Raw genomic sequence first — 144179 nt, 5'->3', positions numbered from 1 at the left:
GGATAAACAGTCGTGAGTATCAGAGGCTCGATCCATGCAAGAATTGAGCACATGACAGGAATTCTTTTGATTGTATAATTCTTCTTCTTCTTATATTTGACGTAAACGTCATACGTGGACATACCGGCCTATACAGGCTTTCGATACAGTACACAACGGGGAATCGGTCCATTCTAGGTTTAAGCCCACGACGGACACGTTGTTAAGTCGTACGAGTTGACGACTGCACCATGGGAGCGCCTCTTAACTGATGTAACTTCTGTATTTTCCAGCACATTTTCTCGTTTGATACTTCATTGAAAAGGAATTGTAGATTTTAATTAGCAACGTACTTTTCTAACTCGTCCTGTAGTATAGTGATCTCGCAAAACTGACAATCCGACTTAATAATTCATGCAAGCCTGTATAGGTCGGCATGTCCGCGTAGGACATTACGCAAAATAGCATTAAAGCGTTAAGAAAAATTATTCTTACTGTGTGTTAAGGAATACAAGTGTTTGGGTTTGGGTATCTGCTCAACAAATTTGAGCAAAATCGGTTGAATATTTCATTTTTAACAAAATATTAACATCATTATATCATACCTTGAACTATTAACTACATTTGTAACCAGTTTGGCAAAACTGTATTCTGTTTCTGTAGTGATGGGAAAATGAAGTTTTTGTCGGAATCGATTTCAGCTAGTTCCGAAGTTTTTTTGGAATCGATTCCGAATAGATGGTCCGAAATCAGTTTTCAGAATCGATTCCGTAGTCGGCACCGGAATTGGTTCCGATATAGGCACCGGAATCGGAATTGGCCTCGGAATCGGAATCGGCTCCGGAAATGGAATTGGCTCCGGAATCGGTATTGACTCCGAAATCAGAATCGGTTTCGAAATTCCGATAGCGGAATCGATTCCGGAGCTGACTTCCTGGGGCCTGCCAATCGTCTTATGCTATGGAAACAACATACATTGAGAACAACTGTACTCTACTCGCATAAAGAGCAGCAGAGGGTAAATAAAATAATTTTGTAAGAATAATTGTGGTTGATAAAACCTCATCCCACACATTGTTTAGCAAAAAAAACTCAATTTTACCACATGTACGTTTTGTTTACAATCAACTGCTTGCGTTCTAGATGCCGGCGTTACAGAAACTTGATAAAAATCAGCGCCGGGCTGAACGTGTTAATTTCCATTCGAAACTGTCTTTAAAGCACTGCCGGGTTTCATCAACCGAATATCTCGGATTAGGGAGGTGACAACGCTGATGCTTCTGTCAAACGCTATTTCGTCTCATATTGCGAAAATTAGAATGATTTAAATGGTTTAACCATTATAAAAAAAATAAAAATTATTTGATATTGTTTCTACATAACCTGTATAATTACATTGACAGATAAAATCGGATGCGACGACCCAACGGAATCATTTTTTTTATTCCGTCGTACGACGAAATAGCACGTCCGTCGTTATCTGTAAAATCCCATATAAATCACGTCCGATAAAATCGCATCCGATGAGCGTTGCCACCGCCCTTAGTGTAATATGCTGTAATACAAAACACATTTCACATTCCACTCACGTCTTTTAGTTATTTTAACGGTCCAAACTATGGTCCTACATCTAGTATGTTGGCATTGAATAAATGACGTGTTATTTATTATGGTACCAAACAATTCCTAAAAAAAATACCTGTTATGATTGCTTAATGCACACAACTTCACGAAAACTGCGTCGCTTTATCCATCACAAACAAAAATGCACCACGATTTGCAATACGTCAACTATTTTAAAAACAGCTTATGTATTTTTCTCAATCGACACAAACGGATACTTTTACTAGTAAAAATGCCTTTGCTCTACTTTCTTCCCCTGTTCATTCTTTTCGTTAAATGCAACTTCAAGTTTCAAACAAATTACAAATTGCGTATAGTAAATGCGCAAAATGTCCAACTGATGCCAATTGACCGTGCTGCCAACTGGACCCAAACATTTTCAGATGGTGTTTCAGACCGCTCAAGGTGTATGAGTATGACAAGGTGAAGTTGTAAAAGCAAATTCACATTCTGACCAGAGTGACCAGATATATCGATTTATCTGTATTCCTACCGATTTTTTATATGCCTACCGAAAATCACAGATTTTCTCATAATACTGACCAAAAAGTCGTAAAACCATTTCCCAAATGATTTTATGCAGTAAACTCCACATGAAATATGGAAATCAATAGCGACCAGAACCAGAAGTTCAACACTGACAACTAAGGCCCGTGCTTGTACCACCGACAAACCGACATGACACTGGCGTTACAAAAGTGTCCCACACGAAAGTACTGTCATTTACCAGTGAGGCGAACACTGCTGTCAAAGTAAGCTCTGTTCACTGCTGCTTCGATGTAAACAACTTTTCTAAATACAAATGGCGAAGGAAGTTTGAGGCAAGATTTTGTGAGAATTATTGGACAAAACACCCAGGAAAATCATTTTATAAGTTTCCAAATCTATGCAAAAGATGTGAGAAGTACATAAAACAATACGCATTGGAATTTGCGAAGAAAAACAAAAAGGGGGTTTAGCAGTTTCTTCTCTGTGTCAGTGTAGTAAGCGAATCATTATAGAGATCCCAAGTGCCACAAATCCACTAAACGACCACTAAACGGCTTCTAAACGACTCAAGTTCTCTACCTAAACGGAATATAGAAAGACTTCGTTTAGCAGACGGCAAACGACTCATTCATTCTAAAAATAGCAAAAAAGCTGGTGGCGCTCTCTGTTGGTGGGATACCCCAACCAGTTGAGCTTCATCGCTTGGAGGAGAGCTTTCTCATTTCCTCTGTACTGTTGTATGGTTTCGCATTGAAGTTATGCATCGCTAGAACTAGAACGGCGATACAATTGTTTAATTACTAAACTCCAACGGAAACCACCAATACTGAAGCAAGTGAGAATTGATTTATGGTCGTTGGTGTTGATACCCACGTATCGGACCACACGACCATTCATATAGATTTTTGCTCAGAAAGTTAGAAGGCTATATAGGTCATTATAAGATGAAACTTGTCGAAACACATTGCAAGAAAAGGATAGCAATATAATGATGAGTTGTAATACGCCATCTATTGATCAAACCAATGAAGCTGTAAAGCTTTCATTTTTTTATATGGATATTCAATTTTCCAGTCGTTTAAGCTTAACCTGTGGCGCTTGGGATGGCGCTACCCAAGTGCCACAAATCCACTAAACGACCACTAAACGGCTTCTAAACGACTCAAGTTCTATACCTAAACGGAATATAGAAAGACTTCGTTTAGCAGACGCCAAACGACTCATGCATTCTAAAAATAGCAAAAAAGCTGGTGGCGCTATCTGTTGGTGGGATACCCCAACCAGTTGAGCTTCATCGCTTGGAGGAGAGCTTTCTCATTTCCTCTGTACTGTTGTATGGTTTCGCATTGAAGTTATGCATCGCTAGAACTAGAACGGCGATACGATTGTTTAAATACTAAACTCCAACGGAAACCACCAGCACTGAAGCAAGTGAGATTTGAGCAATGGTCATTGGTGTTGATACCCACGTATCTAACCACACGACCATTTATATAGATTTTTGCTCAGAAAGTTAGAAGGCTATATAGGTCATAATAAAATGCAACTTGTCGAAACACATTGCAAGAAAAGGATAGCAATATAATGATGAGTTGTAATACGCCATTTATTTATCAAACCAATGAAGCTGTGGAGCTTTCATTTTTTTTCTATGGATATTCAATTTTCCAGTCGTTTAAGCTTAATCTGTGGCGCTTGGGTAGTGTTTAACGTATTTTCATTTGAAATAAGGAGACAACTTTTGAAGCTCATTTTGTTCGAAGTGTCACGTCGGTTTGTCGGTGCTTGTACTTCGTAAGATGCGATGAAATTGGATGTGCTGCTAAAATTTTATATCGTATTTCCCAAGCGAAATTTTTCGGGGATAATGAACACAAATTCATTCCATCTCTTTCTATTCATTAGCCCTCACACGCATCGATGAGCTTTTACACATCTCTATGTTCATTGTGCTATATTTGAAGGGATTAAAACTTATAGATAACGATTCATGTTCATGAAGTAGTTATGGTCCAATGGTAATGGTGTTATCTTTGTACGATGGTTGACATGAGTTCAATTCAATTTTTATTGTTTTCATTGATAATTTAAAGTATTATTTTATTTTTAAAACATCCATCTCCAGTGAATTCAGACCCCTTAACGCATTGTTAGAAGTGCGTGTTATATAGTCAATCTGATATTTTTATTTTATTTTTTATTTATTTTTATTCATTTAGTATCAGTACCCCTTCATACAACAAAACTAGCAAATAATACAATAATGAATGGTAATATGGTGGCGCAACTGGCAAAGAGGTTCGAGGTAGCACTAGCGATTTGGTTGGTAGCATCAAAGATGAAGCATGAGCATGAATGAATCCGAATGTTCATTTCTATTTTTAGTTCTTTTTTGCATGGGTTCATCCTATACGTGTGTTCACTATCCAAGAAAATGGTCTGTATTTCGTTGATGTTTTCGGGGATAATTCGTCAACGAATTAATTAATATTAATTAAATATTAATATTAACGAATTAATAATTCGTTAACGATAATTCGTTAGGCGTTTACGCCTAAGCTATAATTTCCAATGTTATACCTGCTCTTGGGGTGCTATAATTATAACTCCCGTCAAACATTGCGAGGGTTGCGAGTAATATCACCTGCTCGAAATCTTATGGTATTATAAATAATATTTATATTTTATTCATAAATTATTTTTTGCTGTGCTATTCGTCTAAAAGATCATTGTTTCTATTTTTGTGGATTTTTGCAAAATAAAATGTCTGAATTCAATTATTTAGTTTGCTACAATTTGCACTGTTATACCTGATCTCGTGTTGCTATAATTATAGCTGCTAAAACTAGGAGTGAAAAAACTACCAAGGTTCGCAAGCTCTTTAATGCGAGGGCTCTGGGGCGGTGAACTTGTATGGCGTGCGAGCCCTCGCGCGCCCTCGCAAATCGCTGTCAATTACATGGCGGGTTATGTATGAAAACTAAAGATTATTTAATGACATTATGATTTCGAGCAGATGATACCACTTGCAACCCTCCCGCCATGCAATTGACAGCGATTTGCGAGGGCGCGCGAGGGCTCGCACGCCATACAAGTTCACCGCCCCATAGCCCTCCCGTCAAACATTGCGAGGGTTGCAAGTGATATCATCTGCTCGAAATCTTAAGATATTTTAAGAAATATTTAATATTTATTCACAAATTATTTTTTTGCTGTGTTGTTCGTCGAAAAGATCACTTTTCGATGTATTCTGGATTTTTGCAAAATAAAATCTCAAAATTTAGGCGTTTACGCCTAAGCTATAATTTGCAATGTTATACCTGGTCTTGGGGTGCTATAATTATAACTGCTAAAACTAGGAGTGAAAAAACTACCAAGGCTCGCAAGCTCTTTAATGCGAGGGCTCTGGGGCGGTGAACTTGTATGGCGTGCGAGCCCTCGCGCGCCCTCGCAAATCGCTGTCAATTGCATGGCGGGCTCGCATGTCTCGCGCCTTCGTCTGCCAGTCCGTTATCCCGGCCTTAATCCACCTCAATTTGGGCCTACCACGCCTCCTCTGTCCTTGTGGACGGTCTAAAAAGACTTTACGGGCTGGGTCGTCAGTTTCCATGCGTATAACTTGGCCAGCCCACCGGAGCCTGGCGAGCTTTATACGCTGTACGACAGTGAGGTCGCCGTTCATCTCGTATAGCTCGTCATTATAGCGGCTCCTCCATTGTCCTTCCACACATACGGGGCCAAGTATCCTTCTGAGCATCTTCCTCTTGAACGCGGCTAAGAGGGTTTCGTCAGATTTGGACAGTGTCCATGTATCAGAGGCGTATGTGAGTACTGGTACTATATAGGTACTATATAGTCCCAGCTTCGTCCGTCGCGACAGGTTCTTTGAGATGAACTGCTTTTTCAGGCTGTAGAATGACCGGTTGGCAGCCAGCATCTTTGCGCGCAACTCAGCTCCCATGCTATTGTCGTAGCTGACCTTTGACCCAAGATAGGTGAATTCTGGGACCACTTCAAACTTGCGTTCACCTATCTGTACATCACGCCTACGTAAATTCTGAATATTTATTGGTAGGCCCGCTGATGTTGCCACCATCAATTTGGTCTTTGCCTCGTTTATCTACAATCCGAGGCTCTCTGCCGCCTGCTCGATCCCGTGGTAGGCTTCTGCTACATAGGAGAGCCGCAGACCAATGATGTCTATATCATCAGCGTATGCCAGGATCTGGGTTGACTTATAGAAGATGGTTCCCATAGTCTCCACCCTCGAGTCGCGGATGGCCCTCTCTAGTGCCAGGTTGAATAGGAGACAGGCAAGCCCGTCTCCCTGGCGCAGACCTTTGGTGGTAGCAAAAGGTCCTGAGAGTTTTCCATCCACACTCACCTGGCATGTGACGTTGGTCATAGTCATTCTAACTAGCCTTATCAGTTTGGCCGGGATTCCAAAAGAGCTCATAGCGTCATACAGTTTTACCCTGGCTATGCTATCATATGCGGCTTTGAAGTCAATGAAGAGATGGTATGTGTCGTGTCTGTATTCAGCCATCTTCTCCAAGATCTGCCGCATGGTGAAGATCTGATCAGTGGTAGATTTTCCGTTTCGGAATCGTCTTTGATAGTTTCCGACTATCTTTTCGACGTGCGGGACAAGGCGATCCTGAAGGATCAGGGAGAATATTTTATAGGCGGTATTCAACACCGTAATACCCCTGTAGTTGTTGCAGTCCAACCTATCTCCCTTCTTGTATATGGGGTAGATGATGCCGAGATTCCAATCACAAGGCATCGATTCGCTATCCCACACCTCAGTAACAATTTGATGAATCTCGTTTTCTAGTCGTGCACCTCCATTCTTGACCAGTTCGGCTGCAATTCCGTCGGTTCCGGGTGCCTTGTTATTTTTCAGCCGACGGATAGCCTTTCGTGTTTCTTCTATGCTAGGTGGCAGTAGCATGACACTATCTGCTAGTGGCGCTTCTAGCTGTTCGTTTAACTGGTCGTTGAGTAATTCATCAAAGTACTGAGCCCACCGCGAGAGGACCTCTGGCTGGTTACTGACCAGATCTCCATCCTTGTTGCGACAGCAGGTAACCTTAGGTACAACGTTGTTTCGGTGACCTGCTATCGCTAGGTAAAACTTTCGTGTCGGTCCGTACGCCTCTCTGGTTTGCTCAAGTTCCCGCATGTTTTGCTCTTCCAAAGCATGCTTCTTGGAACGGTGAACTCGTTTCTCTTCGCGTCTAAGCCGTGAATATTCCTCTGCGCATGCCCGCGTTCTATGCCGTTGCTGCATTGCTCGGTATGCAGCATTCTTACGTTCGGTCACTTGTCTGCATTCATCGTCGAACCAGCCAGATTTGGTGTTGCCACGACGTGGTGGGAGTATATTCCTTGCACAGTTTATTATTTTTGTTTTTAGAGCGTTCCACCTCTCGCACGTAGTTTCGTATCTGTCTTCTGGTAGTAGAGACTCTTCTAAAGCGGTTTTGAATTCCTGTTGGACAGTAATGTCCCTTAGAGAGTCCGTGTTGAGCCGAGGCTGCGTGTTTTCTCCGCCTCCATTGGCGCGGGGGCGGGCGATTCTACAACGTATCACTAAGCCAACCAAGTAGTGATCGGAATCGATATTGGCTCCTCGATATGTTCAGACATTTAACAGACTCGACTGTCGTCGGCGGCTTATTAACACGTGGTCGATCTGGTTGAAGGATTCTCCACCCGGGTGCGCCCATGTAATTTTGTGGATTTTTTTTCGCGCAAATGTGGTACTTCCTACAACCAGATTGTTCGCTGCGGCGAACTGGACCAATCTACTACCATTATCATTACTGTGCTCATGCAGACTGTGACAGCCAGTGTATTGGCGGTACATTGGCTCCCTACCGACTTTTGCGTTGAAGTCCCCCAGGATGATTATGAGGTCATGCCTGGGGCACGCATCTACGATTCTAGCGAGGCGGCCGTAAAAAAGGTCCTTATCCTCTTCCTGTTTCTTTTCGGTAGGGGCGTGAACGTTTATGAGGCTTATATTAAAGAATTGGCCTCGTATGCGCAGGGTGCATAGCCTATCGTTTATAGCCTTGAAATCCATGATTGCGGGTTTCAACCGGGGACCTACGGCGAAACCCGTTCCGAGCACGCGGTGGCGGTCGTGGCAGCTGTAGTATATGTCGTAGCAATGCTTACCACGTCTGTTCTGCACACCGTTCCCTAGCCACCGAATCTCTTGTAAAGCTACGAGGTCCATGCTCAGTGTGGCTAGGGCGTCATCAAGTTGTTTCAAGGCTCCGGCTTCGCTTAGAGTGCGTACGTTCCATGAGCCCATTTTCAGAGTAGTCCGGGGGCATTGCGTATGGTCGGTATCGGGATGTCCGTTTCGAAAACTTCTGTGGCTTTCCGTAGTCGTTGATTCATGGGACTGGGTGACTGGCCCCGCGCCCACGTGACTGTTTTGTTTAGCGTCGGGTTGCCCCCCTCCCCCGACGTTCAGGCAACCGGTTTCCCGGGATACCCACCCCCATCATGGTTCGCCATGTGCCACCATCCGACCGAGGGGTTGGGTCAAGCCCGTGTACCCAAGCTTGGATATGTGGAGGCACATGTTACCACTTTGCACGACGAGGACGTGTCGGAATAGGAGTTGGATGGGAGAGCCTGTATTATCCATCAATGGGGCTTCGGATCCAATCCCATTACAGAGCAAAAACTAGGATTGAAAAAACTACCAAGGCTCGCAAGCTCTTTAATGCGAGGGCTCTGGGACGGTGAACTTGTATGGCGTGCGAGCCCTCGCGCGCCCTCGCAAATCGCTGTCAATTGCATGGCGGGGGGCTATATCAAAATAATATGCATTTAATACTAGCGGCGCCATCTATGTGTCAGACCGGGGACTTATCAGCCAACCTGTTATAAGCGCAATCTGAGATTGCGCATCGTTTATTGTTACGGTAAGGCAGCGGTAATCGCTACTGCGGGCGTGCGGGCGTGCGAGTGGATAAATCAAATTTTTTTGAATCTGACGCTTGCGGTTGCGGAACTTTATAGCTTTTTAATGCATAACATTGCGGACTGTCACCCGCTGCGGGTGTCAAATTCGATACATTTTGGTACAAATTAATTTAAATGCAAACAGGCCAACCACCAGAAATCGACTATTATTAAGAACTAATTTTAGAAATACGCAGTACGGATCTAATGAACCCATTACGATAATGATTCGCGAATTTAATGCACTTGCAGGACATTTTGATTTTAATGAAACGACACGACAATTTAGAGAGCGAATACGATTTGTATAACATTTAGTCTTTACTTATTACTATTATTATTATTTCTACTATTATTATTCCTAAAGCTTGTGTAACCATTATAAGGCGGACTCGCAACTAAGAAATACAATACAATACAATACAATAATTTTTCAGAAAACGGACGCACGCCCGCATCTGCGATTACCGCTGCCTAAGACACTGCTCTCCCCCCGTTAAACATTGCGAGGGTTGCGAGTAATATCATCTGCTCGAAATCTTTTGCTTTTAAAACAAATTCTTTTGTTTTATGAATAAATTATATTTTTTTGCGGTGTTATGCGTCGAAAAGATAATTATTTCTATTTTAAATGATTTATTCAAAAAAAAATTGTCAAAATTGAGGTGTTTAGTTTGCTACAATTTGCACTGTTATACCTGCTGAACGGGGTGCTATAATTATAACTCCCGCCATGCAATTGGCAGCGATTTGCGAGGCCGCGCGAGGGGTCGCACGCCATACAAGTTCACCGCCCCAGAGCCCTCGCATTAAAGAGCTTGCGAGCCTTGGTAGTTTTTTAACCCCTAGTTCAGCAGTTATAATTATAGCACCGCAAGAGCAGGTATGACAGTGAAAATTGTAGCACACTATAGCACTTGAATTAAGGCATTTTATTATGAAAAATCCACAAAAATTTAAATAGTGATCTTTTCGACAGATACTATTGCAAAAAAAATAATCCATGGGTAAAATCAAAGATTATTTAAAATAACATAAGATTTTGAGCACATGATACCATTCGCAACCCTCGCAATGTTTGACGGGCTGCTAAACTTAGGGGCAAAAAAACTGCCAAGGCTCGCAAGCTCTTTAATGCGAGGGCTCTGGGACGGTGAACTTGTATGGCGTGCGAGCCCTCGCGCGCCCTCGCATATCGCTGTCAATTACATGGCGGGCCGTCAAACATTGCGAGGGTTGCGAATGGTATCATCTGCTCGAAATCTTATGGTATTTTCAATAATCTTTGATTTTTATTCATGGATTTTTTTGCGGTAGTACTTGTTGAAAAGATCACTATTTAATTTTTTGTGGATTTTTCAAAATAAATGGTCGAAATTCAGGTGTTTAGTACCCGTCAAACATTGCGAGGGTTGGGAGTGGTATCATCTGCTCGAAATCATAAGGTCATTAAATAATCTTTATTTTTCATACATAAGTTTTTGTTGTTGAGGTGTTATTCGCCGAAACGATTACTTCACAAATTTTTGTGGATTTTTGTGAAATAAAATCTCAACATGTAGGTGTTTAGTAAGCTATAATTTTCAGTGTTATACCTGCTCTCGGGGTGCTATAATTATAACTGCCCGTCAAACATTGCGAGGGTTGCGAGGGTAGCGAGTCTTCTGCTAGAAATCTTAAGGTATTTTAAATATTTTTTTTATTCATTTTTTTGTTGTTGCGGTGTTATTGGTCAAAAAGATCACACTTTCAATTTTTGAGGATTTTTGCAAAATAAAATCTCAAAATTCAGGTGTTTAACATGCTACAATTTGCACTGTTATACCTGTTCTCGGGGTGCTATAATTATAACTACTAAAACTAGGATTGAAAAAACTACCAAGGCTCGCAAGCTCTTTAATGCGAGGGCTCTGGGACGGTGAACTTGTATGGCGTGCGAGCCCTCGCGCGCCCTCGCAAATCGCTGTCAATTGCATGGCAGGTGCTAAAACTAGGGGTGAAAAAACTACCAAGGCTCGCAAGCTCTTTTATGCGAGGGCTCTGGGGCTGTGAACTTGTATGGCGTGCGAGTCCTCGCGCGCCCTCGCAAATCGCTGTCAATTGCATGGCGGGTATGCTACAATTTGCACTGTTATACCTGCTCTCGGGGTGCTATAATTATAACTGCTAAAACTAGGAGTGAAAAAACTACCAAGGCTCGCAAGTTCTTTAATGCGAGGGCTCTGGGGCGGTGAACTCCCGTCAAACATTGCGAGGGTTGCAAGTGGTATGATCTGCTCGAAATCTCAAGATATTTTAGGAATATTTAATATTTATTCACAAATTATTTTTTGCTGTGTTGTTCGTCGAAAAGATCACCTTTGGATGTTTTTTGGATTTTTGCAAAATAAAATCTCAAAATTTAGGCGTTTACGCCTAAGCTATAATTTGCAATGTTATACCTGGTCTTGGGGTGCTATAATTATAACTGCTAAAAATAGGGGTGAAAAAACTACCAAGGCTCGCAAGCTCTTTAATGCGAGGGCTCTGGGGCGGTGAACTTGTATGGCGTGCGAGCCCTCGCGCGCCCTCGCAAATCGCTGTCAATTGCATGGCGGGCTTGTATGGCGTGCGAGCCCTCGCGCGCCATCGCAAATCGCTGTCAATTGCATGGCGGGGGGCGATGTCTTACCCAAGGTGTGTTTATTTAGAAGGTGAATTATTGGCGCGTTTGCCAGGCGCCATCATTGAGAATTGTTATGTCAAATCGGCAATTGACAATTTTCGTAAAAGTAAGGGCTTGGTACTTGTTCCGACGCAGCGTATCGCAACGCATTGCGTGACGCACGTTGGTATCTGTTCGCTTCATACTGCATGGATGTGTCAACACATTTTACAAAGAAATATATCAACAAACAGCAATAATGCGTATTATTTATAGGTTCTGATGTGATTATATTGTTAAATTACAACTGTAAAATCATTTCCAGTTGGGCTCAGAACAATTCAAAGCATGTTTACCTTTTTTTTATTGTATATTGCATACTGACCGGCAAACACCTGTTTTGCAGCAATTACGAAATTACTTTCTCTACATTTATTTTGTTTTATTTATGAAATTATTTAGTAGTCCAATTACACGCAAAACTGCGCTCGAAACAATTTAACGTGAAAAAATATCGATTTTCACCCGATATGGTTAAATCATTTTGATAGACGCATCACGACGTGTGTCGAAATAGAAATTGTTCTACTTTGACGCTGCGTCGTGCGTCGTTAACGCACGCTTCTGTCAAATCCCATACATTTTGGCAAAATCGCAATGCATTGCGTCGGAACAAGTACCGCTGTCTAACAAATAGGCACTTGGGTAATTAGAAGTAGGTGTTGTAAGATTACGTGTGTTCAACTTAACTCCCTTATTGCGACTGACCTTACACGTTTACTTAATTATAACCTATCCTAAACTAATACTAGTACGCACTAGTACTAATATTAACGTATTGTCTACTTATTCACTAATACGTCAATAATACACTACATTTTCCTCCGCAATAATATATGTATACTTTCTCATTTTGGGTATTTAAAAGGCGGCTTTCCTTTTAACCTATCGGAACGTCTAACTGGAGGCGGGGTAGACTCGCTTCTAGCCCAAGCGCCACAGATTAAGCTTAAACGACTGGAAGATTGAATATCCATAGAAAAAAAATGAAAGCTCCACAGCTTCATTGGTTTGATCTATAGATGGCGTATTAAAACTGATTATTATATTGCTATCCTTTTCTTGCAATGTGTTTCGGCAAGTTTCATCTTATCATGACCTATATAGCCTTCTAACTTTCCGAGCAAAAATCTATATGAATGGTCGTGTGGTCAAATACGTGGGTATCAACACCAACGACCATTACTCAAATCTCACTTGTTTCAGTGCTGATGGTTTCCATTGGAGTTTACCCAAGCGCCACAGATTAAGCTTAAACGACTGGAAAATTGAATATCCATAGGAAAAAAATGAAAGCTTCACAGCTTCATTGGTTTGATCAATAGATGGCGTATTACAACTCATCATTATATTGCTATCCTTTTCTTGCAATGTGTTTCGACAAGTTTCATCTTATAATGACCTATATAACCTTCTAACTTTCTGAGCAAAAATCTATATAAATGGTCGTGTGGTTAGATACGTGGGTATCAACACCAATGACCATTGCTCAAATCTCACTTGCTTCAGTGCTGGTGGTTTCCGTTGGAGTTTAGTATTTAAACAATCGCATCGCCGTTCTAGTTCTAGCGATGCATAACTTCAATGCGAAACCATACAACAGTACAGAGGAAATGAGAAAGCTCTCCTCCAAGCGATGAAGCTCAACTGGTTGGGGTATCCCACCAACAGATAGCGCCACCAGCTTTTTTGCTATTTTTAGAATGCATGAGTCGTTTGGCGTCTGCTAAACGAAGTCTTTCTATATTCCGTTTAGGTAGAGAAATTGAGTCGTTTAGAAGCCGTTTAGTGGTCGTTTAGTGGATTTGTGGCACTTGGGTAGTATTTAAACAATTGTATCGCCGTTCTAGTTCTAGCGATGCATAACTACAATGTGAAACCATACAACAGTACAGAGGAAATGAGAAAGCTCTCCTCCAAGCGATGAAGCTCAACTGGTTGGGATATCCCACCAACAGAGAGCGCCACCAGCTTTTTCGCTATTTTTAGAATGCATGAGTCGTTTGCCGTCTGCTAAACGAAGTCTTTTTATATTCCGTTTAGGTAGAGAACTTGAGTCGTTTAGAAGCCGTTTAGTGGTCGTTTAGTGGATTTGTGGCACTTGGGAGGTCGCTTATGATTTGGCACTTCCCGTGCTATTTTGTCAGACGTTGTTTCTAGTCTTTCTGGTAATTCATAACCTACTACTGTTACTCTCCCCCTTCTAATTTGATTGATATGTACCATCCGTATGTTTCCTCCTAACTCAATCAAATATCTCAAGGCACTTACCTTTTTTACAACCTGTTATATCTGAGCTACACTTCTGGCAGCACTGGAGCTGTTATACGCTATTCCCCATACACACCGTGGTATGAACAACTACCTTCTATACACACCGTGGTATGAATAGCTAGATTCTATATACACTGCGATCGCTTCCGCTACCGTTCTACGACACTTGAAGAAGAGAAGCCGAACTACAAGCACTACAGGACTACAAATATATTTAGGTAGAGATAAAACAGTTCAGTACAATTGATTTAATTACGGTTCCGCCCCATCTACAACACTACCTTAGCTTGAATCCATCTAATTAATTCTTTGAAATGGTTTCTATACCACACATTTTCTCCTTTAACGTAATCCGTAGGGAAGTTACTATGAGCACGCACATTACTCTGGTACGGTTTATTCTTTAAAATTCCTTCGTTTGTTTTTGTTTTCCTGAACGGATTATTGTAAATAGTTTTTAAAGGGTTTATGGCCGTTAACAGTGTATTTGGCGTATAATTGAAAATACGTGAATTCGGTGAAACCTTAGTAACAGTGCATGGTTTATTTCTGTATTGTAAAAGAAACCGATTAATTTTTCTTATTAACGACAGTGATCGTATTTTCTCGTCTATCATATTTTTTTCAATACGTTCTGCCAACCCGTTAGAATGGGGGTGGTATGGTGGCGTTTTAGTATAATACCGTGCATTTTAAAGAAATTTATAAATGTCGTGGAGTTGAATAGCGGCCCGTTATCTGTTACCACTTATTTCGGTAAGCCAAAACATGCAAGGAATGCTTCCAAATTTTCGATTTTGTCATTCGCTCTTGACCTGTTCACTACCTTAACTTCGATTAGTTTCGTATATGCATCCACGAGCACAAGTATCGTTCGATTATCTACATAGCATAGAACTAGATGTACTATTTCAAAAGGTTCGCTTACATCTTTCCAGGTGGTTGTTACCGTTTCCTTACGTACTGTCTGTCGGGACTGACACACCTCACATATTTTGCATAAATCTGTAATATCATCATCCATTTTCCACCACCACACGTACGTTCTTGCATTCATCTTTATTTTGATAATTCCTTCATGATTCATGTGCAGTAGTTCTAATACTTTTACCTTCTGTTTATAAGGAATCACCACTCTATCATCAAAATATAACATACCCTCTTCCACTCCGCAATGTGCATTCAATTTTTCATAGTATTTAAGTTCATCTTTCACGTTTCTAGGCCACCCATTGATAACACATTCCAAAACCTTTTTAAATAAACTGTCCGTTTGCTGTTCCTTACGCAATTTCTCTTTATCCAATGCCTCAAAGGTATGACTATCCTCTATCTGATTGATACCGAACTCAAATAGCCAGAATTGCTTAAGCAGCTCATTTTGGCACGCTAAAGATCGCTGCTCTAATTCGCCTTTTGCAGTAGATAAACAGCATCAAAGTTCTATGGGGGTCTTTCAAACAGCGCCTAAGCAGCTTCCTTATGCCACGATGCCAGGGATTATTTTTCTTTGTGTTTTGTTTTCAAGCAAGCGTCATCGATGAAATAAACAACAAGATTTGTTTCGTTTAAAGACAAACGTATATTTTTAAATCCTTTGTATTGATGAATTAGGGCGGTGGCAACGCTCATCGGATGCGATTTGATCGGACGTGATTTATATGGGATTTGACAGATAACGTCGGACGTGCGATTTCGTCGTCCGACGTTATCTGTCAAATACCATATAAATCTCGTCCGATAAAATCGCATCCGATTAGCGTTGCCACCGCCCTTACACAAAATTTTACACAATTTACTGATAATTCACAATCACTTCACTCAATATTCATTCTTCAATTAACGAATCTAACTTATGCAGCAGCAATGAGATTATTGCCGGCGTCCGTCTTTGACACTTTGACAAGAGTAATCTCGTACCGATGTCATGCATTAAAAAGCTATAAAGTTCCACCAAGTTCGGTACGCTTTCTTAACAAGCCTTCAAGTTCCACCATCAACCCTACACATAGTGCTAATCAGCCGAAAAGTTCCAAAAAGTACCATGTGCCTGTTAAAAAGCTCCATAGTTCCGCAAAGTACCGTCTATCCCTTAATCAGCCACAAAGTACGACATCGGAACGATTTTTCGTTAAACAGCCCTAAATCAGCTATAAAGTACGAGCTGGCTATTTGGGTTAATACACCTTAGGATAAGCCTACCTGTATAGTATACTCACTTAGATAGCTGCTCGAAAACTGCTATACAATCCAAACAGTTGACAGGCTGTAATTTCAGCCTGCGAGCTTCAAACGGAAAGGGCCCCAATAGTCGCTTTACCGTCCAATCACAAGCGCACCGAACCATCTTTCTTCTTAACCACCACTACTGGGCTTGCCCATGGCGATGACCAGCAGGGAATTAATATCCCATCTTTCACAACCTTTTCTTAATTCTCCTCCACCGGCTTTAGTAAGGAATACGGAACAGTGTATGCTTTGTGGAATATCGGCACTCCCGATTTAAGTACCAAATTTGCGGTAAATCCCTCTATTGCGTTGGCCGTATCTGGCACTTGTAACATACGCTTGAATTTTTCCTTTATCTCGAAAACACTATCACTTTCTATAGAATATAACGCAATTGTTTTTCTCCACTGTGGAAAAATCCAATCTAAAGCATCTCTGCCCAATAAACAGCTCACTGCTTGTGTGGTAGGTATCACAACCGCTATCAAATTGCCTCTTACGCCAGACTCAGTTTCTACTTCGAGCGCCATTTTATCAAGTGGTGTAATTATTTGTCCTGATGCCGATACAAAACTCATGGTGCACTTTTGTAACCTTTTTGTACGAAATTTTTTACGTATTCAGATTCCGGAATAACACTCGTGGCCGCTCCGCTGTCTACCTCGAATTCTAATCTGATTCCGCTACAATTCAAGAACAGTTTTTGTGGTAAATTAGCATTTTGACTTGTTACCGTGTGTAAATATTCTATCTCACCGTTTTCACTTTTGACGGACGCCTCATCAATTTCTTCTGTTGGCTCGATACAACGTATTCCTCGACCTCGTGTACATTTTATGGATAAATGACATCTCCGGAACGAAAGCACGGCACGTTTTCTCTCCCGGTACGGCACGGTACGTTTTCTCTCCCGTTAAAAGATCGGCTTACATGCGGAGCTCGTAGCCGGTCTCGTAGTACAGTCGTCAACTCGTGCGACTTAACAACATGCCCGTCATGCGTTCAATCCCCAAATGGACCGTGCCGCCATACGTAGGACTGACTATCCTACTATGGGGGGAAATCAATTAGTCACTGAAAGCCAAACCCACAAGTGGTGCAGGCAGGCCTTCACCGACAACGGATATTGAGCCAAAGAAGAAGAAGAAGACTTGCGGAGCTCGTTTTTGAGCCCTTACCCGTTTGTCTCTTCTGTCCCTCGCTGGTCGCTCTGCTATTCTCCGATACCACATTTGATTACTCGCAACGACTCTGTCTTGTGTCAATGTTGCGATCTCTGCGGTTTGCTCTTCATTCGTTCTCATCTCTTCGTTTTGCTTTTTCGCTGCGTCCCATGATAACGCAATGTTACACGCTGTCTCATAATCTAGCGCTCTCTCCGCTAATAGCTTCCTTCTGAGCTCCTGGTCAGCAACCCCAGCTATTTACTGGTCTCGAAGTGCCTGTTGAAGGAATCCTTCAAAATTACACTGCTGTGCCGCCGCTTTTAACTCGATGATGTATTCCTTCATCGATAAATTCTTTTGGTACACCAAACGAAACTTGTACCTTTCTGCAACCTCATTCACGTTGGCCTTAAGGTGCTGTTTCAGGACACTGATAAGCACATCCGCTTTCATTTTCTTCGGGTCTTCTGCTGACCATACCTTACGGGCCACATTGAACAATTCCGCACCTCCTGTCGTTAACAGGTAGCCCGTTTTTCTCGTCTCGTCCACTTCGTTCACTTCGAGATACAGCTCCACACGTTCCAAATAGCATTCGATGTGACAATAAATTAACGTTACATAGATTATGTCAAAGCGAAAGTAGCATAAAAAAGAGGTGTCATTAGCAGGCTTAGCAAAGATTTAAACTTTTTTGGTAACCTGCAACTTTACAAGTCGCTTATTTCACCACATTTGGATTTTTGTGCTTCTATTCTTTTTCTTGGCAATAAAACACAGATACAAAGATAACAATGTATCCAAAACAAAATTATGAGGGTGATTTTGGGTCTTGGTTCAAGAACTTCTTCTAACGTTATGCTTGACATCCTGCAATGGATGTCAGTAAAACAAAGAATAATATATCAAACAATGATTTTCATACATAAAATATTGAATGGAATGTTACCAAGATATATCGGGGAACAAATAGTTCTAAGGACGGATGTCCATCGTTACCCTACTCTTAGATCTAATGAACCGAGATCACCAAGCTACCTTTCATTAAGAGCTCAGAACTCCTTATACTATACAGGGTTTCGAATCATATAAGAGAATAGTTCAATCACTTAGGGGAATGTTGCAAATCGGTAGGGGAGTGTTGCAAGCACTCTGTGGATGTTTGCAATCACTTAGGGGAGTTTTGCAATCGATTAGGGGAATGTTGCAAGCGCACTGTGGAGCTGCCATCAGACTGTGGGTGCCGCTGTAAATACCTTAAAATATTTTCGTCAATCTTACTAACTTATTATGTTTAATTATGGCTCCGCAGCAGGATTTATTTAGTTTATCATGTGTACAGCAGAATCCCACACGAAAACAACCCCAAACGATGTTTTAAAAAAAAAACATCATTGGTACCAATTCGTAGTTTTTTACACCGGCACCCACAGTCTGATGACAGCTCCACAGTACGATTGCAACATTACCCTAATCGATTGCAAAATTCCCCTAAGTGATAGCAAACATCCACAGCTTGCTTGCAACATTCCCCTACCGATTTGCAATATTCCCCTAAGTGATTGAACTATTCCCTTATATGATTCGAAACCCTGTAAGGGAATTCGAATCTATAATTCGATGCCAAGAAAAGTTGTTAACGCCACAAGTCTGGGAAATTTCATAACGGAATGTGCACTGTATGTGAAGCAGGTTATTTAGTAATGTGGTCGTGAAGTGTTTTAGTATAGTAGTATATTGAAATGTAGAATGTATACTTCTAGAAGTGCTTGCTTGTTTGTATTGTGTAATAGTAATTAATCATAACCGCATTTATATACTTAATGATGATGGTGTATTTTTTAATTTGTTTTTGTTTAACAGCTATTATGAAAAAATAAGAAAATTTAGAATAAAATTTAAAAAATAATGTGAGTCTTCAAAGATTTGAGACGCGCACGCGTATAGTGGACTTTGGGGTTTAGACCCACTGGTTGTAAGATGATAGGACTTAGCGGCACCTTATCGGATTCATAAGTGGATCGAAAACATTCAATCATCCACTCGAGAGTTATGTAGAAATATTATTTTCATTTTTATACCTAAATATCTTTAAGATAATTTCGTCCTTCTCGAACCTTTGAAGGGGAAAGTGGAGGGACCATCATCATCATAATTCGTCACCCAAAACGTATGGTTGAACCGAGCCGTTCACTTGCCTTGCCATCTTCAAACTTTTATCCTCGTTGCCAACTTGTCGTAACATTACGTGTGTTCAGCTTAACTCCTTTATTGCGACTGACCTTACACGTATACTTTATTATAACCTATCCTAAACTAATACTACTACTAGTACGCACTAGTACTAATACTAACGTATTGACTACTTATTCACTAGTTCGTCCATAATACACTACAGTAGGCATGATCATTATGTTCCACAAGTTGATCTACATAAAAATTTTCAAATTGCTCGTTCATTGTTGTTGTCACAGCATGAATAAGCTTTGCACAGAACTGTGGGTGACTTTGCTCGTAAGTGGCAACTTGTGCTTCTAGTAAGCTACGCAAAGCTCTGGCTTTGGAACAGGACGCTGCAGAAGTAGTAGCTGGGTTTACCATGGCTTTAACAGTCTCTAAACAATCTGTAATTTGCTGTGATCGTGTTGAACGGTCGAGCTTCCTCTTTTGACCTTTGGAAGGCGTTCGGCCATGAAGCATACCACTGTCTACGTCGGAGGTAGCTGTTGAGGCAGCAGTGGAGGTGGAGATAGCTGTAGGGGCAGCAGTGGGGGTGGAGGTAGCTGTAGGGGCAGCTGTGGAGGTGGAGGTAGCTTTAGGGGCAGCTGTGGAGGTGGTTGTAGAGCAAGCGTTGGAGGTTGACGCCGTAGGGGTTTTTACCAGATTTCCCTGTAAAAATATATAAAAAAAATATTTTAATTTTATATCGTTTCAGTTACCGTCTAATGCTACAAAATGGCTCAAGATCTCAAAAGACTTTGAAGAAAAATGGAATTTTCCCCACGTAATAGGGTCCATTGATGGAAAACATGTGACGTTAAAACAGCCTGCAAATACTGAAAGCCAATTTTTTAACTACAGTGAACCCACTCTTATTTGACACCTCTCCAATTTGAGAAACCTCTCTTATTTGAACATTTTTCACAGTCCCTTGATTTCCAGTACAGTTTTGTCCCTCTAATTTGGAAAACCTCTGAAATCTGTATCCCTCTAATTTGTGTATGGTGTTGCCATGGTTATTGAAAGATGTATGCTCAAATTAGCGATTCTGTTCGCAGTTTCCTATAGCAACAGTTAAGGCTGCATAATAAATGTTCTGTCTCTTTCTTGTTTGTATGGACCTCTCATTCACTTTAAACCTCTGTAATTTGTAAACCCCTCTTATTCGACAGTCCCATTGCCTCTCAAATAAGAGAGGGTTCACTGTACAAACAAAACTTTAGCATCGTGCTGTTGGGTATAGTGGACGCAAATGGCAACTTTATTTTTGCTGATGTCGGTTGTCAAGGGCGTATCTCAGATGGAGGTGTCTTAGCAAACAGTGCTATACAGCAATTATCCGCAGTACGCGATACTCGATATACGCGAATTCGCAGTACGCGATTTCTCTAAATTTGACAGCTCCATGTGTTTTTTGCAAATATTTTAATTCTTTGAAATATTGTATGCTCTTTTTGAAGTTCTTAATACATTTTGAATTAAATTTGTGCAAAAGATACCTGTTTTATAACAAAAAACATTAATGCAAAACTCTATGGCGATATATTTCAACCCTCGAGTCGGTAGTGTAAACTATTTTTCCATAGGAATCCGCTAAACACGAAAACTCGAGATACGCTATTGCGTTCGGTCCCGTACGATAGCGTATATCGGATAATGACTGTATATGAAAGGCTGGAGCGACGGGAGCTAAATATACGTGCTCCTGAAATTTTGCAAATTCCTTACAACATCGAGGTGCCATATTTCTTTTTGGGTGATCAAGCCTTTGCATTTAAAGAATATTGCTTTTCAGCGGAATGCATGCAGCAAACTCAATTGAACGTTTGTTCAATTACATACATTCACGCGCTTGTCGAACAGTTGAAAACGGTTTTGGTATTGATGCAAAGGCGTGGAGAGTTTTGGCAAAACCAATGGAATTGGAACCAGATGTAGCGGAAAAAGTTGTCCTTGCAACAATACATCTGCACAATTTCAAACGCAGACATCTACTTTGGAACTATAATTCAACACTTCTTGCACGCTCTAGAAATACGGCATCTACATCTGAGGAATCTAACGTTGAATCCACTAATTCAATGTTACCTCTTCGACATGTTGCTTTGAGACCGACTAGAGTGTTGCAAAACATGCGATTGCACTTGGCGCGGCATTTGAAATTAAACGATCCAATTCCGTTTTCTCTACCACAGCCTCGTAGAATAACTTAATGTAAAATTCAGCCGGCAACCATTACCATTCTACATACACACTTTTTTACTTACACTATTTAGCGTTCGACGCGGAACAACCGTGTTGTCCAGAAACGACATGGCTTCGTAGCCGTACCACACATCCTGCAAGATTTTGCTGGCGCCTAAAAACAGTATCAAAACACAATTAAAACATTATTTTTGAAAACAGCCTGGTTTGTACTCTGTGAATACTAAAAAGTTTAATAAAAAAGTGAATTTTACTTATCAGAACCCGTTGTTTGGATTCATGCTAGCGCTGCTATTTCTCGCCAAGCCTTGTGGCGTATTTCGTGGTTTTTATACTGCTGCTCGGAATCCTTCCACAGGCATGGATATGTTCCAATCAGCTGGATCAGGTGCAATACCTTTTCCGTTGCTTGTATTGTCTAAGAATAAAGGAATTATAGGACTATAATGATTATTTATGTGGGAGAACAAATAAACTTAGGTTTTTTTTTATTTTTATATGAAGCAATTAGTGTTTCCATGTCGAATTAATCTGTCGATGGTATCTTTGACCGGCGTACCAAATATGTCTGTCTTGGATGTTCCTGAGAAAACTGATAATAATAGCCTCAAATGTGTGCCCAACAAAAACAAGATATTTTTTCAATAATGGTGTTTCCAACCTACCTTTACTCGTTTTACCTACCGAGACACACTTTTTATAATTTTAAATTATTTTATAACATTTTCTTCATATTAAATTAAATTTTTTGAAATAATTATGCAATTTAAAAATACATTTTATTTTTGGTAAAAGTAAGGCTCAGCCCTCTACGTTACACAGGAGAAGCGTTACATGCCTTGAAATATTCCCAAGCAGCATTTTTATTGTAGTTTTGTCGCGACCGACCAGAGTGCATTATTTTAACAAAGAATTTTTTCAACTGCTATGCAAATAAAAAAAATTGCTTTAAGATTAACCAATATCTAGGATATTAAATTCAAAAACACAAGTAATATATATGGTTTATGAGAAATATTCAAGACAAAAATCTAAAAACCCTTGAAACTTTAAATTGGAGTAATATTTCCAATAAGTAGAACATAAAAAATGTGTAAAATATTTTTAATTAAGTTAAATATTTGAACAATTTTTTTTAATCAAATCTATGTTTGTGGTCATCTAAATCTTAATTGCATTTAGTTGAAAAACACTCTTATTGGGACAATGATAGAGGTTAATAAATGCATTTACATTTTTTAGGTTAACAAAAACATTTACACATTGATTACGATTTCAATATTATAATTTTACCAATAGGAGGCTAAGCAATATTTTTAAAGTTACTATAACACTAATTGATATCAAAAGTAGTAGGGTACAAGTCATATAATTACTTTTTTATTCTAATGAATTATCAATGAATCTAAACCTTATGAATGATTGCTGAAGGTTTAGATTATTAAACATTAATATCTATCAATTTGCTCATCCACGACGGTTAAAACAGGCGTTGCTGCTTGGGTTTGAGATAAACAGGCGTTACGCGTAACGCTAGCGTAACGTAGAGGGCTGAGCCTTACTTTTACCACATGAGCGATAACAGATATGTGACTGTGTAGCCGCTCGTAACCCGCATACATCGGGTTACGAGCGGCGACAAGCTGACAGTTCTAGAACAAAGTAAATCGATAGCTGTCATTTGTAACCGCATTCAAGTAGCTATCATCTAGCCGTAGCTTAAGGCTCAGGTAATGGTCAGAACCTCGCCGCATGCGATTTTGCCGCATGCGGCAAGAAAAGAGTTTTCTCGATTTTCTAGCTTTTCAAGATATTATAATGATATTTTGTTGGTTCTTTATAAAGATAATCATTATTTGATATGATTTTAGACATTTGACGTCTAAAATAAAATCGTATGCGGCAATGCGGCAATATCAAATGATTTTGATTTTGCCGCATCGCCGCATGCGGCTGATTCGCAAGTGCTGTCATTAACGTCAAATCCCATACAAAAGCTTGCGGCAAAATCGCATGCGGCGAAGTTCTGACCGCTGCCTTATTAAAAATATGGTAGGTCTTCGCTGATGATCATTTCAATCAATCAAAAAACTTTTTGCGCAACGGTACCGTTTGTATTTACGGCCGTTTGTACGTAAAATCGAAAAGTTTGAATGACTACCTTTGTCCATCGACGCATTCGCCTGGAACCGTCCGAAGCCATCCGCAGCCGTCACGAGCTGTTTGGAATCGGCTTCGGATGGATCCAACGAATACGACGGCTCAAGTTACCGACTAACGCAACCGGACAGTCCTGGTCGGCTACAATAAATGACACTTAACATTACCGAGATTGCATCTACCTTTCACAACTTGCGATTATTGTGGAGTAATTCGGCAGCGATTCCGGTGTTGTTTCAAATTTATCCATCGATAGTAGCTTGGCCCTAAACGGCCACGCTTATGATTCTCAGATGGAGAAGAAAACAAAGACAAATTGACATGCGAGCGCGCTAGGGTTTTTCTTCTCGAGACCTTCTAGCGAACTCAAAGAATCTGTAGCGACCAGAGCGCCATCTGGTGCGCACACCTAGAACTACCGACCAAAATGTTTAACGGGCTAGTTAGGCAGGGACTGCACACAAAGCTAGAGCAATAAACAGATAAACAGTGGTAGCATGCTTCACCGCAGCTATAAAAACTGTGGCTTGCTCCATACACGTTCTCTCTCGTCCTAAACGTTTCAACACCGACACGCGCGTATCCGTCCGGCTTAACCAATACATTCTCTTCTCCGGCAACTCTCGAACGAACAATAGTAATTTTCGCGTCTCTCCCGAACTCACCATTCCGCGGCTTAAAAGAAAAACGAATAAACCGAACTCTACCAAAACGTATTTCGCAAAGCGTGTTGCGTATCTTTTTTAAAAAATTAGGGACCACATTTTGTGGCGCCCCTAAAAATCCTTTCGATCTCCAAGACTCGCTCGGCCACTTATTTTGCTTAGAGCTTGATGGCAAGAAACAAGAACGCATTGAATAGTATTTTGTTCACTCATAGCGTAGGCAGGTACGTGCAACCAAGATAGCCGAAAACATTGACGGTGGATCCAACGCAACGCCGGTAAATGCTCTTGTTTTGCTGAAATCAAACCTCTTGTTTTGCAACCATACCATACCGCCATACCGGAGACGGACACCAACAACCTACCGTCGTTTTTCTGTGCTTTAGAACATTGGTTCGCAGCGTCCGGTATCACTGCGAAAATGGACAGCCGACGTTTTCATATAGTGATGGCTCAGATATCTGTTCGTTTGTTCTAGGAGCTACAACCGCTACTAGGAAACGTGCTTGCGACAAACCGATACGATTTCGTAAAAAACCATCCTCGCACATTACAGCGAATCTCAACGAAGGCGACTAAATCGGTTGTTGTACGCAACTTAATTAGGAGACCGCAAACCGTCCCAGCTACTTGCGGAGATGCGTCGTGCCGCTGGCGATACGATCATCGTATCGCTCCTGGTGGACATCTGGATCCGGAAGCTACCTCCACACGTGCAGTCGACCGTTATCGCCGCACAAGGAGCGACAGCAGACAAGACCGCCGTCGCCGACGCTATAATGGAATGCATTTCACCTCTAGCCACGACCAGCACTTGCAACACCATGGCCGAGGTACGCACGACGAACCTACCTTAGCCGACGACCTTAGCCGCCAGCTCAACGCGTTCTTGCGACAGTGCCGCCAATGCGACCGCTTCCGGATTCACCCTCGTTCACAGCCACCGACACCGCCACGTCGTGCCACTGGCGCCACCGATGGACAGTGCTAATACCATCGCCGTTTTGGAAGAACAGCACGATCCTGTCGACAGCCTTGCTCGTATCCAGTCCCCGTGTCCCCGAGCTCGGGTCAACCGCCGTCATCAGCATGAGCATGCGCCGGAAACATCGGATCGCAAGTAAACACCATCTCACCTGTCAGCAACCGGATGGTGATCTTTGACCGCAAAACAAAACACCACTACCTCATCGACACTGGCGCTGATGTTTCCGTCATCCCGAAGTCAGCTAACTACATCCCCACGAAGCCGTCTACGATGCGGCTATATGCAGCCAACGGTTCGCCGATAGTGGTATATGGTGAGTCCCTCCGTACAATTGATCTTAGTTTACTCCGTCCTTTTTTGTGGAATTTCGTTATCGCGGACGTAAGCTCTGCCATCATAGGAGCGGACTTTCTGCTCCATTACCATTGTAGTGATAAAACACAGTGCCAAAATTTCTTAATCCTATTCTTCATTGGCTAATCCTAATTATCGCCTATTTTACTATTTCCTATCTTATGCTATTCTATTCTATCCTACGTTTAACCTTAATTGTAGTTGTATGTGTGTAAGTGTATATGTGTATAATTAAAATCTAACTATGTGTATGTGTGTAAGTGTATATGTGTATAATTTAAACTTAGCTAGCTATAATTATTCTCTGCGCGTTTTGCCTATCTTGCAGGTGCTACACCTCCCCCACTTTAGAAATGAAAAGCGAATGCTTTTTATCCCTTAATTAATCGATTCTTATGCACTGTACTTAGTTAATTTGTATTTGTATTCTTTATTGTACAGTTAACATCATCTAACTTTACTACTATGTACGGTCCGAAGTATATCGGATCTAATTTTTTTCTATTTTCGTTTTTCAGATAAACCGCATCTCCTATTTTTATGATAAGGGGGTTTACATTACTATTTGCTCTAATCTGTCTTCTTTCTTTTTGCTCAATTACACGCTATTTCGTTTGATTTTTGCAATTTGAATTTCATTTCATTAAAATATGCATCATAATTGTATACTGGTTCAATATTACCATGGCATAAATCTTGAGGAAGAATTGCTTTTTTCCAAATATTAATTCGTATGGGCTATAGTTCGTATCTGTATGAGCTGTTGTGTTGTAATTAAATTTGTAAAATTTGAGCCAATCATCCCAGTTGTCACCATGCTCATTTGTAAATGCTCTTAAGTATTCATTGAGTGTTCTGTGGTTTCTTTCCAAGGAACCTATGGTTTCTGGGTGATAGGCAGTGGTAAAAGTCTGCTTGATCCCCAGCAACTCCGCTACCTTTTATAAGACCTCGTTATTGTATTCAAGGCCTTGATCCGATTTCATCTCAAGAAACCTCCCGTATTTTAATATGCAGTTCTCAACCATGACCCTAGCTATCGTGTTCGCTTCTTTGTTTTCTGTTCGAATAAGAACAATGTATTTCGAGAGTTCACATTGCATTGTAACGATGTATCTATGATTTTTATTGGTTTTCGGCAAGGGACCCACTGTGTCTATACAGACTACTTCGAAAGGCTTTAAAGGTGTAGTCGTAACATCACTTTTTTCTTTTGTATGTCTTACGATTTTGTTTACTTTGCATACTTTGCAGCTTCGAACGTAATTTTTAATTTCTTCCTTCATATTCTTCCATTTATATTTTTCTCTAATTTTGAGGTATTAACGATACTGTCCGACATGTCCTCCCGAAGGTGACATGTGACAATTTTCTAAAATATTTTCTATTTCCTCCTTTCTTGAAATCCATTTTGGTGGAATAAAAGCAATGATCTCTAAACCGGAAATGGCATTATCTGCGATTTCCTTTATGGTATGAAAAGAGTATTGCCTGAATAGAGAATCTTCTAATGAAATTGAAATTTTGTCACGATTGTATTCTTTTGTTATTTGGTGTACTTTTATAAGACTGGCGCCATCTTCATTACAATTAATTGTTGTATTTCCTAACTCCTTGTTGTGATTATTATTGAAAACTGTTATTTTGATTTTGCCATATTCTGTTTTTGATTGGATTTTCAAAAGTTTGTTTACTTCTGTTGGGTTTTCTGTTTGCCAAAGTGTAGTGTTGGTAACTGTTATAAGGTTCCAACAAACTGTCAGCTAAGGCGATGTTTTGTGTATGGACATAGGCATAAAAAGGGAGAAAACCGCGCAAAATGGGATAATTGCGATAAAAACACCCAAGAGCGAAAATAACGGAGAATAAAGAAAAAAAAAACTAATTTTTTGGTGCACCCTCAGTGCTTACCTATCAAATTCACTTTGTTCTCTTATTTTTTTGGTTAGAGCGCCAGTTTCTAACATGTAGGTTTAGTTATGGAATTTTTTTCACCTTCGTTTAATTCTGGAGGAAGTTTGAAATTGTTCAGTCTTGTCATTGCTCTTGTTTTTACTGCTATTAGTGATTTATCATTTGATTCGTTTGCATTATTCTTTTGAATATGCTTCAATTTGTCTGAACCAATGACAATTCTCGATAATGCGTCAGCTCCTGTGTTCGTTTTTCCTTGCACAAATTCCACTTCAAAATCAAATTCCTCCAGGTCTAACCTCATGCGTGTTAGTTTTGAAGTAGGATTTTTCATGTTGAATAGATATACCAATGGTCTGTGGTTGGTTCGTACTTTAAACTTCTTCCCAAAAATATATGGTTTGTAATAATTTACTGCCCAATGTATTGCTGTTAGCTCTTTTTCTATAGTCGGTTTAGATTTCTCTCCTTTAGTAAAATTTTTACTCGCGTATGCAATAGGTGGCCATCTGTTATCTGCTGACATTCATTAGACCACGTGAATGTAGCTCCTTTCTTTAGTAAATTATTTAGCGGTCTTACCAATTCAGTAAATTTTTTAACGAACTTACGATAGCCATTGCAAAACGCTACAAACCTGCTAACTTCATCCGCATTTATTGGTACCGGGTATTTTTTTATCGTTACGAACTTGGACTCATCGGGATATATACCTTTATTTGTTATTTTGTGACCTAAATAGGTTACACTGTTTTGGAAAAAATTACATTTCTCTGGATTTAGCTTCAAATTGCAATTTATTAGCCTGTTAAACACTTTTATTAAGTTTTATAGATGATGTTGCATTGTTCAACCCGTTATAATCATATCATCTATGTAAACAAAAGCACTCTCCGGAGTAAGTCCCGCCATTGCTATCGTTATCATCCGTTGAAAGCTATTAGGGCTTATATTCAGCCCAAAAGGGAGTCTTGTAAATTGATAATGGCCTGAAGTAGTTGAGAAAGCAGTATATTTTCTAGAATTCTTGTGTAAGGGTATCTGGTGAAACCCGGACATAAGGTCCAAGGTAGTAAAATATTTTGCTCTTCCTAATTGGTCTAATTGGCCGGTCTCATGGTAAAGTCGTCAACTCGTACGACTTAACAACATGCCCGTCATGGGTTCAAGCCCCAAATAGACCGTGTCGCCATACGTAGGACTGACTATCCTGCTATGGGGGGAAATCAATAAGTCACTGAAAGCCAACCCCACAAGTGGGTTGGCAGGCCTTGACCGGCATCGGTTGTTGAGCCAAACAAGAAGAAGAAGAATTGGTCTAATATATCATCGATTCTAGGAAGCGGGAACTTATCAGGCATTATTTTTTTGTTCAACTGCCTGTAGTCTACTACCAATCTCCATTTTTTTCGTTACAGGGTTTCGAATCATATAAGGGAATAGTTCAATCACTTAGGGGAATGTTGCAAATCGGTAGGGGAGTGTTGCAAGCACTCTGTGGATATTTGCAATCATATAGGGGAATCTTTCAAGCAGTTAGGGGAGAGTTGCAATGTCACTGGGGAATTTTGCAATCCGTAGGGGAATTTTATCCGGGTTTCAATCCAACCCTGCAAATGTCAAGTGTCAGAAGATAGTTTGTTTACATTGCGTCGATGCCGGCTCATAAACACTCAATCAGGCGAAGGAAAAGGTAACTAATTACAATAATTTTATCAAATTCCCCTGTTTGATGTACTTTTTTCTTTCAGGCAAAGGTTCATTGAAGTTAAATGCTAGTGGAAACGTTGTAGTTAACTATGCACGTGAAATTTATCTACATAGATAGCAGCTATTAGCGTGCCCGCTGCCAGATGTAAAACATCTAGACATTCTTCGTTAATGTCGAAAATTTCTCCTTCTTGGTGTGGTCTCTCACATTAGTCGTGTCGATATACTCAGCTTATACATATGTAATGTTTTTCCTGTACGGTCGGTCCAAGACTGTTGCGAAATGAAAACCAACGCGGTGTAAATTCCTTGCCGAAACGATTTATTTTTCTACGTTTGCCAAAAAATTAGTCTTCGATTCCCGCTTTTGGTTTAGAGACCTTCTCCGTGTCCTGTCGCCCCTTTTTATCCTTTCCTTGCCGAACCGAACGCGATCGATACATATTTTAAAACGCGCGTTTACGACAGATCGTTGGATACCTTGCGAAAAGGTTCCAACAAAGGCTATGTCCTTTCTTCTTCGTTTGCATCCGAACTGCATCAAATACTTGTAACACATTTGGATCTCCTAGTTTTTTACGCACCTTATGTTTGCACCACACGACGGTGTCATAGAAATATGAGTAATTATTCAATATGTATTGATTTAAGATAATTCATAATATTAAAATTTTACATAACATATTTATTCTAGCGCATGATCACATGATCCAGTCATCGAGTTTGCTGTGATCCGCTTTGCCTCATACCGAATCCAGCATCCTCATGACATGCCTTAGCCATCGTAATCTGCCACCCTTCGCCACCGTCAGCATCCGCAAGCTCTTGGGTCATCCTTCTTCTCGACGCTACATGCTTGAACACACCGCTAAATATGACCAGGAGGATGCGTTTCTCAAACCCGAATAGAGCGTTTGCATCCTCCGCTAGGATGGTCCAAGACTCCTGTCCATAGAGGACCACCGGGCGAATCATATACGATATACCTCACATTTCTTGTAGGCTCGAAGACTTCTGGCTCTCAGCAGTCAATGAAGCCGTTGTCCGAAGTAACTCAAGATAGCATTATAATGCATATTTTACAGTTTAGAGAAGGTTACCACTTGCAATGATTAGTTACTTGTTAATTAAGATAACTGATAATTAGTGTTATTTTTTCAACCGTGGCTCATGATGATGAAAGCTAGTGTATATGTATTTTGTTGTTTTCGCTTGGATGCTGCCTCAAATGCGTGTTGGATTACTGCAGGAATGTCTGTTTTCATCATTTAATAAAGACCAGCAAAGAATACGTATCTTGGAAAGCTGAATAGTTTGCAAGCAAGAGTTTAGTGAAAATAAAAAATAAAATTTTTTACCTTACATAAAACTATTTATTGATGAAGGATGGTGATTTATCAGTGGCGGGTTCAACGGATTGAGCTATTGAGAGTCTATACAAGTCAAGCATAAATTACTGTGTGTAGAATTGGCGTTAGAATCTTGACAGGAGCTCCATTGTAGTATAGGATTCCATAGGCTGCAGGGCACGTAGCTGACAGTACTCCTGATCACCTTTCTCTTCAGTAGGAAAAAACCATTACCCATCTTCTCCTCGCTTTTCTTCACCTCAACTCTCCAGGTCACTTACAGCCAACGATACTATAAACCTATCAGAGACAACGATGAATGTTTTAAAACGTGTATAACCATTTTACACATAATATATGCCAGCACGTCCAGTGGCGGATCTAACGGTAGGCGGACTAGGCGGTCGCCTGGGGCCCCGCCGATTAAGGGGCCCCGTAGGCCACCATTCTATAGTATGCTGTATGGACAGAGTACTAGCGCCAAGGGCCCCCGGAAGGATGGACGGGTGGATGCTGGCGAATCAATTCCCCCCCCCCCCCCCCCGCCAGCAAACCTCTGTTTCAGAGTCTGTGACTGATGATCGTAGGGCCCCCCGACGACGTTCAATCTCCCAACAGCCAGTTTACACCCAACCCCACCCCCCGCTCCGAACACCACTTACCATTTACAGGGGAACTCAACTCGTCTTACCGCCTAGGGCCCCCGACACCCTTAATCCGCCACTGAGCACGTCATTACACGTTCGCAATTGACCCTGACCAGACGGTCGGCATTTATAATAGCTGTCACAGAAGCGTCTAACGGTTGCTGTTGGACCAACGGTATCAATAGAGCGGTAGTCCTACAGAACATATTTGCGATGCTGCTGACGCTCGCTTCATGCATGTGTATGTCATATCTCAATCAATGTTTTAGTAATGGACTTTTCTTTCGTGGAACACAATTCAACAATGGACAATTCAGTAAAAGTTGTTTATTTCATAAGAATTAAATTCACATCATTTTTCGTTTGGTTTTGATTTTGAATAAAATTACATAAGAATTCAAACAGTCAAAAATAGTTCAATCACAGGTCATGTTAGCTTAAATTCTTAATCCTAATATCTTATTTAACAGGAACTAAAAATTCAATCATTCGTACTTATAACACTAACACCAACTTATCAATCAACAATTTCCTTCTCATTGATACATTTGCGAATGTACTTAAGCATATTTTGAAAATATCCATCGCAATCCTGTCTAGTTATCAGCTCACTGCCATCTCGTATCGCTTTCATTAGTTCAGTTTCGTTTGTTGGGCGAGCTCTTCGTACTATTTCCTTCCACTTAGAAAACATATTTTCTATAGGATTGAGGAAGGGTGAATACGGAGGAAGGAACTCTAATCTCATATTATTCTCTTCTGCAAATTGTTTCACTAAGTTTGTTTTGTGGAAAGCAACATTGTCTAAAAATATTACTGGATCAGTGATATTATTGGTTGCTATGCTTTCCTTCAGTTTTTCTAGAAATCCCAGAAAAAGATTTTGGTTGAACGCCCCATTCGTGGAGTCATCCCGACAGACAAAGAGAACGAAATTTTCAGGCGAGGGGTAGGTAGAAACACGCGGTGGGGGCCCGGCCCAAGATCGGATCCGAAGTCCGTTGTTTTGGGCTCGAAATTAAAAATGGCGGATGGAGCGCTACCACGGAGAGAATGCGCTCTCTTGCTTGCCTCTAAAATACACGAGGCGCTCTCGCTGTAAAGAACGCTCGCTCGCGCTGTTTCATCATACCCCTTCCTTCCCGTTTCTTTCGGCTTGCGCTGTGCTGAGCTGGTACCCCCTCCCACTTGATTCCAGCGAATTGCGCTGCGCTGGACTGACACCCCCTCCCACTTGTTTCTTTCGTAGCACGCTGTGCGCTTCCCTTCATTCGGACTTGGTGCACCCGAATCAAAACAAAAACTTGAACACATTCAACTTGGTTTATATTTTATCACTTTTATTGCAAATAAAGGGGCATTTTCGCACATAGCTTCACATAATCTTGCCACAAAATCACACACATTATTTATATTAAAAAATCGTCTTATTTAAAATAGCCGTCTAACTGCATGAATACCGTTGTTGCTGTTCAATGCAGTAAAAAAATATTGAAATAAAGCAGCGCAAATCACACATTTAAGATAAATGGTGAAAGAAAAGCGCAGCTTCATTTCAATGTGCACAACACTTAGCGAATCTTCGATTGCCCGGGACTTAGGCTAACACGCGCGCGGCCTTTCACGGCGAACGCTCGAGCTGAACTGGCGATTTCGTGTGGTGGCAAGAAAGGGAGCGCACAGAGGAACACTCGCTGCACTAGTGCGAGCGAGACACCGATAGCCGCATGCCGCTGCGAGAAAACCAAACTGAGCGCGCAGGCTGAAAGTGAACGCACACATTCACACATGTGTAATTGTGTGAGTGCAAAAACTGTGTAGAAAACAAAACACGCTCGCGCCTCCGCGTAAATCCGCGTATTTCCAACCGTCTACCCATGCTTCTACATGCCCCTCGCCTGAAAGTCGCACACTTTTTCATTCTCATTGCTAGTAGGGAATTCCTGGCAGCAGCAAGACACTGTTTTGCGACTGTCCTATTGGCATCATCCGTCCGTACGTCACGAGACCTTTCCGACAACAACTACTTCGTGCCATCCACAGCATGAGCCATCCCAGCGCGAGAACCACCATTCGACTGATGACCGAGGGATTCATCTGGTTGAACATTCGCCGAGACACCAGAAAATTCGTCCGCAACTGCTTAGCCTGCCAAACAACGAAGGTCCATCGGCACACACACAGCTCACTTGTACGATACCCGTCACTAGACACCAGATTCGCCCACATTAATCTGGACATCGTTGGGCCGTTCCCTATAAGCAATGGTCACTGCTATTGCCTAACCATCATCGACCGTATCACCCGCTGGCCGGAGGCCATTCCCATCACCGACATTGCAGCGCCAACGGTAGCGTCAGCCCTGCTTAGCGACTGGATAGCCCGCTTCGGCGTCCAGGCTTTCATCACTACCGACCAAGGGAGGCAGTTTGAGTCGACCCTCTTCGCCGATCTCACCCGAGCGCAGGGCAGCAAACACCTGCGAACGACAGCTTACCATCCTCAGGCCAATGGTCTGATCGAACGCTGGCATCGCACCCTGAAAGCAGCCATCTGTAGCAGAGATTCTACCCATTGGGCCGATCACCTGCCTATCATCCTGCTTGGATTATGGACGGCATTCAAAGAAGACATCAAAGCTTCTCCAGCAGAACTCGTTTACGGCAGCACACTGAAAATTCCTGCCGAGTTTTTCTGCAGCAGCCCACAGACGAATCTTCCCGACTCGACCGAATTCACGCAAACGCTGAGAAAGGCTATGGACAACATTCGGCCAACGCAGACCGTCTGGCACGATAAAAAAGCTTCCTTTGTCCACGCGGATTTGAGGACATGCAGCCACGTTTTCGTCCGCAACGACACCGTACGCCCCACCCTCACTCCACCATCTCAAGGGCCCTACGAGGTGTAACAGCGTTCCGGTAAGTCGTTCCAGATCCAAATCAACGGTAGATCGACCAACATCTCCATCGACCGCCTGAAGCCTTGCTTTTCGCTACAAGAGCCGACACCTGTGTCACAACCAACGCCGCCACCAACTACCCCACCACCACCAGATACATCGTCATCACCGAACGACTTATCGACCGGTGTCACCCCAATTGACATTTTCGAGCACGAATAACCGGGAATTCGAGCAAATTCCCTTAAATTGGAGCCTTGAACTTCCCTTAAACTGCACCAGTTTAAGGGAATTTAGAAAAAGGCCTTTAAAATCAACTTTGATGCGGTTTTTTCGTTGTTTTTTGCTTGATGATGATGATGATAAGTCCCACCTCTTACTCCAACACAGGTTTGAGAAGGACGGAAGTATCTTTACGATAATATTACTCTAAGGTAGTTTTTGAATAAAATAAAAATTTACGAGCAAGTGGTGGCATCGGATGTCATTCAAAAGAATCCACCAAGTCATACACACACCCAAGACGACCGACGTAGTTTCATCAAGAAAAAACTGGTCAACTCCATCGAACACATAAGGACCTAACTGTGACATGCATATGGCCAGTTCCACTGGTGCCACACCGGCTCCAGGGCACTACCTTCCGAAGCAGCAGAACCAACGATGGCACCAGGGCACTACCTTCCGATGCAGGAGAACTTAATGTATCTGGAATTGGCCACTTACAATCATCAATGAGTGAATCTCGCTGTGACCTCCCAGACATGCAGACAGCAAGCTCTCCCAAACTAAATCCGATTGTCCACTAGTACGCGCGCGTGTCTCAAATTTATGTTGTCTCTTTCTTTTATCTAATTTGTTTTCATACATCAAGAAAAATCTTATCATCATCATCAAGCTCATGTACATAACATAGTGACACAGGACTTCTACACAAATATGACATTACACAGTTTGTTTAACATATGCCGCACACCTACGTTTGAAGTCTGGCAAGTTACTCGCATTCTTGATTTCTCCGGGTAATCTGTTGTATAATTGAATCCGCTTGAAAAACAAAGAGTTTCTGGCACCATGTGAAATTAAGTTGGGAATCCTCGGCTCATTTGCTCTGCGTGTATAGTGCCGATGAACATCAGATCCTCGAACAATGCGTTCCCCTAAATACCCTGGCAAAAGGCCCCCCAAAAGTTTAAATATAAAGGTCATGGTTTGATACACAATCCTCTGCTGTACAGACATACACTGAAGAATATCTAGCATAACAAAAGACGACGTACGTCGGCCACACCCTAAAGCTAACCGCATAATACGATTTTGCAATCTCTGAAGCCTTTTAATTTGTCCCTTATTGCCAAGAAACAGAAGCGACGAGCAAAAATCAAAATGTGGTGAAATCAGTGACTCATAGAGGTTAACTATCCCAAAAAAATCGAGATCTTTTGCCAGCCTACTAATAACCCCACACTTTGATGTCACTTTAGCGATGACCCAGTCTATGTGAGTGTTGAACTTCAATCTGTCGTCTAAATTAACACCCAGATATTTAACCTGACGGACTCTTTCGATTGGTTCCTTATTTATCACGATGGATGGGGGACTGTCTAATACACCAGCAGTCATTACCATGTAACTAGTCTTCTTAACGTTTAATGCTAGCTTTTTGTACCTAAGCCAACCATCCAGAGCGTTTAAATCGAAATTAATCAGAGACTCTGCTTGATTGATGTCTTTATGCGAGATAAACAAAACAGTATCATCGGCAAAAAGATTGATCTCACAAGACTTCAAAACCTGTTTCATGTCATTGATATACATTATAAACAAAATTGGTCCAAGAACACTTCCTTGCGGAACTCCAAGGGTATTTTCTATAGGCTCTGATATAGAGTTTCCAAAAACCGTTCTCTGAGTTCTGTCTTTTAAAAAATTTTCGAACCAATTGAGCTCTTTCCCCACAATACCAAAACTCCTTAAGGTCTGCAGCAATAACGGTCTTGATATAGTCTCAAATGCTCGTTTTAGATCCAAGAAAACGGCAACTATCGATTCCTTTCGATCCATCAACACCTTCCACCTCGCCAGTACAAGATTTAAAGCAGTTTCACAAGAGTGTCCCTGTCGATATCCTGATTGTTCCCTAATCAACAGGTCATTTCGAGTTAGAAACTGGACCAATTGCTCCTTAACCACCAATTCCAGCACCTTTTCGAGTACATGCAACATATTGATGGGACGAAACTCTTCCGCACTGGCAGCTCCGCTCACTTTAGGAATAGGTATTACCAATGATTCCTTCCAAGTCTCCGGAAAAATACCCTCCTCCAGCGACTGATTGATCACTATAAGAAGAGACTCTCCAACCACATGGAAGCAATCCTGAATAGTATTACAGTTAACATTTCCTATGCCCGCTGTTTTGGACAGGCTGAAACAAATAGTTTTTAATTTCTCTTTTGTAATTTTCTGAAATTTGAATTGCTTTCCTGGAGCATCATTACAAAACAAAGAATCAGGCGCTCTGGCATCAGCAATGTTTTGATTTATATCTAAAACACTGTTTACAAAAAATAAATTGAATTTCTGGCATATTATTGAATCTTCCGATTCTACCAACTCATCAAATTTTACAACAGAAACGCGTGATTCCTCTGGCCTTAGTAAACTTTGAAGCACTTTCCACAACTCCTTGCTATTTCCTTTATGCTTAGATATCTCACCACTAAAGTAATTTCTACGAGTAGTTTTGAGATTCCTGCTGTATGTATTCCTTAGTCTAGTGTATTCAGTCCAATCGTAGCCTGAGTTTGATCTAATAAAATGTTGGTATGCTTCGTCTCTTCTCCGTTTCGCACGGCTAAGTTCCAAAGTATACCACCTACTAGTCTCTCTTGACAAGTTTGTCTTCTCTTCAACCAAGGTGCCCATAGCTTTTTTCAATGTGTTCCATAACAAGTCTGCAGCTTCGTTCAAGCTCGGTGGTTCTTGCCTTAAACCTTGTGACACATGATTGCAAAGAGCAAATTTCGAGTACCTATTCCAGCATTTAAATTTTCGTTGAATCGTTTCACCACGTTTCACGTTTATATTCAAAACAAGTGTTTCATGATCCGATATTTTTAATAACGGATTAGTAGTGTCCTTGATTGAGTCTGTGCTACTGTAAACCTGATCGATCAATGTTCTGCTCTGCCTAGCAATTCGTGTGAATTCGTTAACTTTTTGTTTCATATTTACCGAATCCATTAAGCTTTTCAACTTCGCAGATTTTTCAACATTTAACCAGTCAATATTGAAATCACCGACGATAATGTTAAGTTTGCTAAAATTCAAGAACCTATCTAACCATTCTTCCAAAATGTCTACAAACCTTGAGTCACTTGCACTTGGCGAATGATACAATATCCCGTAATTGCCTGCTGTCATTCTCCCGCTGCGCAAATTCGAGCAGTTTTCTGCGTAGTTTTTTGCGTCGTTTGGCGTCAAAAAATACGCAAAAAAATACGCTAGACTTCAGCCTAAACTACGCTGGCCAGCGTATTAATTGCAGTTTTTAGGTGCGGAACGAGCGCCATCTGTTGAAGAAATGGTTGAACTATTTCTGACGGCGGAGCAAAAAAAACGGCCGAAAAATTCAAAAATATTGGCGCCCATTCCTTTCTCCTCGTCCTCTCGCTCCCTTTCCCCTCCCTGACTTGCCTTACTTGCGCTTCAGTCCGTGCCTTTCGCCGTCAGCTGATTGTGTGTATGCGTTGGTGTATATGTACATTGCGGATGTGTATTGTATTTGGTGGGTGTTAGCATTTATTTATTGTGTGTGACCTTGACGATGCGGGAGAAGCTGGTTCATTTTGGGATTTAAAGTGTTATCGGTGTATGGATGGTTTATTTTATTTCGTGCCGCTGCTGATGAGGCCATTTAATGGCCGTGCCAATAGAGGGTCTAGAAGCCTATTTAAAACAAGCGTTCGAGAACGTCTAACACTTATCTAATTTTTTTTTAAATTTGAACATGTTTGATGCTTCAACGACCTTCTAAGCATCGTGTAGCACGATGTATAGTGGCAATAAAATATTTTTTTTCAATGTGCCAGAATTTGTCTCGAGTTTTCTGGCCACGACACACACAGCGCGAGGAAAATGACCGTCCACTCTATCATGCCGCGATCCCCCTCCCCTCCCGGTGCTTTGGATAAGGATGCGCTACAAGTTAAGCCGCGTTGGATGCGCGTTCGGGGGTGCGTGCGTGCATGCGTGCGTGCATGCGTGCGTGCGCGTGTGTGTGTGCGTGCGGGAACCCCAAAACTGTTTGATTCTGATGCGTGCATTGTCACCGGCTGCGTCTACACACTCCATGCATTATCAGAAAACGCACTTTACGCCGCCCGATCGATTACCGCTACCTAGGAGACAATACAACCATTCAATTGGCACCACCATCTTTGCGATCGGTTCTGCTGTTGGGGGTATTAAAAAGACAAACGATCGCAGCAAACATGCGTGTGATATGTTGCACATTTCTTTCCAATTCCGCTAGCGGCGGCAATGGAAACAACATTTTGAATTGAATTCATACAAAAGAGAATTCTGGTTTGGTTTATTACGGTGCGCGTATGATACTGCACCTGTCCGTCCAAAATCTGGCGGCTTGTTGGCTTGGAGTCGATATTATGACGCCGAGCGACCGGCACTGCCTTGGAAATGGGTTCGGCTCGGTAGGTTAATGTTTTCATCGATTGCATTCCGTGCATTTGTCGCGTCACAGGGGTAGCACGGCAGCAACAAAGATAAGCCAATCTCTTCTCCGGATGTGGGTTGTTATGCTGTGTTATTTCTCTTCTGATTATTATTATTGTCATTACGGCCTACGCGATCATGCCGGCCTTTTCAGGACTTGAGTAGCACGTAGGCGGATAGTCAGCCCTTGCTACGGCGGACGGTTCATAAGCGGTTAGAACCAACGACGGGCATGCTGTTAAGATGTGCGGAATGATGGCGGTGCCGCGGGCCCGCTCCTATCCTGCGGGCAACTTGCATACTGGCAAACTGTATCCTGCCCGATGCATACGCTGCAGGCAGGGGGAAGGATGCAGCTCCACAATAAAAAAAACACCATCATTTAAACGCTTACAAATATAGTTATTTATTTCGGAAGACGGAAGACCTAAGGCAGAAGTCCGAAACGTCCAGTTCGTTCAGCGGATGGCTTCAGAAGGCCGTTCCGGCACGGATTTTATTACCACGATTCTTATAATTCACATACAACTTCAAGGTGCTTACAAAATAGAAGGTGTTTGCACATACAAGGTGCTTACAAATATGGTTCTTGCATAATGCAAGGTGCTTACAGATAAAAGGTATTTATTATCTACCAGATGTCTACAGCTCGGCTATCCTGACACTTAAATTGACCTCAATTTATGTGTAAATATATTAGTAATTCAAATTTCCTCAACGGTTTCTTACGGCTCACTCCATTTCTTCAACTTGTTGGATTCTAATACGCCATCATATGGCATCTGAGTTATTGGACAGCCCTCAATGTCCCTAATGACATAGCGATCGTTAGGCAATACTTTATGGACTATGTACGGACCTTTATATTTAGGAATCAACTTCTTATTCTGCTGAGTGCTGCTATCAATGTTCCGCATTACTACATAATCTCCAACTTCATATTTAGCTGCTGGTTTATGATTTTTACGAAAATATGCCTCATTGGTAAGCTGAGATTTAATTATATTTGCCGATGCTTCAGCCCGAATGTCGCTTAAATTATTTCGTGTACTTCCACGACGCTCGTCTAAAAACTCCGTTAGTTCATCAATTAAATGACCCCGTTGTTCAATACCAAACAGGAGAACTGAGGGTGAAAACTTCGTACTGGCGTGCTCTGAATTATTCAACGCATATTCAGCATCCAGTAAATGCAAATTCCAATCATCATGATCATAAGAGTCCGAAAGTTTGCTGAGGATGGGTCGAAGTACGCGGTTAACCCTTTCGACTTGTCCGTTTGCTTGTGGTGAACCAGTAGCGTTGAGTACATGCTGTACCTCATTTGATTTAAGGAAATTTTCGAACTGGTTGGACGTGAAGCAGGTACCTCGGTCACTAATTATCCGTTTGGGTCGGCTGTAATAGGAAATGTATTGTTTGAGAGCATTGCATACTTCCTGGCTTCCAGTGGAACGAGTCGCGTATAGCTTAGTAAATTTCGTAAATGCGTCTATCACAACTAATATATACTTCTTTTTGGATTTCGTAAGAGGTAGTGGTCCAAGGTGATCAATGTGAAGTGTGTCAAAAGGTTGGGGAGCTTTCGGTATACTGTGGATGTTCTGATTATTAGTTCTAGTGGGAGCTGAATATATTATACATTTCAAACAATTCTTGATGAAAGACTCAACTCTATTGCGCATAGAAGGAAACCAATAGTGACAGCTAATTTTTGAAATTGTTTTGTCAACGGATAAGTGACCTATTTTCTCATGTGTGTGGCGGATGATATTATCTACCATCTCGCGGGGGACATAAAACTGAAGCTCTTTTGAGGATGACTCATGATATACGAAACCATCTTGCAAAACATATCCAGGTAAATTTTCCAGTTCTAGTTGGGACTTAATGCTTTCAATAGTAGGATCACGAGATTGGGCTAGCTGTAGTTGGAAGTCAATATCAAGTTCACTTATAGCACCAATTGCTTCAGTCCGGCTCAGAGCATCCACGTGGGCCATAGAGGAACCTGAGCGATGCTGAATAGTATAATCATAATTTTCGAGGAACAAGGACCACCGGGCAATCTTCGCAGAGGCGTTACGATTTTTCAGCGTTTGTACAAGAGAATTGCAATCCGTGATTATCTTTAAGGGTAATCCATGGACGTACGAGTGGAACCTTTTCAACGCATATATTACGGATAGAGTTTCCAATTCGTAGCTATGAAGTTTTGATTCTTCTTTTGAGGTAGTTTTAGAAAAATATGCAATTGGGTGAAGTTTCCCATCATTCTGTTTTTGGAATAAGACTGCACCAAAACCGAATGAGCTCGCGTCGCAATGCAGCTCCGTCTCATGTCTGGGATTAAATATAGCCAAGACAGGAGACTGAACAAGTTTTTGACGAAGGGTTTGAAATGCTTGGATGCAAGAATTATCAAAATCAAATGGCATATCTTTCTGAAGAAGATTTGTAAGAGGTTTAGCTATATGAGAAAATGATGGAACGAACCTACGGAAGTAAGAAAAGAGCCCTTAACATCTTCTTAGCTGTTTGACATTAGTGGGCATAGGAAAGTTATATATTGATGTGAGGTGTTTTCCACTAGGTCGTATACCAGAGGCACAGGCTTCGTATCCAAGATATTCCAAATTAGTGTGGGCGAATTTGCATTTATCAATGCGCAGTTCAAGTCCATTTTGTTTAAGTTTCTCGAGAACAGAACTCAACGTCTCAAGATGAGTATGAAAGTCATTAGATGCTATTATGATGTCGTCCAAGTAGACAACTAATTTCTCGGAATCTATAAATCCGCGTAATATTGAATTTATGAATCTCTGAAATTCCGCGGGGGCATTTTTAAGCCCAAAAGGCATCTTTAAATATTCATATTGCCCATCAGGTGTTACGAAGGAGGTGTACTTAATTGAGCTTTCATCCATCTTTACCTGATGGAAACCGCTTTTTAAATCAAGCAAACTAAATACACTTTTGCCACTCAGGTGTTCAAGGCATGTCTCAATTAACGGCAATGGAAAATTATCCCTTACTGTTATTTTATTCAGGGGTCTGTAATCAACGCACATACGCACTTCACCACTTTTTTTTCTAACTAGCACAAGGGGAGAAGCGTATGGAGAATTGCTTGGTTGAATGACTTTATCATTTAATAATTGATTTACAATCTGTCGCACTTGATTCCTCTCCCCATAGGAAAGTCTACGTGGCTTTGCATAAATGGGGGTATCATGAACGAGATTAATTTTCATGGAATACTGAGGATATTCTATACTCTCAATAGGATAGTTAGTGTAGCAATGATCAAATGCGGACAAAATGGCTGCAGACTCTTTAGGCGAAAGTTGCTTCCCGATATCTAATTCAAGGGGGCTGTCAAATATCTCCGACACACAAATGTGGCTAAACGGATCACCTACATCAAGGGACTTAATAGGTTTTGGTATCTTTTCGAAATTTGAATTACTTTCCGGTTTGGGAGCATAATGTAAGGGAATCATACTTGGATAATGTGTAAGAAATATTCTAAATTTTCCTAAAAGGTCACGACCTATTATGAATGGCCAAGGCATACTTCTAGCTGGTAAAATGATAAGCGAGTGTTTCACACTAATATTACGAATTATGATCCTGCACTCCACTCGACCTAAAGACGTGAGCATAGTATTTCCTAATCCTCGGTACCCAGAAGGGGTAGGTTGATGCAGAAAGTTACTTGGTACTACATTGTCAGCTATTAGGCTTACAGGGCTGCCTGTATCAAAAAGTGAACGTAAAAACGTTTGTTCGCTCCATTTATGTTGGATATTAAAACTAACACATACCGTTTCAATTTCGCTAAGCAGTATTTGGTCAGCAGTTTCTTCATCAAATCCATGGGAACCCAGATGGTGCACCGCAGCAGTCGTAACGGGCTGGAAGTTTCGGCACTCTCGATGTGTATGTCCCATTTGGTGGCATTTAAAACAGGATCCCTTGGGGCGGCGTGGCATTGGGCAAGCACTTTGATAATGGCCGAATTGAGAACAGTTAAAGCATCTGGCCGGTTCATTATTGTTGTTCTGCGCCCATTGACGCGAGGGGCCAGTGCTGCGGGGTGGGGCTGGGGTTTTAGTGCGTAACGGTGCTGGTGTAGGAGTCACGCCACGAGTTTGGCGAAAAGTGTCGTATTTTTTCAGCAGGATTTTGAGGTGCTCGAGTGATTTTGCAGCGAAACGTATGGATGACGTATTAATAGGATCATCGATTCCGTCAATTATAATATTGACCAAGTCTTCCTCTGGAATTACGGTGCCTGCCATTTGCTGCATTTCCAACACATACCTTGTTATGCTTTCATGTTGCGAGAGATGTCGTGCCCTTAGTTTTTGAAACACTTCTTCTAATGATGTTTTTGATGTGAAAGTACTAATAAGGTCAGCTTTCAGTGTCTCATAGGTGCATGCGCCTGAGGTTTTAGCAAAAATGGCTGCGGTGTCGGAGAGCAGGCGGCGCATACAGAAAAATTTCAGCTGGTCGTTTAGTGTGTACAAGCTACATACTTGTTCAAATTCTCGAAACCAGTGCTCCACCCCTACTCCTCCTCTTTCACCACTGAATTTTCCTATGAAGTCTTCAAAGTTGGGTACATACACTGGCAGCGCTGTAGGTAACGGCAAAGGGAGCGGTGGTGACGATGTTAAAGATGGCGGTACTGGCTGCGCTGTAGGTAAAGGCAGTGGTGGTGGTGATGATGATGATGGTAGCGAAGTCGAAGCGATGTTAGATGACTTCAGCATAGCGATTTTCTGACGAAGTTCAAGCACTTGCAACTCCTTCTGCAGTGTTTCTAATTCCGTCTCTAACCCGCCAGTATTAGCTGTCTTGACAATTTCTTGCTCGTCATTCGTTTGCTTTATCGCCAAATTCCCGGTATCAACACTTTCATGCGTTACTACGGGCGCAAGCTTTTGTTCGGCTACCACGCGACTTCTAGGAAATAGCTCCTCGTACAACATGCGGATTTGAGCAATCGTAGCGGTTGGAGGCACCGGCACTTTCGCGTTTTCCAGCGCACACAACATATCTTCTTTAGACGGCATGGCACAATCCCACTTCTGAGATTTAAACGCTTACAAATATAGTTATTTATTTCGGAAGACGGAAGACCTAAGGCAGAAGTCCGAAACGTCCAGTTCGTTCAGCGGATGGCTTCAGAAGGCCGTTCCGGCACGGATTTTATTACCACGATTCTTATAATTCACATACAACTTCAAGGTGCTTACAAAATAGAAGGTGTTTGCACATACAAGGTGCTTACAAATATGGTTCTTGCATAATGCAAGGTGCTTACAGATAAAAGGTATTTATTATCTACCAGATGTCTACAATCATGAACACCTTCCTTTCTTTGACCGATGGATCATAACATTCCGGAAGAATACACATTTGGCGACAGTTTTGCACACACACGCACACTCACACCCTTGCGCAGACGGCTCAGCCTATCTATGTAATCTACGACATACGAAAGGAAAAGCATAGTGTCACATAAAGTTATGCTTTATGCAATTAGGTTTAAGCTTTCCTATGCACGGCCATGGCCACCTGTGTTGTGTGCGCTACTTCGAAATAGGGTTCTGGGCGTTGCACAGCAAACCCTCCAGCGTGAGCTAGCGATTCGTTAGTTATTTTTTACATTGCAGCGATTTAACTCATTGCGCTTTTTTGGTTTGATTTGTGAAAAATCAATGCCGCAATGTTTGTTAACGGTTTTTTTTAAGCGCCACAACAGCACGCGAGCATTGACCACACGCGTGAAAGAGATAGCGCTATGGAGGGAAAAAGCACGGACGACGGCTGACAGCGATTGGCCGTCTGACGCACCAACACATTTAAACCTGTGACAGAGCGCTCAGGCGAGGGGTATGAGGCGGAGCCAGGGACGGGTAGCTCGACGAGCTGCTCGACAAATTTGCCGTTGGAGAGAAAAGGAAGGCATGATAAAATGCGCGAAAGGGAATGTTTTTTTCCGTCGCTTTGCACAGGGGGCGATTTGACAATCGAAAAAGTGTACGAGATTCAGACTTTTTTCGGCACATAACCTCAACCGCGTGTTAGCCATGTTTGCTATCTTCGTTGCACATCTAGCATTAGACATTTTGAGATTAAATAGTTTTTACTTTGTTGATGTTTATATGAATGATACGATACGAAACAACTCAACGGATTCAAATGCAAACTAAACATAATAGTCAAAAAGAAATACATATGATTTGCTTCAACGCTGGGCTTGGAGAGCGAAATGGTTCGAATGAAAGAACCACACATACAGTCATATATTGCTAGTCAAATTATGAGAGTGTGTGAGTTATCGTCCGAAAATTTCCGCTTGGGTCCGCGCAAAATAGAATTCGTTGTTGTTAAACGTTGAGCCTTTGTGGAGGCCTGTTGGTCCGCAGAGAACGACGCAACCTTTGGTCCACCGGCAAGTCCGCTGACTATGTGGGTTGATCAATTGCAGCTGTTTCGTTAGAAATCGGTAGTTGGATACCCGTTTCAGGATTAGGAGTAGTCAGGCTAGCAGGGAGGGACATGTCAGTGGATGTATGAGTGTTATCGTAGTTGTATGTATTTGTAGGTATGTCTGGAGTGACTGCGATAGTGTTGTCGTAGAATTTTTTATCGTCTAATTTATCGTAGTTGTATGTATTTGTAGGTATGTCTGGAGTGACTGCGATAGTGTTGTCGTAGAAATTTTCACCACCAATCTCTTCACGGCGCAAAGACATTTCTTCCTCAGTAGATTCCGATAGCCCTGCACCAACACTACGTAGTTGATCGATATGTCTTTTCCAGGTCTGCCCGTCATTAAGTTTCACTAAATAGTGGAGTTTACCTAGACGTTCTTGAATTGTCCCAAACTCCCACTTGTTTCCGTGTACGTATTCTCGAGCTGCAACTTTTGATCCAGTAGTGAATGTACGTATTTTAGACTGAACTTCATTTGAGTTTGGATTGTTTGATGGTATCATGAGATCCAGCCTTGAACAGATCTGACGACCGAACATTAATTTTGAAGGTGAAAATCCGGTGGTTGGGTGAATCATTTTACGGTATGAGAGCAGTATATTGCAAATTTCACTGTGAACTTCCCCTCGATCACATTGTAGCGACTTAAGTTTAGATTTCATTGTGTGTATAAATCATTCAGCCTGTCCATTAGTGGCTGTAGTGTAGTGAAGTACGGAGCACTAAGTTTATGAGTAATTCCGTTTAGTTTAAAAAATCTTGAAAATTCAGTAGAGGTAAATTGAGGACCGTTGTCACTCACAAAAACAGAAGGTAATCCATAAGTACTGAAAAACTCCCGCCACAAACGAATTGTCGTTTCCGTAGTCATGTTTTTCACAACGTAGACCATAGGCCACTTCGAGTATGCGTCAATTCCATTCATTAGTGGCTGTAGTGTAGTGAAGTACGGAGCACTAAGTTTATGAGTAATTCCGTTTAGTTTAAAAAATCTTGAAAATTCAGTAGAGGTAAATTGAGGACCGTTATCACTCACAAAAACAGAAGGTAATCCATAAGTACTGAAAAACTCCCGCCACAAACGAATTGTCGTTTCCGTAGTCATGTTTTTCACAACGTAGACCATAGGCCACTTCGAGTATGCGTCAATCAATATGAGGTAGTAAAGTCCCATGAATGGGCCAGCATAGTCCGCATGAACACGCAGAAACGGTTCCGTAGGTGTTTCCCAACAATGAAAAGTGACTTTGGAAGGATTAGCCTTTGCAGCCTGACAGGAAGCACAATCGCTGACCAGGTTTTCGATGTCTCTATCTATGCCTTCCCACCAATAATAACTCCGAGTAAGTGATTTGATTCGTGTTGTACTGGAATGTGTTGAATGGAGTTCTTCAAGCACCTTTCTTCGCAATGCAGGTGGTATGTGTACTCGGCTACCACGTATCAAGCAATCTTTATGTAAGTTGAATTCTTCCTGATTCACACCAAATCTTTGTTTCCCTTCAATTGGGTTTTCAGTTCTCAGGGCACGTAGCAATTCGCGAACATTCACATCCGCTAGGGTAGCTGCACTCAATTCATCTACAGTCAGTGGGAGTGTTTGTATTGCATTTTCCTCGACTACCTCCGGTTCTTCAATTTCCGATTCAGGGTCAGTAGTTGAAACCGGTAGGCGGGACATAGCATCGGCATTGAAATGTTCCGACGAACGGCGATGTCGAATCTGGTAATCGAACGCCTGTAGGAATGCCGCGTAATGATGCATGCGCATTGCGGACATAGTAGGAAGTCCTTTAGATTCCGAAAAGATCCGGCTGATAGGTTTATTGTCTATTACCAGAATAAATTTGCGACCGTAAAGGTATTGATGAAACTTGCGAATACCAAAAATGATCGAGTAGGCTTCTTTATCGATCTGAGAATATTTTTGTTGCGTTCGAGTAAGGGTCTGAGATGCGTACTGTAATGGCCGTTCAGTTCCATTAGGATGACTAAGAACTGCCCCAACTCCGTATGGGGACGCGTTAGTAGCTAAAACTACCGAAAGTGACGGGTCATAATGTACTAAAAAACCTATCGGATTGCATCTCCCTTTTTACCAATGTAAACGATTTATTACAATCAGGACTCCACACAAATGGAACGTCATCTTTAAGTAAGTTGTTCAGTGGGTACAAAATAGGTTAGGGAAAAATTTACCATAGTAGTTAATGAGTAAAAGAAGACCGTACTTGCTCCTTATTTTTAGGAATAGGCATGTTTAGTATTGCATCAATCTTTTCGCGAAGTTTGTGGATTCCTTGCTTGTCCACCATGTACCCGTAGTACTCAATTCGATCAGAGAAAAAGTCACACTAAGAACAGGAGGACACACGGCAAGACCAAGGAGTATGCATATTAGGAGGCGAAGTGCTTCACTGTATCAATATACGATGGGCAATCTCAGATTGCGCTTATATTTATCTGTCAAACGGGTCGGTTTGATATATTTATCTGTCAAAAAAGAAATTATATATCTCGGACATATAATCTTGAAAATTTATGCGCAATCTTGGCGCAATCTGAAATTGTATGGAAATGACGTTTATAGCTCAGGGTTGGCTACGCGAAATGACATATATTTTGATAAAACAAATATATGCGCAATCTGAGATTGCGCATCGTGTATTAATACGGTTATTCTATGACAGTTCATCTAGCACACCGGGTGCTCCAGCGGTCAAGGTATAATGCATTTATACCGCTGCGTTCGGGGTTCGGGTTCAGTGCACAGTGGGCGATAATAGTCCGGACGTTACAGCTCGGCTATCCTGAACAATAAATTGCCCTCGATTTCCTAATCACTGGACTCGGTCCAACGTCGCAACTTATTCGCTTCTAGAACCCCATCGTAGGGTAGTTGTGTGAGTTGACATCCTTGTACATCGCGTACCACGTACCTATCATGGGGCAACACTTTATGGATGACGTAAGGTCCCCTGAATTTAGGATTGAGCTTCTTATTACCGCTATCGGTCGTATCGGTATAACGTATGGCTACTAATTCACCTTCCTTGTAACACTGTGGTGGTTTATGTGTCTTGCTTAAGTATTCCTCATTCTTCCGTTGAGACTCTTCTATGTTTTCTAACGCTTTAGCCCGAATGGCTTCAAAGTCCCTAGAGGCTCGATCAAATTTCTCATCCAGGTATTCGGCTAACTCGTCTGGAACTTAACCGCGTTGCTCAACTCCAAAGAGTAGGACAGAGGGGCAGAAGTTCGTAGATGTGTTGACGGTATTGTTTAAAGCGTATTCGGCTAACCGCAACTTGGATACCCAATCGGTCTGGTCTGGAGCATCAGATAGTTTGCTAAGGATAGGACGCAACACACGGTTCACCCGTTCTACCTGTCCATTGGCTTGTGGGGATCCGGTGGCGTTGAGGACATGGCTAATGTTATGCGATTCCAAGAAGTCCTCAAACAAGGTTGAGGTGAAACAAGTAGCTCGATCGCTAACAATCCACCTAGGGAGGCTATAGTAAGACATATATTGGGAAAGGGCAGAACACACTACCTTCGCATTAGTTGAGGAGGTTGGGTAAAGTTTGGATAATTTTGTGAAAGCATCGATAACAACAAGTATATACTTCTTGCTTAAGGGAGAACTAGGGAGCGGACCTAAATGGTCGATATGGATGGAATCGAAGGGTAAGGGTTCTTTAGGGATGCTGTAAATATTCCGGGCATTAGTATGATGAGGTGCAGAATAAACAATGCACTTGAGGCTTCAATAGTGGGCTTCATGTGGGGGAACCAGTGATGCTGACTGATTTTGCTGAAGGTTTTGTTGATGCCCAGGTGGCCAATTCGCTCGTGAGTGTGTCTAATTACGTTGTCGACCATTTCCGAAGGGACATACAATTGAGGTTGACCATCAGGAATGTCGCGATAGACAAGTCCATCTTGAAGTAAGAATCCGTCAACTTCTTCTGATTCTAACCGATGTTTAAGAGCTTCGATAGATGGGTCACGCGTCTGAGCTACTTGAAGCTGGAAGTCAAGGTCAATCTCACCGATGGCACCCACAGCTTCGGTGCGACTCAGTGCATCGACATGGGGCATAGAAGTGCCTGAGCGATGACAGATGGTATAATCGTAATTTTCCAGAAACAAGGCCCACCTGGCAATCTTAGCGGAAGCATTACGGTTCTTAAGGGTCTCGACCAGAGAGTTGCAGTCAGTAACTATTTAATGGGGAACCCATGAACATATGTGTGGAAGCGCATAAGAGCGTAAATGATGGAAAGAGTTTCAAGCTCATAACTGTGTAACTTGGACTCGTCTTTTGAAGTGGTTTTGGAAAAGTAAGCAACAGGATGCAACTTATTGTCATCCTGTTTCTGAAGGAGAATAGCGCCAAAACCAAAGGAACTTGCATCACAGTGTAATTCAGTTTCCCGTTTTGGGTCGAATATGGAAAGGACAGGAGAATGCACAAGTTTGTCACGTAAGGTTTCAAAAGCATGCACACAATTTGAATCGAAGTTAAATACTTCGTCCTTCTGAAGAAGTTTTGTCATAGGTTTAGCGATGCAAGAGAAAGATGGAACAAACCGTCGGAAGTATGAAAACAGACCAAGACAACGTCTGAGTTGCTTTAAATTAGTGGGCATAGGGTAATTAGTAAGTGCTTTAATGTGCTTATCACTAGGCTGAATTCCAGAAAAGTTAGCTTAGTAGCCCAAGTATTCTATTTCTTCATGGACAAATTTGCACTTGTCAAGACGAAGTTCTAAATTATTCTGCTTAATCTTTTCTAATACGGACTGAAGGGTACTGAAGTGAGAACTAAGATCGGTAGAAGCGATGATGAAGTCATCGAGGTACACTACTATTTTGCCATCATCAATGAATTCCCTTAAGATATAATTAATAAAACGTTGGAATTCGGAAGGGGCGTTACGAAGACCGAATGGCAATTTCAGATATTCAAATTGACCATCTGGGGTCACAAAAGAAGTGTAAGGGATAGACTCCTCAGTCATTGGGACTTGATGGAAACCGCTTTTCAAATCCAGCAAACTGAAGTATTTTTTTTCCACACAGATGCTCCAAACAAGTTTCGATAAGAGGTAGGGGGTAATTGTCCCGAACTGTAATTTTGTTGAGAGGCCGGTAATCCACACACATACGAACCTCGCCACTCTTTTTCCTAACGAGGACAAGCGCAGAAGCATAAGGAGAATTACTGGGCCGGATGATGTTTTCTGCTAACAGTTTATCAACAATTTGCTTAACCTGCTGTCTTTCATCATAAGAGAGTCTTCGCGGCTTAGTAAATATTGGTGTATCATGAGTCAGATTGATTTTCATAGGGTGTTTGAGCGGTATAACATCTGAAGTATAGTTGAGGTATGAATTTCCAACAATAGAATTGACTATTGAACGTTGTTCCAAAGATAGTGTTTTTCCTAAATTCAGTTCATTATCGGCTTCAGCCACATCGAGCGCACAAATACTCCTAATAGCATCGTCTTATTTTTCTGGAAGAATCGTGTCTACTTCTTTAAGTCGATCGTCGACCGTCGATAGAGGTTTAGTAATACATGAAGTTGTAAGAGATGAATACGTAAGAAAAATATTCAGTGAGTTCAGTAAATCGCGACTGATAATGACTGACCGCGCAATTCCAGGTAATATAATTTTAATTTTAATTTAATTAATTTAATAATAATTTAATTAATAATTTAATTTAATAATTTAATTTTAATTAATATATAACAAATAACAAATAATAAAAGAGTGTCGAACGGAATGATTCTTAAATCGGATTGTACAATCGATTTTTCCTCGAGAGTAAAGTGGTCCCTTAATCATAGTGCAGTATTCGGTAACGGAAAGAGGTCCTAGCATCTTAACTGGTACTATCGTGTCGCTAGTGAAGCTCATAGGACTTCCTGTGTCAAGAAGGGAACGAACGCAGGGAAGGGTGGTACGCTTAGCAGAAGGGTGGAAAAATGTCAAACTCACCTCTTGATTTGTGGCGAGAGCTTAGTCCGAATTAGTATTGCCCTCGACAGTGGCGTTGGCCCGACGTTCAGGGCAGTTACGGTAGACGTGTCCAGTCTGGAAACAACGAAAACATCTGCCGGGTGGGCGCTTCGGCCGCGGGCACGCGTTCTGAAGGTGTCCGAATCGGGAGCAGTTGAAGCAGCGGATGGGTTCCTGCGATGGGCGGGGCCGTTCCATACGGCTGTTCGTTGTGGCCCGGGCATCAGCGGAAGGGGGCTTGGTGGTGCAAAGATGACGCAAGATTCAAAAAGCTTCAATTTCTTTCGGAAGTTGTCCATCGTAAGAGGGAAGAATTGCTAACTCGACGTAAGTGACGGGCTTCCCAAGCCGTCAATGACGATCGGGATCAGTTCTGAATCGGCGATACTGGCTTGGCCTGCGATGCGCTGAATGTCAAACAAGTAGTGGATTCCTGGGGCCGCAATCGACGGTTACACAGTTTGCTATAAACGGACTCGGGCGTAGCAACGACGTGAAGATTATCGAATAGCTCTTTCTTTCAACTCGTCATGAGTGATGACAGCAAGTTCTTTTGCGACGTTAGCGGCTGTGCTGGTGAGAAGCCGAAGGGAGAAGAAACATTTATCTGCATCGTGCACTCGCTAAAGTGCGAAGAGACGCTCCAAGTCGCGGAACCAACGGGTGACATTGGGGTTTTTATCGGCGTCGAGTGGCTCGATTAAAGCTTCAAAGTCCATTACGCAAAGGGCGGCTGGCTGCTGTGTTTCAAGTTGGTGCACCTTTTGGCGTAATTCAGCAAGCTGCTGCTGTTGTCGCAGCTTCTCAAATTGGGCCTCGATGTCGTCAGGGCCGCGGGGAAGGGCAGCGGCCACACCATGGGCAGAAGAAAGGGCGGAAACGGCGTCAGTAGTATTTTTCATCGAAGCGGCAGCGTTCGCAACATTTTCATCATGTGCGAAATCGTCTTCACCATTGTAATGTGGAAGGCACAAAATGGCGGCATCTTGGTGGTTTGCACAAGCTCGAGCCGGTCGTCGCTGAGGTGGTGGGCGGCGCCGTACGGGGGGAACGAGCGACCGGCTCGTTGGAGGCATAAAGCTGTCGGAGTTGTGTGACGGTAGCGGAATCCGGTATTAATACGGTCAGAGAAAGTTGAAAAATTTTCAATGATGGCGCCTGGCAAACGCGCTAATAATTCACCTTCTAAATAAACACACCTTGGGTAAGACAACGAACAGGTGACAGAGCACCTTTCGAACAAACTCGTGTTTGTTGGTCCTGTTCGATTGGTGCCAGAGCCGTGTCTTACCCGGTGCTGTAGCAGCAATCGAACACGACATCGAACATGAAAAATGTATGGGATTTGACATGCTTGTCTTGTCTGTTTGTTTGTGTCTGACAGTGCACCTCCATATGATCCCAGGTGACAACTGTTCTACATTTTTAGCTTAAACTCCTTGTGAACAGCTCGATTTAACCCATTGCCTCAAATAAACGCATGAAAACATGGATGTGTGAGTGAACAACGATGTGTTGAAGCGTTGATGTTTATGTCAGAACTTCGGTAGAAGCCAGACAAAAAAGTAGTTTGCAGTTTCGTCCTCGGTGTTCAACAACTAAAACACTGAGTAAGAAGAAATAAACGATCTATCCAGGAGTAGGGTAAATGTACCAATAGTGGTGCAATTCGTAGTGGTACCGATGTGTTTTAATGGATTTAAAGTGTCAGGAAGGACAATTTCTGAATATTTTAACACATAGCAACTGGAAAATGTTTTATCTTCGCAATCACAACCATTTTTACCATGAAATACATCAAATTTACGAAAAAATACATATTTTTGTGACTGCTTCGTTGTACCTATAATGGTGGTATGGTTCCTATAATCGTCGTATTGTGTTCCTATAGTGGTGGTAAACAAAGATGCATCAAAAACGGTGTATGATATCAATGAAACTTAGTTTTTAAGCTGTGTTCGTATGAATAGCAAGGATTACTGCCATAATATTGGTTTCTTGCGTAATTTGATCGTAAAAAAATGTATAAATTTGATCGATGAAACTATTGACTAAAGTACTGCATCACACCTGTCGTCAACTTATACCCGGAAGTGTGTGCTTGATTTGAAGTCAATTTTTCATACAGCAATATAAGCGAATTTTGGCCTGTTTTTGGTAAATTACCTGCATAAAACTCATTTTTGTTGCTTATTTTAGTGAAAACAGTACGACATGTCAAAAATATCCTCGAAAAAATCTAAAATGACCTGTTTTTATTGATTTTGTAACTATAACCACTATAGGAACAAGCCTGTTTTGTGTACCTATAGTGGCACTATGGTAAAACAAAACTTAAAAATACATAAATATGGTCGAAAGGCAAATAATTTTAGTAAAACAATAACATTTCATAACAGTTATGTTGAAAAACTATTAATTGCGTGGTTATGTGGTCATTTAGAACGTTAACAGAAAAATGAGTTTCATAATGAAATCCTAAGGATTTTGGAAAAATGTTGACACATTTCACAAAATAATGGATTTTTCGGTCACTAAGTAACGGAATGGCCCCATTTAACTTTAAAACCCTTTGTAAAAGGCTAAAGAACATTTTACACTAACGTAAATATCTTAAATACTTTTAATTTGCCGTATGAACCGCATTTTAGTGCAATACCACCACTATTGGTACTACCACCACTATAGGTACATTTACCCTATCAGAATAGTGGAGAAACGCCGGGAAAATAACAAAAAAAACGAGAAAGAGTGTTTTATAATAAACTTTTTGTTTGATACGGATTGAAGATTACGCATGTCTTGTTTTGGGCTGCTAGCTTGTGCACAACGTGATGACAATTCTCAAAATGGCATCTTCTTCTTCTTCTTCTTCTTCTCTGCTGTGTTTCAAGTTGGTGCACAACAGGAGTTTTTGTTTTTTTTTCTTTTAGAAGGATATTCTGTTATTGTTAATAAAGTCTATAATTAACCTTAAGGTTTTTGTGTCTTTTTTTTCCATGCTGCTATGAAGTTTGGTTCATTAATTTTTTTATGGGTATTTCTTTCTGCAGCGTATTTTGGCATTTAAATACTCTGTGTGTTCCGGTGTCCGGTTCGTGGCATGTGTTGCATGTGCCGTTATCTATTAGTTTCATTTTGTTTAGCCAATAGTTGCTGTAGTCGTGTCCTGCAATAAGTCTGTTTAGTGTCTTTATGTCTCTTGGAGGTATTTTTAACTTGTAGTGCCACATTTTCTTGTTCAGGGTAGTTTGGTACCTAAAGAATTTTTTTCCTTTTGTTGTGCTCATTGTTGTGTACCAAACATTTGCTTCATTTTGGGCTTTTGTATTAAATGTTGATATGGCGTCACTTAATCTGATTTTGTTTTTTATTGTGTCATGTTGTGTTGTACCCTCCTTGGCTAGTTTGTCGGCTTTTTCATTGCCGATTATACCCACGTGACTCGGGATCCATTGAATTTTGCATTGTATTAGTTCTAGGTTAAATAATATCCTATTTATTATTTCATCTACACATAGTTCTTCTCTGGCGGTCTCTAAAATCGTACATGCCGCTTTGCTGTCTGTGTATATTGTGCAGTTTTTTATATTTTTACTTATTGCTATTTGTAAGGCTGTGTCTATTGCGTATAGTTCAGTGGTGCAGATTGATACTGGGAGTTCTATTTTTTTTTGATACCGTGATGATTTCTCTCTGGTTAATCTCTATATATATACCTATCCCTCAGAGGTTTTCTGTTTTGCTCCCATCTGTGTATATTTTTGTGCCCTGTTGTTTGTTTATGATTTCTAGGCTTTTTTGTCTTAGCATAGTTGTGTCTTGGTTTTTGTTGTTGTCGTTGATGGATGTGATGGTCGGGTTGATAGTGGTTTGGAATGGGCTATTTTTTGAGTTATTATATTCGTAGTGGGCTATTTTGTCGTATATGTTTCTGTTTAAGATGTATGTTTTTTCTTGGGTGGTAAAATTCCAGCGTGGCGTGTTTTGGTGGTTTCTTAGATTTTTTGTGTTGAATGTTGTATGTGCTATTGCTTTGGCGAGTTGTTTTTCTATTAAATATGTAGTTCTTATGTGGAATGGGGTTTCTGCCGCTATTGCGTGAAGCGTGTTCAGGGGGGTGGTTTTTTAGCAGCCAGTGATTTTTCTAAGTGATTGGTTTAGTATAGTGTTTAGTTTGTTTTTTTTTTTTTTTTTGTTGGCGTTACTACTGAGTGATATTCCGTTTTCCAAACTTCCTCTTATTAGGGACCGATGTAGTTGGATGGTTTTTTCTGGGTTGATGTGTCTAGATCTATTGCATACTGCTTTAATGAAGTTTAGTTTTTGTTGTGCTATTAGGGTTTGCTTATCGATATGTGAGTGGAATTTTAGGTTGTTGTCAATGTCTATGCCTAGAAATCGGTGGGATGTTACTTGTTGTATGTAGGTGTCTTCTATTTTTATGTTGCTTCTTGTTGTTTTTTGGGGAAATTGCATTATCTTGGTTTTTGCTATGTTTATTTTTAGGTTGAGGCTATAGAGTGTTACTTGCAGTGAGTTTAGGGCTCGTTGGAGTTTTGTTATTGTTGCTGAGGCAGTGATTCCGCTTTCTAGCAAAATCATCTGCATATTATATTAGTTTAGTCTTATTTTGATTTAAGCAATGGCAGTCACTTGTATATATATTAAATAATAAGGGAGACAGGACGTCACCTTGCGGAAGTCCCGTGGATATTCTCCTACTATTTTTTTCTCTTCAGATGTGATTTCGACCGATCTGTTGTTTAGGAAACCTACAATCCATCTGATATCTTCTCTGGATATCATTTTTCTGGTGAGGATCTCTTCGAGGATGTCAACTTTCACACTGTTGTAGGCGTTTATCACATCAATAAAAATCACCCCAGTGTGCATATTTTTCCTCAAGTTGTACTTGATTGTGTTAACAATCCAATCAACAGCGGATGTTGTGGCCCGATTTTTCTGAATCCAAAGGTTCTGTTGGGTAATTGGTCATATTTTTCAATAACATAGTTTAGGTTGTGTAGTACGGCTGTGTTTGCAACTTTTGTTATGGTTGGGAGTAAGGCTGTAGGTCTGTTATTTTCAGCTAGGGTATTGTCTTTTCCAGGTTTTTCGATGGCGATTATTTTTACTTTTTTAGTTTTTTTTTCTATTTTTCCTGTTTGGTACATTCTGTTGATGTCGTTTATGATTGCGGTTGAGTTATTGTTGTTTAGTATTTTTAGTGTGTTGTATGATATTTTGTCTATGCCTGGGGATGAATTTTTTTTGGATTTGAGTATGTTATCCCATTTATGTTTGTCCAGTAGGGTTTTGTCACTGATGAAGTGAGGGGTTCGTATTGTGTTTTTTTGTTTTGTTGGTCCAAAGTGTATGTTTAAAAATTCGTTTGCCATTTTTTTGTCTTTTTCTATATTATTTTCTTTCCTGGGTTTCACTTTGAAGCATCCCATGAGGTCCCAGAGATCCTCCATCTTTGTTTGCGTGTTGATTAGTTCCAGTTTATCTTCTATTCTTTTTGCTTTGGCTAGGTTTCTTAAGTATCTGAATTTGGCTGAATCTCTCTTATACTCTATTTGGTTTGTTATCGTTTTGCTTTGGTTAAAAATTTTCCGAGATTCGCATTTTTTTCCCACGCTATTTTAATTTCTTCTGACCACCATGACTTAGGTTCTAAGGTGGTTTTACTTCTATTTCTTAAGATTATCCTATTAATATCTTTGGTGATGCTGTTTATGTCCGTACTTTCGTTCCCCGGTAGTAAGGTGATTTCCTTATCTATTTTTTCTATTATATATAAATCGTTGGTATGGAGGAGATTTAATTGTGTTTATTTGTGTGTAGATTATTCTGTGTCCACTGTTGCCAACTTGTATGTCTGATACCGTTCTTTTTATATTTGGTGCCACTGTTATTTTTGTGATTGTCAGGTCGATAGCCGTGTTTATTTTATTAGGGTTAGGGTTCATAAATGTATGTTCGATGTTATGGATCACAGTAAAGTTAGTATCGTTTATCATGTTTAGTAGGTTGTTACCTTTCGTATCATTGTAGTGATTTCCCCATTCCCTATGGTGTGAGTTGAAATCTCCCGTTATTATAACCTTTGGATATTTGTTGAGGGTTGTAAACAGAAGGGTTAATAGCGTTACGAACTCTGAACTTGGTGTTTTTGGTTTGACGTACACAGATGCAAATACAGCAATTATCCGCAGTACGCGATACTCGATATACGCGAATTCGCAGTACGCGATTGCTCTAAATTTGACAGCTCCATGTGTTTTTTGCAAATATTTCAATACTTTGGAATATTTTATGCTCTTTTTGAATTTCCTTAATGTTCTTTTTGCATTTTGGATTAAATTTTTGCAAAAGATACCTGTTTTACAACAAAAAACTTTAATGCAAAACTCTGTGGCGATATTTTTCAACCCTCGAACTGGTAGTGTAAACTATTTTTCCATACAAATCCGCTATACGCGAAAACTCGAGATACGCTATTGCGCTCGGTCCCGTACGATAGCGTATATCGGATAATGACTGTATCCATCCCGTTTGTGTAGTGTGGACCGCTGTTGCTTGTATGTAGGGGTTAGAAGCTATTATTGGGATTTTTTTTACGTTAATACCGTTACGTATTAGTATCACCACTCCTCCATAGCCGTCTTCCCTGTTATCGGGGATCACTTGATAGTGTTAGATTTTTAGTGTTTCAGATGTTTTTTTATCCAACCATGTCTCTTGGAGACAGGCTATATGTATGTTTTTTTTATCAGTAATTCTCTGATTTCTTCTTTGTTATTTTTTAATCCTTGTACATTCCCTTGTAGCAGTGTGAATGTTAATAGGATAATTATGGGGTGTTGGATGGGTTAGTCGTTTTTAGGTATGATTTGGTAATTATTGAATTCAGGTGTGTTTCCTGCTTGTGCGTTCGTTATGATGTATTCCTCCACAATCATTGTGGGGGTTTTTGGTGTTGCGTTTATTCCATCTACATCGATGGATTCTTCTGAGTCTTCTGTGTATTTTGTTGGTGTGTATGTTTCGTTAACGGTGTTTGTCTGTTCGTTAGGTGAGTTGGTATTTTGTATTTCTGTGTTGTAGGTTTTGTTTTCTTTAAGTGTGGTGTTTTCTGTGGTGTGAGTTGCCCGGATTTCTGTGTTATTTGTGTTATTTTTTATCGGAGTTTGGATTTTTGTACTCACTTTTTTTGTTGTGGTAGTGTTTGTTTTACCCGTAGGAGATTTTGTTTTTTATGCGTAAGATGTTTCTGTATTGTAGACTCTTGGGATGCCAGGACATTGGCGTCTCCGAATACGTCTTGCTTCCCCATACGTTACCTTATTCTCTGTTTTTATTCTGCTGATCTCCATTTCATCAACGAATACCGGGCAGTTCCTGTTTAGAGTGTGGTGGGCTTCCCCGCATGACACACATTGTGTTTTTTGCATTGATCTTTGTGATCAATTTCACTACAGTTCGCGCATATTTTTTCTTTTTGGCACCATTTTTTTGTGTGACTCAGTTTCATGCACGTTATGCATCGCATAGGCCTGGGGACGTAGAGTTCCATCTTTACAGGGTAAAGACCGAAATCCACTACACGTGGTACCTTTCGTGGTGTTTGTACAGTTTTCCTTTTCACTATGACTACTTCTACTACTTTTTGTTCCTTTAGTCCTGTAGGGATTGAGATAGGACAGCGGAAAAATAATATAAAAAAAGGAAGCAGGCGATGAACTAATATATCAATTGAATGAGAAGGATTGATACTGATAGGAACGGTTAATAATAATATTCAAAACAAAAATCGAATTACACTTGCAAGAAAATATTTAATTAATTAATCAAGCAATTTGCTTGAAAAGGCGAAAAAGCGTCAAGCGCAAGACAGGCCGGGCGAAACCGGAAAGTAAAGGAAGTTGGAGAAGACGGACGTCAGTCTTGTGGTTGATCGATCGTAGTAAGGTTGTGGGGAGGTTGAAAGCGAGGAAATAAAGAAAAAGAACAGTTTTGATAAAAGAGAAATAAAGTGTATTGTGAAAGAAAAATGTCCATCGATCACGACAAGTCCCTCAAGCAGTTCTTCCTCTGTGAGATATTCAATGTCTGGGCATCGGATCACTCCCTTACTTAAGTTCAGGGTGGGGTGTTCGTAGGCTTTTACCGTGGTTTCGTTTCTTCCATCAGAGATTTTTTTTATTGTTGCCAGTTTGTTAGCTTGTTTCTGATTCGCTACTTTGATGAGTAGTTTTCCGTCTTTCAATATGTTCACCGATAGTGCTTTTGTGCCAATTGCGTTATACATCACTTTTGCTGCTAGGAACGGGTTTATCCGGCTTAGGTCTTGTGTTTTTGAGACTGTTTCCATCAGCATGAAGACCTTTACTTCTTCTGTGTCATTGGTTAGTGCCAGTCTTCTCGGATTTTTCCCTATTTTCCTTCTGGGCTCGCTTTGGTCATCTAGTAGGCCAAAATAGTTATTGAGGGGAATACCCCCTCAATAGAATTTCTTTTTCTTCTTTTTTTCCCTTTTTCCAATCTCTATCCACTATCTTGCACTTGGTATCTGTTTTATGGTTTTCTTTTCGCCAAAATCGTCACTAGGGTTAATCACAACTTTATCCTTCAGGGTTACACTGTAGAATCCAAAATGGCATCAGAAAAATCGCTTCACTCTGATATTTCAACTGTTATAATAAGCTTAAACTCTGCAATATCGCTTGCTCTTTAAGCCAGTTTTAAGCCTGCCCGCTGCGCAAATTCGAGCAGTTTCCAGCGCAGAAAACCCGCTGTGCAAAGCGACGGAAGAAATCATGCCGTTCGGAGAATTTTATCATGCCATCTTTTTCCCTCCAACGGCAAATTTGTCGAGCAGCGTTTCGAGCTACCCATCCCTGGCTTCGCCTCATACCCCTCGCCGGAGCGCGCTGTCGAAGGTTTGGATGTGTTGGTGCGTCAGACAGCCAATCGCTGTCAGCCGTCTTCCGTGCTTTTTCCCTCCATAGCGCATTCTCTTTCTCGCGTGTGGTCAATGCTCGCGAGCTGTTGTGGCGCTTAAAAAGGCCGTTGACAAACATTGCGGCGATGAAGTTGCATTTTCACAAATCAAACCAAAAAAGCGCAATGAGTTCAAAAGCTGCCACGTAAAAATGACTATGGAATCGCTAGTTCACGCAGGAGGGTTTGTTGTGCATCGCGCAGAACTCTAATTCGCATTGACACGTTCAGCCCGGCGCTGATTTTCATCAACTTTCCTTTCCATCAGCACCTAGAACGCAGGCTGGAAAGTTCACTGGCAGGCAGTAGGGCCTGCCATCGATCTGAACGTGTTAAGCATTAACCATAACTTTGTTACACTAAGCTTTTGCTTTCGTATGTTGTAGATTACATAGATATCCTGAGCCGTCTGCGCGTGGGTGTGAGCGTGCGTGTGTGTGCAACACTTTCGCCAAATGTGCTTTCTTCCGGAATGTTATGATCCATCGCTCAAAGAAAGGAAGGTGTTCATGACAGGCGGAAAGACGAATTGAGGCCCCTGTCAATGGTAACTGATGACCGGGAGCAGGGAGTACTGACACACAGCTGTAGGAAGATAGAACAGTATACTTAAATTTCCAGCGGATGAGGGGGGGGTGTGTGGCCATAGGACCCCTACGATCATCGGTCACAGGCCCTAAAATTATTGTCGCCATGGGGGGAGGTGCAAATGGTTCTCCAGCCACGGAGCCCTAACGACCATCTTTCCGGGGGCCCTTGTCGCTAATACTCTGTCCACTTGTAGACATACGGCATACTACAGACTAGAGATCTTCGGTGACCGCCTAGTCCGCCTACCGTTAGATCCACCGCTGGTTCATGACGGTGTTTTTTTCTATCATGGAGGTGCATCCTTCCCCCTGCCTGCTGCGTATGCACCGGACAGGAGACAGTGTGGCAGTATGCAAGTTGCACACTGGATAGGAGCGGGCCCGCAGCACCGCCATCATTCCGCACATCTGCAAGCCCGTCGTGGGTTCTAAACGCGTATGGACCGTCCGTCGTAGCAAGGGATTAGTCACCGGCTCCGGCTACGTGGTACTCAAGTCCTGAAAAGGCCGGCATGATCGCGTTGGCTGTTACGCCAATAATAATAATAGTAATAATAATAGTAATAATAATAATAATAATAATAAGAATAATAATAATAAGAATAATAATAATAAGAATAATAATAATAAGAATAATAATAAGAATAATAAGAATAATAATTATAATAATAATAATAATAATAATGATAATAATAATAATAATATTAATAATAATAATAATAATAATAATAATAATAATAATAATAATAATAATAATCATAATAATAATAATAATAATAATAATAAAAAGAACTTGACATAGCAGTCCACACCCGGGTAAGAGTTTGTCTTGACTTTGTTGCTGCCGGGCTACCGCTGTGACGAGACAAATACACGGAATGCACTCGACCAAAACATGAACCTACCGATCCGAACCCATTCCAAGGCATTGCCGGTCAATCGGCGTCATGGTAATTACTCCAAACCAACAAGCCACCAGATTCTGGACGGACATGTGCAGCACCATACGCGTACCATAATAAACAAATTCAGAATCCTCTTTTGTATGAATTCAATTCAAAATGTTGTTTCCACTTGCGTCCGCTAGCTGAATTAGAAATAAATGTGCAACATATCGCACGCACGTTTGCTTAGATCGTGTGTCTTTTTAATACCCCCAACAGCAGAGCCCATCGCAAAGATGCCAATGCCAATGGTTGTGTTGTCTCTCAGGTAGCGAAATCGAAAATGCATGGACTTTGTAGCCGCAGCGGATGAAAATGTACGCATCAGAATCAAATAGTTTTGGGGTTTCCAAACGCACACACACACACAATCACACAAACACGCGCGCACAAACTCTCTCCCACACACACACACACACATGCCCGCGAGCACGCACGCACACACGCACGCACGCACACATGCACGTACGCGTGCACGCGGGCACGCACCCGCGAAAGCGCGAACGCAAGCACGCACCCACGAAAGCGCGAACGCAAGCACGCACCCCCCACCAGAACCCCCCGCCCCCCTCCTCGCACGAGCGAGCACGGCCTTGCTTGTCGGTAGAACGGCTTGTTCAGCTATCTTGTAGCGCATCCTCATCCAAAGCACTGGGCGGGGTGGGGGATCGCGGCATGATAGAGTGAACGGTCACTTTCCCCGCGCTGTGTGCGTGTGTGTGTGTGTCGAGACCCAAAAACTGGAGACAGATTTCGGCAAATTAAAAAAAAAATTATAACCACTATACACTATGCTACATGATGCATAAAGGCATCGTTGAAGCATCAAACATGTTCAAATTGAAAAATATTAGATTAGTGTTAGACGTTCTCCTACGCTTGTTTTAAATAGGCTTCTTCACCCTCAATTGGCAGGGGCATCGAATGGTCTCATCAGCAGCGGCACGAAATAAAATAAACCATCTGTTGAGGAAATCGTATTCCGTTTAGCATACGTGCGCGCGAGAGAGAGAAGGAGAGAGAGGGAACTTAATCGTGTCGCCGTGCGCTGCTCGACGAGAGAGCGCAACGCGCTGACCGAGAGAATTCTTATCAGCTTAATCAGTCGCGTTCTGAACTCTGACCCGATCAGTAGCGTTCTGATCCCCGTTCCAACAAGTAGCGTTCTGATCCCCATACCAACAGGTCGCATTTTGACCTCAGACCCAAAAAGTCGCGTTCTGACCAATCTGTTCTAAAGTGAAATAAACTTGTGAATTAACAACATCTTACAAACATATATAGTGTTCGGACAATTAAAAGTGCATATCACATCTAACCCCAAAACCCCCTACATAAAAGTTTGGTCCTTCGATCCGAATGTGTCACATTTTGTGGTTCTTAGATCCGAATGTGACACTTCTTCTTACTCTTACCGCTGACCGCGAACCGCTTACCGTAGTGCGCTTATCGTTGAACGCGAACCGCTTACCGCTAACGGTAGCACGCCGACCGCTTACCCCAAAACGCATTCTCTTACCGCTTACTTCTGACCTCGTACCGCTTACCGCTTACCGCAGATCGCGAACCGCTAACGGCACAACGCCTATTCATACCGCTTACTTTTGATCGCGTACCGCTTACCCCTGACCGCATACCTCTTACCGCTTGAAAAAGTATTGCATCAGAAGTGTTGTATCTTACCCATACCAGTGATCGTATCGAACATATTCATACCGCTAACCCAGAAAGTGACGGAAGTGTTTAATCGAACATATTCATACCGCTAACCCAAAACGTGACGGAAGTGTTTTATGAAACGTGTTCATACCACTAACCCAGAAGTGTTGTGACAAACATAATCTAACCCCTGATCAAGAAAGTGTGTGTCTTTCTTAAACGTTAATCGAACCCTGACCGTGTGAAAGCGAACTAAAAGGTGTAAAAAAGTGAAGTTTCCAACGAACCCGTAAAAGTGACAAAAAAGTGAACGTTTAACAAACATTACAAGTGCTTATCTAACCAGTTAAAATGTCGTTAATTCGTTCGCCGGCGGCTGTGTCTGGACCGTCAAGGGAGCAGGAGGCTTTGCCTGGACCGTCAAGGGCGCCAGACGCGAACGGAGCAAACCAGAACGAGGACAGCGTTTCAGATGTGTTCCCTATCCTCGATGACATCGCAAGGGCTGAACGCCAATTGATCCACCTATTTCGGCAGTTAGATCGCATGGAGGCCAACTACAACCAGAGGAAAACGGACGTTACGGCACTCAAGCTGATTGCGGTAAGACTAAACGAACTTTCTTCCGAAGCAGCAGCCGTGTTTTCTGTGTTATTTGAAGAAACTGATGAAACTAAGTACAAGCTGGCAGAAGAGCGCTATAGCAGTTTCGATGACAGGATTTTTGATCTGAAGGTAAACATACAACAAGGTATGTTGGCTCTTACTCCTAACATTCAATTAACAAAAAGTGATCCCGATCGAGAAAAGCCATGCGTTAAATCAAACCGTGTAAAACTTCCCGAACTAAAATTGCCCAGTTTTGATGGAACCATTCGAGATTGGCCACCTTTTCGTAACGCATTTTGTTCCATGATCGATTCATCAGACCAGTTGTCCGATAGCGACAAACTATCATATTTGCTGACCACCGTAACAAAGGAAGCAAAACGAACAATAGAAAACATTCCGATCACATCCGCTAACTACGCCGTTCCCTGGAAACTTCTTACCGATCGATACGAAAACAAATATCTTCTTATCAAAGCATATTGCGATGCGCTGTTCGAGATTCCCGCCTCCAAAAAGGAGTGTGCCGAAACGCTCAACAGTATTGTTAACGAATTCGAACGAAATCTGCGCCTGTTGCAAAGCGAGGGAGAAAAAACGGAGCACTGGAGTACCCTTCTCGTTTTTCGTCTTACCTCTCTTCTTGATCCTACCACGCTGAGACAGTGGGAGTTAACGCGCAGCAACAAAACCATACCATTGTACAGCGAGCTGGTCGAATTTCTTCGAAATCATTGTCATACGTTGCAATCCGTAAACAAGCTATCTGTCTCGCTCAAACCAATTGACACAAATCGATCAAAAGAACATGCCAGAGATTTCGGCCGAAAAGTGCAAACCGTTCACGCAGCAACACTCGACTTGAACAAGTATGTGTTTTGTTCTCAAACTAAGCATTCGCCATTTCTTTGTCCCGTCTTCAGACAAATGCCAGTTTCGAAACGAAAAGAATTGGTAAAAAACAAAGCCTTGTGTTTCAACTGTTTTTCTTCAAATCATCGACTGAACCAATGCAGTTCGAGTTCTTGCCGGGTTTGTGGATTGAAACATCATACAATGCTGCACGCGGAAAATGTTTCGCAGCCAGCCCCATCTCCTTCTGTTACTGTTCCACGAACACAAGAACCACACACGTCGGTTTCACATTCTGATCGCACACAATTAAACCCTGAACCGTCCACTTCTTATTCTCACGTATCGATGATAACGCAGCCAACCCAAATCATACCGAAACAAGCACAAATATTACTTCAAACAGCGATAGTTTCTGTCTCTAACTCAGTCGGTAAACCCTTACCTGTACGCATATTGCTCGATTCCGGTGCGCAATTGAATATTGTAACTGAACGATTGATACATCGTCTTCGCTTGCAAAAACATCGCGAAATGCATCGCATTGGCGGAATCGGCAAAACTAACCTGGTGTCGCAAAGTTACGCAAATTTAGACATTCAATCACGGCACAAAGATTTCAAGGCAATCGTAAAATGTCATATACTTCCGGAAATAACTCGTGAGCTTCCTAGCAGTCCCATAGACATTTCCTCATGGGAATTGCCATCAAATATCGAACTTGCTGACCCAACCTTTTACCAACCTGGACAAATAGATATGCTTATCGGTATCGATTTGTTTTATGACATCATACAAGAAGGCTTAATTAAACTTCCAAACAGCAAAACCGTATTGCAGAATACTTGCCTTGGCTGGGTGGTTGCTGGACACCCACCAATTGATCATACGCCTTACGCACAAACCTCGAATGCTTTTCATGCTTGTAGCATTGAAGAGCAAGTGGCAAGATTTTGGGAGCTCGAATCATGTCAAAGCAAAAAAGGTATGTCGGTAGAAGAAACGACATGCGAAGAACATTTTATCAATACATACAAACGCGATTCAAATGGCAGATTTGTTGTTCGCTTACCCATAAAACCGAACGTACTTACCCAGTTGGGAAACTCTTACCATACCGCGATGACCAACTGAACAACAAATTTATTAAACAACCTGAATTGAAGGTAGCATACAGTGCTTTCTTAACAGAATATTTGAACCTAGGTCATATGGAACAAATATTTCAAACCGAAACCGAACCGTCCTATTTCTTACCTCATCATGGTGTACTTCGTCCAGACAGCTTAACCACAAAACTACGTGTAGTTTTTGACGCTTCTTGTCGTTCTGATACAGGTGTATCATTAAACGATGCGTTAATGGTAGGACCGGTAGTGCAGGACGATCTAATCACAATCATTCTAAGATTCCGTATGTCGAAATATGCGTTGGTAGCCGACATAGAAAAAATGTATCGGCAAATATTAGTCCACGAATCAGACCGTCCGTTACAGCGCATAGTTTGGAAATCTGATACAGATAAACCGGTACAAATATTTCAACTGAAAACAGTTACTTATGGTACTTCAGCTGCACCGTATCTAGCGACCCGATGCTTAACCCAACTTGCAAAAGAAAGTGAAAATACACACCCTGTTGCTTCAAAAGTGCTCAACAGAGACTTTTACATGGACGATCTGTTGACAGGAGTAAACGATCTCGAACATGGTAATTTACTCTGCAGTCAACTAATTTCGTTGCTCGATTCAGCTGGCTTTCGTCTACACAAATGGGCGTCTAACGCCACAGAACTTCTCGCAAATATTCCTAAACAGCTTAAAGACGAAAGATCCATCCTACAGCTTGACGAATCATCAAAACCTATAAAAACTCTCGGTTTGAAATGGGATACCACGAGCGACAAATTCATCATCGATGCACCTAAATGGCCTGATCACAACCTTATCACGAAACGTACCGTACTATCAGATACATCACGCTTATTCGACCCATTGGGATTGGTCGGGCCCCTAATCTTGCTAGCTAAACTCTTTTTGCAGGATCTGTGGAAGGAACAGATCAGTTGGGACGAACCATTATCTAATGTATTTGAGCAACGATGGTTGTTCATCCGTGACAATCTGGCGCAACTGCATGATCTTACTATTCCTCGATGGGTGATGTCTACATCCAAACCCGTATGCGTAGAGCTTCATGGCTTTTGCGACGCGTCCGAAAAGGCCTATGGAGCATGCGTTTATGTTCGTACAGTAGATCAGTCCGGAAACATATCATCTAACTTACTTGTTTCCAAATCACGTGTGGCACCCATAGGAAACTCAAAGAAGGAGCGAAAGTAAAGTTTGCCCAGATTGGAGTTGTGTGCTGTTCATTTGCTCGCTCAACTTTATCAAAAGGTACGTACATCCTTACAAGCCGATCTTACAACATATTTCTGGTCAGATTCCACCATCGTCTTACACTGGTTGTCGTCGCCATCATCACGCTGGAAGAACTTCGTAGCAAACCGTGTATCTGACATTCAACACCTGACTTCTGATAACTGGCACCATGTTCCTGGCGTACAAAATCCCGCAGATTTTATATCTCGTGGAGCGAATCCTGATCAACTGGCATGCTGTCAATCGTGGTGGCAGGGTCCTGACTGGTTGACTAAGTCATCAGAGTTTTGGCCGATTCAGCAACATTTACCTGATCATCAAACTAGCAGTGAAGTGCTAGAAGAACGAACCGTACTACTTAACCAGACCATCGAAACGAATCCCATATTTTTGTTGTACTCATCTTACCCCAAACTGCAGCAACGTGTTGCATGGATACGTCGTTTCCTGTACAACATCAAACCAGCTAACAAAGATAAACGTCTTTACCCGTACTTCACTCTACAAGAACTTCAAGAGGCAACCAAATGTCTTGTACGAATGGCTCAAAAAGAAGTTTTTGGTGCCGAATTTTTAAGTCTGCAAAAATCTGGCCAAGTTGATTCTAATTCCCGTCTGAAATCGCTTACCCCATACCTGGACGATGATTTACTGTATGTTGGCGGGAGACTTCGTCATGCTGATGTGTCTCCGTCCCGGAAACATCCTCTGATTTTGCCAGCTGGGCATCCTCTTTCAATGTTGATTGCTAATCATTACCATTTTTGTTACCAACATGCCGGAGCAACATTACTAATTTCTCTTCTAAGGGAGAAATTCTGGCCGCTTCGAGCAAGGAACCTGGCTCGCCGAGTAGTTCATTCCTGTGTGAGCTGTTTTCGAAATCGAACAACAACGCTGGAACAGCTCATGGGAGACCTGCCGCGAGAACGTGTCACACCAACCTTACCCTTCTTACGGACTGGAGTGGACTTATGTGGTCCTATTTTCTACAAACATCCTAATCGAAAAGCTCAACCAGTCAAGGGCTATGTAGCTATCTTCGTTTGTCTGGTCGTAAAAGCAGTACATATAGAGATGGTTGCAGATCTCTCTACCAACGCCTTCCTGGCCGCCCTTCGACGTTTCGTGTCACGACGTGGTCGACCACAGCTGATCGAGTGTGACAACGCGTAAAACTTCATTGGAGCTTCTCGAGAAGTGGCACAATTAGCAAAACAATTTCAAACTCAGCAGTTTCAACAGACCGTTATCAAATCATGTGCCAACGACAGTATCGAATTCAAATTCATACCTCCGCGTTCCCCCAATTTCGGCGGATTGTGGGAAGCCGCTGTAAAGTAATTTAAGGCTCATCTCAAACCCACCATCGGAAACGCCATTCTTACTTACGAAGAATTTACTACCTTGCTAACCCAAATCGAAGCTTGTTTGAATTCTAGGCCGCTTACCCCGATGTCTTCTGACCCGAACGACTATGAAGCTCTGACCCCGGCACATTTCCTAATACACCGCTCTATCGTGGGACTTGCGGAACCATCTTACGAGTCGAGACCTATCAACCGACTGGACCGTTACGAGCAGGTTCAAGAGTTTCTGCGCCGCTTGTGGAATCGATGGTCATCGGACTACCTATCGGGCCTTCATCCTAAGACCAAGTGGACTAAACAGCGAGATAACATCACCCTGGGCACTATGGTTTTGGTGAAGGAAGATAATCTTCCCCCGCGTAAATGGTGTTTAGGGCGAGTAACGGACATCGTGAAAGGAGCGGATGGAAACGTCCGAGTAGTTTTTGTTAGAACTAAGGATGGTGAATTCAAAAGGACTATCTCTAAGCTTTGCGTCCTTCCAATCAGCCAGACTACTTCAGAGGAGTGTTGAATCTCTTGGTGATTCAACGGGGGGGAGGATGTTGAGGAAATCGTATTCCGTTTAGCATACGTGCGCGCGAGAGAGAGAGAAGGAGAGAGAGAAGGAACTTAATCTTGTCGCCGTGCGCTGCTCGACGAGAGAGCGCAACGCGCTGACCGAGAGAATTATTATCAGCTTAATCAGTCGCGTTCTGAACTCTGACCCGATCAGTAGCGTTCTGATCCCCGTTCCAACAAGTAGCGTTCTGATCCCCATACCAACAGGTCGCATTTTGACCTCAGACCCAAAAAGTCGCGTTCTGACCAATCTGTTCTAAAGTGAAATAAACTTGTGAATTAACAACATCTTACAAACATATATAGTGTTCGGACAGTTAAAAGTGCATATCACATCTAACCCCAAAACCCCCTACACCATCAATACACCGAAAACACTTTGAATCCCAATCCAGCTTCTCCCGCATCGTCTCAAGGTCACACACAAATTAATTAATGCTAACACCCACCAATAACAATACACAACCGCAATGCACATATGAGAATCAACGCATACGCCACAACACCCAATCAGCTGGCGGCGGAAGGCACGGGCTGAAGCGCAAGTAAGGCAAGGCAGGGTGAGGGAGGGAGAAGAAGCGGACGAAAAAATGGGCGCCAATATTTTTAAATTTTTTGACCGTTTTTTTTTATAGCTCCGCCGCCATAAATAGTTCGTCCATTTCGCCAACAGATGGCGGTAACCCGGCGCAGGCCTGCGCAGGAATCGCTGAAGTCCAGCGCGGGAGAGCAGCCAAAATCTGCGCTGGCCAGCGCAGATTTTGGTACATTTTCTGCGCTGGAAACTGCTCGAATTTGCGCAGCGGGTATATGGGTTTGTTCGAGTCGGATGTCGTGTTCGATTGGTGCCAGAGCGCAGCCTTATGCGAGTTCACGGATTGATCGAAACTGTTTGACAGGATCTGTGTGGTCAGATTATTTTGGCAGATTTCTTTAGGAAAACCAACATTTTATTTGTAGGTTTCGGTAAGTGTTGAATTAGTATCGGTAGTTTACGGTATCTTTAGAAGTGTTAAGTGGAAACGGGTGGTGGGGGGGGGGGGGGGGTGCTAATCTGCTAATGATCGCTGCTTCAACACGCCTTTTGCAGTCGATAAACTGCATCAAAGTTCCAGGTGGATCTTTCAAACAGCGCTTAAACAGCTTCCTTATGCCAGGTGCCAGGGATTATTTTTGTTTGCGTTTTATGTTCAAGCAAGGCGTCATCATTGAAATAAACAACACGATGCATGTTTTTTTATCTGCATGTTTATTTTACAACTTTAAAAACTCTTGAATTTCATATAATTTTAGATAGTCTACTAAAACATCACAATCACTTCACTCAATAATTCTTCTTCATTTAACTTATCTACTTTGTGCAATGAGATGTTTGAGGGCACCAGCCTTTGACACTTTGACAAAAACCACCTCGTATCGATGTTATGCATTAAAAAGATATAAAGTTCCTCAAAGTTCGGTACACGTTCTTAACAAGCCTTAAAGTTCTATTATGAACCCTACACATACTGGCGGTCCCCGATATACACGGTTAATGGAGACCGAAAACGGTAGCAAAATACCGCGTATCTCGAATTTCCGCATAAGTCGAATCTCGTGATTTCCAGCCAAAATATCACAAATTTTCGTGCAATTTTGCACGTAGGGGGTGGTTTTCGCCACTAAATTAATTATCTGATATGTTTCTACTGAATCAATCCTTTTTAAATAGTATTTTACATTCGTTCAATACGGAAATTATTTGGTATTTCAAAATGGATGTGTCAATTCCATACAATTTGCTCAAAAAACTGTCAAATTTGGAAAACCGCGTATCTCTGAATCCGCGTATAAGAGGTACCTTTATTATCTGTCAACCCAAGCTCCCGACAACGCTGGTTTTTGCTGGTCTTTTCGGGGATAGTTCGTTAACGAATTATCCCCGAAAACATCAACGAAATACTTACCATTTTCTTAGATAGTGAACACACGTATAGGATGAACCCATGCAAAAAAGAACTAAAAATAGAAATGTACATTCGGATTCATTCCCTCCCCTCATGTTCCAATTCATGCTCATGCTTCATCCTTGATGCTACCAACCACATCGCTAGTGCTACCACCGACAAACCGACATGACACTGGCGTTACAAAAGTGTCCCACACGAAAGTACTGTCATTTACCAGTGAGGCGAACACTTCTATCAAAGTAAGCTCTGTTCACTGCTGCTTAGATGTAAACAACTTTTCTAAATACAAATGGCGAAGGAAGTGTGAGGCAAGATTTTGTGAGAATTATTGGACAAAACACCCAGGAAAATCATTTTATAAGTTTCCAAGTCAATGCAAAAGATGTGAGAAGTACATAAAACAATACGCATTGGAATTTGCGAAGAAAAACAAAAAGGGGGTTTAGCAGTTTCTTCTCTGTGTCAGTGTAGTAAGCGAATCATTATAGAGATGGCGCTAGTGTTTAACGTATTTTCATTTGAAATAAGGAGACAACTTTTGAAGCTCATTTTGTTCGAAGTGTCACGTCGGTTTGTCGGTGGTGCTACTTCGAACCTCTTTGCCAGTTGCGCCACTATATATTTTTTTATTAACGTGCTATTTGCTGGTTTTGTTGTATGAAGGGGTACTGATACTAAATGAATAAAAATAAATAAAAAATAAAATAAAAATATCAGATTGACCATATAACACGCACTTCTAACAATGCGTTAAGGGGTCTGAATTCACTAGAGCTGGATGTTTTAAAAATAAAATAATACTTTAAATTATCAATGAAAACAATAAAAATTGAATTGAACTCATGTCAACCATCGTACAAAGATAACACCATTACCATTGGACCATAACTACTTCATGAACATGAATCGTTATCTATAAGTTTTAATCCCTTCAAATATAGCACAATGAACATAGAGATGTGTAAAAGCTCATCGATGCGTGTGAGGGCTAATGAATAGAAAGAGATGGAATGAATTTGTGTTCATTATCCCCGAAAAATTTCGCTTGGGAAATACGATATAAAATTTTAGCAGCACATCCAATTTCATCGCATCTTACGAAGTACAAGCACCGACAAACCGACGTGACACTTCGAACAAAATGAGCTTCAAAAGTTGTCTCCTTATTTCAAATGAAAATACGTTAAACACTAGCGCCATCTCTATAATGATTCGCTTACTACACTGACACAGAGAAGAAACTGCTAAACCCCCTTTTTGTTTTTCTTCGCAAATTCCAATGCGTATTGTTTTATGTACTTCTCACATCTTTTGCATTGACTTGGAAACTTATAAAATGATTTTCCTGGGTGTTTTGTCCAATAATTCTCACAAAATCTTGCCTCACACTTCCTTCGCCATTTGTATTTAGAAAAGTTGTTTACATCGAAGCAGCAGTGAACAGAGCTTACTTTGATAGAATTGTTCGCCTCACTGGTAAATGACAGTACTTTCGTGTGGGACACTTTTGTAACGCCAGTGTCATGTCGGTTTGTCGGTGGTACAAGCACGGGCCTTAGTTGTCAGTGTTGAACTTCTGGTTCTGGTCGCTATTGATTTCCATATTTCAAGTGGAGTTTACTGCATAAAATCATTTGGGAAATGGTTTTACGACTTTTTGGTCATTATTATGAGAAAATCTGTGATTTTCGGTAGGCATATAAAAAATCGATAGGAATACAGATAAATCGCTATATCTGGTCACTCTGGTCAGAATGTGAATTTGCTTTTACAACTTCACCTTGTCATACTCATACACCTTGAGCGGGGTCATCTGAAAATGTTTGGGTCCAGTTGGCAGCACGGTCAATTGGCATCAGTTGGACATTTTGCGCATTTACTATACGCAATTTGTAATTTGTTTGAAACTTGAAGTTGCATTTAACGAAACGAATGAACAGGGTACAAGAGTAGAGCAAAGGCAATTTTACCAGTAAAAGTATCCGTTTGTGTCGATTGAGAAAAATACATAAGCTGTTTTTGAAATAGTTGACGTATTGCAAATCGTGGTGCATTTTTGTTTGTGATGGATAAAGCGACGCAGTTTTCGTGAAGTTGTATGCATTAAGCAATCATATCAGGTAAATTTTTTAGGAATTGTTTGGTACCATAATAAATAACACGTCATTTATTCAATGCCAACATACTAGATGTAGGACCATAGTTTGTACCGTTAAAATAACTAAAAGACGTGAGTGGAATGTGAAATGTGTTTTGTATTACAGCATATTACATTCAGGACCGTGGCAGCACTCATCCGATGCGATCTTATCGGACGAGATTTATATGGGATTTTACAGATAACGACGGACGTGCGATTTCGTCGTACGACGGAATAAAAAAATTGATTCCGTTGGATCGTCGCATCCGATTTTATCTGTCAATGTAATTATACAGGTTATGTAGAAACAATATCAAATAATATTTTTTATATAATGGTTAAACCATTCAAATCATTCTAATTTTCGTAATATGAGACGAAATAGCGTTTGACAGAAGCATCAGCGTTGTCTCCTCCCTAATCCGAGATATTCGGTTGATGAAACCCGGCAGTGCTTTAACCTTCATTTCTATAATCACCTTCCCGGGTATGTTTAGCTTATTCTTTTTATGATTACTTTTTATTGGATTATTGAATCGATCCAAAAAAATTAGAATGTCTAGAGAAACATGTTTTAAAAAAGTGGTAAAAAAATCAGATTTTTTTAATTTTTTTAAATGTGCTTTAAAAAATAAAATCAACGTTTACCCCTTACTTATATAACCACCTACCTGGGTAGGTAATACATACAATAAAGGATTTTGGTTTCGATTAGTCGCTAATTTTGTAATGATAGGTATAGCAATGCATGTAGTTATATTTATAAAATCTTTTTCAAAAGTTTTCTAGCTCTTAATATTCTTCTAAAGCCACATAGATTGAAATGATTGCCCCGACAGTCGGGAAGACATAGCGGTGTATTAGTGTCAGTTCATCTAATTGCTACGCAATCAATTTATGTAACTAAAAGCCATTATTCATAAATTTATAACATAAAAAGAAGTATTGTTATTATAGCTGCATAGACTAAGTTAAATACGACATTTTTTTACCAATAAAAATACGAATTCCCTTCTAAAATGTATTACCTACCCAGGTAGGTGGTCATAAAGATGAGGGTGTATTTTTGGTCATAGAAACGAAGGTTAAAGACAGTTTCGAATGGAAATCAACACATTCAGCCCGGCGCTGATTTTTATCAAGTTTCTGTAACGCCGGCATCTAGAACGCAAGCAGTTGATTGTAAACAAAACGTACATGTGGTAAAATTGAGTTTTTTTTTGCTAAACAATGTGTGGGATGAGGTTTTATCAACCACAATTATTCTTACAAAATTATTTTATTTACCCTCTGCTGCTCTTCATGCGAGTAGAGTACAGTTGTTCTCAATGTATGTTGTTTCCATAGCATAAGACGATTGGCAGGCCCCAGGAAGTCAGCTCCGGAATCGATTCCGCTATCGGAATTTCGAAACCGATTCTGACTTCGGAGCCAATACCGATTCCGGAGCCAATTCCATTTCCGGAGCCGATTCCGATTCCGAGGCCAATTCCGATTCCGGAGCCTATATCGGAACCAATTCCGGTGCCGACTCCGGAATCGATTCTGAAAACTGATTTCGGACCTTCTATTCGCAATCGATTCCAAAAAACTTCGGAACTAGCTGAAATCGATTCCGACAAAAACTTCATTTTCCCATCACTACAGAAACAGAATACAGTTTTGCCAAACTTGCCACAATTGTAGTTAATAGTTCAAGGTATGATATAATGATGTTAATATTTTGTTAAAATTGAAATACTCAACCGATTTTGCTCAAATTTGTTGAGAAGATACCCAAACCCAAACACTTGTATTCCTTAACACACAGTAAGAATAATTTTTCTTAACGCTTTAATGCCATTTTGCGTAATGTCCTACGCGGACATGCCGACCTATACAGGCTTGCATGAGTTATTAAGTCGGATTGTCAGTTTTGCGAGTTCACTATACTACAGGACGAGTTAGAAAAGTACGTTGCTAATTAAAATCTACAATTCCTTTTCAATGAAGTATCAAACGAGAAAATGTGCTGGAAAATACAGAAGTTACATCAGTTAAGAGGCGCTCCCATGGTACAGTCGTCAACTCGTACGACTTAACAACGTGTCCGTCGTGGGCTTAAACCTAGAATGGACCGATTCCCCGTTGTGTACTGTATCGAAAGCCTGTATAGGCCGGTATGTCCACGTATGACGTTTACGTCAAATATAAGAAGAAGAAGAATTATACAATCAAAAGAATTCCTGTCATGTGCTCAACTCTTGCATGGATCGAGCTCCTGATACTCACGACTGTTTATCCTGGTATTTGGGTAAACCAATCAACTAACTGGTATCCAATTGAATGGATACTATGGCAGATCTTAACTACCTACACCAGATTAGAAGTTATTACCTTAGATAAGAAGAAACAAAGCTTTGGAACAAAATCGTTGTAATATTTTTAGTACCCCTCAGATTGCATATTCTTCTCTTTTTCATAAAAACGAGACATCAATGTTATCCCGTATGAAACTGGGTAAATCAACCAGTTCACTTTCAGGGTCTGAGGGCTGCCACCAAGCTGAACGTGTTAATTAATTTTTTCATATAAATTTTAACATAATTGTAAGAAGATTTTGCATCAATACGGTTTGTACATCATTTTATTAATTAAAACTATCAACTTAAACAAAATTATCTAAAGCCCAGAAGTGTTTTCGCGAAAAATGTGGTATTTGTTTTAAGCTCCCTTCCGAACATATTAACCGCGTCACACCATTGATGTAAAGATAAGTTATTATATTTATGTCCGTTTTTAGGATACAATTTGTGGTGAAAAATGCACAACCCATTCTTCGAAGGTGACTCCTGAGGGTGTCAAAATGTCATTGTTTATTTGTTTGCGATATTTTTAATCGCTTTACAACTATGTACTTTGCTATTCATCCGTAGTGTTGATCGGTAGCCAATATAAACAGTATATTTCTCATGTTTATGCATATGTATGTTGTGTCAAATTGCAAACAGGGACTGCCACTGTACCTTCTGAACGCCTAAAACCAGTGGAAATCGAAAGAAATATTGATAAATTAATCTATTTTTTTTTTGGCACAAGAACCGTGGTCTGGTCGGTCAAGGTCTCCCCGTACTCTACTGGTGGGCTTGGCTTTTAGTGACTAAATGATTACACGTACAGTGCTGGGTATTCAAAATCGGACCCTTTTAATTTGTGATGCTCTTTCTTCCATTAACGATTTCATCAGTTTCACCCTATGTTTTTTACCTATGTTTCCCTACTTGTGTTTTCTATCAGTCGAGAACTGTTTTGACGACCTTTTATTTTATACGAGTGAAATGAACACGTGCTGAATCGAAATGCTACAATACCAGGATAGCAGTCAACATGTTAATGATTAACGAATCATCAGTGCTCTAGCCGTAAAACGCTCATCAGGCAAATCGTATGCCGATTTCTACAAATATTCAACCATAAAGTAATTTTAGGTTCGTATTCTGTATGGTTCGTGGTTCATTTCGATTCCCTACCAACTATAGAATATGTGCATTTTAGTTTGCACGTTTTTTCATCCAAAAAACTTCTGAAATTTTCTTCGGCAAGAGTGAATTAGGGCCATGAGATGTGTCAGTTAATTTTTCAAAATCCGAATTTTCCATACAAACGCATGCTTTTTAATTGAAGCGTCAGCAAACTTTCGAGCGTTCAACTATAAAGCATGCTTACTAAAAATTGTTCAACTATTGAGTTATGACTGTATTCCGCGAAATTAAATGCTGGAATTTTCACGTGTTGTGATAGTTTTGGGATTTATTTGTTTTTTTTTCTTTTTTGACGGACTCATTTAGAATCCAGTTGGAATTTGCAATGTGTATGTATTAGTATTTATAATCTTTATGATCCTTATCCTTATGAATATCACAATAACAAAATAAACATAGTACACACGCATTGAACGGTAAAATAAATAACATGTTTTTAAATCGTCAAAATACACTATGTAAATATGTTTTTATGTTACTTAAGCTAGTATTAAAATCTACACGGTTTCCTAACGAGTTGTAAACGTTGGTTATCGGTAATAAAGGTTCATTGGTTCCGAAATGTGTGGATCTTGATTTGGTTTGTAGAGTAGCTCTAGGTCTAAATATCCTGCAAGGTCCCTGTATGTTATTTTTTTCTACAATGGAAAGAGCGTCAATAAAACCACAGAATAGTTTTTGTAAAAATAAGCACTGTGCAGACATTTTCCTCTGCTATAGTGGTTCAAGTCCAAATAAGAGACACCTTACACGATAAGACGAGCATTCAGAGACATGGGATCATAAGAGACGATAAAACAAAGAAGTGTAAGTATACGCTGAATTGTCGTGTCAGTCATCGTGTGAATATGGAATCGTAAACATTGCTGAGCAAGATTATTCCATGGAAGGTTTATGCTATATATTCTTAGAAAAATGGTACACCCTAGATTATTTGCAATCAAATTTGAAATCCAAGAAGGTTGCTTCGATTGTCTATTGCATTAATGATTTGGTTCGCCAATGTTTTGAATACAGGATGCATTCTTCTTAGATAACGAGAACGAAGCCTTCGCCAGCAAGGTTCTTTTTCATTTAGATCTAATTTTAATCGTTTGCACATTAATTGATCGACGATACCAATAGAACGATGCATCCATCTGGTTTGACAGTTGTCTTTTCCAGTTTGTTTACATTTGGTATTGGATGCTGCAACCAATTCATTAATTTGGGGTATTATTTCTAAATCCTGTTTGAAACGTTGTTTGTATGTTTGGTTGTTTGTTGATATTTCAAGTTAATAATTATTTATGAGTACTACACACTGAAAAAACATAAAAACCTGTACTACAGTAGGTGACCGCTAACTGGATGTTTTTACTGGAGTTTTTTTTTTATCTGGTGGTTCACTAACTGGTGTGATTCTCAGTTAAAAACACATACATGTCCGGTTACGAAGAGAAATTCATAGCAAATATGCATTTTTCTCACAAATTTAGCCTCTCCGTTAGCGGTCAATTACTGTAATCGGAATAATCTGTTGGAACGAAATTCTAGTGACGTAAAATCGAGTTATGGGAAGTTTTAATTTTGAAAGTTAATGCGTTAATTAGATACAAATTTCTACAAAGAACTAAATTTAACCTTACAAACAATTTTGTATCCATATTTTAGCTGAAAAATACAATGCGACAGAAACCATTCTTCGCATAACTCTGGGAAAGGCTGACTGGGCTGTATGGCTGTACTAATACAAATGTAGCACGTCCCCTACTAGTACAGGAGTACTATACTATACAGGAGTATACTGAACTCGGATGTACCTACCGAACTCGTATGCACCTACTGAACTTACAGGGTTTCGAATCATATAAGGGAATAGTTCAATCACTTAGGGAATGTTGCAAATCGGTAGGGAAATGTTGTAAATCGGTAAGGGAATGTTGCAAGCATGCTGTGATCGTAATCTTTTCCTGCCAAACATTGCAATCGTTTCGAGTAGTATTTGCTGCTCTAAATATTATCCACGAGCCGGTCTCGTAGTACAGTCGTCAACTCGTACGACTTAACAACATGCCTGTCATGGGTTCAAGCCCCAAATGGACCGTGCCGCCATACGTAGGACTGACTATCCTGCTATGGGGGGATCAATAAGTCACTGAAAGCCAAACCCACAAGTAGTGTGGTACAGGCAGGCCTTGACCGGCAACGGTTGTTGAGCCAAAAGAAGAAGAAGAAGAAGAAGAAATATTATGCAATATTTGTTGATTGTTATGTTTTGCACAAGAAATTTGTGCGAAGTAAATGTTCTCAAAGGCTGTTTAGACGGCATCAACGCAATCCGATAAGTAATCAGTAACGCCGAATGGTAACCACTGAATATATGCATATAATTTTGATAACGCTTCTCCGAATTGTGTTCAATTGATAGTAATGCAACCGATTAGAACGTATTAATATTTAAAAAAGATTTTTTGTGTTTTTAAGGCATGGGATCAACCTTTTTTAAGGAATTGGGATTCGCCATTAAATAATTGTTCCGTGGAAAGTTACCTGTGCATTTATTTAATTAAAATATATTGAAAGTTTTAGGAGAGTAGATTTTACTATTTGAATTTGGACTCTCTTATAAGATGAAACTCTTATAAGATAGCAATATGAAATAATAATTAGCCGTTACTAATACGCTGATGTACCCATGGCTCATACCTGTAAACAATTTGCTAGACCGTTTGAATTACGCGTGGAACTGTTTGTTCCAGAAATGTGCCAGATTCAGTATTGCATCCGATGAATTCAGATTTCATCAACGTTTACAAGCATCATGCCGCATCTTGGCAATGTTTACGACATGTTATGGAAAGTATACTGTGGTATGTAAGAGAGAAGTGAAAGCACTTCGTTGGCTTACGATCGTTAACTATCTTTTTGATCTTCGGCGACGATTTATCTTGTGCATTTTGCTCTCTCTATTTCTCAGCAGTAAAAACTTTCTTTTAACAACAAAAATACCAATAATACCTGTCTGTGACTAAGAAAAAAGAAAAAAAAAGCACCCATGCGCAGACGGCTCAGCATATCTGTGTAATCTACAACATACGAAAGCAAAAGCGTAGTGTAACATAAAGTTATGCTTATTGTGGTTTATACTTACCAATGCACGGCTATAGCACTTGTCTTGCGCGCGGTACTTCGTGTTCAGGTTCTCCATGTCACACAGCAATCACTCCAACTTGAGCTAGTGATTCAGTATTTAGTACCACTAAACAGTGTTTGAACTAGGCATAGGACAATTGAGCGATACCTATGCCGCACACTCAGTTCACTAAAGTGAGCGGTTGACTTCCACACGTGAAAAAGTGAACGGCTAGGTCTTTCGCACGTATAACGATTTAGCCGAAATGTGCTCCGAACAAGATGCATGATAGTTGTCGCTGTGATATCTTCTTCTTGGGCACAACAACTGCTGTCGGTCAAGGCGTTTCTGTACCCACTTAGTGAAGTGAGCTTGACTTTTAGTGACTTATTGTTACCATAGCAGGATAGTCAGTACTACGTATGGCGGCACGGTCTATTCGGGACTTGAACCCATGATGAGCATGTTGTTGAGTCGTACGAGTTGACGACTGTACCACCAGACCGGCCCGTCGCTGTGATATATTGAACGAGAAAAAACATTCGTTTTGGTTCGGCAGAATTTGTTAAACACAATCCCTCGAGAAAATCGATCGCACCTTAAGCGAGAAAGAATGCACATATTACTAGCGTGGTTAGTTTGATCAATCGCACACAGACGCACAAAAAGAACTCCTATCGCACACTGATCCCACACTGAGCGAGAAAGAACACACATAGTCGTTTTTGTCAGTTGCATACTGTCGCACAAAAATAACTCTTGTCCCACACTGCCGCACGCGTGTTAAGTTGGGTTAGTCGCACACTGCCGCACAATGAATTCGTGATGCGCACAGCGACATAAAAGAGCTTGTATATTTTTCTTTCTTTCGGCTGAACAACCGTTGTCGGTCAAGACCTGCCTGTACCGCTTGTGGGCTTGGCTTTCAGTGGCTTATTGTCTGCGTACAAACGGCGTCCACGGGCCTGCCCGAATGCAGAGCCGATTGCATACGACTCTATCTTTACCATTAACATGAAAGTGACAGGGCTTATACTACACGAACGTACACGAAAGGTATACATGTTTCACACATCAGAATGTAAAGGCAAGGACAAGGCAAAAGAGACACAGAAAAATTTCCTCACGGCTACACATGTCGTTTTGATGCGTTTTCTATGCGTCTCGCTCGGTATCACAGCGGCATACGGCGCTACCTGATACGCATACATGTTTGTCGAACACAACTATTCGGTTCGGTTCGGTATACTTCGGGAGGTCGACGGAACAAAAGGGCGCAGACTTTTTTATGGTTTTGTATGACTTCAACTGTTTTGGACCATGCGTGTAGGCGCTGGCATTGATACCCCCCATAGTAGGATAGTCAATCCTACGTATGGCGGCACGGTCTATTGGTGCAAGGGATTGTCAAATCCAAGATAAATTACTGTATTGCCAAAAGCTGAAAACCGGTTCAAACCCAGACATTTTCAAATTTTCTGCGTTAATTGCGCTTGTGTGAAAACCGGTTACACGGCGAATGCCTGGTGGTTATACATGAACCGTTTACTTCGTGGATTGACGTAATAATAATAATTTAAAATACAGCCTTAGAAGCAGTAACGTTCTGTTTCTGCATTCTTCTTCTTCTGCGACGAGTGAGGATGTATTCTCTTACATTTGACATTTCAAATGTAATCAGGGTTTTACCCATTCTTTCTTTTGACCTGACAGTTGTCATTTGATATTCTTTGGTTATTTTGTCTTGGTTCACTTTTTTGTCTTTCTATGCTTGGGGCCCTTCACGATTTTTGTCAGTTTTTTGTATGGAGCTTGACAGTTGGAGGCTGAAATCATGTAAACACTCCATACAAAACCACACACAAAACCAGCCTGCAATTTTCAGTCTAGATTATTCTAGCCTCAAAGCTAGAATTAGATTCGAGTACCTGCTCGAAAACACGGTGTTGACGAATGACGAATACACAAAACACTCTTAAAATCTTCATTCAGAAACTGAAGCGATAAAAATCGGCCTTCTAAATTCATACACCTTTGGATAAGCCCACCTGTTTATTATACCGAATTAGATAGCTGCTCGAAAACTGCTATACAATGCAAACAGCTGACAGGCTGAAATTTCAGTCTACGAACTGACAACGGAAAGGGCTCCCTTATTGGTTTACGCTGTTTAGATTTCTATTTGGTTTACCTTTATGAATTTGGTATTTTTCAACAAGTCGTCAGGACAAGTCGTGTCCTGTTAGTAATCTGTTTGTTAATCTAATATATTCCGGGTTTATGTTTATGTCTTCCTCCCACGGTACCATTTCTATTACCAAAATGCCTGAAATTTTTCCCTTTTGGTTTGGGATTGTTCTTCGTACCACTATTTTGTTTTCTCCATCATATCTAGTTTAAATTTATCATATGCATCCACAAATCTCATTTTGTTTTCTGTTATTATGTCTGATATCGTTCTTCTTTTGCTAGTATGTCGGCACATTCAATTTCATGTATTCTTATATGTGTGGGTATACACTATATTTGTGCATTGTATGTTTCTTTTCTATTATATTATAAATATTTGTTCCAAATTCTTCTACATATGTGGCGTTTTTCAAAATATCACAGCTTGTTTAAGTATCGGTATGTATTGTTACATTTTCCATTTTTAATTCTTCTGCCATTCTCATAGCCATATTACCGTTAGTTCTATGCTTGCTATGCATGCTTCGTTCTTTGCTTTTATGCCAGTTGTTTTATCCTTTCTGTATGTATATTCCTATTCATTTTTTTTCTTTTTGTTTACTTTCATTTGTGAATATTTTGTTAATTTGTTCAATTATTACGGCCTGGCCGTATTGTCATTTGTGAATATGTCGTTCCTTTTTTCTTTTAATCATTTATGTGTTCGAATACTATCTGTTTTACAACATGATTGTTCCTGTTTTTTCTATCTTATTAGTTATGTTGGTATCTATGATTACGTTGTGCTTGATGTCATTTATTTTATTTATGGCTATATTTTGTACGACATATTTGATTTCTTGGTATAATTGTGGCTGAGATGCTAGTGTTTGCTTATTTGTGTTTTTTTACTGCATTATTAGTTGTTTTCTTATGATGGGGCTAAATGTGTATGCTTTAATCATTTCTTTGTTTGCTATGAATTTACAGCTTATTTCAATTGGGATTTCCTCATGGATGGCATGCAGTGAATTTATCGGGGTTGTTTTTGTGCATCCTGATGTTTTTGTTAGAGCAGTATTGGCTGTAGTGGTCCTTTTTTTCTTGTATTGGTTTATGCGTTTTTTGTTACAGATGATGCGCATTTTAATATACTTCGAATTGTAGCTCTATTTATGTTTCTAGCTCGGTTTCTAGGGGCGGTCCCGTGGTACAGTCGTCAACTTGAACGACTTAATAACATGCCCGTCATGGATTCAAGCCCAGAATGGACCGTGCCCCCGTAGTAAGGATTGACTATCCGGCAACGTGGTATTGAAATAAGTCTCGAAAGCCTGTATAGGCCGGAATGTCCGCGTAGGACGTTACGCCTTAAAAAAGAAGAAGAAGATTTTTCTAAATTTGGGGCCCTTTCCGTTTGAAGCTCGTAGGCTGAAATTTCAGCCTGTCAGCTGTTTGCATTGTATAGCAGTTTTCGCGCAGCTATCTAAGTGAGTATAATATACAGGTGGGCTTATCCCAAGGTGTATGAATTTAGAAGACTGATTTTTATCGCTTCTGCTTCTCAATGAAGATTTTAAGAGTGTTTTGAGTATTCTTCAAGCCTCCAGAAAGCTTGTTGGAGCAAAAGTTTTCACTCTTTCTGTCAAAAAGTGATATTTAAATTTGGTTATAAAAATGCTTTGAGACCACCTGGACTACATACACTTTGATTCCAGATTCGATCACCTGATTTCTTTAATGCACCTTGGGATAAATGTAAACAAAACCGTGTTTTTGAGCAGGTACTCGAATCTAATTCTAGCTTTGAGGCTAGAATAATCTAGACTGAAAATTGCAGGCTAGTTTTTTGTGTGGTTTTGTATGGAGTGTTTACATGATTTTTGACCGGCCTAGTGGTACAGTCGTCAACTCGTACGACGTAAAAACATGTCCGTCATGGGTTCAAGTCCCGAATAGACCGTGCCCCCATACGTAGGACTGACTATCCTGCTATGGTAACAATAAGTCACTGAAAGCCAAGCTCACTTCACTAGTGGGTACAGGCAGGCCTTGACCGACAGCGGTTGTTGTGCCAAAGAAGAAGAAGTTTACATGATTTCAGCCTCCAACTGTCAAACTCCAGTCAAAAAACTAACTAGAATCGTAAGAGCCTCCTTTGTCTGATCCTATCTCTTGATTTTTTCACTTTAAAGGCATATAGTCTGTATCTTGCTTTGTTGTTGAGATCTTTATTTAGTTTTTAATTAACAAAGGGACGTATTGATCTAATCGTTTCTTTAATAAATAATAACACTCATACATCAGGTATACACGTTACACATCACGCAACCGCAATTTTTCTTTACTCATTGGCGTGGACAAACAGAAATCTAAGAACTCTAAAATATCGTTAAATTCCGATGACATGCGAAGCATGAGATGACCTTAACCATGGTTATTACGTGTGCGGAGCTGGAAATTGGACCGGCATTGTTCGGGAGCGAGCAAATAAGTTGATTCGACCTAAGAGTGCGGGAGTGTCGATTTCGCCGTTGAGAAGCCGAAAGATAACCACGCACTACGCATTTCGACGCCGTTTGCTAAGTGTTTTGAATCCGAGAAGCAGACATCGCTGATGGTAGGAAGGTCTACTATGATGAGATTAGTAGTGATAGTAGTAGCGGTTTCCTATAGCGGTATTTCCTTTGCAAGACTTCAAGTCGATTTATATCACCAACAGAAAGCGGGCACCAAACCGGAGAGCAGTACTCAAGACAAGATCGTTTACAACGGAACAGTAGATCGATTTGATGCACATGGGATCGATAAATTCATTGCAGGTGCGCGTTATAAGGTTAAGCAGTTGGTTTCCCTTCGGGATAACGCTGACGATATGAGGACGAAATGATAGTTTATCGTCTAGTAACTCGCGAATACGTGACGTTAGAACAAGATATGAGTTTCTCATCTAGTAATTAAATATGATAGGGATTTGGGCTCTGCTGAATGAAATGCATTGGCATTTATCCACACATACTTCTAGTCCGTTTCTGATGCACCAACTATCAAGATCATCAAGGATTATCTGGAGGCGTTGACAGTTAACACCATGTTTTAAAAATGGGTAAGTAATGGGCCCAGATTATTTCATTGAAGGACTCCGGACGAACTGGTAAATTTATCTTCAATCTTCAATATGTTTTTTAAAGTAAAGTTGTTTATCTAGCGTTATTCCCATGTACTTGTATGTGTTTACATTTTCTATTTCTTTGTCATTGATTTTTAACCCCACGTTCTGTTTTTATTTGCCTATTATCATCAATTTTGTTTTTTTGATGTTCATTTCTAGATTTAGTTCGTTTATTGCTCTATTGAATTCTGGTAATCCTCTGGAGTGTTTTATGTATTATTGTTGCGTTTTTTCTGCAGCCATTATTGCAAAATCGTCTGCATACTGTATTACCCTTATCTTTGGTAGTTTGTGTATCCAATTTTGTATTTTTATAGTCCATGTTGTAATGGCGTATGTAATGGAAGGCGGACTTGGCGGTCATTTGACGATAGGGGCCTCAGCCAGTCTTACCGCCTAGGGCCCCAAATACGTCAAATCCGCCAGTGCCGGAAACTCAAGGAGGGTTGGAACACAACCGACTATAAATCATTCTCTACCGTTCGGATTGTTTAGGAATATGTTACATTTTGAAAAATTATGACAAATATAATAGTTCTGATCTTAAAATCAACAACAAACATTCATCAACTGAAAATGATTTTCTATCCTACTTAATCTCCTATTTATAAATCTACTCTATTTCACCAATGTATGCAATAGTGGAATAACTACTAGTCTTTTACCGTAATTAACACTGATTGTTACCAAATTGCATTGTATATCTTCAACAGGCACTTGCACCTGTTTTGTAGATAGCGTCTTTGCGTCTGCATCAAAAATATACAGAATGGACGATCTGCATGGTTCCGTAAAATGATTACGTTGTTGTCCAATGTAGGTCAATTTTTACTAGATTGTACTGCATGCTGAAATTTTATGATTACATTATTTTTCAAATGGAACCACTCTTCTTGCTGTCCCTTTCTGAGTAAGAAATCCTTTCTGACGTGAAGAGTTGTCTTATTGTTTTTTTTTTCAATTATCAGATATGTTTTTATCGTTATTACCAGCAATTGTTATTTTTGAGAGCTCTTTCAGCCTGTTTTCAACTTGTGGCATAATATTACTGCCCGTAAATAATAAATTTTTGATCAGCTGCAGCGCTCTTTTGAACGGATATGTTGAATAATTGTCTAGTGGCCCCAAGTTATCAACGTCGTCGAACATGTGTTTCAAATTGTGCACATTGCTGGTGACACCATATAGTGTGAAATATTCGCGTACGAATCATTGGAGCATTCCATCTGCTAATTTATAATGTTCTGCATGCGCCGGGGATGAAAAAATCGTTACTGCTTTTTGCGTAGCTGCTGCGCCGGGGGGAAAAAATTGGTAAATTGTTACAGAAAAGTAGTTTGAAATTATCGAATGCCTGTTTTGGTAGCACATTCCAAACAGCTATTATGCTTGGATAATGAAGGAAATTTTTGTACTCTGCTCCTTTCCAGAAGTGAAGGTTGCGCATGCTTCTTAACTTACTTGTAATTTCAGACGGTAATTTGACTTTATCTATTACTAACGAGATGTAATCTATTTGCGATTGATTCCATTTCATTTCTTTTGAAAATATGTCCTTTTTCCAGGACCTCTGGAACCTTGAACTTCTTATGCGTTCTTTTCGGTGCATCTACCCCGTCAAAATGCTACCGATGCTTGGAATGGTCGTAGATGTTTCTCTCAGTGCGTTTTGGCAGCAATCATACCCCGAATGCGCTACGACTCCTGAAATAAACGTAAGGCAATACGGAATAAGAATATTATTTGATTGTTCGGTGGTCCACTGTAATATTTCTTCATCTTCCTTTTTGACGCAACAACCTGTGCCGTCTTGGTTTGTCGTTATCACTAAGGGTCGTGGCAACGCTGACCCGATACGATTTTATCGGACGCTACTGTCCAACGCTATTTCCGTTAATAGCGGAATTTGGGGCAAGTGTGTCATACGGGGCAAGAGTGCCACCAAGCATTTTTCCTTAAAAACTTTAGTTTAATGATCAATTGTGTATACAGTTGGATGCTTTCCAATGACTAGGTATTCTGAGCCTAATTTCATATATACCAATTGATATTTCCCATTGTTTCGAACTGATTTATATTAAGTTTCAAAATTGAGCAGAATATTATAATTTTTTAATCCAACCAAATAAGCTCTCAAAAATCATGCGAACAATCAACCGAGAAAATATTTACACCACCGTATAGCTGAGAAAATGTGAAATTTTTTGTGGGGTTAGTTGAAAAAAACTTTCTTTTTGTCACTGAAAAAGTCCATTTCAAAAAAGTTACAACTTTTGGGGCAAAAGAGCCATCTCTGTTTGGGGCAAGTGTGCCACCATCTTTCATAGGCGCGGGCTGTCAAAAATGTAAACATTGTTGTAGCGTTTAGCGGTATGGTGCGCTTTTACGAGCGGATTCTACTCCGGAAAAACAGACCAGCAACAACCCATATTGCGATACTGTTTGTAATGAAAAGGGGTTCATTGGTGACTCAAGACATGTAGGAATTAGTGTTGGGTCATACGATTCATCTCACGACCCGACCCGGAGTCGGGTGCAAGCCAGTCGGAATCGATTCCGACCCGTGGGTGCAGCGGGTGCGCTAGGTCGGAGTCGGAATCAAAACCGACCCGATAGATCAGTAGGTGCGAGAAAGCATAAGCGACTCCGACCCGTTGGTGCAGCGAGTTCGGGTCGGGTCGGGTCACGGTAGGTTCAGTTTGACCCGAGGGTGCAACGAGTTCGGGTCGACCCGATAGATCAGTAGGTGCGAGAAAGCATAAGTGACTCCGACCCGTTGGTGCAGCGAGTTCGGGTCGAGTCGGGTCACGGTAGGTTCAGTTTGACCCGAGGGTGCAGCGAGTTCGGGTCGACCCGATAGATCAGTAGGTGCGAGAAAGCATAAGCGACTCCGACCCGTTGGTGCAGCGAGTTCGGGTCGGGTCGGGTCACGGTAGGTTCAGTTTGTCCCGAGGGTGCAGCGAGTTCGGGTCGACCCGTAGATCCAGTAGGCGAGTCGATTCCGGTTTGTTAAACAAATGAAAAAGATTAATACGTTGGGTGTTAACTTATATTAATGAAATAAAATAGGTTTAAGAGCCATGATAGTGTTTTACAACCAGAATAATATGTGAAGATAAGCTCTTAAATGAAACATGACATGACTTCAGAAATACATGACTTCAGAAAAATCCTTTTTTATTAACAACATTATTAATTTTGTTTAAAAATAAATCTTCTATTATCGATGTAATCTTTACTTTTAATATATTTAAGTTCACATTTGTATTCAAAGTATGAAAGTACAATTCTAGAATATAAGTACAATTTTGTTTCGATTGTAAATTTTGTTTGATGAATAGCATTTCGTTTAATTTCTTAGGCAAAAGTTTGTTTCTCTTTTCGGTTATAATATTTCCTGCTTTAGAAAATACACGTTCGCATGGCACTGATGTGGCTGGTATGCACAACGCTTTTTTTACAATTTCGGACAACTGTGGATATAAATAATGTTTATTTTTCCACCAGCTAAGTGGATCATCCATATTATGCATTGCCTCTTCTTGTAAGTAGCGATCTATTTCGTGAGCAGTAGTTGCTCCTTGATCTCTTGTAGATGATTCTGTGTCAATTTCTAAATCGCGCCACTTGCGCCATAGCAATCCTTTAAATTTATCTTCATTGTTTGGCCTTGATGTTTCATTACGTTGCAAATTGTCTGGGAGTTTTTGTTTGAGAAAAACAACTGTCGCATCATATTTTTCGCCTAAAAACTGTTTGTCTTTGAATCTTGGATCCAGGATTATGGCTTGATCTACTAATATATTATCATAGTTTTCAAATGTTTCTTTTAAATTGTAAGTTAAATTAGAAACAAGTTGCGCTACTTCTTCTGTCAACGCAGATTCTTGTCCTGCTCCTGCCATTTCAAAAATTAGAGTTCTTATAATAATGCCAACTTTGGAAATAGTAACGTTTTGTTCGCCCATTACCTCTTTCGTTGCTAAATCGAAAAACTGTAGAACTGTTATTGCTTGTTCGATTATCAAGCAATCTTTATCAGTCAGCTTAGATTGAAATTTTAAGCTTGCCAAGCATGACACTAAAGGAATCTTATTTTTTAAGAATCGGTCTAACATATCAAACGTTGAGTTGAAGCGAGTTGAGATGTCATTTTTTAATTTTAATTCTGGTAGTTTTAAATTAACCTGAGTTTCATTCAATTTTTTTGCTGCTAAACCACTATGTTTGAAATGACCTATAACTCGTTTAACTTCATCAATTGTTTTATGTATACTGGTTTTTAAAGCGTTACGTACAACTAAATTCAAGGAATGTGCAAAGCATGGAAAATGGGGTATTTCTGATTCTAATGCTGCCTTCTTCATATTTGCAGCATTGTCCGTCACTAAACAAACTATTTTATCATCTATTTTGAAATTTTCCGTAACTTTCTTAATCCACAGTGATATATTTTTAGATGTATGTGATTCGTAAAATTCTGAGCATTCTAAAAGATATGTACGTAGTTCAAAGTTTTCATCGATAAAATGGGCAGTAATAGCAAAAAAACTAACTTGATTTATGTTGCTCCATCCATCCACTGTGAGTGAAATAGCTTTTGCTGGAATAAGATTAGTTTTGACGGACAGCAATGTTTTCTCATAAATGGCTGGCAATAAAGCATTTGTTAATGTTTTCCTACTTGGTAATTCGTAACTAGGGCACAATTTTTTATGAACGATTTAAAATACTTATCTTCTACCATACTATAAGGATAATACTCCTTGCATATCGTAATTAACAGCGTTTCGTCTAAGTCACGCTTCGCCTCGGCCGTCAGAGGTCTGCTGTTTGCAAAATAACGTTGTATGCCGAACATTTCTCCCGATGTATTTGTTGCGGTGTTATTCCTGGATGTTATCTGCAGGTGGGTTTTCTTGTGTTCTTTTAAAAGGAATTGTAATGTGCTTCCTTTCCATATGACGCTTCAAGTTGGAGGTGGATCCTCCGCGATATGCCAATAGTACATGACAATATCGGCACTTAGCTGTACTATCTGCTCTCTCAAAATGCTGCCAAACATCACTTGTTTGAGGCATCGTCAATTAGTACCGTTGGATTATTGTAAGCGTTTGTTATGTAGATCTAGGATGAATAACATTACACAATAAAAGATTAATTATTTTTGATTACATTATACCACAGAACAACACGTTTATATCACGAAAATAAAAAAGTGAACTTACCTCAAAAGTCGGCGTTGTTAAAAAGAATATTGTTATTCGAGTGTTTAAGTTTACTTATAGTTTTAGTTTACTAAACTTATACCAAACAGTCACAAAACTTTTCACTGGGATTTTAGTGGTTTTGATATTTTCGTCACAATACACAATTTTTAGATTTTCACGTTTAAACTGTCTGTCTAAAATTACCCGTTGTGACGCAATCGTCTACTTTTTATACTACTTTTTATTACCGTCAACCACAGGGAAGTCCAGTGTTGCCTGGCAAAAAAAAAATCGCACTGGCAAATATTTTCCGTATATAATGAGACAAACCTGCTAACATGTGTCAGTCACAGTAAGAATTTCATGGGAGTAGGTTGTCTAGCTAAAGCAGCACTTGGCTTTCAAAGTAGAAGTATCATGAAGAAGAAAAGAAGGTAGAACATACAAAAAGGAAAAAAGGAGACAGCCTATACAGAATCACAAACTGAGTGGTTCTTTTCAGAATAAGCTCTTTGTTTTTTTTTTCAACATCAGTATCAACGAACCATCGATAATCGGCCCAAGAATGGACTCCGTTCGCCGAAATCCGAACGCCGCGAACCCAATCTCCCCGACAGACAAAGAGAACGAAATTTTCAGGCGAGGGGTAGGTAGAAACACGCGGTGGGGGCCCGGCCCAAGATCGGATCCGAAGTCCGTTGTTTTGGGCTCGAAATTAAAAATGGCGGATGGAGCGCTACCACGGAGAGAATGCGCTCTCTTGCTTGCCTTTAAAATACACGAGGCGCTCTCGCTGTAAAGAACGCTCGCTCGCGCTGTTTCATCATACCCCGTCCTTCCCGTTTCTTTCGGCTTGCGCTGCGCTGAGCTGGTACCCCCTCCCACTTGATTCCAGCGAATTGCGCTGCGCTGAACTGACACCCCCTCCCACTTGTTTCTTTCGTAGCACGCTGTGCGCTTCCCTTCATTCGGACTTGGTGCACCCGAATCAAAACAAAAACTTGAACACATTAAACTTGGTTTATATTTTATCACTTTTATTGCAAATAAAGGGGCATTTTCGCACATAGCTTCACACAATCTTGCCACAAAATCACACACATTATTTATATTTAAAAAATCGTCTTATTTAAAAAAACCGTCTAACTGCATGAATACCGTTGTTGCTGTTCAATGCAGTAAAAAAATATTGAAATAAAGCAGCGCAAATCACACATTTAAGATAAATGGTGAAAGGAAAGCGCAGCTTCATTTCAATGTGCACAACACTTCAACACTTAGCGAATCTTCGATCGCCCGGGACTTGGGCTAACACCCGCGCGGCCTTTCACGGCGAACGCTTGAGCTGAACTGACGATTTCGTGTGGTGGCAAGAAAGGGAGCGCACAGAGGAACACTCGCTGCACTAGTGCGAGCGAGACACCAATAGCCGCATGCCGCTGCGAGAAAACCAAACTGAGCGCGCAGGCTGAAAGTGAACGCACACATTAACACATGTGTAATTGTGTGAGTGCAAAAACTGTGTAGAAACCAAAACACGCTCGTGCCTCCGCGTAATTCCGCGTATTTCCAACCGTCTCCCCATGCTTCTAAATGCCCCTCGCCTGAAAGTCGCACACTTTTTCATTCTCATTGCTAGTAGGGGAGCTACTTTGATCGAAAATTTGGGTGAAGTGACTCACTTTTCAATGAGAAATTCGTTCGCTCCTATTTGTATAGGACGCAATTCGCGAGGTTTTGCGACGCGAATTCTTGCACTTTTTGCTAATTTTTTTAAATTCTTCAATGGTAATTTTAGGTCTTAATATTTATATGAGCATTTCTTTTCATTTTCAATATTATTACCAAAAATTTCTGGGCAAAATGTAAATAGCTGAAAATAAAATCAGGAAGAGAGAAAGAGATAAAAATACTTCTTACAGATCTCTATGACACAACGATTAAAGGTTAACCCTTTAATTCCCGCGTACCAATATTCGATTTAGAGGAATTTAATAATCTTTCACAAAATTATGAAATATTGCTTTTTCTGAAAACGGCGAAGAGTATTTCTTTCCTATTTCTTTTTGAAACTTGAAAATTATGAGAGAAATGTAATAATAAATCATCCCATATTTAAGGACAATCTTTTTTTAACTTTTTAAAATTTTAACGTCCACTTGGAACAATAAAAAGTAGAGAATACTTCAAAATGAAAGTAACCAATGAATATAAACTTCATCTAATTTCGAGTCCACTGTTTTATTTTTTGCTCTAAGGCGTTTAGAAATTTGCTAGACTCACTTGCTTTATAAGGTTTAATCAAATTTCCGACTTATTACACTTTTTCATTTGTTTAACAAACCGGAATCGACTCGCCTACTGAATCTACGGGTCGACCCGAACTCGCTGCACCCTCGGGTCAAACTGAACCTACCGTGACCCGACCCGACCCGAACTCGCTGCACCAACGGGTCGGAGTCGCTTATGCTTTCTCGCATCTACCGGAGTCGTTGCACCAACTGAACCTACTTGTACCTTTTCGGGTCGACCCGAACGACTCCGGGTCGCTTACGGATGGCTCCGACCCGATAGGTTCGGGTCGACCCGCCCATCACTAGTAGGAATACATACACTAGTGGTACAAACGTAATAATTTCCAATTATCTAAGAAACACGGTTATTTTAACCAGGTGGCCGTCTTGCCCCATACGAGTTTCACTCTTGCCCCATAGCCCAAAAAACAACGTCTTTTTGGACCCTTTTTAAAACGCTTCGAAAACTGTTTTGTTTGCACTTTTTTCAAGCGAAACTCATTTATAAGTGAGGAAATAGATGTAAAATGGTTATGAGATTTAAATCTGCTTTTGAAAACCACGTTTTAGTGAGTTATAACTTGAAATGCTTAAGGTGGCACACTTGCCCCAAGTTCCGCTACTCTTTGCCAAGCGGGAACTGTTCAACAAGCCTCAAAGTCTGAAGATAGGTGGCTTATTTAGCTGGCCACCACTGTAAATCCGGATGTATGAAAGCGGAGCGAAAACATTCATACGAAAAAGTAACTGAAACAAATAACCTTCTTTTAGAAGTAACAGGTCATGCAAGCATATACAGGCTTTCGATACTTAGTACCACTTAGTCGGATAGTCAATCTTTGCTTAGGGCGACAGTCCATGGGATGATATTAAGACGTCCGAGTTGACGATACGAGGGTGGGATCCCTCGATGCATCAAGAAATAAAAATAGGAAAACTGGACTGCATGTCAGATTCAGAGTCAGAGTTGAGTCATATTGGTCTTAGTCAGGTTCAGGTACTGTTCAGGTTCCGAAGAGAGCAGTATCAGGTCCCGGATTCATGATCTGTTCCATGACTGATATGGAATCTTAATCAGGAATCTTAATCAAGGAACAGTATGGGGATGGGCAAGGAGTTAGGATCAATGCCAAGGCTGGCACGGTTTTTGGAGCCGTTATATATATTCAATTACAGTATCGGAAGAGTAAATGCATCGATAGTAGTGCAATATGTAGGGATACAGATGTACTTAAAATATATTTAAATTTTAGAATATGTTTTATCTTCGCAATCACAACCATTTTTGCCATCAAACACAACAAATTTACGAAAAAAAGTATATTGTTATGACGACTTCGTTGTACCTGTAATGGTGATATAGTTCCTAAAGTCATCGTATTGTGTTACTATAGAGTTGGTAAACAAAGATTCCTCAAAAACTGAGTATAATATACAAGGCGTTCGGGATAATTTTGACAGTCACCTACGGAGAAAGAAAAAAAAATTTATGGCAAAATTAATCATCGGGGATTTTTTGTTTGTTTTAGCAATAGTAGCTTACCATGTATTTTATTCATTTTATTCAAAATATCCTCCCTCGGCTTCTATTACGGCCTCCACCCGTCTCCGGAACCGGGAACAAGCCCTGGCGACAGTTTCGCGGGGTAGGGCCGCGAAAACGAACCTGATTTTGGTCATCAGCTCCGCCTTGGTGTTGCTGGAGGTTCTTTTGGTGTCCCGTTCCACCGATCACGAGTTGTAAACAAATATGTAACTCTCATGCTCTGGTCGATACAGCTGTACGTGCCTGCAAGAACTCTCCGCCCTCAGGCGATGCTGGCCATCCCAGAGACAAGGACCGCCTTCGCCTCCCGAGACCCGTTTCTGTATATATGTTTTGTTCTGAATGCGGAATCTGATGCGTATGAGCCCGGCATGACGATGGCAAATGTGTTGAGTCGCATTAATTTACTTTGCGCCTCTCGCCAGAATCTTTAGCGTCCTTGTAATTGTTATTGTTGTTATTATTGTGTTATTGTAAAGCGTGTGACTATTTATGTTATATTCCTATTGTACCCTTACATATATCGAGAGGGCTTCTGAGGTCCCTCGATCATTTAATAAATATACAAACTGTCAAAATTATCCCGAGCGCGCTGTGTATATGGCACTTAGTTTTGAAGCTGTTTCCATATAAATAGCTAGAATCACATCCTTAATACTGATTTCTTACATAATTTGACCGTGAAAAATATATGAATTTGAGTGATGAAAATATTAATTAAAAAACTGTAAATCGATTTTAGACTCAGTTGGAGAAGCAAATTTCGGCCTTCTTTTGGTAGATTACTTAAAGGAAACCCATTCCTGTTGCTTATTTTTGTGAAAACAATATGAAGTGTTAACAATATCTCGAAAAAAATCTACAATGTCCTGTTTTTTATTAATTTTATAACTATGACCACTATAGGAAAATGCCTATTTTGTGTACCTATACAGGGTTTCCCACGAGTTATTGGTCAGTTCCCATGATTTTTTGGTGCGTTCTTACGATTTTTTGGTTGTATCCCATAGCTTTTTGGTTCGTTCCCGTAATTTATTGGTATTTTCCGATTGGATATCAGTACAATTGGACCAAAAAATTCTAGGAAACGGCAAAAAAAATCGTTGGAACGCACCAAAAAATATGGCAACCCACCAAAAATTGATGGGAACCAACCAATAAATCGTGGAAAACACTGTAATGGTACTATGATGGCACTTAAACATTTTAGCCTTTTTAAAAGACCAGATTTCACCACCAGATTCAAAAGACCAGAATTCACAATGACATTAATAACTTAATTACTCTTAAATCATCGTATGGAGCGTATTTTAAAGTAATACCACCACTATTGGTACTACCACCACTATAGGTACGTTTACCCTATAAGGTCAAGATATATTTCAGATCCGGTATGGAATGGGAAATGGGATCAACTTCACAACCGGTATGGTATCAGGATCTGTTAAATAACCAGTAAGGGGTTAGGATAAACTCCAGGATCAGGTTCATGACTAATTCTGGAATCTGTTCCAGCATCACAATAAGTTCTTTAAAATTTTATTGTGTTCGGGATCAGTCTCATATGAAATATAAATTATTTTCTCTCTTTAAAAAACAACATGGAATTAGCGTTGTCTTTTAAAAAATCTGTTGCATGCATTTTTAGGTTGTTATACACCCCAGAAATTATCTTGCATAGCCCTGTAACCGGGCCAAATGAACTAGTTAACCAAATCCAAATCAATTAAAGGCGATAGATAACGTCGCACCTCGTAAAAATCTTTCAGAGTTTTAGGCCTACCTAAGATTTCTTAACTTTTATCACAGGTTCTTGCCAAACTTAATGAATGAATTACACCCCTTGTATTTATTATTACGGAAAAATACCAAGTTTTTATGGGACTGTAAATGTTAAAAAGCGTTTGAAGCCTCCAAACGTTTATTAAGTAGTAACCAACTCTTGGAGCCTTACGACCCAGAAAAACTCTTAATTTTGGCAGTAGATGCCAGTCCGTACGGAGTGTTATTGTCTCATGATATAGATGGAGTAGAGAAACCTGTCGTCTTTACTTCGGCAACGCTTACAGAGGCTCAAAAAAAAAAAAAAAAATTATGCTCAAGTGCATAAAGAAGCTCTTGCTGTTATGTTTGGAGTGGAAAAAATCCATAAATATATTTTTGGTTACCATTTGAAACTATAAACGGATAAAAGTGGGGTGAAGCAAATGTTTAATCCATGTCGAGGCACTCTCTCGTCTATAGCAATGGCAAGGTTACAAAGATGGGCTTTAAAGCTAACAAACTACGATTATGAAATTTAGCATAGGCCAGGGAAGAAGAAATTATTAATAGGCCAGGGAGATTTTGGAAAGCGTAATAAACGGGTGGCCCAGAAACTTAGACATTGGATTTAAAATTACGAAAAATTGAACGTGCACTTTGGTGTAGAAGAGAGAATTTTATACTATGATGATAGAGAGTGATTCCTGAGAGCCTGAAAGTTGAACGGCCGTATCGGGCGGAACGAACGCCCCTGAACGAACGCCGTGGGGTGGAACTCATCTTGTAGAATAGTTTAATCACAGTATTTAGACATGTTGGTATAAACAACTGAATGGCGTTTAGGTTGTCAATCACAACTAAGATGTACAGTTTACATACATACCTTGATTTTCACGCGCGCTGTTTACCAGTTGTGTTTTGACAACAAAAATAGTGTTGGTTTGTGTTTATCTAATTAAAGCAATGAATTTCATACGTTTTCCGGTTGATCCTCAAACCGAAAAAAATAGAAATTTAAAGCTGGTTCGAAAACATTTGCGCAACAACATAGATTAGTTCAATTTAACCGATGAGGTGTAAGTAAAATACAAAAAAAAAAAAAAAAAAACAATACGAACCCTAGCTTTCATTCAATTGTTTCGTTTTAGCTTTGTTCACAATTTCCGGGTGACGAAGGAAATTTTTACCTACTTGCACAGTAATGTTGGACCTTCGCTAGAGCTGAAAATCGCGAGCGGTATAAGTTCGAAACAAAAATTAGCCGCTTGTCTTAGATTTTTTGCAGAGGAACGATACCAACACGGAACCGGCAAGGATTTTCATAGCGCAATAGCACAGGCTTCGTTTTCAGAAACACTGCGTGATGCTTTGCCTCCACTTGAATCCCTTCTCGGTGATTTGATTTCATTGGCGATGAATGAGGACGAAAGAAACGATTCCAAGGAATATTTCCACCGTAAAACAGGCATTGCCAAAATTACCATGTGCGTCGATGGTACACACATAAAAATTAAAAAAACCACACCACCGACCTTTATTGTACATCAATTGAAAACGATTTTATAGCCTCAACGTTATTTTGGTTTATACTTCCGATGTGTAATCATGTGTAAAATAATGTTTTTATGGTAGTAACATACTGGTTTGTTTAATTCTAGATTTGTGATCATAAATGTCGCATACGATCAATCGATGCCAAATTTCCAGGCAGCTATCACGATGCTTTGGTATGGGGAGTGAGTGCTGCTCGAAAACATTTCAAAGAACTATACAGAACCGGAAGAATTGATAAATTGCTTGGTAATATAAATCAGTACACCTATACAGACTTACGTAATTGCAGTACTACTGTTTTAACACAGGTGACGCCGGGCGCCCAGGAGAACCTTGGCTTGTTAGACCACCTAGAAATCCTGATCCTGGTTCTGAAGAAGCATTAGATGTCTTAACGGTATAGACGGTTGCCTTAATTATGCACCAGAAAAATGTGGAAAAATCATAAATGTTTGCAGTGCATTGCACAACATATGTGTTGAGCATAATTTGGAGTGGAATCAGCTGTTCAATGACATTATGCTCAGTGTGAATTAGATAGCATCAGATTGATTTGCTGCTTTGTTATACAATCAACCTCAACTATAATGCATTATTTGCGAAATTAAATACACTAATACTGAGGCTTTTTATACTTCTTAGATGGGACGGACAGAGTAGAGTGTTTATTATCCTACAGGAAGATTCGGAACCATTCCCGTATCAGCTATATTTTTCTACATCCATACCAGCAGAATCAACCTACGAGCAGAATAATACCGGCTGTGACTATATCGTTGCTTTTCAACACTTTTGTGCATCCCTTTGAGGTCTCTCCGAAATTTACGAAGCACTTTGAACCGCGTCAAACGACGATGGTGGACCCGGTATAAGCTATACTTGGTATAAAGCTATATGACGTGTATGTCAACATATCTCCCCGTCATGAAATGAATCAAATTCACTAGGCCACGATGAACTGTGAATGTTATGTGCATGACACTCGAAGACCAAGCTCAAAGATTGCATTGTAGCCTGGCGAAGCTGTAGGAGCGTCTGATCAATATGTAAATGAGCTGCTTTTTCATGGCTGGCTATCTTCTCGGCGTTAGAAGTGTGAGCATTATAGAGACTAAACAAGTTATCACAAATTGGGTTAGGAATTGTATTTATTGGTTACATTAAAGTTCGCGTTTATTCTTTACTAATTTGTTTATACCCTAGCTCTAGTTCCATTTTGGCTATGGTTAATTTTAACTCGCGGTCTTTCTCCGCTAACTCCCTTGTGAGATTCAATTCTTCTCTTTTTAGATCAAGCTTTGCTTGTTTTAATTCCATATTTTTTATTCTATTTCTTTTTCGAATTCAAATTTTTGTTTTTCTAAATCTAGTCTTTCCTTATCCAAATCTGGTGAATAACATTTTGCTGCTGTTTAATTCGACCATAATGCTTATGTTCTAGCAATTGCAATTCAGCTATTGTTCTTTTGCGTCGTGATGTACGTTGATTTGTGTTATTTTGCCCTGACTGAGATTATCTCTGTGGTGTTCTTTCACTGTCATTCGTTTGGTTTAGATGCTATAGCGATGGTGATGACGGTAACTCCATAAACTGTGGAGTTGGTGCTGCAGGAGATGGTGACGCAGGCAATGGTGATGAGAGTGAAATCGGTTGGGTTGTTGATTGTAATGGCCTTTCTGCCAACGGTGTTTCCCGAACAGAGATAGGTGCTGAACCTGATGAATTAGATGGTGCCCCTAATTCTTTAGTGTTTAGTCCAACAACGCTATCTTTTAACTGCAAGATGTCAATAACGTGACTTTCAAGGGCAGAAAAACTATGCATCGTGCATGGTCCTCCTCTTGTTGCTCTAAACTCGCGGTTATTGTGCGATAGTTTTTTCTTCATCCCCGATCTAAAATCTGACCATACCTGTATCGTGAACGATTAAAATGCATATAAATACATTATTAACATGCTCAATAGTTCCAAAATGTTGAATACTTGTTGACTACTTTCCTTTTTCCACCCAGAACCGTCTTTAGTCGGGGGTCCTAAGAGATTCAGATCTTTGCCAATATCATTTCAAAAAGTTGAGGTTCCTTTTTGCTTATCATGTATGATAGCTTCGTTCCTTTTTATCAGCTCCACCATTTTTTCAAACTGTGCCTTTGTTGTAGTTTTTCGTTTTTCCTAAAATTAAAATTTACGTCATCAATACATAGGTCAAGGTTATTTTATTTTTAACGTAATAAATGTTTTTATAATTTATTTGAATATAGTGTTACACAAATTAGGTTTTGTTTTTGATATGATTCATTCCTTGCTTTAATGACAAATCCTATTAATACAAAAACCTGTTCCGTTAACACGTTGAGTGCGATAATATGCGCGGTGGCACTTATTCGTTCACTGGTTGGCCCTGCATAAAACGTATGTTAAGAAAGATCCATGCAGGCCACATACTCCCTCCTCCTCCCACTCTCATTTATCAACCAAGAATAACTTGAAATCTCCTGCCCTTGTACATTGAAACCGACAAGACCGACTAAATTAGATGAATAAAAAAAAAATTTTTGGAGTCACTGCCCACAATTTTTGATAACGATTGATAATTTTTGATAATCTGGATGTAAAGTTTACATTGTAAACCATGTCGGCAGCATTTGCATTTGCCGTGACATGATTGAACTTGCAAGGAAAGCTAGTTTTCTGTTGTTGTTTCCGGCGAATGAATGACTAATGGAAAAGAACTGTTAGCACAGTGTAGGGCTCAACGTTTTAACTGATTTTGAAGAGTATTGCCATAAATTTACTGTAAAACTTATATACCAAAACTTACAGCCATTTTTCCATAAGATACACCCTCCAATGCACTCGATGTTTCCTTCACTTTTGACGTCAGAACTTCAAGTATGACCGCGGTCAAACACATACCCACACACACACACACAAACACATACTCACCTTTAATTTGTTTACAATGATGAAATGTCATTGGATTTTGGTGCTTTTGAAAAATCGGGTTAATTTATTTAAGCAAATTCACAATTTTTACATTTTCCATAACCCTCTTCCTGCCCCTTCCCCTGTGTCACGCGATGGGTCTAGAGGTAGGGGATGTTCTAGCTCTTAGGAGCGCATCCTTTCGCATGCGTAGTCTTACTGATAAACGTGCACTCTCTGCGCTCTTGTGTGGGGTAATTTCGCACCAATTCTCCGCGGAAGTACGCGTATTATTATATAATTGGCTAGCGGGAGGCTACGTCCGCCTTTACCGTCGCGCCTCCTCTGCCGCGGTCAAACCGCATTGCCGGTTGTAGGAAAAGGCCAGCTCAGGATGAAAAGACTCCCCACTGTCTACATCTCCTCCTTGAACCCCTCGTCTCTCTTCCTGTTGATGCTGGCGGTGTCGCTGCCGTAGTCTCGCCATCCGTGCGCGGATACTCTCCCGTCTCTCCGACGTTCGTAGTGATGATGAAGGCGTAGATAACCGTTCGCCTCGCTGCTCCTCCCTTTGGCGCACCGTCCTTCTCGCCCCGCACCGTCCTTCTCGCCCCGCACCGTCCTTCTCGCCCCGCACCGTCCGTCCTTCTCGCTACATTCCGAAGATCATTTCGGGCCCGTCAGACTACATCGGAGTCAAGCCGGTTGGCTATTCCAGCATGGCCTGTGCTTACTACTGGATTTTGGCGCTGGTTATTTTAAACTGACGTTCTTACTTTAGTTCGATGTTTGTTCGCAACGATCGTACCAAAAACAATCTTCTTTTTGTTTTTGGCATAACAGCCGTTGTCGGTGCAGGCCTGTCTGTACCACTAGTGGGCTTTGCTTACAGTTACTTATTGATTACCATAGCAGGATATGTTAGTCCTACGTATGGAATCACGATTCATTTAGGATCGTTAATAGTCACACAAAGAAATGAGGCCTCGGGTGATCTTATGTGAGACTCACTGGCTCTGTTACCGATACTTAAAACGTAGTTCGATTCTCATCCGGACCACCCCCTCTTGCAAGTACGGACGACGCACGTGGTTTTTACGTGGTACAAAATAGTCTCGTCAGCCTGTTAAAGCCGGCTGGACTGAAAAACCTTTTACGCCAGTTATGCCAGCGTTATGCCAGCAAAAAGAACAAAAATAAATTAAACATGAAAATAAACGCCAGAAGGTTTGTGTGATAGAGGAAAATTGACAAGGACATAGAAGAGTTAGTCAAAAGTTGCTTGGTGTGTCAAGCACGATAGACAGTTTCCAAATAAGTAATTACAACTAAATGGAAAGAGGCTACTGAACCGTTTGAAAGGATCCATTTAGACGTATGTTATGAAGATATTCAGTATTTATTAGTGCTAGTAGATGCATGTACTAAATATATTGACGTTAAGATAGTCAATATGTCAAGAGCGGTCGATATCATAGAAAATTTAGAAGCGTTTTTGGCATGTTTTGGATTACCAAAAGAAGTTGTAATGGATAACGGATTTCCATTAAATTCTACGACATGTATAGGATTCTTGAACAAACAGGGCATCAAAGTTTCAAAGACACCTCCATATCATCCGCAGTCTAATGGGTTGGCGGAGCGTGCAGTTAGGACGGTACATGATACCGCAGGGGAAAATCTCCGATAAAAAATCGATTTGTTCAAACAGTGCTGCCTTAAACAAACAAAACAATTTTAGAAAGAGGTTTGTTGTAAAATGTTTTTTTAAAGGATGGGAAATTAAGAAGGCACCTTTGCACGGTGCCATTAAAATCTCCTCCTTGGGTCCGTTTCGCAGGTAAGCTTCTCTGGACCAAATAAAACTCTGCTTTGAGCGTTCCTGCTTAAAAAAAGAAACAAAAGTATTCAAAGTTTAAAATAAATAAATTCAAAGGCGACAAACACATCATCATTGCATTTCTGGAAGATATGCTCAGCAAAATATTTGTTTATGTTGCTTTTAATATTAGTGACTTATTTTCTCAAAAATGCCTTCAACCATCTCCAAACATTCTTAATCCGTTGTGTGTTGATATTTTTATCATCTTGATTGAGAAAATCTCTGTAGTGGTTGACACATCCGTGGGGATATCCAAGCTCCTCCAGCCAGCCCAGCTTTCCAGAGGTCGGTCATAATTTTTGTTCCGGGTTCAACATGCCGAACCACCAGATCGCTCAGAATGGCAAGCGAGCATTTCGGGAAACGCTCCAGAAAAATGACCTTAGTTTCCCGGCATATCCCACCCACAAGCCGGCATATCCCACCCACCTGAGGACCGGAACTACCGACCAGGCCGACGTTGTACTTTCGACGAGTGATGACGGTTTCGTCGATTTCTACATGCCAGGGCCCCCTATCTTCTCTCGTGTACGATCAAATGTTTCCCAAAGAAAACTTCGGATCGTATCGTATTACGAGAGATTCGTGTTGTGGAAGAGGCCAGTCTCCAATAATGTGTTATTTAGTTATCTAATTAATATGTTCTACTCATTACATTGGCAGGGTCTTTGAATCAATAGATGTTTTTTATAACTTAATATGTAATCTATTCCACCTTACCCTACATTAGATTAATCATGCCCGGACGAGGCTATTCATTAGAGGAAAAGTCGAGACCAAACAGCGATTGTACAGTTTTTCCGACTGATTTTGGATTTCTTCTTTGAAGGGAATGGTGTATCAATCTGCATTCCTTGTGAAGCGGCTTGTGTCAGTTATCATACGTAAAAATTTGTTAAGCATGATTTGTAGCCTACAGAAGTGAGTTTCCGCACATGTACTCCATACTGGGGCTGCATATGTTGCAAATGGTAGGATTATCTGTTTATATACTGCCGATTTATTTTATTGCGATAATCGAGACCTACGACTGATCAGTGGATAAAGGAATTTCAAAAGAAGATGTCCTCTTTCTACGATCGATCCAACATGTCCCCTGAAGATCATCTTGTAGTCTATCGTAAGCACCAGATACTTTACCGACGGCGACCATGGTACAGTCGTCCCATCAGCCCCGGGCTCAGAGGTGGAGTCTGCAGTTTCTTAAAACGATGGAAAGAGACAATTGCCTGGGTTTTGGATGGATTGATTTTGATCCTCCAGTCTGCAGCAAATCTCAGGAAGACATCGAGACAGCCTTGCCACCTGCTCTTAAGTTCGATCATGTTCCTACTTTTGACTGCAATGGCAGTGTCGTCTGCGAACAGAAATAGCATGCAATCACTGGGGAGGGGAGAGAGGGTTAGCAAATATGGATCGGGCCAGGATGCTGCTGGTCCCGCCGCATTTGTAGTCGGGACATACATACCTGTAGCCATCGATGCTTTTGTAGGGAATAAGCCGCATTTCCTTTCGAGCATTTCCGCTGTTGCATCCAGTCGATCGCTTTTTCACCGTCCTAAAAAATATGAGAAAGCATATCAGAATTGTGTGCCATTTTCAAATGCCTCTACGCGTTTAGAATAATATGCACAAGTGGCGCCAAATATTATGTATACGGCCTATCGCGGTCTATCGATGGGGATACAAACCTGGATATAGGAACATATTATTTTAAATATATGTAAAGCATATTATTCAGTTTTTATTGATTTGTTTAAAAATAATTCAAAAATCTATCGTGGAACCATATGGATTTTAGCTGTGGATATTTTGACGGTGAAATCTTTTTTTCCAGAACGACAGAACAGCCGGAGGGTGAAACGGTAAATTTCAAATTTTACACCCGATCGAAACGGTAAACTTGAACCACTCAGAATTTTACGCTTTGTTTACGGTGAAAATAAATGGTCAGTGGGGAATAATAAGGAAACGCATCTAATAAATTATTTGAGCTTGTCTTATAGTCCCAATAGTTGGGGAATACAATTTCCTTTGTTTTGGTGTACGATGTGTAATATTAGGATTAACATCCAATGAAATATAGCAAAATACAAAAATACATACAAATACAAAATTCCACGTTCATGCAAGGTCTAATACGGTCTTAACGTGGCAGCGCGGGATAGTTCGCCTGAGCATTGGACGGTATATCGCGTAAAATCAGCAGGCATAACTCTCTTGGACCGGAGTCCGGAGTCCTATTATCCCAAGAGGGTCAAACTATTTTGCCACATGACCGTAGATTATCCTCTTCGTGGGTACTGGTTTCCCCGTGTTGGAATATGTAATGCAATGGTTGACAATCGATCGAGTATCTTCTTCTGGCATTGATGGCATTTGCACGTTCATCTTCTGGGATGGTATTAAGTGTAGCGACCTTGGCCGCTACGATTCGCGTAATGGCATTTGCTCACGTTCATCTTCTGGGATGGTATTAAGTGTAGCGACCTTGGCCGCTACGATTCGCGTAACGAGTAAATGCGACTCGGGTGCTGATAATGAAGTGGGAGGGATCGGCGCAGATCGATTGGAGAGAGAGATCGTTCAACGGCGGAGAGAGATCGGAGAATCGAGACAGAAGCGATGGCGGAGAGAAGCGGGACTTCGGTGACGGCTTGCATGTAGTTCGGATGTGTTCAGTGTGGCGGTTAAATTGTAGCGAAAAATATAAATAAAATAAATAAAATTAGTTACAATCATATAATATTAATGTATAGTTGTTTCAAAAGAAAACAGCGTGAATTTGACTTCCATATACATATCGAGAAACCTCCTCGATACAGCAATTTCTTCAGTTGTTGTTGCGCATGCACCGATTCTACTTCGGAGTCGGCTCAGGATACAACGTCATCCATATAAGTTTCTTCCTTGATGATTCTGGACGCGATGAGAAACCCTTCCTTTTCCTTCCTCTTCTACTTGCTGCTTCAAACACCTTGTAGCCACAGACATGGTACAGACGTGGTTCCATACGTCGCAGTATTCAATTGTAGCACTCGCAAGGCAGATGATGAACCCTCCAAAATATTCGGAGAAAACGATGATCTTCTGCTGCATGAAAAATCTGACGATACATCTTGGAAACTTCTCCTGAGAACGACACCTTGTACTTCCAAAACGGAGCATTATAAAGATCAAATCATTCTGAACTACCGGTCCCACATACAGAACATCATTAAGAGTCAGTTCGGAAGATGCCGAAATGGCACTGGCATCAAAAACAACCCGACATTTCGTGCTGTCTGAACGCATTACTGCATCATGGGACATATCAAAAGTCAATTAAATGGATGGATCGTTTTTGTCTTCCGAATTTCATGGCAGTGTCCAAGTTCTTCATACTCCCTAATGAACTGCACATATTGGCTCTGAAGATCCAGATTCGACAGTAGTCACTTCTCTAACATGAGGAAACGTTTTATAGCTAAAGCTCGACCATTGTTTAAATGATTTACGTTATCTTTAAATGGTAATCGGACTACAAATCGATGATATGTCGCCAAGAAAAAAGCTTCGCAGGTAGTTTCATCTGTTGAATATTTGCAAACTTCTCTAAACTCTTCGGTTTCCCAAAACTTATAAATCCTTTCTTCTAATCGTTGGATAGTAAGGTCTTCGATACTAATTGTAAAAATATTACTTATTTTGGCACAGGGCTCAGTTCCCGATAATCCGTCAACAATACATGCGTGTACAATCCATCCTAAGGGACTATTTCGTAACTGTATCTGTTCCCTTCCAAATTTGACTTCTGGTTGATTATCTCAAAACAGAGCTCCGCTTCAAAAATAATTTCTATTTTTCCGGGAGTATTAAATGCAGAATCAGCAGCCAGTGTACGTTTATGTGGTAAATTCCAATTTTCTGTGTTAAATGAGGATGCTGGGATAGTTCCTGTGATGGTAGGTGTTACCCAACCATCCTTTTCAATGAAAAAGTTTGATAAACTCGATTTGATTTTTGCAGTACCCTTGGCTTAATACCTTGTATTGGAACACTTATGCTTGTTTTGGGCAACTCCAATCGATCAGCAGCTTCCTCAAGGCCTTATTAGACGGATTAAAATACTGTCATTCGATTTTGGAATCTATCCTTCAAACAATGTTTGACAGATAGATGCCAGTCGGAAAATAGAAATTCGGTATGCTCACAGTCATTGCCGTTAAAATTTGACTCTAACTCACCTATTTTGTCTGTAAGTCATCAATTTTTGACTCTTATAGGGGTCATGACAATTTTACACAATATTAAAGCAGAATTTTCACTTTTGTTGTCTCACATTTCATAAAAAATATAAAAACTGTATAAATTGATTGCTTCTTGAAAATAATGATGAAATTTTAGAAATTCTAAAGCTTTTGTTTACAGCTACATGCCAACTTTTCCACTACATTAAAACTTCCAAATTTGGCAAAATAATTGTTTTATTTAAAATTCTTTCGAGGCAAAAATCATGACACGCTGTCAAAACTTGGTGCCTTCGAGACAAAAATAGGTGAGGTAGAGTCAAATTTTAACGGCAATGACTGTGAGCATACCGAATTTCTATTTTCCGACTGGCATCTATCTGTCAAACATTGTTTGAAGGATAGATTCCAAAATCGAATGACAGTATTTTAATCCGTCTAATAAGGCCTTGAGGAAGCTGCTGATCGATTGGAGTTGCCCAAAACAAGCATAAGTGTTCCAATACAAGGTATTAAGCCAAGGGTACTGCAAAAATCAAATCGAGTTTATCAAACTTTTTCATTGAAAAGGATGGTTGGGTAACACCTACCATCACAGGAACTATCCCAGCATCCTCATTTAACACAGAAAATTGGAATTTACCACATAAACGTACACTGGCTGCTGATTCTGCATTTAATACTCCCGGAAAAATAGAAATTATTTTTGAAGCGGAGCTCTGTTTTGAGATAATCAACCAGAAGTCAAATTTGGAAGGGAACAGATACAGTTACGAAATAGTCCCTTAGGATGGATTGTACACGCATGTATTGTTGACGGATTATCGGGAACTGAGCCCTGTGCCAAAATAAGTAATATTTTTACAATTAGTATCGAAGACCTTACTATCCAACGATTAGAAGAAAGGATTTATAAGTTTTGGGAAACCGAAGAGTTTAGAGAAGTTTGCAAATATTCAACAGATGAAACTACCTGCGAAGCTTTTTTCTTGGCGACATATCATCGATTTGTAGTCCGATTACCATTTAAAGATAACGTAAATCATTTAAACAATGGTCGAGCTTTAGCTATAAAACGTTTCCTCATGTTAGAGAAGTGACTACTGTCGAATCTGGATCTTCAGAGCCAATATGTGCAGTTCATTAGGGAGTATGAAGAACTTGGACACTGCCATGAAATTCGGAAGACAAAAACGATCCATCCATTTAATTGACTTTTGATATGCCCCATGATGCAGTAATGCGTTCAGACAGCACGAAATGTCGGGTTGTTTTTGATGCCAGTGCCATTTCGGCATCTTCCGAACTGACTCTTAATGATGTTCTGTATGTGGGACCGGTAGTTCAGAATGATTTGATCTTTATAATGCTCCGTTTTGGAAGTACAAGGTGTCGTTCTCAGGAGAAGTTTCCAAGATGTATCGTCAGATTTTTCATGCAGCAGAAGATCATCGTTTTCTCCGAATATTTTGGAGGGTTCATCATCTGCCTTGCGAGTGCTACAATTGAATACTGCGACGTATGGAACCACGTCTGTACCATGTCTGTGGCTACAAGGTGTTTGAAGCAGCAAGTAGAAGAGGAAGGAAAAGGAAGGGTTTCTCATCGCGTCCAGAATCACCAAGGAAGAAACTTATATGGATGACGTTGTATCCTGAGCCAACTCTGAAGTAGAATCGGTGCATGCGCAACAACAATTGAAGAAATTGCTGTATCGAGGAGGTTTCCCGATATGTTTATGGAAGTCAAATTCTCGCTGTTTTCTTAATACCATCCCAGAAGATGAACGTGAGCAAATGCCATTGAACAAAACGACGAAGGTGCTAGGAGTGCTTTGGAATACAGAAGAAGATACTCTATCGATTGTCAACCATTGCATTACAAATTCCAACACGGGGAAACCAGAACCCACGAAGAGGATAATCTACGGTTATGTGGCAAAATAGTTTTGCCCTCTATGGGTAGTTGGACTTGACTTGTACTACTGAAGCGTTTTGGAGTTCTGGAAACAAAAAAAATGAGGATGGGACGAGCTCGTTACTGCAGACATATGAAAACAATGGAATATGTTGAGTAATGAATTTGTGCTGTATAAACGTATGACCTTCTGTCACTTGAATTTGTTGCTTGGGAATTGTATTGATGGGACGAATGTAGGAAAGAAGGAATAAAGAAAGAGTCTAGCGCAAGCGTTCAAAGTGTACATACGTTCCTCGCTCTTCCAGTTGAGAAAGTTTTCACTTATTTAAACAGAATAATTTAGAAGCATCGTTAGCAAATATAGCGAAGAATCCTGTACCAAGATGTGTAGTTTTCGAACCAATTTCATACGAACGTTATGGATTTTCCGACGGTTCTGCCTTAACAAATTGCGCATGTTTTTATCTTCGTAGCATTTTTGATGATGGGACAGCTAAGGTAGAACTACTGACAAGTAAGTCAAAATTGGCGCTGCTTCGAGAATTATCTATTTTGTCACGAAATAAATTATATGCAGTGCTACTACTTACAACATTACTCCTTCAAATTGAGCCAGCCTTTAGAATCCGGCAAAAAAATAGTCCTTTAGAGCGATAGCAATGTGGTTCTAGATTGGATTAAGAAACCATTGCACCAACTTGAGCTATTTGTCCGAAATCGGATCGCAATTATTGAAGAACTTACCGTGACATGTCTTTGGAGCCACATAACGACTCACGAGAATCCGGCGGTTATAGTTTCACGTGGACAACCTCCCGGGGTACTGATAGATTCAGGGTTTTCGAGGATTATATAGTATGTGTTAATATATAATACAGAATGTGGCTTAACTTCACCGCAAAAGATTGCCATCGTCATGACGGGTATCCGGGGCATGTACACTCATCGAAATTGGCCAAATTTGCTGACGACTACTCTGAAGTAGAGGAAGACCGTCAACTAAAAAGTCCATTTGAAAGCCCTTCATGGAAGGAGGCACGTCACTGGAAAAAGAAAATAAACACAAAACACTCATTATATTAAACTGTGATATTGTCATTATAATGCTTACACATTGCTCATTGTCGTTATATTACATGTTATGTTACATTTTAGTATATTACGTGTACACATTATACTTTGTCTTCATATTAAACATTGTTAACTTTAAGACTTACGGAAAATAGGACTGGAAGCATTTTTCGATTCCTTGGTATCAAAGATGCCCCCACCTATCGTCTATAGCAGGTATGTCAAACTGGCGGCCCGCGGGCCGCATGCGGCCCTCGCCGATTCTGTATGTGGCCCGCGAGAATATTTTGAGGATTACTAAAAGCATTGCATAAAAATCTGTTATTACTATTTGTCGAAGTGTATTACATTCTCCAGAGAAGAACAATCCTTTTGTTGGTATATTTTTCGAAACTAACATGAATGTACCCATAACATCTCATAAACTTATTCTATACAATCGTACAGAACAATCAAGACCCTTAACAAACATTGAATCGAATGCAAACTCAGTCGTATTATGTTTTGATGAAATTCTGAATATTAGGATAATTTTGTGGACACTCAATTGCACATTCTGTATGGAAAAATAGATTTGTGTCAACTCGTGTCTACAAACGAAAACAGGAATGATAATAACTTGATACACACACCACCAAACTTTGCAACAACTAGTGATGGATTGTCGGAATTGCATCCACGGCTCAAACCCATTTCCGATCTTAGCTATTCCGACTCCGGCTAAATCAAACCAACAGTTCTGTTCGGTGCCGTCCGAAGCCTGTAGAGCCGTTTAGAGCCATTCGGAACCGTTGGAGTCATCGGTTGTCGCACAGAGCGGCTAATCTGCAGTGAGAAATCGATTCATTCGGCTCCGAATTTCTCTGAACGGGTGTGCACGGCTCCGACCTTAGAATAGTACATCTTTGATGATCGATTGGAGCCACATCTGTTTTTTTCCATAATCATGCCACCATAAATGTTAATAAAAATTATTGTAGCCAAGTTGTAATTATTTGTACCCCACATTCTGCAAGACGAATTAATGTACTTTCCAACCTCCCCAAAAATCAAAACCAAAATGATATGATTACACTTAAGGCTAAAGGATTTAGATTAAGGATTAAAATAACCGAAATGCCGAAGCCTTGCAATACAAAGCTTATTAATAGATTAGCTCACACGGTCCATACTTCAATTCGCGAATCATCTCCCGTCAAGTATCAAAAAAAGGTTTGCCGATCTTTATAGGATCACACACCATGAATCTTCGTCAGACAAAATTATCGTAATTTAAACAAAAATATTCGTAAAATACGGGTTCTTGTTATAAGAAATGCATATACCACCAGAACACTTGGAACTTGGAATAATGTTTAAACACGTTTTATTACAATTTTTCTCTTGCTCTGTCAAAAAATGGCGGGCAAATATTTTTGTTATTCATCCAGCGATGGGAAGCTCGGATTGCTTGAAAAAGATTCGCAACAGGCTGCTAGATTCCCCCTACCTCAGTGAAACAGTGGGATTGAGCGATATTTTCTAAGAGAACTGCCGTGTGAGAACGCGACTAATGAAAAATATCCTATTTTAATAATAAGGATAAAAGAAATTGCATGTGACTTTAAAAGTATATTACACTTTTTTTAATATAAAAGAGCACAATGATAAATAACATCGCAAAATTTGTAAATCAGAAACGAGTCCAGATTTGAAGCGAGGAGTCCAAAAAGTCAATTTGTTCAACAATAATGTTTTTAAACAATATTTTATATAAATATTTAGCTTTATTTTTTATTCTAAAATTTGCGGCCCGCGAATCATTGAAAATCTGTATATGCGGCCCTATGATGAAATGAGTTTGACACAGCTGGTCTATAGCACCCTCTTTTTTCTGTTGTGCCACCCGGTGGCTTAATTAAAGTAAGGGCATCGCTAACGATTTTTTCGTACGTTGGAAACTGCCTCAGTTGTCGCAACAGTAGCGCCACCCTGTGAAAGGTCCGGTTTGTTTCAAAATCCCGATTCCGTAGACCGTCCACCAGCGAGTTTCCTTCATAGGGCTTTTTACTCGCCAAACCCTCGTCCTGCACGATACCACCGTCGGACATACCGCGTTCGTCAACGCTGCTGTAGGCCGACAACGTCGCCTTATCACTCTCAGATGCACTCAAAACCGGTAAACAGCTATCTACAATTGTATTAACATTAGCAGTACAGTTCAATTCGAAAACAAATCGCTAATGGTTCAATTGTAACCTACCTATCGGCCTGAATAATTCCACAACAGCTTCGGTCGTAACTGACACGGTAGGAAGCACTGACAAACTTAAATTGAACGAAAATGCAGTGTAATGCGAGTGTAAATAGATATATTAAATTAGTTTTATAAATTTTTCCGTCGTTCGTTGATCGTTGCATCCCCGAAGTCGATGGTTTAGGCTGATCCGCAACAGCTGGGGCTCTTATTGGCACGGTAGGACGCATTGATAAACATGGATTAAAAGAAAATTTAGCAAAGGGGGTGAATACGCATATTATATTACTTTAATAACTGTAACTCGTAACCGTAAATCTGGCCGAAATTCTTCACAAATATGCGAAGATAATCTCGAGCACGGAGCCACAAGTGCTGGTGAAATTTGGTCGAAAAAATTGTCACTGCACTAAAGTAGAGCAGGAAGTGACCATAGGCGATTGGATCAACCAGGTCCTTCAGAACCACAACTGATGCATAATGTAGATAGCTACGCCACTCGGTAGCTTTCCAAAAGGCGTGATATCTGAGAGGCCGAAATGATCGATGGATCTCAGTAGGAAGCTTCGTCTGCATTAAAAATTTAGACGCAGCTTCCATTTGGATGAGGTGTCCACTTTTACACCCCTCGTCACACAGGTGTTCACGCTCCGACGTGGGAGCGTTATCGACTAAATCAAAATTTTCTAATTCTTCTAAAGGTGTACGCCACTCCTGATGATGGTTCAATATGACTCTACCACGATACCCTTCGTCCGTACGAAGGGGAGCATTGACGGAATCAAAAATAATTGTTTTTCCCTCTTTACACCACTCGCCATGGCAAGTGCACTTTAAACAATTGTCGTATCCGTTGTGGTTCGTCGTTGCTGAAAATAAAATATGTATTGTATTTAGCTAAATTGTTTACGATGATGTTATTTTTTTCGTTACCTAAAATGAACGCTCGAGCCGGTGTATCAGCGATAAAATTGCGTAACCGAAACTGCAACGTTTTATCGCCGATGGTCAAGCCTCCTCGCTGAATGATATTAAAATCATTCACTAGCGCCCGCAAAAAAAAAAATCGTTATCCGAAAAGTCTTGCCTGGGAAGATAATTTATAGTCAACAGTATAATTAAATATAAGACATGTAAAACAATTAGAATGTTTCATTCGAACTTGTTAAATGTCGGATTTTGTTAATAAGGAAACAAAGGTCTAGCTGTATCTAAGTATTTTTTAAAAAATTATTTATTCGAATTATAGTACAAATATAGTCTCTATGATGAACGCTGTATTATCGAATATTTGTTTTCTGCTTTCCGATCCGACATTTGAATTGTTGATTTGGTGTTTTCCTGTCGCCACATTAAAATAGCTACCTGCAATAATAGGAACGGACCAAATTTTTGCCCGATTGACCAGTGCAACAAATAATGTATTTGATCATGATAGCACGGTTTTTAATTTACATTGGGACCGTGTCAACCGCAATGGCTTGTTAATGGCTTTTGAGACTTTATGGTATGAGAAGCAGGATAGTCAATTATGGTTTCATACGCCATCAATCTCGTCCAATCTCTTCCATCAGCTTACGACACTTTGCATAAAAATGCACATTTTGGCTGCAATCTTGCGACATTTTAGCACTTTTTTAACACTTTTGATGAACACTTGCACTTGGCACTTGGTAAACCACACAGAATGACAAAAAAATTGACAGCAGAAACGTAGCACCACTACAATACCAAATATACCTACCTCACACATACATTCTCATGGCTAAAACGTTGGCGCGTGCTCGTTAGGATGAGATTTTTTCATAGCACATTTTTTTCATCATCGCTGTTTCTCGCGTTCGCTTCAGCCAAGCAAAAAACAAAAATTCGATTTTGCTCTTCTTCTGATTTGGAGAGCGCACGAAGGGGTTTCGGGTTACTTCTCCAACAACAACAACCACACGAGGAGGCTCTGGGACACTCATCAGGGGAAAATCGCTCAAATTAGAGCGAGAGACAGTTAGAAAAAGTGAAAGGTCAATATAAAATCTTCGGCTTTTGACCATTGGGTACGGATATTAGTCGGGACAACAACCGTTTGCTACGTAAACGGTAACTCATTTATTAGTTCGACCTTCAGTAGTGCCATGTAATCCGTGATTGTTGAGGTTAGTTTCCTGATGATAAGTTTAGTTGATGCCATTCCACAGTTCTTGCAATACAACTTTAACTGGGAAAATCTTCTTAAATCACGTACGGATACACTTGAGAGGCAAGTGCAGGACGGATGAAAGTGTTGTGCGCAGGCACCATACATACAAACGGGACACCAGTAGTAAGCTCCTGGCAGATACAAAAATTATTTTTTCTCCTTTATGTATTATTTATATATTATAGATATTATCAGAGGAAATCAGGTCAACTAAATTAAAGAGCTTGCGAGCCCACGCAGTTTTTTCATCCCTAGTTTTAGCAGTTATATTTATAGCACCCCGAGAGCAGCTGAATTTTGGTATTTCATTTTGAAAAAAATCCACTAAAATTAAAATAGTTCTCTTTTTGAGAAATAACTTTGCAAAAAAAAAGAACAATTAAGGAAGATTATTCAAAATACCATGAGATTTCGAGCAGATGATACCACTCGCAACCCTCGCAATGTTTGACGGGTCTTCATAAACTTGCTCCTCTTGGTGAAAAGTACAATTTTCCTAAACTAGCTGAGATAAATATTAACTGGCATCGCGAACGAAATGGTTTTAAATTAACAGTCATTAAAAATTAACCAGAGTCCTTAAAAATTGCTAGAATTTGGCATCACGAACTCATTGAGTTTATTTTTTAATTTTAACGGCTGGTCCTATGCCGCCGTTAAACAAATTACTATCAAGAGCGAGTGCGATACTAATCCGTATCCGTATCCGATTTATTCTCGATGCCGGCTAATATCAAATGGTTTGTGGTGCAAACTCTCATGAATACTGCATCGCGCCGCCCACCGCCGCCGTGGGGATGGATAATTTACACGCAAACTGGCCATGATGGTGTTTAGTGGAAAGGGCAAAAATGAGGCCGCATCCGCATGCTGCTTCACGCGATGACCAAAAACGAGAATGATGATGTTTGGTGCCGCTGCCGTCAGGCTCAACGAGTTATTACTGTATCTCCCGCCGGAAGAGTGTTAACGAGTGATTTTGTCGATCAGGTGTGGTTAGGTCACTCCCCGAAGTTAACTTTTTTGTTCCGTATATTTACACGCAGTCCATAATCAACCAGTACGAGAATCTGATGCCGATTTCGGTGCGATCATGGCGCATAGACGGATTGGGTAGCATCGACACCGCTGGACGCAGAGTCCTGCAATCCCGTACCAGAAACCGGAACCTGCAGGCCGTCGTAGTCAGGACTGACGTAGGACTGACTATGCTGCTACGGAAAAAAAAGTCACTGAAAGTCAAGCCCACTTCACTTAGCCGCAGCGGTTGTTGTGCCGAAAGAAGAAGAAGAAGGAGACTTATTGGTACCCTTTTTGTTAAGGGAGTGCTTAAACCGCCTTCATAAATTTTCCACCGTTTGCGTGTGGACAGAGTCATCGTCTGGATTTATAAAATGCGAAGTTCGGTTTACGGTGGCATGTGTATATCCCACTTGGTCCAGTTGATTGCAACTGCGGGATTGATTCTGCCGCGATAATATTTCCTCTTAATTAGCTTTGTTTCGTCTATCTCGACAGTTTAACCGGGACCATCAATCATCGGTCCGGTGTACTGATCGAGATATAATAGCTCGGAGTGGAATTTATGGTTAAACCAGATCACGGTTTTTCGATTTATATCCGCTTCGATTGCGACTCTATCGATGCCTGCATCCAATAATACATTAGAAGCATGATTGTTTGGTGAAAGCTTTTAGCCGGCGAAAAATGACAAAAATCGCACACTTAACGAGGCGTTTCGACCGATCCCATTTACATCCGTCAATACATACCCCTACCCGAAGATTCGTAGGGAGATTCATTGGGTCACCCCATCGCCGACATTCCTGGCTCGGTTTTAACAGCTTCCACCGCATTAGCCACTCCACAGCATCCTGCGGGTCCTTTAACATTATGGTTGCATGTCCTTCTTTTTCTTTATTTCATGTTGGTGTTTTGTTAGCGGAGAATAAAAATATGCCAGGCTCCTACTCGAAGTGATTCCTTTCGTATGGCATGCCAGCATCTCAAACATAGACTTCATGGCCGTGTGGGGGCGGCCTCTTCTGATGTTTACTTTATTTACAGGGTTTCGAATCATATAATGGACTACTTGATCCACTCGGTGGAATGTTTCAAATGGTTAGGGGATGTATGCAACGTTGCTATAGAGGTTTGCAAGCATATAGGGGAATATGTCAAACACTTAGGAGAAGTGTGCAAAACAGCTATGGAGTTTTGCATCCAGCTATGGAGCGCTCGGTTGTAGCGCTGTAGAAATTAATCTTAATATTTTTTAGAGCACCGCGTGATAATTTAAGAGATTCGGGTGATTAAACATATGTTTCTGGTATTGTCATGTAATATAATAATTAATTTTAAATTGAATTTGCTATTTAAACATTTTTCTTTGTTGTTCTTTGCGGCAACATGTTTCCTCATATTGAAACATGAATATTAAAATAATGTTCATCATAGTTCTCCTACCTAGTAATCAAAATACCCCCCTTCTTTAATCACCAGCGTTAAATTTAGAACCAACTAAGAACCTGCATGAAATTACAGAAAATAGTAAAGACTATGTCAAACGATTTCTTTTGAAACTTTGACAATACCCTCAATAATCATCATTGTTGAATACGAATGAAAATGTTGATAATGTAAAGAAATAGTAGAATAGGGTGTTGAATCGGATAGGACGTATTGAAAATTTAGTCCGAATGAATATAATTACGGATTAACCACTTTTTCCTTCTAATGATCCTAAAACGTGTGTTTAATCACCCCAACCTCTTAAATTATCACGCGGTGCTTTAAAAAAAATTAAGATTAATTTCTACAGCGCTACAACCGAGCGCTCCATAGCTGGATGCAAAACTCCATAGCTGTTTTGTACACTTCTCCTAAGCATTTGACATATTCCCCTATATGCTTGCAAACCTCCATAGCAACGTTGCATACATCCCCTAACCATTTGAAACATTCCACCGAGTGGATCAAGTAGTCCATTATTTGATTCGAAACCCTCAGCCATCTTCTCCAAGATCTGCCGCATGGTGAATATCTGATCAGTGGTAGATTTTCCGTTTCGGAATCCTCTTTGATAGTTTCCGACTATCTTTTCGACGTGCGGGACAAGGCGATCCTGAAGGATCAGGGAGAATATTTTATAGGCGGTATTCAACACCGTGATACCCCTGTAGTTGTTTCAGTCCAACCTGTCTCCCTTCTTGTATATGGGGTAGATGATGTCGAGACTCCAATCACAATCAATTCGCTATCCACACCTCAGTAGCAATTTGATGAATCTCGTTTTCTAGTCGTGCACCTCCATTCTTGACCAGTTCAGCTGCAATTCCGTCGGTTCCGGTGCCTTGTTATTTTTCAGCCGACGGATAGCCTTTCGTGTTTCTTCTATGCAAGGTGGCAGTAGCATGACACTATCTGCAAGTGGCGCTTCTAGCTGCTCATTAAGCTGGTCGTTGAGTAATTCATCTAATTACTGAGCGAGAGGACCTCTGGCTGGTTACTGACCAGATCTCCATCCTTGTTGCGACAGCCTTAGGTACAACGTTGTTTCGGTGACCTGCTATCGCTTGATAAAACTTTCGTGTCGGTCCGTACGCCTCTCTGGTTTGCTAGAGTTCACGCATGTTTTGCTCTTCTACAGCATGCTTCTTGGAGCGGTGAACTCCTTTCTCTTCGCGTCTGAGCCGTGAATATTCCTCTGTGCTTGCCCGCGTTCTATGCCGTTGCTGCATTGCTCGATATGCAGTATTTTTACGTTCGGTCACTTGTCTGTATTCATCCTCGAACCAGCCAGATATGGTGTTGCCACAACGCGGTGGGAGTATATTTCTTGCACAGTTTATTATTTTTGTTTTTACAGCGTTCCACCTTTCGCCCGTAGTTCATAACTTTTTTTCTGGTAGTAGAGACTCGTCTAAAGCGGCTTTGAATTCCCGTGAGTTATATATATGAGTGAGTTATATTTATATAACTATATAATATATAGTTATATATATATATATAGTTATGTATATACATAGTTATGTTTATATAGTTATGTATTTATATGTATATTATATATATATATATATATATATATATATATATATATATATATATATATATATATATATATATATATATATATATATATATATATATATATATATATATATATATATATATATATATATATAATATATTTTTTTTCTGTTTTTACTTACCGCATGTTGTTTCATTCGCTGGATTGTTCTGCTCTCGGTCATCTTCCTTCATGCCGGATCCCTTTACCGGATCCTTCATGCCGAATTGGACTGCGGTTGCCATTAATGTGTACGATTCTAAATTATTTTTTCTTCCTCGTAGCAAATAATGGATTCTAAAATTCGCATCAGTGGACCCGTGCACTGAGGCAGATTGCCCGGCACCGGCCACGACCAGCACTACTATCACTACCACCATTACCACCATCACCATAATCACCGCCGCCTCTCCGTCAGTACCACCTCCAGCCCAGGTACCTTCGCGGTCCCAAACCAGTCCTTCCGACTACCGACCAATTGTCCGATAGTCATCTCATTTCCGGACTTGATGGCGATGAGAGTTGGGGGAATCGTTACTGCTAGTTCAGAGTACCGGTTCCTATGCCGTTACCATCGACACCGTCTCCCGCCACAAGAAAGCGGAATTAAATAGTGCTCTGTACCGACCACTAGGAGAAAATGTCCGGAATGTTTTGGGACAACACATCGCGACCACCGCAAACCTCATCAGCACCAGTTGCATCGACGTCTCTAACCAGTCTGCCTACGATCAGGTTCGGGGCACCGTTGTACCTATCCCCGTTGCAGGAGCCCGCTCCCTCCACCGCTCCCACCACCGCTCCCACCATCGCTCCCACCATCGCTCCCATCATCGCTCCCACCATCGCTCCCACCATCAATCCCACCATCGCTCTCACCACCGCTCCAACCTCCGCTCTCACCACCGCTCTCACCACCGCTCCCACCATCGCTCCACCGCCGCTCGGGCTACCACCGTAACTCCAACCGCCGCTCCAAACGCCGCTTCCACCGCCGCTCGGACCACCGCTTCCACCACCGCAACTCCCACTGCCGCGTTCACCGCCCTTACCACCGCTTCCATCGCAACACGGACCGTCGCTCCATTTGTCCATGTTGATTCAGCCACCGTCCCCGATGTGTACCAGTTGCTAAGCGAGAACGCCAACCAGACAGCCGCGCTCGCCAGCCAGTCAGCCAAACAGACAGCCGACATAAATCGCCGCTTGGACGTTTTAACGGCGCAAAACGAATCTGTGCAGAAAGAGGTCGTTGTTGTCCAGAAAACTACGGCGGTTATGGAGGCCGTGGTAAACCGATTGCAGCAAACAATATGTGGCGATGAGGATGGAAGTTCGCCTTCCATCCCGGAGGACTTCACTCTGCAGCCTGTACGGTCGGAGGACGAGCTGAACGACATGGAGCGCAAGTTGAGCGACAATCAATATATGAAGAATGGTGTGGCTTGGCTGCACAACAACATCACGGCCAGAAATATGGACAAGCGGCTGAACGAGGTGAAGGACCTGGAACTGGATGCCACTTTTGTGTTGCATTGCCGTTGGTCTGCGAGGAACGAAAAAATAGTGATGTCCCATTTCCCTAACGTATGTGAGCTGTTCCGGCGAGCGGCATCATCGGCGAATTCGTCGATTATATACGTAAGCGATTTTTTTTCAAACGCGTATTGCGATACGTAAAATAAGCTGGTTAGTTTAAGTAAGTTTAAGTTTAAGATAGTTTAGTGACACTATTTCATTAGGTTAGTACATTAATTTCAAAGTTAAGTTAAGTTAGTTAAAGTGAAAGACGTATACATTTAAGTATTGAAATAATGTAAATATATTATGATTATGACTACGAAAATAACATTTTGATTCTTTCACAAAACAACCAACCAAAACATGCTCACTATTCGCCCGATTGATCTGAAACACAAAACACAATTTTGCGCTACGGGAGAGACACGGGAAGAGGTAAATTTTTTACATTCACAGTAAACACCTGTGTGTCAAAACTATTTCTTATTATTTACTCTATTTATCTTTAACACAAAACACAAACTTATGCTACGGGAGAAATACGGGAAGAGGCATATTTTTTACATTCACAATTTTCCATTTACCTGTGTAACAAAACTATTTCTCATTATTTACCCTACCCTAAAGTGCAAAACACAAACTGGGCATATTTTTTTTCTTTTATGCTTCATTAACATAAGTGTGTGTCAACGGTACAAATGTGTATACCCCGGCCTGCGCTGTCTGCACTGCAGCTAACTTGCACATCAAGGTACTACTGGGGAAGTGTTTAAGGGTACCGGTGTTTAAGTCGTCCATGCTGGCCGAGTAAATATTCGCCTCCGTCGAGAGGCACGGTTCTGTAAATGCAGGCACCTGCTTAAAGAAAGCATACCCCTGCACTGTAATTTCATTGCCCGATTTTGTGGCCATTTCGCACCGGACCACCTCGCCCGAGTTGGACATAAACCACTGGTCGTGGAGATTTTGCCCTCCCGTACGGTCGCAATGGAGTCGACACCAACCGTCCGCACCGATTGCTCGTCCATGTTTCGTTTGTTTGGCTGGCGCTTGGCAACATTGATATGTTGCAGTTAAAGCAAACGATGGACCACTTGGACTAGGCTGTGTCTCCCGGAATGTACCAACTTTTTGAGCTCGTGCAAAAATGCCTCAAAAATGAAGGCCGAAGTGGCCAAATTGACATTGGTACTAACATTTCGTTTTAAATTTGCTCGATTGGTGCTCGAACCGCCCAAAAGTGTGGATGTATGTGTGATCACCCGTGTAGCAAGTGGCAAGTATGATTGTGTGCGTGTGATCTTCTTTTAGCGAACGACGATGGCATCATTTTCAGCTATCATTTATTTGGCTGTAGTGTTTGACGAAAGAAGAAAATAAATGTTTAGCTGTGTTGTTTTGCGAAAATTTGTTGAATTTTTTCAATAAAATGGCTACACAACCAATTAGGAGTAGCAGAAAAGTTACTTCTCGGCGGAACAAAAAGCTTGCAGCTATGTCCTCGGAGTATGATCGGCAGAATATGTTGCGTGATGAGGATGCGGGAAAAAGCGGAATGGCGCACCGTAATTCATCGCTATTACTATATAAATTTTAAATGAATGACTTAATCGTTTGAGTATGTTATTTGTTAGGAGCAGTGTTATAAAGTGAGCGAAATTTTCAAGTTCTTATTTTTTATAGTTATCTATAATGACAAAGAATATCTACGATTCCGAATGTTTTTGTAATGGTAGCGAAATGACGACCGAAGTGTAGCGGCCGGTACCGATTGTAACAACGTATTTTGTTGAAGAAATGTTCTATAGAGAGTGTTCCACTTATGTTATTTTAAAGAATAATTGTGTATGTACCATTCGTGTGCGTGGTAAGTTCATCCTTATTTTGTAAACAAAAAGTGTCGTAGATTGTTGATGGCATGATTGACACGATCCCGCCATGCAATTGACAGCGATTTGCGAGGGCACGCGAGGGCTCGCACGCCAGACAAGTTCACCGCCCCAGATCCCTCGCATTAAAGAGCTTGCGAGCCTTGGTAGTTTTTTCACCTCTAGTTTTAGCAGTTATAATTATAGCACCCCGAGAGCAGGTATAACATTGAAAATTATAGCTTACTAAACACCTACATTTTGAGATTTGTTTTTGTGCAAAAATCCACAAAAATTGGAGAAGTAATCTTTTCGGCGAATAACACCTCAACAACAAAAACTCATCTATGAAAAATAAAGATTATTTAATGACCTTATGATTTCGAGCAGATGATACCGCTCCCAACCCTCGCAATGTTTAACGGGATGTCTTGGATTTTATTTGTCCCGATTTTATAACCACTGGCTTATTGTTTTGCCTTAGACTTTCAGGAGCCAACGATGGTGATGCCGAAAGGATGCGTGATGACGATTGCACGAATTTCGCTGGGGTATTCACGTTGAGAACTGGTCGGCAAATTTGTTCCGATTTGATAATCACTGATATATTTGCCTGTTTCGCTGTGCAAGGATCCAATGACGGTGATGCCGAATGGACGCGGGGCGAGGATGCGATGGCTGACGATTGTACCAGGTTCACAGGGGCATTCACGTTGAGGACTGGCCGGCACATTTGTCCCGATTTTATAAGCATTGGCTTATTAGATTCACAGTGCCAGGTGCCGATAATGGAGATGCCGGAAGGACGCGGGGTGATGAAGCTTTTGACCATTGCACGAGCTTCACAGGGTCATTCACGGCAAGTACTGGCCGGCACATTTGCTCGGGTTTGATATGCAACTTGCTTATTGCGGATGGATTATTGGTTTGTTGTACACTTTCAGGAAGGAATAATGGTGGTGTAGATATGTAGATTAAATTGTACGAGGGTCGCTGTTACTACCGATGCTTACGCTTTTACGCTGAGATCTTAAAATGTTGCCATCGGTGCCGTTAACGTTTTATACAGGTTATTTGAAGGCATTTCGCTAGACGTATCCTAAATGAACATTTTGTTTATTTAGTGAACCATTTGCTTTTAATTTATCCCAATTAATGTGTACCTTTTTATGTTTTGCAGAAAATCCGAGAGAAATAATAAAAAATATTTTAGATTTCTACTCATGAAGCATCATCGAACAATTTGTTTTTGTTTTGTATTTTCATTTGACGTTTCGAAGGTGACAATTGGAAATGACAGGAGAGAGCAATGCACAGTTGTGGGTTTTCATGAAATTGTACTAAAATTTCCCTTAAACTGATGCAGCGGGGCTACTCAGTAAGCGTGGGATCCAATCACCAGGCCGTTGACAAAAAGCTGGTTCATTTCGTTCACAAACTGATAAAAAACTCATCGACGATTAACAGTTATGTTTTGCCACAAAAAATCGCAACCGTCATCACCGGAGTGTTTGGCACGTTGTGAACCTGCATGAGTTTGGGCCAGAATTGGGCCCGGCTGCTTTTGTACAGCGGCAGGCCGTCCACAAAAAAATCAACTCAAACCCCTCCTGGGTTAGCTAAACATCACTGGAACGATAAAAAAATAGGATGAGCTCTTTACCAAATGCACGGTTAGTTTAATAGTCTTACCGAAAGTATGACAGAAGGCATTTTCCCACACCCTGGTACCACAGATCCCCCCACTGCGATTGGCGTAATGACTGTCTCCGATGCTCTGGACGCGGGCGTGTTCATTATCGTCCAAGCATCCTTGGGCAATCTGGCGTTAGGAAAATGCTGCCGCAAATGCCCCAGCAAAAGGTTGAAACTACGATGAGACGTCACTTTCTTGACCGCTGCTTGCGTCGGCCATGCTGTCCTCGCTGTCGCTAAGCGGAGCAGCATCGTCTGTAACATAGCTCGGAACGGGCTCCATGTACGATGCCTCAGCATCATCGGCTTGGTTTTCTGTAATATAGACACGTAGAATATTTTACAACACTGCTCGTTACATTCACCTCACTCATAACCGTTCACCAAATATTCAACCACAGTTGGCAGCTCGGGTTGCCGGGTACGACGGAATTCCTTCTCCACCTCCTCCAAACGCCGCTTATACGCTCGTTCAGCTGCATGGTCACGCTTTTAATACAAAACTTAGCGAGGAGAAATGTGCACTGGTTGAAGTTTTGTTGGCGTTTCTTTTCATTTCTCAACGATTCCTTTCGCCACGCTTAGCATTAGGCCTCACGTGTGAAAAAGATAGCGCTATGGAGGGAATTGAGGTAGATTAAAAATATCAGGTGGTGGACAAGGGCCTTTTGGGGGTCGGCATAGTTGAGGGACTTAACGTCATTTTAAAACCGTTAACTAATGGTTTCCGCACACAAAAAAAGATTTCTTAGTTTTTATTCTCAAAAATATCGAAAACACAATGAATGATAGAATAAATTCACGGAATAACATGAAAGAACACAGTTAAATCTATGTTTTAATGTTAAATACGAACTCGCAAAGCCCAAAATATATTTTTAAAGAATATTTAATCGAATAATGTGGTAGATAAATTAAATGAACCATTTAAAAATATGTAAACAATGTTTGAACCCTGGGGACCTTACGTCAAGTGACGAATTGTCAAAATGCTCTAGATTCCACCACCTGATAGTTTTAAATCCACTTTGGGAGGGTGTGCAAGGAAAAATTAGGGGAAGGGCATTTGGAACGGTTTGAAAACATTGATTTTCATTCTTGATTTGCGTGTGGCTTCGTGTGCTCCTGAAAACCCCCGTTGACTTTGAATTGAAAATCTATTGCAAATGTGTTTCGACCGTGAACTTTTTCATTGTAGTTTAATATAAATATATTTTACGTGTTTTTCAGGTGTGATATTTGCCAAAACTCTTTTGAAATGTTTAGAGTGTTTATGTTTGATTCTGATTATAGAACTACTAATACGTGAAAACTGTAACCTTTAATCAATTTATATATTAGTATCATTAGAACTTTAAAACGTTAAATCTAAGAAGTGTTAATGAGTTAGTGCTATTTTAATAAGTTAGTTTCATAGTCTTGTTTTGTTTAAGTAGTTAAGAATATTTTAGTTTAGTTTTCACAATTATTTAATATTTTTACAATGCCTGCTCCGTGCGCTGTTTCTGCTTGCACCAATAATCGGTACACCGTGAAAAAAACGCGTTGGAAATTTCCTTCCTCGCTTTTCCAAAACATTAACCTCTTCGTCGATTATGGATTCAGTTCGGGAGGAAAATTAGGAACCATCGAATAATGACGTTATTTGTTCAACACACTTTCGAGAAAAAGATTTTCAAATGTCACGGATCGTATTACTTTCTGATCATTTGTCCGGAAGAAAGCTTTTCTCAAATGGTAAGTATATTCGTTTTCTCCTCTATATAAATATTGTTTAAAATTTTTTTTTACTTTTAGCCATTCCAACAGTACATAGCTCTTTGCCAAATCCGATCGTTCAGTTAGAACACGAAGCAAATATTTATGAATTAGTCAGAGGAGATGAGAATTCTGCTCCTTTAATACTTCAACCATTGACCAATAGGAATGCACTCAATATGACCGAATGCGCACAATCTGCTGAATGCACTCAGACTATAAACATGCTACGAGAAGCTAACAATAGACTCAAAAGCACTCTCAATGAAGTAGCGTAAGAAAACTCTGAAATAAAAAATTTTAACCAAAAGTTACAAAAAGAACTAGACGCTTAGCAAAAACGTTGCATACAACCTAACGAACTAATCCCAAGAATAAAGAATATTTTCAAAGACACGCTTTTTCTTCCAATCAAATTGATTTCATATTAAAAGAAAAGCAACGGGTCAAGTCGACAAAAGAAGAAGTGAGCCGTGCTCTTACCCTTTGATATTTTAGGAAACGAGGATATGAGTACATGCGGAATGATATGAATTTTCCGGTACCATGACCAACGACGTTGCAAAATTTTGCGAGGACAATCAATTTGAAGGAGGGCATTTTGGAAGATGTTATTACTTTCATGGGAAATTGTGCAAAAGGATTGGAAAGCAGAGCCACCGAATGCATTTTAAGCTTTGATGAAATGAAAATTGAATATACTATGGAATACGATCCAGCTTTGGATGAAGCAATTGGTCCACACAATTACATTCAAGTAGTGATGGCCAGAGGCTTGTTTAAGGATTGGAAGCAGCCTATTTATATTGGTTTTGACAAGAAGATGTGCAAAGCAACAGTAATCAGCTTAATTGAAGAATTAAGAGTAATAGGTATAAATGTAGCTCCCATTGTCAGTGATAATGGGTCCAGCAATAAAGGCTGTTGGAATGAATTAGGTACCCACAACTTTACTAAGCCATATTTTGAGCACCCAGTAACAAAAAAAAAATGTTACATAATCCCAGACACTCCTCATCCACTAAAACTGTTGCGAGACTGGCTTGTGGACTATGGATTCCAGTATATACATTCAAGTAGTGAAGGCAAGATAATTTTCGTCACTGGGTGTATGACACCCAGTTTCCACTCGTTCGGTAGTTCTTCCTGATCCCAAATCCGCACAATCAGCCGATGAATGATGACGGTAAGCCGCTCCGGACCCACTAGATCATCGCTGCCAGCTGACTTGTTACACTTCAGCTGTTTGATGGCACCGATGACTTCGTCCAAAGATGGCGGGGGCACTTCGTCATCGTCATGTTGGCTGTCGTGGGGCTGCTCTCCTCTGCTTCCTGCTTCTGCTCCGGTATCTGCTCCATTCAGGTGTCCGTCGAAGTAGCACTTCCACCTGTCGATCACCTCTCGCTCGTCCGACAGGATATCACCCTCCTCGTTGCGGCAGATGGCGGTCATGGGAATAAAACCTTCGTGCCGCATTTAGCATCCTGTAGAACTTGCGAGTTTCCCCCGACTGGGATAGCTGCTGCATAAGTTGCTCATCTCACTCTTTGAAGCTGCGCTTCTTGTCCTGGAAGAGCCGGGTCTGCTGCCTCTTCAGTCGTCTGTAGTCTTCCACGTTCTGTCGGGTCTCGCGTGGGAGCATGCGGGTACGCTCGGCGTTCTTCTCGGAGAGTGCTCGTCTGCACTCATCATCAAACCATCAAACTTAAATCTAGGGTCATCATATACTTGCAACTCCACAGACGATCTTACTTATAGTCAGCCACCATCTTTAGTTAATCATTTGTCGGTTGGTGGTTTATAAGTTTTCCAAAAACTGCTTAAAGATGGAAAACTGGGAAAAATCCCGGGGATTGTACGAAGTCTATCTATGGACCTTCAGGAGATTTCCCCAGAGTTGCCTTCAGATTTGATTAAAAGTTCTACTAAGCAAAGGATAATAGTTAGAATGATATATTTGAACACCAAACACTTGGATAACCAAAGAAACAATCAGAAACGTAAACAACCATATAATAGAAAAATATCAAATAAATTTAGTATAATAATAACCACCCATGCGGACCGATATTTTGTCATTTTTCTTTTATTATTCTACCAAAAGTTCATAAAAGTAAAAATCAATATACAACTAAAAACTGATATGCTAAACCGACGCAAATGGCCAAAGACCGCTTATTATGCTATTCAAATTTCATGTATGACTCCAGTATGCAGTGCATGCTATATGCATTCTTATTGTTTATTGTTAGTAGGTTGGTATTTCATCCCGAATATTGTTACTGCTTTAGTTTTATTTCTTACACGTTTTACAACTATGTAAAACTACACCTGGAATAATGAATATGACACGCACTACGTAATGATGGACTTGGAATAGCAAGCTAGCAAGCAAGCAATTGTACTTTACCGCAGCGGCGGATCTAACGGTTGACGGACTAGGCGGTCGGCTGGGGCACCGTAAATCGCTAGTTCCCGTATCACAATTTCATACATAGCGGAATTTGGGGCAAATGTGCCACCTTAAGCATTTCATGTTATGACTCACTAAAACGTGGTTGTCAAAAGCCGATTTAAATATCATTACCATTATACATCTATTTCCTCACTTGTAAATGAATTTCGCTTGAAAAAAGTGCAAACAAAACTGTTTTTGAAGCGTTTCAAAAAGGGTCCAAAAAGTCGTTTTTTTAGGGCTATGGGGCAAGAGTGCCACTCGTTTGGGGCAAGACGGCCACCTGGTTAAAATAAACGTATTTCTTAGATAATTGAAGATTGTTACGTTTGTGGCACTAGTGTATGTATTCCTACATGTCTTGAGTCACCAATGAATCCTTTTTGACCACCAACTGTACCACAATATGGTTTGTTACTGTTCTGTTTTTCTGGGGTGGAATCCGCTCACAATAGCGCACCATTCCGCAGCACGCTACAACAATGTTTACATTTTTGACAGCTCGCGCCTATGAAAGATGGTGGCACACTTGCCCCAAATAGAGATGGCTCTTTTGCCCCAAAAGTTGTTACTTTTTTGAAATGGAATTTTTCAGTGACAAAAAGAAAGTTTTTTTCAAACTAACCCCACACAAAATTTCACGTTTTCTCAGCTATACGGTACTGTAAATATTTTCTCGGTTGATTGTTCGCATGATTTTTGAGAGCTTATTTGGTTAGATTAATAAATTATAATATTCTGCTCAATTTTGAAACTCAACATAAATCAGTTCAAAACAATGGGAAATATCGATTGATCTATATGAAATTTGGCTCAGTATACCTAGTCAATGGAAAGCAACCAACTGTATACACAATTGATCATTTAACTAAAGTTTTTAAGGAAAAAATGCTTGGTGGCACTCTTGCCCCGTATGGCACACTTGCCCCAAATTCCGCTACTGCATACTACGGAGTACTAGCGACAAAGGCCCCGGAAGGATGTAAGTTGGGGCCCTGACGCTGGTGTCATTCATTTGCACCCCACCTCCGCTAACCATTTACCGTTTACAGGGGGCTTCAACTCGTCTTACCTCCCAGGGCCCCTGATACCATAAATCCACCACTGCTTTATCGTATTTGATTGTTTAGCACAATGAATTGTGTATTTCTACGCCGGGAGTAATTTACAAGCGTTTTTGATGCATTGCAATACGACGTTTTTTACCTAAGTCAGTGTGCCACTTCAATGGATTCCAGATATCACTTGAAACCCTCGCAATGTTTGACGGGTATCATCTGCTCGAAATCTTAAGATATTTTAAAAAATATTTAATATTTATTCACAATTTTTTTTTGCTGTGTTGCTGTGTGTTCGTCGAAAAGATTCTTTTTCCAATTTTTTTTATTTTTGCAAAATAAAATCTCAAAATTTAGGCGATTAGTAAGCTATAATTTGCAATGTTAAACCTGCGCTCGGTGTTCTTTAATTATAAATGCTAAAACTAGGAGTGGAAAAACTACATAGGCTCGCAGGCTCTTTAATGCGAGGGCTCTGGAGCGGTGAACTTGGATGGCGTGCGAGCCCTCGCACGCCCTCGCAAATTGCTGTCGCTATCGAGGACAGCGTCGACAGTAAGAGCAGGGAAATAAGAAGGACCATGATGGACGTATGGACATAGCTGCTATTTAATACTCCCCGCATATTGTTGCTGAGATGGTAGATCAATCCCGGTATTCGGCTGTCGGATGTTGAATTAATGACATTGAAAACTACACACTATTTAGAACAGTTAATCCAAACGGTAAAAAAGCAAAGTATATGCTAAGATGGAAGTACGATCGTATGATCATTCTCGTTCTTTCGGTATCCCGGTCACGTTGGTGTCACGCGAGCGCTGGAGTTTTGTTCCGCACGTCATGTTGTGTCTGCACGCTGCAGTTTGGTATCATCCTATAGTCCGCAATGCAAGCTGGATTCGTCCGGTTGACATGTGTTGGTGCACACGTTTTAACTGTATAATTTCGTATTAAGCTGCATTCCTTCTTTTTCTTCTTCTTTGGCACAACAACCGCTATCGGTCAAGGCCTGCCAGTACCCACTAATGAAGTGAGCTTGGCTTTCAGTGACTTATTGTTACCATAGCAGGATAGTCAGTACTACGTATGGCGGCACGGTCTGTATGGGGCTTGAACCCATGACGGGCATGTTGTTAAGTCGTTCGAGTTGACGACTGTACCATGAGACCGGCTACCCAAATCCGGCTTGCCAAATACCCACCTGCATTTTGCACATGAGTGCCTTATTTATGAGCCCTGAGTTCTCTATTCTCAAAACATACAAACACCAGGAAACCCGGATCGCCGTACAGCAAGCTCGTGTTTCATACTCAAGCTCGTTGTTCATCCTTGCGCCATGTTCAAACGCACCGTTCATCCAATCCAAGACCATCCCATAGATCACAGTGTCAAGCCGACACTGCATCTAATGTTAAAAAAAATCCATTGCAGAATGTTGGTATTAAGAAAATCAATCTATAAATTGTTCGAGAATTCAACATTTAATATACATTCACTTGCATACAAATAGTTCAACAAAATTATAATTCATTTCAATTCGTTACATAATATCACCTATGACCTATGAAAATAAAATCACATGCAAAATGCGCTAATCCACAATTGCCTCCCCCGCGCTGCACTTCCTTATATATTTTAACATCTATATATATAAAAATCTCGTGTCACGGTGTTTGTTGCGAGCAACCTCCGAAACGGCTGAATCATTTTCAACGAAACTTTGCACACACCTTATGGTGGTATGAGAATAGGTTTTAAGACTCACATCATTTTCAGAAGTTACACTAAACTTAATTTATTAGCAATTTTCAAATCCCATACCAAGAGCAGTATCGTTGTTATTGCCCAAATGACAATCGGACAGCATCTCACTATAGCGAGCCCGATGTCAGCTTGACGTTTCCATACTGAGACGCTGTCTTCGGCTGCCTCCTCCATACTGAGCGAGCATTGTCTTTCTCATCGGCATGGTGAGTTACAGAAGTTTGTATGGTGAGCATTCTGGCTAGCGCCAAATTTTCTCATGAGACGATCTGGCGCGCCCCGTCGATTCGATGAGATGCCTTACCACATGATAGTGAGGTCGGATTTTGGATCGGCTGCCGATCTTGCTCATATGAGTTGAACGGTCTGCCGTATGGTGAGGGCTCCGTGTGTGGCTGTGTGATGTATGTGTGCATATGTGATGATTCGCGAGACGGCATAAAGTGTTTTGTTTGGAAGAAGGTTTAGTGCTGAAATTTAAAATTAGTGCGATTCCCTGTGCAATATACCGGTTTTGTGGCAATTACAGTGTTTATATTGTTCATTTTACTGCAGTGCAAGTTTTTTGCAAGATATATCCGTGATAAGCCGAACGTATAAAGAAGGAAGAAAGCAGTGAGACAACAGGGTGACAGCAAAATGCAATAGCTGGATAAACCAGATAAGTATAAGAAATTATCATTTAAAACAGTGGAAGATGTTCGGAACAGGAATTGTTAAAAGATTAATTAGTTATGCTTTATCGTCCTAATGTTTCAGATTCTTCTACAGCGGATATTTGATGGCAAAAAGCGAGTGAAAAAAGAATGCAACTATGGACGGACGGCATAAACCAACTCGATTAAACTACTATATATACCCGTCGTTATTGTTGTGCCAACAATTATAAGGGAAATTATACTGTGAAGGTAAAAAAAACCAGACTTCTTTTTATTGAACCTACTAAAAATAATATTACTAAAGCATTTTGTTTCTTTATTTAGCGTATGCTGCACAAAATTGTCCCGGTCTGCCAACCATTTCCTCGCGCCCTTCTGATTCGATTGCTCATGATCAGACTGTGCAATTTTAAAATGGTAAGTTCATCCAAACTATACCTTTCCAGTACATGGTAAATTTTGACGTAATTAAATAAATAAAAAATAATATGGTCATTTCAGCATACATAACGGAATGCAGCTTACTTTTTGACAACGATTTTTTCCAAGTTTCATAAGACGTTCAAGTGCTATTGCTATGAGCTGAAATTTTAATATAATAGACATATGAGGAAAGGGTTTTTTTTTTAATTCAATTTGTCTTATTTTTATTGGTGTATAAAAATTTTGAAAATACATTTGGTAGCATAGTTTCTAATGGTCTACGCGTCTTTTGGTTTCCTGCTCTTTAGAGTGTTTACGCATTGATTTGGCAGTAGCCTTTCTAAGGTTTGTGAGGTATTTTCAGTGATTCTGAATTTTAGCTTTTAGCTATTTGAACGCAGGGGAAGCCCTCATTTGTGGAGAATGTTATCTCTTTTTGAAATGCTAATCTAATCTAAACTTCCTTATATATATGAACTTATAATAATAAACTTATCTATATGAAATGGAATGAAATTTATGTACATAGTGCAACTTAAGAAGTACTAAGTATTTACAGGGATACGTTCAATTCACGTGTAGAGGTTTCTAATAATGTTAGAGCCAGATGCCGACGTAGTAGACCTAAGTTTAGCTAAACCTTTCTCTATTCGTTCATCAATGAATTCTATGTTGGCTATCCTGTGGAGTTCTTCTGTCCGAAATCTTTTGGGCAGTCCATATATTATTTTAATAAATCTATTTTGAATTCGCTGTATTCTCTTTCGATTGGTTACAGAACATACTTTCCAGATGTGTGACCCGTATGTAATGGCTGGTAGTATGATTTGCTTGTATATGAGCATTTTATTATCTAGTGAGAGTCATGAGGAAAGGGTCAAAACAGCAGCTAGATAGGATAACATACAATACGAAAATCATGCCCAGCATCGTGCTATCTATCAACCAAACACATCATTAATAGACATGCTCATTATAGACTCGCAGGACGACTACATTTGTCCCGTCGATTACAAGCAGTTAGGATAATATAGAAAATAGGATAGGATATTTAGTCAAATGAGATCAAAGCTATATGTTTAATTCAGAGAAGGTATTGTAACATAATGGTACACGAAAGATTGAAAAAGGGTAAGGCGGCAAATACACGACGCGCGTTTTCGCGCCCGCGGAAACGCGTATAAAATCCAGCCATAGGAATTAAATGTCATTCGAATGTGCTACAACGGAAACGCAGAGATGCTCATTCTGAATATCTCTGCGGAACTGTTATGCACGTTTGAACGCGCCCGCGGAAACGCATATCGTGTATTTGCGGCCTAATATATATTAAACTAAGTCAAGCTATTTATTATACTAATACTAGCTGATTTACCCGGTTTCACGCGGAATAAAATGAATGTCCCGTTTTTATTAAAAATAGAAGAATTTGCAACCCAAGGAGTTTAAAACAACGATTACAATGATTACTATGGTTTTATCCCAAAGCTTCGATTCTTCTAATCGGTCGTAATAACAGTAGGTAATTAAGATCTACAATCATCCGCTTGGGTACTACTGAGTTTTTGGTTTACCACGGAGTTTATTGGGCCCATATATACCATATATCATATACAGGCACTCCATGATATATGCTATTAATGCGGACTGGAGGCAATCGCGTATCTCTGATATTAGCGTATGTGGAAATTCGATATTTTCGGTCAAATTATAGCTAACTCCCATATCATTCTGCTTGAAGGGGTAGGTTTTAGCCATTAAATTAGTTATTTGATCTGATTTCAACTAAAAAATTGAAATTTTGTGCTATTTTAAATGGTTTTTTAAATTTGCCGTAAAGAGAATTTATTTTGAGTTCGACATTTGATGTGTCAAATTAGTATAAGAACTGTCAAATTAAGAAAATCTAAAGAAAATCAAATTAAGATAAACTAAAAAGCTATCGCGATTGCTAGGACTCGTGCGAGCTCGCAAACTGATCGAATTTGCTTGCGGGGTTTTACATTTACACCAGTGTAAACTGCACTTAACACCGAGTGTCAAGGCGCTGTATACAACAACAACAATTCTGCTCTTGGCATGGTATTAGAAAATTGCTAATAAAATAAGTTTAGTGCAACTTTTGAAAATGATGTGAGTCTTAAAACCTATTCTCATACCACCATAAGGTGCAAAGTTTCGTTGAAAATGATCCAGCCGTTTCGGAGCTTGCTCGCAACAAACACCGTGACACGAGATTTTTATATATATAGAAGTTCAAGTATAGCACTCAACAGGAAGACTGAAGCCGATAGCTACAATCATACACGTTACCCGGTCCTCTGGTACTAATCTAACACGACATCCAACATAAAAAAATATTCCATTCATTCAACAGGTTCGAGTCTTGTTTGTTCGAGATGTCTAGCGGAGCACCTCCATATAACGCTATACGTTTCTTCGGGTTCGGATGTCTGGTTCGATTGGTGCCAAAGGGTCGGGTTTAACAAAACATAATTTTACGGTTAGTATTATACACGCAAAGAACACAGATTAAGCGTATTCCCAATATATTTGACTAATAGTTGTATTTACTTTACTAAACTTAAGTTCAACGTATACATATATTGCGCTCTATAATACAACTTAAATAAAGCAAATCATCCCCACAAATCAGGGTTTCTTTTCAAATTTATCTCAACCGTATTAGTTTTCGCATTTTTTTTTAACTTTATCGATTTGGTGTAATGACCTGCTCCATCATGCCAGCCTATTACAACGTTTGAGACTCATTCCATACGACGCAGCTGGATAAATCAGTCATTGCAGCCGGACGGGGCTCGATCCACTCTATACTTGAACCTACGACTCCGCGACGGACATATATTACTCCACACTAACCGTATTTGACGACCCAAAATTTACCACCATTAATCTGAAATACCAAGCAAAAATAATTTTAATGAAATTGCATAATAAACAAAAAAACACCATAAATACCTACATAATCCAGATTTAGGTTGATCTTTGTTACTAACTATAAAATCAGAGCAGAAATCTAAAACAAACGCTTAAAAAAACACCTACAAATAATTCAAAAAAAAATCTTACACACATATAAAGCACTACAAATTATACAACAGTACCTTACCGCGTAACAGGCTATGCATGATTTTACCGTCCAAGTGCCACAAATCCCCTAAAAGACCACTAAACGGCTTCTAAATGACTCAAGCTCTCTACCTAAACGGAATATAGAAAGACTTCGTTTAGCAGACGCCAAACGACTCATGCATTCTAAAAATAGCAAAAAAGCTGGTGGCGCTATCTGTTGGTGGGATACCCAACCAGTTGAGCTTCATCGCTTGGAGGAGAGCTTTCTCATTTCCTCTGTACTGTTGTATGGTTTCGCATTGAAGTTATGCATCGCTAGAACTAGAACGGCGATACGATTGTTTAAATACTAAACTCCAACGGAAACCACCAGCACTGAAGCATGTGAGATTTGAGCAATGGTCATTGGTGCTGATACCCACGTATCTAACCACACGACCATTTATATAGATTTTTGCTCAGAAAGTTAGAAGGCTATATAGGTCATAATAAAATGCAACTTGTCGTAATACGCCATCTATTGATCAAACCAATGAAGCTGTGGAGCTTTCATTTTTTTTCTATGGATATTCAATTTTCCAGTCGTTTAAGCTTAATCTGTGGCGCTTGGGCGCACTACCGTCGTTCATTGAGCGCCGCATTTTGCTGCTTTGTAACTGCATCGTCCTGGCGCGCGAGGAACAGCCTATGTATAGCACACCCGGGATGATGAACACCAGCACATGGATCGACACCAGCCACACCGCGGTTAAATTCAACACAATAAAAGTTTACACACTGTCCCACACCCACATTCCACCAGTAACTTCCACACGCAGCACAAAATTCACACCGACACACAATACCACACAACACACACCGCAGGTACAACAGATATGACGTATAGGCAGCCATGGCCACACGAAACAAGAACGCACTTTGAAAGGCGTGAGATTTGACTTTTTTTTTCGATAATTCACTATGGCTACTCACCATGGCTTTCTCACTACTGATTCGCTCACCTCTGAGAAGATCGGATTTTCTATTCAATCCGATTCAAAATCCGATCCTGTCAAAAATTTGACATTTTTTGGCCAATTTTTAGGGGGTCCCATTGTCATTTGGGTGTATACAGCGTTTTGACACTCGGTGTTAAGTGCAGTTTACACTGGTGTTTAAATCCCGCAAGCAATTTCGAGCAGTTTGCTAGCTTTTAGCACTGGTATATGGGTACAAATATTCCCCGATATACGCCATATTTATATACCCGATATACGCCATATATATACGCGATTTTGGTATACGTTATGTTCTAAATTTGATAGTTTTTTTTTGCAAATTGTACAAATTTGAAAGATCGAATGTCAAATGCAAAATAACTTTCCTTTGGTCGGATTTTAAAAACCACTTCAAAAGGTACAGGTATTCCTCGATATACGCCATACACGATATTCGCAATTTCGCTGTACGCGATTTTCTTAATTTGACAGTTATTATACTAATTAGACACATCAAATGTCAAACTCAAAATAAATTCTCCTTACCTCAAGTTTTAAAAACCATTTTAAATGGTACAAAATTTTAATTTTTTAGTTGAAATCAGATCAAATAACTAATTTAATGGCTAAAACCTACCCCTTCAAGCAGAATGATACAAAATTTAGCTATAATTTGACCGAAAACATCGAAATTCGACTTACGCTGAGATTAGAAATACGCGATTGCCCTCCAGTCCGCATTTATATGATGTAGTGCCTGTATATGATATATGGTATATGGGTCCAATAAACTCCGTGGTAAACCAAAAACTCAGTGGTACCCTAGCGGATGATTTTCATAGCAGATCTTAATTACATATTGTTATTACTGTTATTGAGATGAATCGAAGCTTTGGGATAAAATCATAGTTATCATTGTAATCGTTGTTTTTGTACTATCTGTATTGCAAATTCTCCTATTTTTTATTAAAACGAGACATTAATTTTATCCCGTGTGAAACCGGGTAAATCATCTAGTTATCCATAAAAATTATTGGATATCCTTCTCATTTATTTTGATTTTAAGCTCTTCCAAAAATTGGAAAAACTCTGCAGTGTTGAAAACCCCATTTCGGGAAGAATACACTAAAATGCCATTGCGCGACATTGCACAACATATGCTAATGTTGCGTGACCGTATTGATGCCACTGTTTGGGTTGCCGGGGTACCTATTTTTGAACGGCCTCTATTCACTCGCAACGACACGTTGAAGCCTACTTCATCTAGAAAAATGAAAGTATCTGGGTCCAGCTCCATTTGCAACTCTGTAAATCTATTTGCATATTCTTGTCGTATCTCTTAATTAGACTCTGCATTACGACGTTCGGGTATGATTTGAACTTGCTTTAGAGAATAGCTGAACTCTTTGATGTACGCGTGGAGTGTGGATGGCGCTACATGAATATCAAACTCCTGTAGGCACTTTTCTGATAATTTTGTCAACGAAATAGAGCAATCGTCACCAATCCAACCTTGCAATTCGGCAATCTGATCATTATTCTGCTGTAATGTGTTTGATGACTGTTACGGTTGCCATGTGGTATGTTTTGGGATAGTCACGGTATATTCGATTTTGGGACGGTTGCTATGTAGTAACTTTGAACTCGCGTTGGTCAGGTGGCCTTCGTCATCGTTTGCCGAATTAAGTAGAACTGAGGTGGATACTGTTTTGAAGCGGACGTTCGACACTTGATCGTCCAGGCGATCATAGAAACCTTTAGGAGGTTTCCCTTACTGGAAACGTTGGAGTTTAGAGGCCTTACCTTGGGCAGGGGGACATATCTAAACTCTTTAAATGAGAACTCGATAGATGTAGGATGGGCATAGTCCTATCCTGACAGTCCGAACGAATCTGACCTGCCATGATCGGAGTTGGTTTTATTTATACTCAAAAGAAGTTAAGGGTTTCTCACATTTAGTTCCGGGTTGTATGTTGGAAAGTTATTGTTTTCACTAAGCTAGTTACGTTTGTCTTTTGTTGACAAGAATGATGGTTCTTGTCACTAAGTTCCTGTTTTGGGTTTAATGCTTATACTGTTCCTGCTTTGGGTTATAATGCATAAAATGTTCCTGCTTTGGGTTATAATGCATAAACTGTTCCTGCTTATGTTGTACGTTTCGGTTGGTTCTGTTAAGTGTGTCACAATTGTTTTTATATGAACGGTGTGGCCTGAGCTCTTCCGGGTGTGTATGGTATGATCTGATTTGCTGAGTGTTTTATAATGGATGTGTTGCAATGGTGTGATTTGGCTTTCCAAAGTGTGTTACTATGTGTCTATGGCTGATAGTGTGTATTACAATATGTTCTGTATAGCAGATATGCTACACTGCTTTTTGGGTTTAGTCCGTCCTCGTCGCTTAGGGTTGCTTACCACCTTGCCGGTTTTAAACGTCTCGAAAACCGGGAAGGTGGTCGTCTTGCCGTCGAAAAAGGCGAGAATCCAAGCGGCACTGGCACGACTTATCGAAGTGCAACAATTCGAGAAGGAAATAGCTCTGAAAGAATTCGAGCTTCAAATGGCGAACCTGAAGCATAAACAGGAAAGAATAATGCTTCAAATCGAGGAGGCAAAAAGATCGAAGCGATCTTTCTCAAATAGCTCCTCGAATATGAAGCAGAGTGAACGCGAGCAGCAGCAGTGTAACGTAGCAGCAAACGTTTGTGAAGTTGTTGAGAAAGTGCGCATCGGAACGGTACCAGCGAACCCTGCGGCAGTAGCAATCGTGGAAGCAACAGCTCGTACCGAACAACACGCGGCGGCGCAACCACCTTCCCAGCTACGAAACTGTTCTGCTGGCAACGCACACACGCATCTAGACTGCGAAACGCGGGACAACACGCTCCCTCATGAGACGGTCCAATCTGGAGGAGCAGAACCGTTGACGAACATTTATGCGTTGAGATCCATGGTACCGAGGGTACCATTCCGCATAGTGTCCGCCACAAACCAACAAGGACAACAAGCCATCGGAACAATAAGCACCCTCCAAGAAGAGCCAGCGACAACACCGGTGCAATATAAACTGGCACGAAACGTCGGAAAAGCCGGTAAGCCAGAACCACCGGAGATCAGCTGGACAGCAGATGCGACGAGAGCAAGGAAGGATCGGCGAATGCGACGGAAGGCGACAACAGGCAATACGAGTTCGCCAATACTCGTAGCAGCATAAAGCTAAGTTGGCCGCCTCAAGAACTTAGCTTCACCTCATTAATGAACACTTTTGCTCACTTTCAGGGACTGTCGATACCGCCGTTCCTGAAAGGGGAGCCGAAGTTGATGATCGGAACGATACACACCGATCTGACAGCACAACCCGAGATAGGCAGCACTGGCGTACCGGCTACCGATAGAAGCCGGTTGAGATGGTCGGTCTACAGTTTCGGCAGCTTTGTCGGGGCCACAATTAGACAGAAGCTAGTGCGGTGCTTTCATAGCGACGTACAATTCTTGCGTACAACGACTCTAAAAGAGAAGAATGTACAAATTAGTGAACGCACACATACACTCACCGACACAAACAGAAGTAGGGTTATGTTTTCACGATGCGCGTTGCAGGACAGGTGTACGGACCAAATGAATGTGTGGTTTTGCATTCAACAAGCAATCGGTAGAGAAAATCGGCGAAAAGTAACACCGCTTGTTGATAGGAGAAGGTTGATCGCCAGGTTGATCGTAGAGAAGCGAAATCGTATGAATGTGAAATACGAAAGGCACAAAACATGCGCTGAGAATGAGGATAGGCTGCCAATAAAACACCTTTTATACTGGCAGGACAGGGAGGTAGCAGTCTATAAACGAACGCTAATGCGATATCTAAAATAATATCGAAAGCCGGAAATATGTACATCGTGCAGAATTTGAGTAAATCCTGCTTTACTAAAGATTTACAGGGTGGGGTGTTGGCACGATGTGCACCTCGTGCAGATTAGCTGCCGTAATATTTACAATACAACGAGCTGTCAAGGACAGCTCGAATAATTTGCAAAAGAAACTCCAGATGGCGTTGTTAGATAAAGATAAAGATTAGATAAAGACGAACATATATCCCAAATACGAAACAACTGGCTATGTTGAAAAACATAACCAATAGGGGAAAAGTTCGAGAAAGGTCGCTAAGCGAGGTTACTCAGGGTCAAGTAGATCAGCTGGTGAAAAACAAAACGCCATTGAAGACGCTTAGTGGCAAACTAGAGACGAGAAAAGACAGACCAATTTTTGAACTGATCGGCGGAACCCTGAATACGCGAGCGACAGTTGCAAAAATTCTGTAGCAGCAACTGAAATAAACATAAAGATACAACCGTAGCAACAGATACTTTTGTATAATTTGTGATATCGTACGAACTTTGTTTCCCATTACACGTGCAATATCGGTAACACGAATTTTATCGTGATATGCTTGGACTATTCTTAATTTCTCTTCGTGAGATATTGTGCGTCGTTTATGTTATGTTGTTCATTGTGTTAGTATTCCAATACAAAGGACAAAAAATTGATTTGAGCTAAGTTTGTTAGACTTCAAATCTGTTTTTTTAAGACATTGCAGGTTTTGTTTGATAACATAACCACGTCAAACCTACACTCTTAACGTACGCCGTCGCCCGTCAGGGATTTGCCGTACGTAAATCGACCCTTTCGGATGTCGCTATCCCATTTCTTTATTTTCGCTTATATCTACTTCCCACTTGTTAAAAGGGACGCTTCCCGAGTCCGCATGACTCCCTCGTGCTCCTCGTGCTTAATCTCGGTCATTGAAATTGTCTCTCTGCTTAACGGTCCGACCATTCCGCCTCGCTAGTGGAAGCCTCCTCCGCAGGTGTCCATCGCCGACCTGCAGCCGAAGCTCGACGGCGTTTTTCGTTCTCACGTCTGTTCCGTCGTGACCGAATCAAGTGCGCCTCCGTTGGAATGGACTGACGACGGCGCGTTGTCAAAGGACCCTCTTGTTGGACACGAGCTCTCCACGCTCGCTGCATGAACAGGCGCCGTTCATGCCGAACCCTCACCGTCTCCGGGGAAGGTGGTCCTCCCCTACTTCGTCGAGGAATTGGAGGGGGAGCTAGGCCCAGGCGCTCCGCCTGTACTGCCGCCCGCAGTATTTCGTCATCGCGGGCTTCCAGCGCTGCTGCGACGTCTGCCGCCAGACGCACTCGTGCCCGATGCTCAGCTCTGCCGCGATGCCGTCTGTGGCGGGCAGACCGCTGACGCGCTGCTCGGGATTCGTTCACCCGCCGCGTGACGTCCATTATGACGTCATCTCCTATCTCCTCGCCGAAGAGTGAGGCCACACTTTCAAGTGCGACTTCGTCATCCTCCGCGAAAGCCACCTCCGTCCGTCCGTTGGCGAGCGCTTCCTCATCGCGCCACAACTGTTGTAGCACTGTGGTGATCATCTTCGCTGCTCGTTGAATGCGGTCCCACCACTCCGCCCTCTCCAGCAGCTTCTCGGCGATGTTATCCAACCGGACTGCCTCGGCAGTCCCCCAGCCCAGCAGCTCGAGTCGCATGTCGTCGAACACTGGGCACTCAAACATGACGTGGGCCACAGACTCGCCGACCCTGCGCACCGTGGACACTCCGGGGACGAAGCAAACCCGCAGACACTCAGATACTCGCGAAAGAACACATGTCCGCTAAGCACCTGCGAAAGATAGAAATCCACCTCATCATGCCTCCGTCCCATCCATCGATGCACGTCGGGAATCATCCCGTGCGCCCACGTCAAGTAGCGGCTGGCCGATGGTGTTGCCGCCGCACGGTCCCACGCGTCTTGCCACTCGATCATCGTGGCCGCTCGCTCCATCGCTCGTACTTCCTTCCTGCTGGTGCCAGGTTCAGCCAACAGCCTACTATGGCACCTTGCGTCCTCTTGGATAACTAGACGGTAGGGTACAAGACCGGCCATCACCACTGTCACCTAGTAAGACACGGAGCAAAACGAACTCGTCACTCCACGTGCCAACGGTCTCTGGACTTGGGCGAGTTTCCTCCGACACCACTGCAGGTCCGTTGCCTTGGCCGAGATGGGCGAGGCGTAGCGGATGACGGACCCAGCCACTCCAGCCAGCAATCGCCGCTTGGCCACCTGGGGGCCACTGTGGTTTCTCATCACCGAGGTGACAACCGCCACCGCACGGAGGGCCTTGTCCGCGGCCGCTTCCAAGTGCGGTCTACACGATAGCTTCTCCTGAAGCTGAACCCCCAGATAGCGAATCGATCTCCTAGTAGTGCAAGTCACCTCGCCGACGCGTAACGGAACCTCCAGTCGTCCTCGTCGCAGGCTAGAGATTAAGACTGCCTCGGTCTTGTGGGGGGCGAGACAGAGATGACGTGCCTCGAGCCATCCCGTCACCGCCTCAATCGCTGTCTCGGCAACCGTCGCCGCCTCCTCCGGTGTGCGGCCCTCGGCCAGGACGGCGATGTCATCCGCGAAACCGACTACACTGGCCCCTTCGGGGAGCTGGATCCGCAGCACGCCGTCGTACATGACGTTCCACAGAGTCGGGCCAAGGATTGACCCCTGTGGAACGCCTGCCGTTACCCGACGTGACACCGGGCCGTCATGAGTGTCATACACCAGCTCCCTGTCGGTAAAGTAGTCGCAGAGAAGGCGTTGCAGCTGCGCTGGGACCCCTTTCTCGCGCAGGGCCATCGCCATCGCCTGCCAGCTGGCAGAGTTAAAGGCGTTTTTTACGTACAACGCCACAACCATCAAGCAGCGTTTGTCCCGCTGGTTCGTCCTGCCGAAGGACATCGCGCGTTCGCCTGCTTCCACCACCATCTGAATCGCCTGCAAGGTGCTTCGATTTCTCCGGAAGCCGAACTGGTTCTCCGCTAGCTGAGGACTTCAAATCTGTTTGGTATCAACGATACGCACCAGTAACCTAAAGTAGAAGCACGATGATAGTATGTACATAAATGCGATGGTATGTGTGTAGAAACAGCGCGAGGCCTGAATTGAATCAGTGAATCCTACGCGTACCATTGATAGATTCGATGAAATTACCTGTGAAATGTTATCTGCAATAATGGGAACCAAAGTTACAGGTGTACAAAACGTAAAAAAACATGGGACATTTAGCAAAATATTTGCTTTAAATTGCGACAGCCGCTGTGGTTTACAATCCAATAGCTCTTGCGTGAGTATGTACTCGTTTGTTTACATCAATCTTTGACATGCCCGTCAAACATTGCTAGGGTTGCGACTAGTATCATCTGTTCGATATCTTATGGTATTTTAAATAATCTTTATTTTTTATTCATAATTTATTTTGTTGAACTATTATTCGTCGAAAAGATAACTATTTCTATTTTTGTGGATTTTTGTAAAATAAAATGTCAAAATTCAGGTGTTTAGTATTTTACAAAACGTACTGTTATACTTGATCTCGTGGTGCTATATTTATAACTGCTAAAACTAGGGGCGAAAAAAATATTGAAAATGTATTTTAAAGTTTTTCATGATTTAGGAATCCGTGTGGTTCGCATTGGCACAGATAATCTTTTCTGTATTTTTTTAAACATTCTCTTTATGATCTACAAATGGTTCATTAATCCCTTGCTGTAATGTTTCCACCTGTTGAAACACAGTTTCGATATTGAATTTTTCAGCAAACCATTTGATCAAATCACTCTTTACTTTCTCCCACGTATCATCCAAAATTCGATTAAAAAACTAGCGGCATTTCCTTTTAATTTGAAAATAACTGTTCTTATCAAATCCTCATCTGGTGCGCCTTCAGGGATTTGCTTCCCAAAGCAATCAACTTGGAATAAAAATCCCTCCTACTCTCTTGCAGTGCCATTGTATTCTGGGATATACAGCATAGCTTCTTCGTTAGGGAATTCGTACGCCGTATTTAAATTTGTGCTGTTGAACGCTCTATCAATTTCGAAACTGTGGTTAAGGAATTTTACTTTTAATATGTCGAGTCGTTCTTTGTAACTATAAATTTTTGTGGTTATGAGGCTTGTTATATCTGAGCTACACTTCTGGCAGCACTGGAGCTGTCATACGCTATTCCCCATACACACCGTGGTATGAACAACTACCTTCTATACACACCGTGGTATGAA

General features: G+C 40.9%; 1 protein-coding gene and 1 long non-coding RNA gene across 4 annotated transcripts; both read left to right on the top strand.

The window, feature by feature from the left end:
* The first annotated feature begins 25957 nt into the window (after positions 1-25957).
* LOC121593765 lies at positions 25958-120684 on the top strand. Of its 3 annotated transcripts, none has more exons than XM_041916430.1 (2): positions 25958-26002; positions 119072-120684. In XM_041916430.1, exon 2 carries the CDS (start codon positions 120066-120068, stop codon positions 120465-120467), a length of 402 nt encoding a protein of 133 aa, XP_041772364.1. In that variant the 5' UTR covers positions 25958-26002; positions 119072-120065; the 3' UTR covers positions 120468-120684. The 3 variants fall into 3 exon arrangements, 1 of the variants encoding a protein (XP_041772364.1); XR_006004838.1 differs by lacking the exon at positions 25958-26002 and adding an exon at positions 73542-73895; XR_006004839.1 differs by lacking the exons at positions 25958-26002; positions 119072-120684 and adding exons at positions 73542-73895; positions 85746-85799.
* Positions 120685-130881: 10197 nt separating this feature from the next.
* On the top strand, positions 130882-132133 carry LOC121593569. The gene is made up of 3 exons (XR_006004802.1): positions 130882-131817; positions 131893-131985; positions 132070-132133. It is a non-coding gene; the product is annotated as an uncharacterized LOC121593569 (long non-coding RNA).
* Positions 132134-144179: the final 12046 nt, after the last annotated feature.

The sequence above is a fragment of the Anopheles merus genome, chromosome 2L (assembly GCF_017562075.2).
Source record: "Anopheles merus strain MAF chromosome 2L, AmerM5.1, whole genome shotgun sequence".
Classification (NCBI taxonomy): Eukaryota; Metazoa; Arthropoda; class Insecta; order Diptera; family Culicidae; genus Anopheles; species Anopheles merus.
This window is presented reverse-complemented; position numbering and strand designations above follow the sequence as displayed.

Bases quoted from the DNA above. Each gene is read 5' to 3' on its own strand.
- LOC121593765 (XM_041916430.1), top strand. From the start codon at position 120,066: ATGGAGGCCGTGGTAAACCGATTGCAGCAAACAATATGTGGCGATGAG.